The sequence below is a fragment of the Echeneis naucrates genome, chromosome 13 (genome assembly GCF_900963305.1).
Source record: "Echeneis naucrates chromosome 13, fEcheNa1.1, whole genome shotgun sequence".
NCBI classification, from domain to species: domain Eukaryota; kingdom Metazoa; phylum Chordata; class Actinopteri; order Carangiformes; family Echeneidae; genus Echeneis; species Echeneis naucrates.
This window is the reverse complement of record NC_042523.1, coordinates 4,562,194-4,663,864: the sequence shown is the minus strand read 5'-3', so window position 1 is coordinate 4,663,864 and position 101,671 is coordinate 4,562,194. Positions and strand designations below refer to the sequence as shown.

Below are 101,671 nucleotides of genomic sequence, written 5' to 3'. Positions count from 1 at the left end.
ATCCCTCTTTCTCCACAGCAACCCAAGCTGTCGACTGTGGACCATTTAAACTGTAGGAATGGTTTACCTGACATTTGGGAGAGAGAAAGTTTGGATTAGATTGATGTTTTAACCTAACCAAAATATGAATGGATTGTCACTACTGCCCCAGAAGTGAAATGACACTAACAACCCATATCAACGTTAGCTAACGGTAGCACTCACCCATCCAGATTGAAAAAAAAAAAACAACTTATAACTGTCCGTACTTTTGTATGCTGTCATCCTGGCAGCCGCCATCTTGGACCCGTTTTTTTTTGCCCTCCGGGGGTCAGCGCGAGTCACGTGACTGGCAACCATGAATAGCTCATTCAAATGTGCAATAGGATAAAAGTCACATGCTGTTTGGAAACTTATAATCGGTGTAAGATAATGCTCATATAGAGTTCCTCTCTACGTGAAGAAACTTGTTGTGGTGGATTTGTTTTTGTCATATCTGCCCCCATGCCTTCTATTTCTTCATATTGTCCCTCTGACTGGACACTCCAGCTGGAACTTCAGCAATCATCTGAAGCCTCGATAAAAGCTCTGCTTTGCTGTTCATTCCTTGTCAGATCCTGGTAGTAACTTGAAGTTAGCCCACATGCAGTAAACACCAGTTTTAACCTTCCACTTGGCTGCCGTACGGTTCACACTTCCACCTCTCCTTATCCCTATAGTTCATTTGGGTTTTACTAAGTAAAATCTTTCCTTTGTGTTAATGTATTTCATATGATATATTTTACTGCAGTTATGGCAGCATAAGCAGAGGTGATTTGAAATATTGTCTTCGTTATAGCTTTTTCAAACTGCTCAGCTGTGTCCTGAATGCAATATTTTTTACCAAATTAACATAAGAGGTAGTTGTTAATAAACCAACCTTTGTTCTGTTTCATGCTAAAATAATTATGTGAGCAGGGCTTCCTGTTTTGTTAGCAAGCTCAAGGACTGTAAACAAATCAATGTGCTGAATTATTGGATTTGTGTCAAGTGGACATCAGACTTTAAATTTTATAGCAGTTTATCAAAATTCTCCACATTTATTCAAATATTCCACAACATTATTTTTCCACATCCTGGGCTCTTTGCTCATTTGAAAGATAAATTTGTGATGATCAAATCCCAATGAGCCTTAAGTTAGGGGAATGCATTTATAGAAAGTTGAAAGAGGTTAGGGAGACAATTACACAATTGATTTACACAATCAAAACACATTTGTGTCTTAATTTAGCTAAATATCAGTTTGTGTTAGTCCTTCGGTAATTTCAGTCTGAAGTGCTGAACACAGCAGATGTTGAAGAGGACAGACTAGAGTTCTAAAAGCACCCAACCAATAGAGAGCAGGAAACAGCTGACACCCTCAGACGGCCAACCCTAACCAACAGAGCAAGACCTCTCGACTCTCCACTGATAGATGTGGGCTCGCTTGCTGCAAAGGCAGTAAAAGGGAAGTGTCGTCAACTATTCTAAATACCACGGAAACATGAAAATAGTGTGTATCTGTAGGGATGGGTTAGATAACCCTCCATAGCCCTCCATAACCCTAACCCTAACCTCCATATATTCCTCCTGATTGCAACTATACACGGACCTGTGTCCACCTAAAAAGTGAACTTGCCTCAGTGATTTACAGTTGTTGCTCCTCGTATTGGCCTGTGAGTCACCAAGCAGTAAATCTTACAGACTCCCAGGAGGTGGTTTCACATCATCAATATCTATGCTTCTGAAATTGTTCTTGATTTATATTCCAGTGAGGACATTTTAGTTTGACGACATAAAATATGTGCAGGTGCAAAAGACCACTCTACAGTAGGGGGAAATAAATATAATAATAATAATAATAATAATAATAATAATAATAATAATAATAATAATACATTCATCATCATCATCTGAAGTCTGACTCATATCTGGAGGCATTAAGCCTTAGTTACCGTCTGCTCTGCTGCCTCACTGCATTTGTTATGAACCTGAGAGATAAACAGAAAGCAAGACACGTACTAGTGAACATAGTGGCCATAATTAGAGCAGATGTCTTTCAAGAGGGGAAGTCTTTTTCTTTTAATTTCAAGATAAAAAAAAACGGATACAAACACAAAATAATCTCAAAATGAAATTTGTGATAAGTTAGTGATGTATAATATATGTATTGCTTCATTTATGGAAGCTGTTTTCTATGACATCAAATCTACCATCTTTAATCTATTTATTAATGAAGAAATATTATTTAATGTGTATATTGAGAGTTTTTTTGTGTCTTTGAATGATCCAGTTTTTACGAGCACATACTGCCAACAACAACTTCCCACAACATTGGACAGACTGGACTAATATTTTATGCATTATTTGTTTTGTTGTTTGTTTATTCACAAGTAACAGTCTGAATCCTTTAGTTAATTAAACCATTAAGAAAACTATTCAAACCCAGAACTTCATAGCTCTTAATATGCTTTTGAATTTGGTTTGATTGCTCCCTCATATGAGCAAAACTCAAATTTGTTAAACAAAACCCTTCCGGTATGTCTATAAGAAAAGTTGTCAAGTTTCTGAAATAAGATTGTTCTACTTGCTAATGTTAATGATTTGGTTTCTTGTGGCACTGGTATGTGTTGTATGTATCATTAGCTTGTTATCCTGGGATGTGAAAATGCCATTGTGAAATGCCAAATGCCATGGCCTGACTTATTTTAACATTTAACTGTGTGTGTGATTTCTCAAAGTAATCTGTTACAGTGGTGACATATGAATGATATAGAAAAATTTTATTAAAAACAACAGTGAATTTGATGTGTGTTGTAAACCTGCGGGATTTGTAAAGTTCGAAGTTCTGTCGAAAAGGTGTTGTGTAACTGTCCCTCCTCTGTCGGAGGGTCAGAGCATAGCAGTCGCGATACAGTAAGTAGCTCGGTAATCTTTGGTTTGCCTAAAATGTGGCGTACACCCTCACTAACCTCTGCAGATGTTTCCCAACAGTTCACTCTTCCTGCTTGTGAAATCCTGTTCTGATTGGTTGATACATAAAGGAAATAAGAATAGGATCCCTGAAGCGTAAAGCCAGCCTTCTTCCTGTTAGCACATAGTCCCAGTGGTGGTGACAGAGTGAGTCCAGCTGTGTCACTGTGGGGTCTGTGAATTTTTAAAGAGCAGGGCTGAGATTAGAGACTGGGACAGGAACAAACACTGAGGACTGGGTGTCTGGCTTGTAATGGGACTGAAAGTAAATATTACTTTGTCCAAGGAAACACCTGTATTTTTGCTCTGACACACTGCTGAATCACAGTTGTGTTAAAAATCGAAAATGACCAGAGGAATTATCAAACCTGTGAAACAAAATTATTTTCGAACATTTTTTTGATTTGTTGTCATGACTCAAGTTCACATGCTCTACTGTGAGATTAGAAAAGGCCGCGTTCTTTGGGTTCATGAATCTAATGGGAAAAACCAGGCATATGTTCTGAAACATGCACATAAAAAATTAGGGTACAACTCAAATGCGAAACCTGAAGAGGATTGTCAAGTAATCATTTTTTAAGGGATGTATGTGTGTGTTATACTTTCAAAGCTCCTGGAAAACAAACATTTTGCAGCAGAGAAACACATACTATCTTGCATCTTGCTAAAAAGAAAAGGTGTTGTAAGGTGTTTGCCGCAGCTACAGGAAAAGGACTGACCCTGTGAGCAGTTGCACTATAAATGACAGTAACAAACAAAAGTTTTCGGAATGAAGTCTGCCTTCTCAGCTCTTCGATAATGTTGCCATTCATTTAAAAGCAGGCCTCTCTGTTCTTGGGGTTTGAGCTGTGCTATCTCCTGCCAAGTGTGGATGGAGCCCTGGATGGAGGATATTTTTTTCTTTGCTGATGAGCATGAGGTTTGACAAGAATGTCCCCAAACTGGAGTAGTGTAAACCCGATTGCACAGACAATAATGTCCAAAGTAAACGGCATCAGCTCAAGAAAACAAACAGCCTCAATCATCTGCAAGCGAGAGAGGCAAAAATTTCATCCTGTACGCTGTCTACAAACAATATTTCCCTTTCCTCCCCCTGTTGCTGCTCAGCCCCAGTTTTAGTCCTTCGCCAGTCGGTGATTCTGCTTGGCTTGTTCTCTATTCAGAGTTATCTCATCATTAAACCAATAACTTACAGTCTCATGCTGATCTAAACGCGTTTTCAATGGCACGTTTGTCTTCATTTTCAGCTTTGAGGATTGGTAGGGTTAGATTAACTCATTGGCTTTCTTTTCTTTCCTGAAATGAATTTACTGTGATTCATGATGTGAAAACTGTTCCGTGGCAGGTTCCCTCTGACTTCCACATGAAATTAGTTTGTGACTCTGAATGGCGGTGAATGGCTGTGTGTCCGTACATGTCAGTAATATAATAACAGTCAAGGACACGACCTGCCCACTATCTGCAGGTATTGGCTCCAATCCCCCCAAAACCCTGTAAGGAAGAGCATTTTAGATGATTGCAAATCGTTCTATACTCTCATATTTGCAGATACAATTTCGAATAAATGTGACAAATCAGTTATTCAATCATGTTTATTCATACATTATTACGACATATTAACCTATTCAGCTTTAGGAAACATTTTCAAACATTGCAGCAAGGTTGATTTTTGACCATGCACTTGTATGTCCGTCGCAATAAATGTAATCTAAGGAGGTAAAAACACAACACATTTGCCGTCATATGACTTGATTGGTTTGCAGCCTGTGATAGGAGATGGGAGACTCTTGGCTCCATATAGGACAAATATGTGTTTAGTGTTTCTGCAAAGAACCAATGAACTGAGTTTTCTCACGGTACCCAGACTAGACCGATGCTGAACAAACAAACTAGTGTGGTTAAAGAATATCATCTACGTGACCATCATGTTTACCTTCTTCCCCAAGAAGGTTGTTTCATTGCACCACAAGAACAGCATTTATACAAGGCCATTACACGAGTCAGATTACATGAAGCTGACGATAAACAACGAAGTGAGGATAAACAGGATCAACAGATTGGGTGCAAAAATGCAACACGAGCACCATTGCAAGCTGATTGATAAGTTTGTGTCAAATTATGATCCAAAGTAAAAATGAAATAAGACATCATTACATTCACGGAGCAGTGAAAAATCCCATGTGTTATTCTTATGAATACAAATAAACACTGGCTGAAAACTGTAAGCAGTATTAACAAAGAAAAATGTTATATGGCTGCCTCAGAGTTGAATCGGGTTCTATAACAATAATTCTCAGAACTGCATATTATCCCATTAACTTTGAATTCTGTCTCCCTTCTCCTGCTGTATGACCTTTCTGCAGCACTTCAGTTCTCATATATACATATAACCCAGAGCAAGAGAGCTGAATAGGTCAAGTGTCAGCTTGAGGTGAGTATAACTTTGAGAAACATACAGTTATAAGCAAATGAATGACCAGGATCTTTAGTTTTGTTACAATTCAAATGAATGAAAAGTTTATTTTATCATTGGGCTGTTTGGATTTAGTTTGTGTTAAAACTTGAACAAGAGCACCATCCTGTGGTTGAAGAGGAAATAACCACCTCATGGCGAATGAATCAGACATTTTTCGGCTTGAGTCAAAGTTCCAGTAAACTATACTTCTGTTCTTCTTCTTTTCTTAATTATATTAAACAATCGGACCTGTGGAGTAAAAAGCCTTAAGAATATGCTACTTCTACAGTAGAAATTTCCATAAGCAACCATAAGCAACAACATCACAAAAACATTTATTAGGTAATAAAGTTTTTAAAGCACATTTTAAGTAGTATTGATGTTGGACTGAATTAAAAATAAATTAATGTTTACTTCTAAAATTATGAACATCGAGTTCAAGAGATAAGACAAAACAGTTTCACATTGATTAGAGAGTCATTTTTCCAGCCCGGATTTTCTCTGATGATCCTGTGTTGAAAAAGTTTTTTTTAAAAAAGTTTCAATCCATAAAATGGTTTGTTATTTAGAACTTTAGAACATTTTGTCAGCAGTGCTAGAGGATTAACAGGACTGAAAAACAGCAGACTTCACACTCATTTCTGTGATAGTAGTCACTTTCTGGCATTATCCCATCCCCATTTATATAAGAACAACGATTTAATCTTCCTGAGCCGATGCCATTTTCCTGATAGCAGACATATAATATTTAGGCTATGTAAGTGCAGTAGTAGCAGAGAGCACTTACTGTGTTTGCAGTTACTGTGAAATTATCCTGCAGGCTGTGAAAAAAAAAAAAAAAAAAAAAAAAAACTAGCTCTTTACACACTTTTGCTGGTAGTTCTTCAGATTTCAGAGGTAATTTTTTGGAAAAGTGTTTGCTGTATATTTTTTTTTTTTTTTTTTTTTTTTTTTTGGAGGACCAGAGCCAATATTCTCTCATGGATTTCTAAGCTGCTGCACATCTGTGATTGCAAGAGATTTATGATGTAACTCAAAAGTTTTCAATCCAAAACTTGATCCTCTGATCCTGAAAGCAGCTGCAGTATCACCTCCTGCGACAGGGCAAATGTCAGTGTCAAAAAAGTGAACAAAAGGAACAATACCGGAACCACTGGGGTTCTCTTGTCCAGATGTGCATGCATCAAGCTGCTGCAGAAAAACACTGCAGCAGCTGGCCAGACACATGCTCTCCATCTTCATCATCTCACCTTCAGTTGCCTGGGGTGTGTGCGTGGGGGGGGAGTCATGTTTTTAATATGTAAATGTGTTGTGTTTGCCCAAATTGGGAAATAATGGCTGCCTTATCTGTCTTCGCTGCATCCTACCATAATCCTTCATATTATAAACACTCACATGGACGCACAAAGCAAGTTGATGCCTATCCAAAGGGGCACAACAAAAGTAAAAAAAAAAAAAACAAACAAAAAAAAACCAAAAACCCTGCCTCTCTCTTAACATGTATGTGCAGACAAACACACAGCAGCATCGTAAAGACAGCGTGCAGGGAAAACTGAGGATTTATGGGAAAGCTCATAAACTTCCACCAGAGGTGGTGGAATGGGGTGTTACCACCGCCTCCACCATCTCCACCATGTGTCTGACAAGCTTTGGAAAGAAGTTTGGCTGGTATTTTTTCCAATGTAAATTTTGATTGAAGCCCACAGCGCATGTTTCTTATTGCAAAGGGAGATTCTAACTGTCAAGATACCGAAAGTATCCGATGTAAACAGCTGATTCTGCTTTGGCACAAAACACATATGCACATAATTGATCTATATTTACAGTCCACTTCCCTGATGTGCAATCAATTCATGTTGATTTCAGTCATGGATCTTCAGTGTGATGGTACATGTGAGGTCGGCAGCTACAGATGCATCACATCTGTCTCCTTTCAATCTCACAGAGTGCTCTGGCCTCCTCTGAATCGATTTCACTATTGATTTTTGGGACAGAATGAGCTTTAGCGATAGGACAATTATGCAAAGGTGGATTTGGAAGGGGGAATGGAAAGTCCTTCACTTACAATACTAATCATGTCTGCACAGAAACTGAGCAGTCAGCATCAAGTAAAGCATTTCTAAGGCAGCAATGTAGCTAGTTTTAAAAATGTTCCTGGTTGGACATGAAATTTAACAGCTGAAGCTTCATTTTCAAAGGTGACAATATCGACACGAAAAAGGTATTTTATTCCGCACACCAAAATAAAACTGCATCTTTTTTTTTTTTACAAATAACTCCACAAGCAACACTCTGAAAACTGAATATGTTTTTGGTAGCTTTCATTGTTCCTGCCGTCAATATATTCATATATGTGGCAGATATACGAATGGTCAGGACAAAAAAAAACAAAACAAAACAAAACAAACAACAACACAAGAAGAAGAAAATTAACTCGACTTCGGCCACTAAAACATGCCACTGTAGCATGACAGTCCAATCTGAGAATGTAATCTACTAAATAAAGTAAAAAAAAAAAAAAAACTCAGCTAATTTTATTTCAACAATTGAATATGCTAGGCCTCCTAGAAAACAACATCTGGAGTAAATTCCCACACCCCTGCTACTCTTCCACAGGCTACATTTAGGGGGCAGCAGAGGCCCAACTTCTGTGAGTAACAAATGATTTTACATCCTGAATATCCATTTGGATGCAGTCAGGTTTGACAGAGAGAGGTGTACCATTAGTGCTGTAGGCACAGGGATGAACTCTGCAGGGCTGACAGATTGGAACAGGCTACACCTGCAGAGAACTCGTTGCTCTATACTTCACACAGTCTTTACTGGAATTAAAGTATGTTCAGGAAATGGCCCCCAAATATGCCTTTCTGTAAAAAGAGCATTAGAGGATAGCAAAGGTCACATACATGTGGACCTAACTGCATTTTTTTCTTACCCAAATCAAATCCAAAAGTGACTATTATTATCTGTCAGGCTTGCGATTTGATGCTCCAGCTGGCACTTGCCTCAGCTCTTTTTCTTTCTCGCTTTTGAGTCGCAACCAAACATCTTTAGTCACATAACTGGGAATTCCAGATTTTGGCTCCAAAAGGGAAAAATCCATCAATGGAAAGTTTCCTCTTCCTGACTGATGTGGAACTAAATAACACATGCTGCTGACTGAACGGATGCTTCCTGCATTCAGATCATTTAATAGGAATAATCTGAATAGCAATCTTTGCTCATCTGCTTCTGTTCGGTTTGGGATGCCTTGAGGCAAACCATTAAAGCCACCTCATTGGGGGTCAGTGTCCGAAGCCATACGAGAGTTTTACAGAACCGAATCTCTTAAAACCATCCCACTAACATCTGCTCATAAGCCCGGCCTAATAAAAAACTCAAGAATGCTGCTAGCCTGTGTGTTTTACTGCTTATGGGACTACTTCACTTTTTCCATATGCTACTGCAATGTGGACAGTCTGGCTGTGTGGGACCCTCGCAGCTCCCTTCCAACAGAGTCACATTTTGTCTCTGCTCCAAAAGTACAAAAGCATATCCATCTGAAAGTGTGCTACGCTCTCCTGATTGCACAGACAAGCTCACGCAATTAGGAGCTGCCATCCAGGCCTTTTACCCCTGCTCGGGCAACGCCTGCCATTTGTGGTGCAGAATCTCTATCAGGCTTGGGATCCATTTGCTTCGGATTTGCCACGTATTTACAGAGCAGGAGGCTGGCTCACTGGTTCCTTTCTCATGGCGATGTGAAATAGTGTGAGGAAGCTGCTTTGCGCGAGTGTGCGTGTCTGTGCGTGCTTGCCTGCGTGTGTGTGTGTGCAGGACAATGTCACCTTGACCGCAATCTACAAGAAGCACTGAGGACGCACCACATCTGCACCACTGGGCAGAGGAGGAAAGAATGGAGTAGAAGGTATGTGCGTGACTCTCGGAGTGCGAGAATATGTCAAATGTGTGAGTCTAAATGCGTGTATGCGTGTGTGTGTGTGTGTGTGAGAGAGAGAGAGAGAGAGGGAGAGGGAAACCGAGGCGGGTATAGCTCTCAGACAGCTCACACTTCTGGAGGATCTCTCATCAGATCCAACCAGAGCGACGCAGAGATGTCAGGCGCATCGCACACAGGTGGGTCACTCACAGGTGAGACAGACTAGCCTCTCGCGCTTTACGCAGAGACCTGTCGGCCTCATTACGCTCACACCAAACTACCAGACTAACTACGTCAGATTTTGGAATATTTGGTGCGGGTCAGTGCTGAACAGGCTTGCAGTCTGGCCTGAGGGTCATCTCGGTTGGTCAGGTGATTTGACAACAGAAATCTGTCAAATCTTAGGGACCATAACAACAAGCGCACAACCAATAATAGCCTATAATTACAAAAAAAAAATAAAAAATAAAAAAAATAGCAGGCAGTGTGTTAAGTTTTCATCTGAAGAAAGTCCTCCTCATACTTTCACCACCCCTTTGTTGGTTTCTAATCTTAATCTGCAAAGAAGAGAGACAGAACTTGGAGGTGAGCTCCTGTCCTGCACATTTCCAGGTGTGTCGGAGACAACCTACGGCCTCCTGACAGGCTCCGCTGCAGTCCTCCAGACGGACGCAGCGGGACCTCCGGGTTCCCGTCCGGCCGTAATTGCATCCTCCGCGGCAGAAACGGAGTGAACCCCACCGCCGCATCCCTTCCCCACCGTCATGTGACTCCGCCAGGCGAATATGTTTGTCCTCTTGGTTTTGCTGGAGAAACGCGCCCTCGGCCAATAGCGTCTCGGCAGAGGCGTCTCTTTCCCCGTCTCGTTTTGTCGCTTTCTCTCTCGTGATGCCTTCACGTATCGTCGAAACTAACAAAATCCAATACCAGGCTCGCGTTTTAGGCTGGTGATCTCAGTGGCGGATCCGCGGTTTTTCAGCTCAAGATAACTTATGAAACATCTGTCTGCTACTACTCATTTCAACCTGATATTACTCGACCTCATGCTTCTATAATGCATAACAACTTTGCAGTACTGCATCTCATGTAATGACATGGTGAAAGACCACTATCAATAGCATGACAGCCCATGACGTAGCGCTAAAATAGCCATCTCAAAAATAAAAAATAAAAATAAATAAAGAATTGAAAATCAAATGTTTATCAGGTTTTCCGTCTGTTATACTAAAACATACGTGCGAGTCGCGTTTTTTTTGCGTAAAATACGTGGAAAAATCCGAGTTTGCGGGGGGCTTTCGAAGGCGTCGCGAGGCCCTGTGACGTCAGCCGCTCCCCTGCGCTCCCTCCAGCAGCCAGTCAGAGAAGGGATGCTCTGAACGCAAGACTGCAGCATCTTCAGCGAACGAGCAGCGGAAAAAAACGTCTCTTTCTCTGTGTGTTCCTCCAGCCCCGCGTCTCCGGACCCTCCTCACCCAGCCCAGCACCCCTGGGTGTCTCCACGATCGGACCCAGGACGGGATAAGAAGAAAGAAATTATAGCTCGCCAGTAACGCATCGGATTTTTTTATTTTGCATTGTTGTTGTTGTTGTTGTTATTATTATTATTATTATTATTATTATTACTTCACCGACATTTTGCTTCTTTCTTCTGCCCCCGCTTGATTTCGCCTTGTTGTCTTTGGGGTTGTGATTTTTTTTATTTTTTATTTTTGTTTTATTTATTGTTCCGTTTCGCTGCTGTTGCAGAGGAGCGCCGCCATCCCTCACCGCCTGACATGAGTACGCTCTTTTATCCGGTTGCAGCGGAATGACAAATATATCCTAGCCCGGCATATCTGAAGGTGAATGGAAGAGTGAGGCCCCGTTTGCACGCTTTAAAAAAGTAGCCTAGAAGATCCAACATCTGCAGAGGGTGTTTATTTTTTCTTTTGGATTTTTCCCTTCTTACTTTGAACTGATCATCCGCCGCTTTCTGTCCCTGCGCAGCATCTCTGTACGCACGGCGCACCGCGGAGAAACGCGCAGCTAACCTCCCCCCGACCGTAAGAAAGAGGCGTATTTTCCGATTCCTATATTGCCTTTCGCCTTTTCCAAGGACTCATCTGCACGGCTAAGCTGAGTAAAAAAAAAAAAAAAAAAAAAAAAAAAAGGAAAGGGGGATTTAAACGCAAGCGCAACCCAAAGCATCCAAGAGCAAGCTCGAAAATGATGGCCGGCGGAGCTGTACAACAAAACGGGATTTTTTCAAATCCTCACCATCACAATCAACAGCCACACATGGAGTCCGATCCCCCGGACTCTCGTAAAAGACCCCTGGAGACCCCCACGGAGGCCAGCAGCACCAAACGCACAAACACGGGAGGTAAGAGAGCAGCGATGGGGGGGGGGGGGGGGGGGGGGGGTTCGGTGAATGTCGTCCTGAGCCAGGCAGACAGAAAGGAGAGCAGGTTGATGTGATTCTTGACGTACGCAGTGGCATGCTACAGCCCCGCATTCTCAGCTCTGCACCTCAATAACGCAGCGATCACATAAGCAGCGAGATATTTTTATCCGCTATCTGCTGTGTGACGGTCATTTTCCAATCAGTACGAAAATAATCACAGGTCTCTCCTCTTTTTGATGGGGAAGGAAACAATGAGAGGGACCGAGGAGGGATTTGGAGGGAAGCCCCCCCCCCCCCCCCCCAAACACACACACAACATCTCCCGCATATCCTGACTACCGCTCCAGTCTCCTTAGATCAACAGAAATTGGGAGAAATTGGGAGGTTTCTTTTTTATTGCCTCTTAAGATTTACACGCGGCGGCCATGCTGGAGCCAAAATAAGGATGTAAACAAGTGAAAGCAGATCAGGCTGGTGGTGCGTGATCGCAGGCTCTCATCCCGATCCCGTCGACGGATGACCTTGTGATAATCTCATACATCAGCCACCATCGCTGCTTTGTGTACAATTACACAAGCGGATAAACCAGCGGACTCATAATAACAGCAGGCCTGTGGTGAGCCAGAAAGAACGAGGGGGGGAGGGAGGGAGGGGGGGGGGGGGGTCGTCAGCTCAGAATGCGACAGTGTCTCTGTGTTATTGCAGTATGCTAAGAGCCTGTATATATTTATATATAGAGAGATTTTTTTTTCATGCTTTACTTTCCTGACTTTAATAACCTGCATCCAGAAGAGGAAGATTTTTTCCTCTAAATTGTCCAATCATGTTTCTTCATTATTCTCTGGTTGGATGAAATATGGATATGTCTTCATGGCAATCACCATATTTGGTTTTTGTTTACATGCTGTCATGCGCCAAGCATTCCCATCACCCGGCATTGCAACCATCAGCGGCCTATCCTGGCCATGCACCCCCATCATGGACATACAATACACCTTTAAATGTATTATTTACACAGCACCACGCGGACTAAGTGAAGATTCACATGTAGTGAAAGATTTCATGATTTCAAATCTTCTAAAAAGTGTTCCAGATTTTGGGAGAGGCATCCCTTTAATGCAGACTGTTAAATCTGACTGTTACTGTGAGCATGTCACTCTATTTTTAAACCCGTCTTCTTTTGGGAGAAATAAGTCATTAGAGCTTTAGAGCCAAGCTTTAAGGTCATGTCTGCCATTAGATGGAGTTGCATTTTGAGACGGCCGCAAAAATGAAAAAAAGATTTTAAATGATGTGCATTTTAACACTAAGTGTATGCCCTCATCAGCGATTTCTTAATTAAATTGCATGCAGCTTTTATTCAGAATTAGTTTTTAAAGGCTCTCACTGACACACAGAGTGATGAAATGTGTTTCGTGTTAGCTGATCCTTGAGGTCCAATGACTAATGCTTGGTGAATTATAGGTCAAAACACACAAAATCATAAATAAAATATGCAAATGAAATCTCTTTTCACTGCAACATATCCTGCAAAGAGGAACCTCGGTCAAGTCGGAGGTGGCCAACATGGCTGGTTGGTATAAACAGGGCTGATATTATCGGCCTTATTTATGGGTCCGATCAGACCACACCGCCACAAGATCTCCCTCTCAAAGCTGTAAATTTTGGTTGAGCTACGAATGCTGTACAAATATAAAATGTAACAAAAATGTTTGGGTGGTTATAGAGCTTTTCCAAGTCATCAATTACAGCTGCAATTTACAGTTCTGTAGGTTTTTGGGTGACATTGCCCTTGACAGGACAGTCATTTTTAACAGCTCCTTCAGCCCCCCAACAAGATACATGACAGACAGCTGAAGCAGAGAAGAGGGGTGAGCTGCAGGTCGTAGCCGGCGTTGTTTAACTGCAGATCGATGCAGCGCTTGGAGCACTAAAGGCTCCTCCTCACTGTATGTAAAAACCCAAGGCACCCCCTACTTCCCTCTTGGGAGTCATCCTCCTGCCTGTGTAACAGTCAAGCAGCTCGTCCTTTTAGAAAAATGAAAAGGTTGGGATGACGATGATGATGACGGGCAGGGCTGAACAGGCTTTTACTCAGGCAAGAGGATGGCCAAACTGCTACCAGGTCAGCAGATTGGCTGACATTTGGTTGAAAATGACCAAGTCACTCACGTCTGCATATACACACATAAACAAACATGCACACACTTCTCTACAGCACCTTGATTTAAATAACAAACAGGAATCAGAGCTTGGTTGCGGGTTTTTGATGGCAATTTCATTACAATAATAGTTAATTTAATTCTGTTAAGTAAAATGTCTGTTGGTTCCAGTGATTTGATGGAAGAACCAGGTTAATTAAGACTGACATTTAGAGGCCAAATTACTCCATTGATATATATGTGATGAGCCTAAATGACTCTCTGATTTTTCTAAGAATTCTAGATTTTTGGCCCTTAATGCAGATGAAAACATTCACCATTTTGTGACAAAATGCTTTTCAACGGAACCTGTATATTTTCACTGAGGTTATATTTTGGTAATCATACATAGAAAAAAAATATATATATAAAAAATCTGCAGTCAGACTGCAGTTTTAAATTTGTAGAAAGTCAAAGTGCTGCTAAGAGATCATGACAATGGTTGTTTCTCTGTATGATTAGTTTACGCCACACACTCCCCACCCCTGTGCTTCCTCTCTCTGTAGTGGCCTTCCTGCAGCCCCTATTTGAAACTGAAGGAATTGTATTCCCTCACCAAGAAACTGAGACTCATGGTAAGAGAGACTTTGATTTTGATTTCTACTTGTTTTATAATCTTTACTGTAATCTTCTTCAATGCAGGACTGATTCAGCAGTGATAACACATACATGTTGTGCTCTTAAAGGCCAAGCTGTGCAGAGCCAAAGTCTAAATTTCAGGGCATTTCATTGAAGTGGTCTTACTGCTGCAGGACCTGACATTTAAATAGGATTTAAATGTAACACCTTCATATTCTACTCATGATTCAGGATAATGTATGCTGATATTGTTTATATTGTATGTTATCAATTCCATAACATCCATGTTCATGCTTTTTATACAAAGTCAGTGTTTCTTTTGTCATGATGCCCAACATTACAGCACAGAGGAGTCCTACTGACATTTGACCTCATGCTAGCCATATCATCAAAGAATTTGGGTTATGACTGCTGATGTATTGTTGAGATATTCAATCACTGTTCGTTATGTCATATACGGCAGCTTCACTATGCACCCTGCAACTGCTGTTGAGTCACATGATTGCAGTTTTGATGTTTTTCCTTTTTCACAGGTGGATTGAAAAACAATGTGTGGCACTCCAAAAAAAAAAAAAAAAAAAAAAAGAAGGCCTTAATCGTCACAAATATTCCTCCTTTTCCTTCAAAACAGCAAATTATGCTCTCACAGTTTTTTTTTTAACCAACAGCCGCAGCTTAGAATTATATCCGGAGTTAAGAAATAATGCAGAGCCAAGTGTTTTCAATTGATGAAGATCAGGTTCTGAGTGGATGAGAAGTGAGACTTGATTCAAAGACACGGAAAGATGGGCATGGAGTTTTCTACTGAGCTTACAGGTGGCTTGTGTCTAGGGTTTATTCAAACATGCGTGTCAGTGTGTGTATATGGAAAACTGAAGGCATTGTCTGTGCCAAAGAGCTGGTCAGCTGTCAGACAGTAGATCCAGCGTGACATGGAACCTGCTGTAATCCCACAGGTCGTAAATCACAATTGCTTCTCTCGAAAAACCAAAAAAAAAAAAAAAAAATCTGAATGCTTTCAATGGTAAAAAAGATCAGTGAATACCCGCAGTAGCTTCTGCGCACAGCCTCTGCCTCAAACCAATCAGCCCTCTAATCCTCCAACCCAAACCCGTTCTTATCTCTGCATCCCCCCTGGTCCGTCACCCCAGCTCAGCAGGGTTCTCGCTGACATTCAAGGAATTCAATTTTTCCTTCTAATCTTGTACATACATGATCAGAGACATTTATTGAGCTTGGAGTTAATATTTAAAGTCATATCAGATATTTAAACTTTGATCATTTTCAAAACCGAAGACTTGCTCTTTACTGACTGAAAATGTTAAAATCTTGTAATCTTTAGTCGGCCGATAGAGTTCAGTTGTTTGACTCTGTTTACTTTGGTAATGTGAACAAAGACTATTATGGATAGACTTATAGTAAAGAAGAAAATCTGAATATCGTGTAAGAAAGCGTACTGGATATACAGACACATTCTTATAGTAATAAGCATTTAGCTAAGGCTGTCCAAATTTTAAACTTTGGTTAGGTATCTTTTAGTTTAGGGGAATATAATACTTCTTTAAGGTTAGAGGACCTGCACCTTGAAGGATATAATAATAACTGTCTGGTTAAGGTTGTTGGGTGATTATTAAAAATTAAAAACAAACAAGAATCAATAAAGGAAGGGAGCAGCGGCCTTTTCTGTGAAGGCCCTGGGCTCGACTCCAGCCTAATGCAAAATTCCTTCTTTGCTTCCATATGTTAACGATCGCAGCTAGAGTTCACCAAAAGAGAAAACTTTGGGTTCAGGATCAGCTACTTTCACGGACAACTTTTTTTTTTTTTTAAGGATCGTCTTTCTCCTAATGACATTTAAACTTTTTTCTATCACAGAAAATCATTTTCAAACACCTTCCAGATTGTGAAAGGCTGAACACTCGTCTAAGACTCGCAAATCATGGGATGTTATGTGTTATTCTCTATATAATCAATACTTATACTCCAACAGCAGCCTCTTAGTCCAAAAGAAACAACTCCTATTCAGTCCATTTAAAAGAAATGCAGTTTTTAGCGGGAAAAAAAAACTGCTTGTATAAGACATTAAGAGGTCTTATGTAAGCCCAAACAAAAAATTGAATGTTTTGTTTTTTGATTTTCACGTGGGTGAAAGTGCGGAAAGTGAACACGCACGCGGGCGATGCCACCAGGCTGACCTGTCAGGGGAAAGTTTGCTGACCTTGATGTACAGAGACCTTTCAGTCCTTCCATCACTTTATAGTATAGATTATAGACTGTAGTTTAGACTCCTCTCCTCTCGTGTCCATAAGATATAACACCTTCATTTAGTAAATGGACTGACTGGCAAGTCTGTGTAGGGACGAATGTAATGAAGGAAAGGGGGAAGGAAGGGGGGTTTGAAATGCCCTTGCCAAGTGACATTAGCGGACTGGTAGCAGTGTGTGTCTGTGTGTTCCATGTCTTTACTTTTTGTGTCCTCTCTTTGAATTCAGTTGTGAAGCACAGAGATAAAGTTAAATGAAAGGTATGAAGATGAGTGTGTCTGAAACTGAAGTTCCGTGCTGCAGACGGAGACACATGCAATGCACATCTAACTATCGCTCTATGTAAACTCTCACTCACACACACCCGCGCGCATACGTATGCACATGCACGCACAGCGACGTTCGCTTGCTTTGGATCGAACCTTGTATCAGACAGAGGCTTTGATGCTATTTGTCAGTGTTTTTCCTGCTTCTTCTGGACCTGAGAGGAGCAGCTTTTTTTGGAATGGCCATACAAAAGATAGCTCCTTCCTCACATCGGTTGGCTGCGTGGCTGAGGGGGAAGAGGTCCCGAAATTTGCACAAAATTAGACATCGACCAATGGATCCAGTCCAAAATGCAATTAAAACTATAAACCCCGGTCACAGTATGTATATATAAATGCATTCAAAGAAAAGTGAAGTTATCGAGATTTGACAATCATATTATTCAGACACATCAGGCGTCGGCTTTCGGACAAAAAAAAGAAAAAAAAAAAAAGAAAAAGAAAAAAAAAAAAGACTTCCCGGCTCACCCTTGTGAGCCCGTGTCATGTAGAACACGGCGTTCTCCTCTGCGACACGCCTGTTTTCTTCACTCGGTAGCCTGAGCGTTTCTGCGCTGCACCATCTCCCCTCTCCCTCTTTCATCCTTTCCATCCATACTAATCGTGCTCTACTTCAGACCATCACCACTGCACCCTCCTCTTCCTTTTGTCCTCCTTCACCCTCATCCTCCCACCATTTTGTCCTCCTCCCACCACCTTTATCAATTGCAGGCAGCCATTGACGGGACACGCTTTGCAACCGTTTCCGAGGCTGTCGATTGATTCTCAGTCGCTGTTGGGGGGATTCTGTAGTTGCTGCAACTCTCCTCCTCATCCTCCACCCTCTCCTCTTCCTCTTTTTTTTTCAAGCCACTGCGTCAAAGTAAAAAAAAAAAAGAAACCATTGTACTGGGTGGGGTGAACGCGCCGAGTTGGGAATATTTCCACAAAGGGAAGTGTGCGATTGGTGAAGCGAGATGCCAGTCACAGCTAGCTGGTTGCTGATAGGTGAGGCGAGCGGGACTTTGATGAATATGGATGAGGGAGCGATGAAAGGGCCAATGCAGCAAGGATGCCTAGATGGGCCCCCCTCCTATGAAATAGCCTTGGACCATGAACAATACACATTGGTTTTCACAAAAACACACACAGAATGGAGCGAGATGAGGCGACTGCTTCAGTATCTTTGTTAGCGTACCCGCTGTGTCTACTTCGATTTCTACGCAGACGCCCTGATGATAGGGATGATATTTGTATGGAGGCATTTGATTGGTTCTTCCTTAACTTTCGTTCAAACTGTAAGACGTTCCCCTTTCTGCAACAATTTGGATTAAATTTATTCTTCTTTTCTTGAACTTTTTTTTTTTTTTTTATATTATCTCTTAAACTTAAAATTTTTAATCATCTTTTTGGTGGCCTCTTAAATGACAAACTTTATTCAAAGTAATTATTATCTTTCTCTATAAATCATTTTTCGCTGACGTGAAAGTAAAACACTGCATTCGACGCTGGTGTTATGAATCACCTTCACAGAGCTCAAACATGCTCATCAGTGAGTTCATCAAAATTCAGATGAAAAAGACCTTTTTAAATGGTGACGTAAAACACCTATCAATGAAATTAGGCAATCCGTCGTGCAGGTTATGAGGATACATCTGTATGTATGAACTGGAGTTTTTACAAAACTCCTTTTCTTATTTCTTCTCAGAATGGTTATTCAGGGCATGTCACAGGAATTTTAAAGACCTTATAGCAGCAGCTGAATCTTGTGATTAAGAAACTAGAGCTCTCTGCACACCGAAAGGCATCAGTTTAAATGTCAAAGCTAAATTGAATGGATGACACTGGAAAAGGAGAAACACTCAGACACTGCAGACGATAAAGATAGAGATTTTCTCTGCATGTTCTTTGTGTCTGAATGGCGATGGCCACTTTTCAAACCAAAGACAGCTGGTCACAGCTTCACTGCAGGAGAGCTTTACATATTTTGGTGAGTGTGTGAATGTGACCCCCCAACAAAAGAGCAGAGAGGGTGTGTTAGATAAAGTCCTTCCCCCCACCCCATTTCCCTATCCCTGCTTAGGGGAGATGAATATTTTCCCCAAGTCCCCAGAGATCTATACCAGATCCCCTGTTCATCGACTGAGGCCATTTTATAGGGAGCTCACGTCTGTTATCTGTCTTTATCATATAAGTGTTTATATGCATACTGTTTGGCTGGAAACACATCTGATATCCACTGAAATCCAGGCTTTGTATATATTCGTTAATTACAAAGTATTATTATGCAGGCATTATTATATCTAAATGGATAAAAACATGATTTGTACTGTGGAGAGTAAAAAAAAAACGAAATAAACAAAAAAACAAAAACAAAAACAAAAAAACAACAACACTCATATCCAGTTTGTGACCATAGCAGAGCTGTGCTTGATTTTTCCTAGAAAGAGCCAAAGAACTGCTGAATCCTATGGAATATGTCTGAAGCTCTTTAAACTATGTCAAACCTGCAGTCCTTTTGTAGAGTTAAGCATGTGAGGCGAAAGCATGAGAAAGGATTTGTGATCTTCACCCCCCCCCCACCCAACCCTGCAAGCCCGTGGACACCAGATCCCAGGATTTGAGCCTCCAATCCCCCAGCATGGAGAGCCTATTCTGGGCCTGCTGGGTCCACAGGGGCCTTAGCAACAGATTGGACTGTTTACTCATCCAGCTATGTTTGAGTGGACAATTTATTATTTATCATGAACAACCTTCAACACCCCCCGTTTCACTCCGTCTCGACCCACAGATGAACATAGGACAAAGTTACCTATGCAGGTTCTTTAAATACACAAAAACACACAAACATATAGACACATATACACTTTGCAAAGAATAGATATCGAAAAGGGACAGTTTTTAGTAAAATTCTTTTGACATGTCAAAGGAAATGTGTGCACCTCCTTTGTTTCTGCAGGGATTTGAGTATGTTGCTCAGAGGACTGCAGAAAAGGACATTATCACAACAATCAGCACAAAGCCTGAATCATATCCACGCACAAATGCACACTACCTTTACTCAGTGTAAGTTAAGAGTACTGGTTACTAATTGCACAATTTTCTAACCTATAATTTGTGCTCATGGTTTTCTGTTGTGGTGGTGTTGAGGTTTGATAAGTTTGCTGGAGGCTTGGCAGTTTACAGCACCTCAGAAAGTAAAGATGGCGCAAGTGCAACACCACACACAAAAAGTAAATAAAATGAAATGACGCTACATAAAATACCGCTAACATGACAGTAGAGGGCTGTTGGTATCTTATTGGTAGCACATCTGTGAAAAAGGGAACAAATACTTTTAGCTGTCTGGAATCACAATTTCAGCAGAAAGGGTAATGTTTTCATTTTAAATGAAGAATTGTAGGGCTTCTTATAACTGTGCAACCACAGTGGTGCATTTTAAACATATCCAAAAGTTGTTTGTGGTCATATTGCGATTTCCATAATGCTTTGAATAATTGTTGAGCCCTAGAATGGAGCTCAGAAAAGTATAAACAAAATAGTGTAGACGTGTCAAAGGTTTGTTTGATTTAATATAGAAATCGTGTAGTTTTTGACGTGTACTGACGTGGCTGTTTTGTCCAAATGGCGTCCTGACCAGTCGAGCTGAAATATTTGATTGTTTGTGTTATTTGATGTGGGTTTGTGTGAGTTTGTCAAACAATAGCATTTTACCTGCAGTAGATTCAGATCAAGGAGAAAGAAATAGGCTGAGCTCTGTCGATAAGGTTCAGCGTGTGTATGCCCTCGTTGTGGCTGCGTAGGTGCAAGTGTTTACCTAAACAAACCTCCAAAATGCTGTTTCCAGCTGTGCCGTGTCAGTCGCTGGGACTATCTGCATCTTTTTGCACTGGTCTGCAGCTAACCACAGATTCAGGAATGTTACATGAACAACTTGCTCCAAAAGTTGTTTGGCAGGTTATTGTGACCTGAAGAAGCATTTCTATATTTCCCACAAACACCCTCTCCTTCCCTTTTGACAGCAAAAAACAGTAATGACTAATTAGAAACAATCACCAAATGTGTAATTATGGTGCTTTTCTTGTTCATATTCGGACTGAAAGTTTACATGCTCATTATGTTGTCATCGTGAAAGAGGCACTGAGGGAGTTTTTTTGGGGGGGGGGCTGAATTGCTGGATCTTTGATGATGCTTCATATCAACAAGGTCAGAAAAAAGTAGCTGAAAACAACACATCTCCTCTAATTATGTGAACAATGTAAGTCACCACAAACCCGTGCAGACGTGTGGTTCGTCTTTGGGTTGACCTCCATCGTAACGCCAGTGTGGAAGCTTTTATTAGAAAATTAATTGAAGTGGTTCATCAGACAAGATTTTCCTTTGTTTCTGGAGTCCTGTATGCAAAGCTTTATTAAGTTATATATTTCTTTTTTTTTTTTTTTTTGATGGCTTTTTCAGAACTTTTACTGTTCATCTTTTTCCCAGTAGAATAAATTATTTCAAGTTACCTCGAGCCTTTTTTTTTCAAGTGGAGAAGTTTTTCTTTTGTTTTGTCTTTTTCTTTAACCAACACTTATAATTCACTGAGCTGTGAGAGGGAAATGTGTGGGTGAGTGTGAAGCGATCTCTACAAGAGTTTTAGGTCAGTGTTGACAAAGGATGGGTCACACAAGGCTATAGCAGAGCCTCCAGCTGCTTATTACGCCTGGAGAGTTGGGAATGCGGGAATGAATCACCTGTTCCCCTCTTAGGTGGGATGATTTGCCAAAGTGAGTGGATTTTTAATTACATATAATTAAAATTTACACAAGTGACAGGTAAATAAATGATGCTCAGCTTTTCTGAAAACTGGGAGAGAAATGCAAATGAGCAGTAGGGCTCACTCTGTATCAGGATGGCATGAAGTCAGCGTCATTTTACAAAATTAGGATTGTCTTCCGTGCTCTGCGGGTGATCAGACAAAGCTACAGCTGGGGTCAAAACATCAAACAAATTATCTCAAGTACGTTGAGAGTTTTAATTCAGATTACTACACTCGTGTTAGAAAACCTTGAAATGTAAGGCAATGTAAAGAAAGTAAATGTAAAGTAAAAGTAAATGTAAGAAACATTCATTCTTTTGACTCTCTAACCTGTTTTACTTATTTGCAGTTTATAAGCCTTGCCATATACTGTTTTGCCATTGTGTTTTTTCTCAAATAATTCTATTTTTGCTGTCAAAAACCTCACCACGTGAGTCACTTTTGGCAAACCTGTTTACTTTGCCACTTTGTAAAAATCAAAGCAAAGCTGGGTTGTGGGGGAGTTGCTGCTCGTGATATTAGATAAAGAAAAAGATCTAAAATGTCACTTTTACTTTTTAGATAAGTTAAACTTTAAGATGCAATCATTTTCCCTGTAATATGTCAGAGGTTTTTCCAAAACACAGACAGAGTTGATAAAATTAGTAAAAAGGTTTTTTTGTTTTTTTTTTTTTGCTGTGAACAGTGCCATTCACCATCAGGCGGTGTGGGAGGAGGAGGCAGATAGTGCAGCACGCTTTGAAGTACACTTTTTTTTTTATATATATATAAATATATATATATCTGGAACTTAGTGCATATTTATGAAAACTGAGTCATGGCAGTTATCAAACCAGCTAAAAGCTTATTTCCAAAGTGTAATTCAATCTGTGTTACATAACCCTGTTAACAAACTCACCACTGGAGCTCTGTGGTGCTGTTAATGATGTCTTATGTCTTATTTGAATGCTTTAACTTCTTATATATATATGTATATATATGTATGTGTGCGTGTGCGTGTGTAGCACATACATTGCCACGTTGCAGTAGGATGCAGGGTGTCTTCATATCTTCTGTGCATATATAAAAAAAAAAAAATTCTTGGACGTGATCCATGCATATTAATTCACTTGCTTACCATGGTAACCTGTACAAGTGTTACCATGCAACAGATGCAGAAGTGATGAGTCATTAATTTCATCCTCTGTATGTATCCTTCTGTGTGTGAATCATGTAGCCAAAGTGTGTAGGCTTGTTTATGAGACGTCGGAAATGGTCTGTTTGTGGAGGTGTTGGTGAGCGTGTGCACCTGAATCTGTTTTGTGCTGCAGACACGCTTTAATATTTGGGTGTGCATGCATGTGTGAACGGGTTTGTGTGCATGCGTTTCGTATTTACCAATTCCCCTGCCTTATTAATACGGGCTGGTTATAATTAGCCTCTATCTAAAGCAGGTCAGTCCATGGCTCCGCAATTAAAGTGGGTCACTGCAGCACAGAGTGGAGAGGAGGAGAGAGAAGGAAAGAAAGGGAATGGCAAAGAGGAGAAGAGAAAGGCAACAAGGAGTTGCTGGGAGACACTTTCAGGACACGACCATATTTTTTCAATCTCAGAAACAAATAGCTTCTTTGAGATTCGTTAATAACACAGAGAGTAAGAAGTCAATCTGCACAATAAATTTTACATTATTGCTGGGATTTGTGAGGATATCTAACATGCCCCAGAGTTTCAAGTTAAAGCTGATACTGCTTAAATAAAGATTATAAAGATCGATCGGAGAAAGTTGAAAATATACAGTCCTGATTGGAGACAAAGTGTCTCATTGTGGAGCAGTGAGCATGTTTGGCGACGTGGCGCACTGCAGCTAAATTTTGACCCACGGCTGTGCCCCAGAATAAGCCCTATTAAAAAATGGAAAGTTTGCAGGAGAATCATCCAAAAAAACCACAGAAAATAACTCAATGCAGCGCTTTCAGAAAGCAACCAAACACCCCAATTGATACTTATTAATTCATACATTTCTCCAAATTGACTTGAAATTCAGTGGCAAAATGAATCTAATAGTACGGCTGTCAAGATGACTTTAGAGTGCATTTCATTTCCAAACATCATTTAGCCAGAAACACTCTATCCATCACATGGAAGTGGCTGTTAGATCAGGGACATGTTTTACATCTTTCCTATGTTTCATGCGCAACTAGTGTGTCAGTCGTTTTAACATCTCACTAACAATACTATACAAAACCAACTGCAACTACAGCCTCTGCGTTCAGGCTGAATCTGAGAGCTCAACTTTTAAGACAGCATTAGACTCTACATGTGGAGACAGGGATATCATTTGGGAGACATTTTCTGAAAATTTGATTGTGGAGGTATGCTGTAAACTTCATGTAGAGACAGCGCTAATAGGACAAGTAGTTGGCATATACACGTGTATTTTTTCACAGCAGATGAGCCATGGAAGCCGCAGTGTCGCGTATCTGTGTCTGCAGCATTAGCCCACAGCTATTGCAGCTAGTTCGCCAGTCTGCTGACCCTCCAGTATCAACAGTCATGATTACTTCAAGTGTGTCTGCTGGGTTTTGATATTTTTGAGCAGCTTCTTTGCCAGTTGGCCTTTTGAATGTGCACTTTAGAGACACTTGCTTTGGGCTACACTTTCCAGTTTAAAAACTAATCAGACCATTTAGATGACTGCAGCAGCTCCTGCTGAGAAATGTTTCTCCAGCCAAACCTTCAGGCAAGGGGAGAAGAGGCTAAGACAAGAATGAGCAAAGGATCGAGCAGCTGGAATGATGAAAGAATGTAAGGATGATGAAGAAGAGGAGCAAGTCGTCGTCATGCTGGTGTTTTTGTATTGTAAAAATAAACTAGGAGCCCCAGTTGTCCAAATGGAAGGAACCTGTAAAACTCACTGAAAACACTTTCTTTGCATTGGAGGGAATTCAGATTAGCACAAGATAATGAAAGGAGACAAAATCTTCACTGTGAAATTACAAAGCCTGTAAACTAAGGTCGCGTTACTTTTTTGTTTCCTTTCCTTGCTGCTGAAGCACCCTTCAGTAAATTTAACGCCCAGTAAAGCAGAGGAAGGGCAGGGGACTTTCAGGCTTCCTGTCTGTGTGCTCACGCTCTGGCTCGCCTTGACCCCTGTAAGCTCAGTGCCCAACCACAAGCCTTCATAGTAGAAGGTAGAACAAAAAAAATTTGTTAAAATACTTTTAATCAAAGCTCGGATTAACTCTGATTGACATGACACTGCAGACATTAAAGGTGCCAGTGTTTGGCTCTGACATCTCTCGTCCATCCCTCGACCATTACGACATAGATGCAGAATCTTATCTTCACCTGGACGGCACAATAAATGTAAAGAATTGGGAGCAACATGGTTTGTCTAGTTTTTTATGGAAACTTTTGCAGTCTAAAAGGCAAAAAAAAGGAAAAAATAAATATATCATATTGTGTATCATATTTTTGACGGACATTACAATTGTGAATGCTATCTTAGCTGTCATGATAATTTTTTGTTGCGCACAAAGATCTGCCACATTCTTCAACTTCCTTACATTGTGATTTATGGACTTTTGGGACCTGAGCAAACTCCTAGCAACGCACCGACAAAAGATTTTTCAATTGGAGCAGAAAACAACTGAAAGCAACTGCACGGGAGTGCAGGGACTCTCGTTAAGTTCATTTATTTGTGCCACAAACATCTCCATTGCACTGCTAAGTGCTAAGGGGTTAAGATGGGAGTTATACTTATTAAGAGGTTAACTGTGTATGTTCTGCTTGTACTTGGTTTGAGGTTTTGTGGATGTGTGTCTCTAGTTATTCGCTTGAGTAGCAGACAGAGAGCACTGTGTTACAAGAGCACTGCCCCTGTAATGATAATCCTATTTTAATCTGCCTCTTGGGGTTATATGTCCTGGATTATCAAATATGAAGAATGCTGCCAGGGAGGGAAGCTGAGACACTGCAAACCACTGACAGCTTAAAGGACAGTGCTGCAAAACCATGAAGAAACTCTTATACTATAACCTCCAAAGACGATATTCAATAATTCAATAATATTTTTTCAAAAGAGATTATAGATTTTCTTTTTAAATTTGGAGTTCTGGCAGCACAGTGGAATAGTGGTTAGAGCTGTTGCCCCACAACAAGAAGGTTGCGAGTTTGTTTCCTGGCCTGGGTCCTCTCTGTGTGGAGTTTGCACATTCTCCCCGTGCCTGTGTGGCTTTCCTCCAGATACTGTGAGTGTGAGTGTGAGCGGTTGTTGGTCTCTGTCTGTCTCTGTTTGTTGGCCCTGTCATGGACTGACAACCTGTCCAGGGGGGAGGGTGTACCCCACCATCACACAATGTGAGCTGAGATTGGCTCCAGCACCCCCCAAGACCCAGTAATGGACAAGTGGTTGAAGATGAATGAATGAATGAATTTGCAGTTTTAATATGAAAATCCTAATAAACCAGCTGATATGTCAGGGGAAGTTAAGTTTCTTAGGTTGCTTTTGTCCCAAAATAGCAACATAGTGAAATAAAAGCAGTGGTTTTGTTGAAGATTTAAGGCTGTAAACAGGATGAAACAAAAGGCGTTGGATCGCTGCCCTGGATTAACACAAGGGTCACTCAATCAGTCTGTGCACCAGACAAAGTGATTCAATCGTTCTTCATTGCCCTTTGGACGATGTTTTTCACAGACACATTGAAGCCATTTTCACCATTTAAACCCAACATTTCAAAAAGCTTGAAAATGTCTGGAAAGGTACATCTTGAAAGAAGAGTTGCTGAGTTTCTCTCTCTCTCTCTTGGGCTAAATCAAAAGGTTAGGATTAGGCTTTTCCAAAAAAATGTTCCAAAAAAATCTGTTAAGATCACTGACTGTAGCTTGAGCTTGTCAACTAGCTGAACTCCGTGTTGTTGACAACGGCTACCACAACACACGAAACATCCCCCTTTCATATCTAGAGTTTACATCATCCTCCTCAGTGCAGGTGCAGCTCCGTGTCAACAGGATATCTGAATCTCTTGTCCGCTTTACGTTACTTGCACAAATTCATAATTGATTGCACGCGTGTGTGTCACGGCAAGGCGTATGGCACTATGAACTCCGCAATGCTTCAATCTGATTGCCGTTGGCGATGATAATGGCCAGATTCCTCTGGCCCAGCACAGAAATTAGATCAAACCAATCTAGTGAGAGTGTTTTAGAGACTCGCATAAGTGGACGTGCAGAGAAAGGAGAGCGATAAAGCTAGCAGAAAATAAACAGATTAAATAAAATTTAGCTGTGATGAATATCAATCACCATTTGATGTGATTAGGTGGATTTATGCAGCTTGGGGAACCCTCGGATGGTTGGTGGAGGGGGACTGGAGTTGGGGGTTGATGGATGCAGCTTCGCAGTGATGGAACACCCGCTCATATCTGTTCTATCAGTCAGATTACTGACAAACGTTTTACAGTTCACTCTCCTTCAAACCAGATGAAACTTCTGTTGGAAATTATTATTTTATTTTTCCGAAAACAAAATAAATACTACTTTTTAGCAAATTTTGCTAAATACTAGAAAAACACACCAAAAAAAAAATTTAAAAGGATCAAAAATGATCCTTTCTAACTGGATTTCCTCTCTTTCAGCTGAAATTATGGCAAACCTAAGCTGCAATAGCTCTCTTTCTTTTCCTGTTTTCCTGCTGCAGAGGAAGGCGAGTACTTCCTGAAGGTTTTGATTCCAAGCTATGCCGCAGGCTCGATCATCGGAAAGGGAGGCCAGACCATCGTTCAGTTGCAAAAAGAGACTGGAGCCACCATCAAACTGTCCAAATCCAAAGACTTCTACCCCGGTAAGACTCAGCTAACGTTGCTGCTGATGCATAGATGAATGGATGAATGGATGGAATGGGTCGATTGAATATGGGGTTGGGACAGTAAAGGAAACCTTCACTGAAAATTCATTCATTCGTTTTATTGTCATAAAATAATGCCATAGTCTGTTAGATGTACTGTTATTCACAAGAGTCAAACCCAAACAGAGGAATAAAACATAATGCAGCCTATGATCAATACAAAAAAGGACGAAAGAAAAGGACGGTAGTTTAATGTATTCTTTTTGGAGTACACAACTCCTGTAAAGTTTTCGACCAGCTTTTGACCAATAACAAAATCTAGCAATAAATGTCATTACCCTTCGTTAGGAGTGCTGGATACAAGGCATCACCTGCTTTGCTCCGTCAGCAGTACACATTACGCAGTGTGTCAGTGTGCAGAGTTTGGAAAGCATTTCATTATCTCTGTCTTCATCCATTAATTTTTCATGCTACACACACACACACACATACAGTGTGCATTTACACTCAGTTAACCATCATCTGAGTTTTACTGCTGGGAAAGTTTCCTCAAGTATCAGAGACTGTGTTACTGCTGATTTATGGATTCATAGAGGCTCTGCTGACTGTCTGTGTTTCTGTGTGTGTCTGTCTGTGTCTGTGTCTGTGTCTGTGTGTTTCTCCTAAATTTAAGATGTGGCAAATTTACAGTACACTTGAGATTAGGATTTGGAGATTAGAAGTGAAAATCTGTTTGTTTTAAATTGTTTAACTCTGCCTTGATGTGACATATGACTGGACCAGTGAGGAGGAGGGGGCTATGCTTCATGTGTGTGTCTGCTCATTGTCCAGCTGTTAGTCAGAGGCTTTTGTCCGTTAGTTTTAGTTGTGAAACTGTTAGTAGCATGCGTGTTGTTTCCAATGAAACACGAGTGGAAGTGCCACAAATGTGACGCTGTCTGCGGTAAAATACATGAATATACTTTATATGTTTTAGAGGAAACATTAGTGAGGCTCAAACATCCACTTTGCAACCAAGGGCGAAAGGGCGAAATCCCTGAATCACCGAAGCAGTGCAGCCAAACTTGACTCCGCACTTGATTGAGGTCCCCGTCTTGTTGGTTTCGGGTTCTTAACCTCCTGAAAGATGATGATTTGTTTACATACTTAAGGTCGACATTGACCCGGCACATAACCATGACCACAGTCCTTGCTAACCTCAATAAAGCTGCCTAAACGCAACCACAAAGTCATTATTCATGCCTAGATTACCACCAGTTTAAACAAAAGGTATTCATCTTTGCAGCTTTTTACCAGACATGAACCTGTTTGCAAAGACAAACAACATTTGCAGGGAGGACATCATCTGAAATACACCATGCATGTATCTCTCTGTGGGATCTGTTCTGCCTTTGCTTTGTATAACCTCAAACTAAGTGGAAAAACAATGTCGACTCATGATTTCTTATGTATTCAGTTCAACTGTGCACGCTCACTGGCAGGCAGTCGAGTGGCAGATAGTCTGAGTGGTAAGACATATTTCGCTGACCCAGTTCTATTACTTATATACTTCTCTCTTTCAAATTATACTCACTACCTCTGGGGTTCCTGCAAGAGGTAAAATAACCCCTGGAGGTGAAATTACAATCTAGTGTTAACACCGCTACCAAGCCTCAGCCTCTGCAAAATCCTACTTTGAGTTAAACTCCCAGTGAATCCTCAGTGTTGTTGTAGGACCTGCAGTCTCTGATGCCAGTCACAGCATGAGGCTTCTCCAGCTCTGCTAGACACTTGTTGGACACAGTGTGTTACTCTTAAATATGTTTCGGAGCTTTTGGCCAGAATTTATTTTGGAGATTCACGTTGATTTTCGGCCTGTAAAGGGACATGGAGCTGCCGCCACTGCTGCACAGATTAACATAAAACATATTTCTCCAGTAAAAGCGAGCAATCATGAGAAGTTACACTTTTTCCATGTTTTGACTTAAAAGCACAAATTCAGTCAAATAGCCAAAATGTGTTGGCCTGTAATCTGAGTCAGGGTTCTCTCAGATGTCTGCTTCAATAAAGTTGACAACACTGATAAAAAAAAAAAAAAAAAAAAATTAACCATTTGTTTCTCGATGGAAGGTCAAAGCCTGTTTATGTCTGCTTTAAGGACAAGAGAAAGTAATTGAAAATGTAATCCTTACATGTTGCTTCTACTTTAAATTAACTGAGAAATAGCAAGACTTTGTCTGAAACATGAATTTGGCATGATGCATTTTAAAAACAGCAGACGCCAACACAGAAAAATTATCCTGTTAACTTTCAGGCCACTTCATTCCGTCGTCAGTTCTGCTGCTCCTTGCCACAGTAGTGTCCGAGTATTTATTTGATTTTGAAATTCAGCTCTCATTCGTGTTTTCTTGGTGCGTGTGTGTGTTGAAGACTGTGAATGAGTGTATCAGTCGAGTGTTAGGGTTTGCAAACAAGCCACCGTTGTCTGATGCCGGCACACAAGACTCCTGAAATCTGTGCCAGTTAGAACAGATGCAAGGTGCAAAAGCCTCCAAGATGCATGTAGACACACACAAACACATTCATGCTTGTGCACAAAAGCTCCTGAACACGATGAACGCACCGCCGAAAGCACAGACATATACAGTAGCATAAAGCACAGGGCATAAAAATACAAAGATAGTTTGCACAGTTGCACTGAGGAGATATGGTGACTTCACAAATATATTCACACAGGCACTCACGTCCAAGCAGAGACAGGGTTTTTGCTCTCATGGGGTTTGTTCAGTGAAAATATAGCAAAGCCGAGAAGAGGTGAAGACAAGGAGATGAGGAAAAGGAGTGAAAAAAGGAAAAAGAGAAGGGGCACCAGTCTGAAGGGAGCACTGAAGGAGCTGTGTGTGTGCACGCCCTTCCTCTGCACTCTGAAGGGGGCATCTGTATGCAAATAAGACACGGTTCTTCCTGGGTGACAAATCAAAAGGCCCACCTGCTGCAAGGACCAGTGTGTGTGTGTGTGTGTGTGTGTGTGTGTGTGCTGGGGATAACAGGGCCAGCCTAATGAACAGAAGAGAGAGTTACTGCTGTGCCCTCATCAAAGAATTTTATTCCTCTCCTCTCACTCCTCGGAAGACATTAGTCTTCCCCTTTGACTACCTCCCAGCATACATTCACGCGCACACACAAATAAACATCCGAGCAGGTCACTGACATTTTGGGGATCTCACCTCATTTTGAATGTTTAAAAACCCGAGAAACAGTTCACACTTGCAACTGTGGCACCCTTGATTTTTAACTTTCTCTTTCAAAATAAATGTCACGCGTAACTGAGTGTTATACTATACTTACCCAGAGACTTTGAAGGAGTCTATAATGACTCAGCTACAAGAGGATGTAATGCCTAATGACATGCGAATTACTTCACAAAATCACTTCAAACAATAAAATAAAAACGAGAATTCAGAATGTAAATGGCTGGGAGCTGAAACCAAGCCCTTCCAGGCAAGCAGGAAGCAGAGGGAGTTCACACAGTATGTGCAGGGAAAACAGGTGCTGCAGACCAGAGAATCAGGACTCTGGTTTCAGCCACACGACCTTGTCTTACCTTAGTCTAAATTCCTCCACTCATCCATCACACTGTCCTCCCTCCATCCTGCATCCCTCATTTCCTCCGCCTCCCTCCCTCCAAAGCAAACATCTTTTACCTGTTTAGTCTCACATCCACACATCCAGGTCCGTTTCATCCATCAGTCATTTCTACCGCCTACTCTCCACCTTGGATTATTCCTTCACCTCCTCCCCTTCCTTCTTCACCCCCCCCCCACCATTGCCCCCTGTCTCTCCTTCCATCCCATCTATCTGGAGAATAGTGCAGCAGCAGCACTTAAGCTGAAGACCAATTAGCAAGGAGCAGCATCGGGGGCCAAGACAGGCTACTATTCATTCTCTCACGCACACACACACATACGCACACAGGCACAGCACTATGGAACCCACTATTCACTATTATGGGATAACAGATTTATTACATACTCATACACTACAAGGCCAAATATAGCCTCTCTCTTTCTGTTTGTTTCCCGTCCTCTCTTTCTCTCGAGCTCTCTCACATCCTCCTGTTCTCTTTCTCAACAGGCTAGGAGTACAGAAAGGCCATACCAATATTTTATGACAAGAAAACACACGCTGAACCACCTCCGTCAAAATATCTTCTCTCTTCCCGAGGCTTGAGCATGTACACTCATCACCTGTTGATCATAAAAAATATTAGATACGACTTTGTTCTTTTCAGTATAAATCATACTTGAATAAACTAGGATTGTGGAGGAGCGACTCCGAGAGCAGCCAGTAAATATGAAACCTGTGAGATTGCCACACGTGTTGGTTCATCAGCTTGTGCCGAGAACCGCTCTGCATAAAATATTCATTCGCAACACCTGTTTTATAATTAGAATCGACCCACCTCCCTCCTCCTCTTTAGATATTGACCTCAGGTTGGACACGGAGGCAAAGCCATGAAGACATGAAGAAACTAAGAGTGGGAAATGAATTAGTATTGATGCTGTCAAAGTTTACTTCCTCCATCCTTTTCCCATTTTATGGTTGCAGCTACGTTTCAGAGACTCAGGGCTGAGAGTCTCACTGCGACAGGCGCAGAAGAATAACTGTGAGTGCTTTTTTTTTCTTGTGGCACGAATCTGAGACGGCACATCATCCTGAATTTCGCTTAAACACTTCAGAGGACCATATGAATTTCTGTGTGTGTGTGTGTGTGTGTGTTCATAGGTGGGCGTGGACCACAATACTGTATGAATATCTATTTGTGCCCTTGCACCCCTCCCAGAGTGGGACACATTCCTGGAGAGGTGACTTCACTAGCACATATAACCCACTTGAATGAGCCCAATCTAAACTGAATGTTATTGTTAATGGGGTGGGCTTCAGAACAAGCGCCACATGTTTTGGTCTGACTCACTTTCACACAGAGCAAATGGAGCAGATTAGTTTCTTGTTGGAAGCTGACAAATGGCTGCAGCTCCTTTCAGCCGCATGCGATAAGAATAGAACTCTATAGTCGAGCTGATTATTGGGAGGTCACACGGTGTTAAAGGTGCATACTTTAGGTCATCGAGGATATGGAAAATCAAAAAATAATAATTGTGTCTGGAGCTCTCCATTCAAGCATTTTCTTTATAATTTTCTCTTTCTGCACACTCTCCCTCTCTCTCATTTTCCTTCTCCTCAGTCTGTCCTCTGTCACAGCATGCCACCATTTTAGAGCTTTGTCTTTAATCCCACGCCATGATTGCGGTTTTCAGTATTTAATATCCCGTCCGCATACACACATACACACAAACACTCAACGCTAGCACTCATCTGTCCCAAAAGGCCTCATGAACATGCAAACACACACTATACTCATACACTCACACACACACACACACTGCCCCCAGCCTTTATCAACATTACTGATTTCAGCACTCTAAGCCTCTTATGCATCTCTAAGCTCTCAGACTGAGAGACTGAGCGAAAACTGCAATATCACATAGCACACACTACAGTGAAGAGACTACATACACACACACACACACACACACAGAGAGACACAGACATGCATATCCAACTATAATGAATTTCCTGTTTGTTAGCCATTTCCCATCTCCATTAAGCAACTTATTCATTACAAATGTCTGCTGTTTACCAGTTATAACAAAATGATTTCTATTAAATTAGATTCCTACTTTGGTTCTGTCTGAATTTGTCAAATTACTATGCTAAATTGACGCCATTTAAAGTGTCTGTTGCCTGCCAGAGTCCAAGTGCCACAGCTGATCAGAGCCCAGCTGAAATTTAAACCGCTCACTGTGTCTCTCTTTTTTTTTTTCTTCCGACTTCATCAATGGTATGTGAGTAAGTGCAGAGATTCTCAACACATCTGATTCATGCTGGGGTGTTTGCTGCCAGTCAGGTACTTTTTGTTCTCAATCATAAAATCAGTATTTGCTTTGGCATTGACAGCACTGAAATTAAAATGTGCTATCTGTGTCTTTGTTTTGCTGTCTGTGTTTTTGTTACATCAGTTTTACCCATTTAATCCCCTGTTGGTTTTTTTTTTTTTTTTCATTATACTAATGAGAACGTGTTACATGAAGTGAATTTATGGCAAGAAACTTTGCAGGGGTGGGATTTCCCGAAGAGAGGGCTTTTCACCTCATCACTCAGTATGAAATAGAAAGTATGTTTGTGTGTGAGCGTATGTGTGTCTGTGTGTGATGTCAGCCAGCAAGCAGACAGGCTGAATACTGCCTCAGTACCAGTCAGTGCCATGCAGGCTGACAGACCAATGACCATATTCTAGTGCTTTAGCGATAACACTTCCATAAGAGGTTATTTAGATTTGTAGCATCAGCTTTTTATGACAATGAGATGCTTACAGCAACCTTTTAATAAATAAAAAAAGACAAAATAACCATCACGCTGTATTAGAATGTGTGCAGTAGTTGTTTCTATATGCTATAATGAGTTTTTCATTGTGCGCTGTTACGAGAAAATACACTGATACTGCTTGTTCATTTTATACACACATACATGAAAGAACATTTTTTGATGAGGTTAGTATAAAGAGAAAGACTTGTTTCTCTGCTCCGATACAGAGCTTGGAGAAGATAAGGTCTATAGTTAAAAAGGTCAAAAGTGGCAGAAAGTTGTTGCTTCTCTCTGAAGTGGCTCTCTGAGTGTGTTTCTGTGTTCAGAGGCTCCACCGGGAGCTGAACCTTGAACGATGGCAAGGTCGCTGATGCATGAAGTCATGCAGAATGAGACATAATGCCACTCCGGCATGTAGTTCTGTGATGCATGTAGTTCAGGGGGCAGATTTTTTAAACATTCGCTTCCTTCTAGCACCAGTACAGTACCAGCAGTTACAAATATAATGCAACCCTGTGCAACAGCACAACAGACTGCAGTGATATTAGGAGCTGAATTAATATTTGGTGTCACTGGATTACATCACATTGTTCAAGTGTACTGTTTATTGTCCATCAAGTCTGTGGGAAAACATGCTTTTAAAGCAGTGTGAGCAAAATGTTTTCATAATTTTTGAAATAAAAACAAACTTTAGATGTAACCCTTTAAAATATCTCTAGATATATATTAAGTGCCTCCAACCATTAGGCCCCCATACAAAAAATGTTCAAGCATACAGTAGGAACATGGATAATTGTGGTCTCTCCATCTAATCGTCTCTCTCATGACAACTACATATCTGTTTGCATTTACTGTGGTTTAAAGGTATATACAATTAAGTTTGGGTTAGGGTTAGGATTAGGGTCTGCTCTTTGTGGGCTTCCACTCTTCACATCACAGCATCCATCCATCCACCTTTATTTACAGTCTATGATAGAAACACAATGTTAAACAACAGTATTGGTGAAGAATACATGCCCGTAAGAATAACTCTGGATATAAAGCTTTAACACGGATTGGTGTATTTACTCTGTGTTTAATTAACCCTGTGACAAGTCCCTGAGTTGTAAGTCTCTGAGTTTGATCATGACTTTCTTGGACTTTACTTTCTGTTTCTTGGGGTTAGTCCAACTCTAACTCTAATTTCATGGACAGAACGACCAAAACCTTTACCACAAACAGGTGTGAGACAAAACAGGTGTAATGTCATTGTCAGATAGAAATCTTTGTTCACATGGCTCACCCAGTGACCACCCCCTCTCCTTCCACACACACACACACACACACACACATAACTGCAGCTCAAGGGCCACATCAGTCAGTCCCCTGCTGCCCGTGGACAGGCATGACGAATTAATCTCTCAACCACATCTGCCACATGGAGGGCTGAAACGGGGCAGCAAGCTGCACCCGCCTGCTTTAATGAAGTCTACGTTTCCCTTTTTTTGCTTGTGTAACTCTGATCTCCTCACTTTTCATTCTCTCCCTGCCCTGTTTGTAGCTGTGTCTACAGTGCTATGCTGCATACAAATTGCTGGTAATCAGTATTGGTTTTTCTTTGCTCCGGTCCTCTCTCTCTCTCTCTCTCTCTCTCTCACCCTGCATTAACTGCCATTGCGTTTAGACTTTTAATGAGAAGTGTTGAGGGTCCCAGCGAGGCGAATTGTAAATAGAACAGCAGGAATATGGACAGCCTGCCCACAGATCAATGCTGTGCTTTACATGAGCCATGTACGTGCATGTGTGTGCACCCGTATTTGCAAATAGTGCAGGTATGTGTGCATAGATTCTTAACCCTTGTTGGGCTTGCTTGTTTTTAAGTGTGCTGGTGACGGGTCACATTTAGGGTGTGTTTGTGTCCTTGGGAAGTGGTGGGATAATGCAGTCGACCAGAGAAATATGCCTGTTATAAACCACACTGTAGCACATTCACTGCCTCTCACCTCAAAGTGCTCACACACTGAGAAAGACTCAAGACTAACACACATCCTCGGAACAATCAGCATTGATCACAGTGTGTGTCTGCGTGTCTGTGCTTGCTGAGATTATCCTGTTATTCTCTCGCAGTTCACACATACAAAGGGAAGTGACTGCTGTCCAAGCTGAAATCCTTTAAGTTCCTCACGAGTCCACCAGCTTCCAAATGAAAACTAATGCTAGCGACAAAAAATAATGACTGATAATTCTTCAACTAACGGTTATATTGAGCAAATCATTTCATGAAAACGTGGGCAGTTATTTTTGTTTTTATTTTTTCAGGCAGTGAATTCTGTTTTTGTTATGGTGCTGGAGAGTTAACCCGATTGGCATTAATTAGAATGATTATACAATCTGAGCTCTCATTGAGAAAAGAAAAAAAGCAAATCAAATCATTTGAATGCAGACATACTACACAAACAATGTTGGAGGTCCTTTTGTAATATCTGTGAATACAAAAAAATTGATGCAAATGTGACCTGAAAATGTAATAGATCAATGTATTCTTGTTCCTTTCACTCCATAAATCACAGCACAGGCTTTCCAGGCCGAGAGTGACGAATGGGATTCACTTGGATTCATATCTATAAGCCTCATCTTTTAATATTAGATACACACAGACAGACCAGCTGCAATCTGACTGAGGACAGTCCACTCCAGAAAGAAAAACATGGATGGCTGTTTTATAGAAACATGTAGCCTCCTTGTGCATGCTGAATGGAGTGTGTGCAGGAGAGAAATAGAGAGAGAGAGGACTAGAGTTAAAGAGATTCCACCTGCCACTCAGAGCATCATGGCGCCCTGCAGCCACTCAAACTGCAGTGTCACTGTAAAGCTCCTACTGTGTCGACTGCGGCCCGCCGAGGAGCTTCTCTGAGGCCCTTCAGCGTGAGGAGGCAGCTGGACTCCTGCATTAAGCTGCGAAATACATTTGATCCAGCTCAGGCTCAGTTTAAGATGTGGAAAACTCATTTCAAACAAGAAGCATGCTGACATCTCAGCTGCAGTTTATGGTCACTTTTCTCCATAAATGTATCAGTGGCTCAACACAATCTACCTTTTATTAAATACAAATTCAACCTCCCTGTGTAACAAGCTGCTTTTTTCCAACATGGCTCAGTAATGATTCATGTGATCTAATCATCTGACTGAACAACTACAACATCATCAGAGCTTACGGTTTCAATTCAGGAGACAGGCGAAAGCCTTTGAGTTGTTTGAGAAACAAAGTAAATACTGATGATGTGACATTATTTCTGTCTGTGCACGTCTGCATGGGCCCAATTGTGTCAGAGTGTGTGACGAACTGAAGAGCTCAGTCAGCACACGGAGGGGAGGGGAAGGGGGGGTAGAAAGGGGGAAGGAGCGAAAGAGAGAGTGAGATAAAGAGGAGAAAGGAGAGGGCAGGGAGAGGAGGAGAAGTAGGAGTCGGAGCAGTTGAATGTGCAGAGGTTTGTATGAGCTGGAAGGGTTTCCAACTGTCACAGACAATAGGTGGAGGCGAGGCGCTCTGTATGACAATAGGCTCTTTGACCCCAGTCAGATTGTTGGGGGGTGGAGGGGTACCCCATCTGCCTCAAAAGAGGGAGAGGGAATGTGTGTGTGTGTGTGTGTGTGTGTGTGTGTGTGTGTGTCTGCAGTCTGTGTGCAACTATATATTATTTGATGCACACACACACACACACACACACAGAATACGGGAGCTGCTGTTGCCTCCCTGAGAAGAGCTCAGCATTGGTGTGTTATGCACAGTCAAATCAGCTGCATCTCACCATCACCCCTGAAAGTGTGGTGAGGATGGCTTTCGTTTTTCTGACACCTGTAAAGGCGCTCTAAGCGCTTTTTTTTTTTTTTTTTTACATGTATGTACATTGTTATTCATCATTCGTGCCAACTAGAACCTCTTAAACTCAGGTTGTGCTCAGACCTTTGCTGACCTGTCTGCCATTTATTCATTTCATCGCCGCTCGATGCAGGTTCTGCGTTCAAGAGGGAGAGCTACAGGATATAATAGCTAGAGAAGCTCCTTTACAAATGATAAATGAATTTGTCTTTCTTTACTGTAAAGGTTCCTGAGGCTTTTAGGTGTTGTGCTCAGTTGAAATCTGCACTCACATTTGAAGACTGTCATAGGGAATGATGAAAAGTTGGGTGATAACACTTGGCTATTATGGTTGTTATTGGGACCTTCTGAGAGCCCATCAAAAATCTCCAATGACACAGTTAAAAAAAAAAATATCACTTCATGCTTAGTCTAAGTCAGCAGACTTTCACTGATGGATGCCCCCCCCTTGCTCTCTCTCTCTCTCTCTCTCCTGTCACCCATACTTGTATCTGTCAGTTCTCATGACAAAGCTCCTCTCTGTGAGAAGCTTGGCTAAGCAACATGGCCCAGGCCTCTTCATACAACATCTTTATCATGTGAAGAAACTGCACGCACACGCACACACAAAGACTACAGTTTCAGCTGCTTTGGCTGTAGAATATTCCCTCTCTCTTTGCCATAAATAGCAGACAGCCAGATATCTCTCTGTGTCACCATGGCAATTTGGTGCTTTCAAGACCTGCTATGACGGCACCACTGCAGCAGGCCAAGGTGGATGAATGCGTGTAAATGTGGAATGTGTGTGTGTGTGTGTGTGTGTGTGTGTGTGTGTGTGTGTGTGTCTGAGATGCAGGTCGGTCTATGTACAGCACAGCAGCGACTGCACACACTTGTACATTCACCCCCACCCCCTTCGGACAAAGCAGAGAATTGTGGGACTGCACACCCGTTGCCTTGGTGATGAGAATCAAAGTGACAGCTCTCCTAAAGGAGGAGTTCCCCCACCCCTTCCACCCCCACCTCCGCCTCCTCTCCTCCCTAGCAGGTGTAAGAGAGCGACGGAGACAGAGCGATGTCTTTCTTCCCGTCTTGGTCAGCTTCCAGATCCTCTTGCTTTTTTGTCCTTGAGACTTGCTGAAATAAGCAGCACTGGCAGGAAGTTCAGGCTGTAATTTGTGTGTCAGCTTTTAATAACATCATAAATTGTGTATGCAGGGAAATAGATGCTCACAGAACACCGTAGGAGATTATTTCAGCAAACAACAGGGCGCTATCAGAGGCTCACACAGGAATAAAAGAGTGTGAAAGCTGGGAATGCAGGAGCTGTGTTAGAATAAAACTTTCGTATTTCTATTTTTAAAATGGATCTATTTAAGGAACTTGTTACAGTTATAATCAAATGTTGTGCTGATTGAATACAATTACGGATGATAGCACATATGTTCTCTGTCGTGATTGGTCCTCCACAACAGTGACATTTAGCATTGGTGGTAGTCATGACAACATCCTGCTTGTTACACAAAGGGGTCAGAACTAAAAGAGCTAAATCTGGCAATGTCTCTAAGTACCTCTCTCTTATACACACACACATGCACACTCATTGGCGCATGTGTGTGCGTTCTTAAAGGAACAGGTTCCTCTCACTTTCGAATCCTGTTCTTTGTAGGAGTGGCATTCCCTTTAAGGAAGAGGTAGGTGAGCATGGCGCACAAAGAGCCACATTGATGAGAGGGAGTCTGAGAAAGAGAAAGAGACACTGAAGGGAGAGAGAAAGAGAGAGAGAGAACCAGTTGTAAAATAGCATTTTTTTTTTTTTTTCATCTTTACAGGCCCCAAATCTCTGGCAAGGGGACAAAGGTAGCCCTCTGGGACCCATTAACCCCTCTGTTTCTCTCTCTCTCTCTCTCTCTCACACACACACACACACACACACACACACACACACTCATATCCTTACCTCACAAAAGAGCTGGTTCCACAGCTGTCCTAAGTCCCCCATCCCTCCCCATTTCCATTATTTTTAATCCCTTCAGTGAAAGCTCCTGAATGCCCACCCCCATTCCCAACACCCTCAGCCCTATATAGACCACCCCACCATCACCCCCTTCTTCCATGACACCCTCCCCCCACCCACACCTAGTCTGAGGACTCACAAAGCCGTCAGCTGTTGTATCGACTCTCTGACACACTGGCTGGACTCTCATTTTAATTATGAAGCTCTGAGCTTGTTTACTCTGTGTCTCTCTTTCCTGCTCTGTGTGTGTGCGTGGGACCGGGTTTGTGTGTATCAATTTCAGCATGTCTGCATATTGGTTGGTAGTTATATGTGTTATGTGATGGTGGTTATGGTCAGGTGGAGCCAGCGAACAGATGAAGGTGCTGATTTGCTAACAAGGCTAATGACAGGTTCAAATTTACCCTGACGGCCCCTTCTTTCTTCTCCTTGATCACTTCCGTTGATTCTTTCGGCACTTTTGAAATTGAAAAGCATCCTTTCCCTTCTCACCTGAACGGTCTTCACCTCAAAGTACATCACATTGTTCTATTGTCTGCAGCAGTCATCAAATTCTTTCATGTGTCATCAATAAACTTCTGTAAAACTTGGCTTTCATCTTCCTCAAGCCTGCAGCCGTCTGTTGTTTTCTGCCTCACACTCTAAATCATACAATCACGTTCCATATGGTTGTCATTAATAAAGATGAGGTCACACTTCCAGTCAGACCCGACCCTCCACACTCGCATGCACACTCACAGATTACGCATTCACTCGCAAGGAAGTACATCCACAGCGTGCGCATGCAAATGTGCAAAAAGATGTTCGCAAACACTCCCAACCACAGTGATACTTTGTAGCGAGCCAGGCATTATAGATAAAGGAGGAGAGAGGGAGCTAATTAGTGTTTTAGCAGATTGCTAATTGCTACTTTCTTCCACCTACTTACACACAACACAGACAGAAATAGAGGGAGAGGGGGAGAAAGAAAGAGAGTAGTCGAGACATCTTCTATTCCTGTTAGAAACTCCTGTCATTTACTTCTAATTACACACACGTCTATCATGTCTTTATTAACGTTGCACACGCTCATTGATTCTGACCAACTGCCTCGGGATTATTGTGCAATTTGATGACAAACCTTTTTTGCTCTGATTTCCGAGTGGCGACAGGATTCAAGACACAGCAGTTGCGGTCACACTGTAACTGTAGTGCAACGAAAAAATAGTCTGTAAAACGTTCTTTTAAGCAGCCAGAGGCTGGACACAGTGACCCAGAAGTGTTTATCCTGGAGTTTTGTGTTGCCATTCATCTGCTCAGCCCCACTTCACATTGTCTGAGAAGGAGCAATGAAGAGGTGCAACAGCTGCAACTGCTGTTCAAGTTGAGGAACAATAAATGACAAGCTATAAATCTTTGAGCTGGCTGGCGTCGCAACATTGAAATTAAAATTTAGGTTTTGCTGTTGAATAAGAGCTGATTGCCAATTAAAATTTGTGCTTACTTAAATTCAGTCAACTGATGATTCATCATATTATATTACATTATATTAGTAGTAGTTTATTTTCATTCATTGATTGATCAAACATAAATGCATTACAGTAAAGCAGAAGCCATAGCGTACATGGTGCCTGCAATATCACACCAAAACAAAAAACAAAAGTGTATTATATTACTTATATTGGAATGCATTGAATATAATAATATACAATTCTTATATATGACTTATTATTGCTGACGATGACCTGATGATGTGATTTATGACATATTTTAGGCATACAGTCTCAATGTTAAAATTAAAAAGAAAAATCACTGAAAAGAGAAAATGAAAAAAGAAATCACTGCTAAAGTCTTTTTGTAATAACCATTCAAGCTTTTAATTACAGCTTGCTCTTAGAAATTGTAAAATAACAAAATGATAAGATGATATTGTCGTTCTGCCCGATGGAGGGAAAAATAATGTGATTACTGTAAGGTTCTGATAGGGATTTCATAACATTAGATGTATTTAATAAACTGTCTGTCTACTGCAGGATAATTGCTTGTTGTTAACTGATTTGGATCAGAACAGGTGCAACCGCACATCATTCTCTACTTTTACCATTTGAACAAAAGAAAAATGACACTGCAACTTAAATTGACATGAAGTTTCAATGGCACTTCCATAGCTACTTCCTTGAAAGTTAAACCTGTAGTTGGTGACGTGAGAGAAGATTGGAAAGAAGCCGAGAAGCGGCCTTAGTGAGGGTCCACGGTTTGGCTCCCTGCACTCCGTTCGGACTAAAAGGAAACATCTGCTCACTCATTGGTTGCCTTCTGACGGTGTAAAAGTTGGCAACTTTACCCTGCAAATGTTCTCCATCACCTCCAGTTTTATTTGTTTTTCCAGTCTGAATTTATGTCAGGTTGAATGAGACGTGTGCATTGACGGTGAGTCCTGAGTCAGTTTTTACTAGCAGTGCGTGAATGTAGGAGTCGGTAGGGCTCATGTGTAGTTGAGGATGTTTTTGTGTGTGAGACTCATCTGCACAGTTTTCACTTTCTGAGGCTACGTGTCCTCAGTGTGGAGCCAAGTCCCAGCTCGTATGCACTGAGGCACACACACACACACACAAACCCACATGTGTATACATGATCTCAGATGCACAAAGACATACTGAGGAACATGCACACACTCACACAATCACAGCCGTCCCAGCTGTAACAAATGGGGACCAGATTGTGTATGATGATGATGATGTAAAAGACCAGGCATGCTGGTCTCCATGGATGACGAGCTTTGTTGAGTAAATGTTGTGCGTATGTGTGTATGTGCTTTTTGTGTGTCCAGAAGGGTCAGTCCCTGATCATGCCATAAGCTATTACAGCTCAACTCTATCATTCCCTGGAGAATTGTTTGTTGTTGCAGCCAAGCACAAATAACTGTGTGTGGGTGAGAGAATTAGTTTTCTTCATTGTACTTCTCCTTTTTCTGTCTGTCTTTGGTTATATTTGAAGAAAATCAACACGTGCAGCTGAAAAAAATGACCACATCTTTTTCAATTTGTTTGCTCCTCACAAGCTAGACTGATTGGCTGGTTGATAATTTGAATATTGTGAGGGGGTTTGTTGTTCTGTTTTGTGTGTCGTTGAGATCTAGAAATTTGGCTGGTTAAAGATTATTTTGTTTACTTACCTTTTTCTCAAGTTGTATAACTTTTATATAAGTTAAGGCTGCTGTTAAAGGAAATATTTTCAAAATAGGAGTAAAAGAGGAACTGTACAGAATGGGTCTTTGACTTTTCATAACAGTTTGTAAAGGTTGAATTTGGAAATTATCTGTTGCTTCCTTTAGAGGAAGTCAACTTGTCATTTTCTCATTATGATGCGGCTCAGTGAAATGAGCAGAACAGGGCACTAATATTAGCAGGGTCAGCATTAGGGTCACCATGAGCATGGAACATGGTGTTGTCAGGATATGAGCATAGGGTGTTAAGGGGACAGAGGATTGTTTTAGGAGTTTTGAACCAAACAGCCGGTGCTCTGTAAAGTTGTGAGAATGCTGATAAAGTGAGACGAGAATTCTCACAAAGCAGCTCAGCTCAACTGCCACAGACATACAGACGGCTGCATACTGTATCTGTGTGTGTGTGTGTGTGTGTATGTTTCCGAATAGCATGAGTCAGAAGACAAAGGGTGTGTTCAGCTGACAGAGGGAAACAAGGAACGTGGAAAGACAGAAAGAGACGGAGATGTTTGTGTTCTCAGTTGCTCAATGCAAATCCAACAATTGCATTGTAAGATTGTTTAAAGTCAGTGATGACACGACATGGAATATTTTTTTGATTGCATAGAGCTGCATGCTTGGAATGCAAAAAAAAAAAAAAAAATCAATAAAAAAGTTGTGTCAATTTGCCTTTGACTTTTGTCTTTGACAAAGTCCACTTGGACGAGCCTTTGCATCGAGCTTTCCACCTCAGGAAAAAACACACAGTTTTCCAGGGAAGCTTACAGAGGAAGCCACTGGCTACTACTGTTTCAAGCGACAAAGAAGAATTGATTAGCTGTTAATTGTGCAACATTAGCCGCTGGCAAAATGTCAAAAATTTGGCAACATTTCCATGGGAAGTCTCAGTGGTAAAATAGCAACATGTCATCTCGGCAATGCTTCATTTCAAGGGGTGGGGCCAGTGTTAGGACAACTAGTTTAGGAATTTATTCCTAGATGACAGTCAAATAAAATTTAAAAATATATGCAGTAGGTACGGAAAGTATTCAGATCCCCTTTAATGTTTAATTCTGTTACATTGTAACCATTTCTTTAAGTCATTTAAGTTTTTTCCTCATTAATGCACTCGCAGTTTGTCTCTGTGTGTTGGCCCTGTGATGGACCGGCGACCCTCATCCAAAGTGAGGTGGGACTGGCACCCACCACGACCTGTAAGCGGAAAAGCGGTAGAAGATGGAGATGGAAGACGTACACACAGCAACCCATTTTGACAGAAAACCACAGAAATATAGACATTTTTGCTAATTTATTAAGAACAACTGCAATATCACATGGCCATAAGTATTCAGACACTTTGATCAGTATTATGTAGAAGCATGCTTTTTAGCTAATACAGCTGTGAGTCTTCTTGGGAATGATGCAACAAGTTTTTCACACCTGGATTTGGGGATGCAGATCCTCTCCAGTTCTGTGAGGTTAAAACATGACGGGGGCAATCCCCAAACTGTTCCCACAAAGTTGGGCGCATGCAATTATCCAAAATCTCTTACGTACATCTTACATTATATGGTATATGACAATAATATGCCATAAGGTATGGTGGCATACGAAGAGATTGTGGACAATGCCATGCTCCCAACTTTGTGGCAACAGTTTGGGGATGACCCCTTCCTGTTCTTACATGACTGTGCACCAGTGCACAAATCAAGGTCCATAAAGACATAGATGAGAGAGTTTGGTGTGGCCTGCACAGTGTCCTGACCTCAACCCAATAGAACAACTTTGGGATAAATTAGAGACTGAGAGCCAGGCCGTCTCGTCCAACATCAGTGTGTGACCTCATAAATACGCTTCTGGAAGAATAGTCAAAAATTCCCATAAACACACTCCTAAACCCTGTGGAAAGCCTTCCCAGAAGAGTTGAAGCTGTTATAGCTGCAAAGGGTGGACCGGCGTCATATTAAACCGTACGGATTAAGAATGGGATGTCACTTAAATTCATATGGCAGGTGAGCAAATATGGTGTAGCTGGACTCTAAAGAAGGTGTAGAACCATCTGAAGGATGATGAGAAGAAATGGACAGCAGCTCAGAATTATATATATATATATATCACAGCAAAGTGTCTGAATGCGCTTTAATACATTTACAAAAATGTCAAAAGTTTTGTGTTTTTCTGTCAAAATGGGGTGCTGTGGGCACATTAATGAAGAAGAAAATCAGCTTAAATGATTTTAGGAATTCAAGGGGGTCTGAATACTTTCTCTATCCTTGTATATATACTTTCTTGCCTTCACATACTTGTTCATGCAAAACGGTTTAACATGATCAATTGATTACTTTTTTGATGCAGGCTTTTGATATGGCTTTTCAGTATGGGCTTATTCTCAAGTTCAGGTATTGGAAAAGGACAAATGGTATTCGAAAAGTATATCCAGAAATAGTCTGCATGTGAGACTGTAAGTGATCTTCTTACTGAGAAAGAGAGAAGGACAGAGATTTGTCTCAGAGGAACAGAGACATGATGAATGAAAAAAAAAAGTGTGTGTGTGTGTGTGTGTGTGTGTGTGTGTGTGTGTGTGTGCGCATACACGACAGGGAAAGAGAGAGGCTGACAGCAGTGTTGGGGCAGCTGACGGGGGAAAGGGGCAGTTGTAGTCACATGGAGAACAGAGATGGATTTGGGGGGATTTGAAGCTATAACAGGGTGGGGATGAGGAGGCTTAGGCCAGCTGACACTGTCCACATCACCCACACAGGCCAAAGATAGACCGACATGTTCAAACTAATAACAGAAAATAATACAAAAATTAACCTGAAGCCCAGAAATAACAGATACACATGTTCAAAGCATGTTTTGATAACTGTGAGACTTCAGGACGCTGTCATGAGAAATAGCAGAGGGAGGCACGTGTGAGTGCTTTTGTGTATGTAAGTATGTTGGGCAGAAAGACAGGTGTGGCTCCATCAAGGCAGTTGCGGGACACCAGATACGACTGGGGGAGATGACACAACTAGTTGAAGACAGAGAGTATTAGAGATGGACTGTGTTATCTGGTGAGCAGTGGCCTTGTCCCGCCAATCCAAACACAGCTGTCCTCCTCTCACACTCAGGCAAATCCTCTGACTTGCCAGTATGCCTTTGAGCAGGACCTTTTAAATAACTCTTGACTTTGAGGGAACAATATACAGCAGGAAAACAGGCATGAATTCACTGATCACAACTCCTGGTTGCTGATTTGACCCTGGCAAAAGGGCAGAAGTTCCAAAAGACATGGAGGGAATAAAAGAGAGGTCGGACTGGAGTCAGAGGAAAACCAGAAACCTTTTCACTCCTCATTATTCAACAACTGTCATTTAGTGTGTGTATGTGGTTGTGTGTGCATAGTGTGAGTAAAATCAGTAGAGTGAAGTTGTTTAGGTCGACCAAGAATTCACACGAGGTCCAGTTACCACGCAGGCCCTCTGAGGACACAAATGAGAAGTGTGTGTTTGCAGAAGACAGATGAGTATGAGGGTGATGAGGTGTGTATATATAGTTGTCTGTGGTTAAATAGTGAGATGTGTGACTTTCTAGAGAGTTGAATGTGTGTGGGTCTGTGTTTGTGTCTGCATTCTTTCCAGAAGAGTGCGATTGTGTGTTGCTGTGTGCAGAGGAGCTCCTGCGATGCTGGCACTTAAAGATATGACACAAGAGTATGTCTGTTTTTTGTGTGTATGTGTGTGGTGGAAGCCATTACTACAGCTGTGTGTTCTCGTCTCTGTCATCACTTCCTGTGTAAATAATGTTGGCCCGTGCCTGTGACTCCAATGTGCGTTTTGTGTGTCCTGCTTGTGTTGTGGGGACGGTGGCTCACCTTTCATTTGGGGTAATTAAATTTAAAGTTTGAGACTTGGTCTGAGGAATTTAGATCTAATTAGACACAAAGTCTTGTAAGGTACCCCTTTACACAGAGGTTGATTTCCTGAACCAGGAGGTGTCTTTGGGGTGAGGGCTCATACTTTACAAAAGAAACCTTTTCCAGTAGGAATATTGTCAGAAAAATCCATTGACTGTAAATTTAAAACATTCATCCAGTGTGGGGGAGAGTTTCTGGCAATGTTGTCCAACTTTTTTTTTTTTTTTTTTAAACTTTTTTTTCTCCTGCAACAGCTTTTTCTCTTTAATTGTCTGAAATGTTCAAATTGTTTGCGAGCACTTTTAGTGTTATGTTTGTTTGTTTTTTTCCCCCCTCTTTGTTTTCCACTTTTTCTTGTTGCTAAGGTTAGCCTGGCAGCTATTAGATGAATGTGGCAGCAGGTACAGAGGGATGTGGAGAGAAAGGAGGAGGGGAGGTGGAAAGAAGAGGGAGAAGGAGAGGCGAAGAGAGGAGAGGTAGTCATGGCAATCATTTCAGCTGTTTACTCGGCATGGGTCAGGGTCACTTGGGCAACACCAATCCTGCTGCCAAACTAAGAAAGACCAGAAAACACAGAAGGGTTGGGGTGAGGTGAGGTGAGGTGGGGGAGGATGATGGGAACCAGGGAGGAGGAGAGATGAACAGAGGGTGGATCAAGCAGAGATACGGTGAGAAAAAGTCTCTTTTATTAACTGTTCACATTGGTGTAAAGAGAGAGCAAAGAGAATGGGGATAATGGAGGAAGGAAGGATAGTATACAGTCTTAATAGATTTCACACTTTTTAGCTAATGCACCAAAGTTTGCAGTCTCAAAAAAGCTTGAAAAACGGTGTAACGTGAAGTATGTTGCAGTCCAAGTTTTGCTAAAAAGTAGACAGTCATCAGTCAAACAAAAAGATTTATCAAGCTGAAAACTGTCAGCACTTCCTCTCCAGTTTCCTGTAAAGAAAAAGATCCTCTCAGAAGCCTGAGTGGAGCTGCTCCTGTTCCATGGCCTGACTTTAAAACCAAAAACATTAGGGCTATTTAGCATGTAATGAAAGCTTCACGTGTTTACTCTTTCGCAATCTTCCTTTTTTTTTTCTGATGCAGAAAAAACTGCATCAACGTGTAAACGTGTTTTGTTTTTTTTTTATACGAAGTGCACAGATATGCAGACGAGGGACTTTGTGGGTCGGTGGAGTGAAGGACATGGAGGTGGAGACTGGACGGAGAGCAGCAGGCCTCTCCAAGTGAAAAGCGTTACATCAGAGCTGAGGAATTCCTGCCTTTTCTTCCACCTTCTTTTGTTTTTCTTTAGAGAGAACTGCCTTTATTCTTCTGACTGAGTGCTCCGTCACTGCCGGACCTTGGGACAGATAAAGGAGGACAGTGAGGGTCGGAGGGAGAGGAGGGGGAGGAGAGGAAGGAGACGGGGGGAGAGTGTGTAAGCAGAAACACTGAGGGAGGGGGGAGGGAGGGTAGCTGACAGGAAACCATGTTTTTACTGTTCCTCGTGCAGAAAAAAAAAAAAAAAATTTAAAAACAACAAGAGGAGAGGGGAGCAAAAGGGACGTATCAGTAGAAGAAGAGTGGGAAGGGAATGAGAGATAGTGTACCAACATTAAGAATAAAGATAGGTCTCACCATCTGTTTTACTACAATTTAAATAATAATAATAATAAAGTCACATAAAGTACTTTGTACAAATTTTATATTTTATGTTGTCTTGGTTTTTTGCAACAAAAAAAATGCAGATTAATTGTGGTACTAGGAAAAAAATACTTTGTAGCACTTTTTCTTTGGGGTGGTTCTTAATCCTGTGGTGGCCAAACAGCAACGTTTTTCACCTTCCACTTTTTATCTACATGTTCCACATGGCTCCAGCAGAAACAATAATCAGGAAGTGTGCAGAGCCTTTTATGTTCAGTGTTCACACCTCACTCTGAGACACCAGGCTACCTGGGCGACACTTTTGTGTTTCCTGACTTCTTTAAAGTCAGCCAAAGTCAGTAAGACCCATTAAAAGCAACACACGAGCCTACCGACCAGTAACTCCAGGATTTAATGCTTCTTTTCCTAAGTGGCCGTGGTTTTGTCGGGTGCAAATGATGAGGAGGTCGGTGGGGGTGTGTCACTCACAGCCCTGTGGGTACTCATGGGAGACAACGTGGAATCGGTGCCAAGCCATTACAAAGCAACCATCACATTTCATCCCCATATGCTGCAGTGTTGGATTAAGCTCTGATTTCTCTTTTTCTTTCTTTTCCTCTTTTTGTTTACTTCTTTTCTGTCCTCCCTGTTTTCATTCCATTTCTGGCTTTGGTTCTCAGTTCACTTACTCTTTTAATTTTACTTCACTGTCTCTAATTAATCGATTATCCCTTCTTTCTCCTTCCTTCCTTCCTTCCTTCCTGTCTTCCCTCCATTATTCCTGCATCCCTCCATTTTTCTATCCTGTTCTCACTGTAATAAAGTCTTGGTTGGCTGAAGCAGAGAACAGCTCCAAGTTTCCTTACTGATGCTGATTACATCAGCACATGCAATCATGCAGCCTCTCGCTCTCTTAAATCTCACAGACTGTCTTTCCCGTTGGAAAAACAACTCATGACATCACCAACAGCTGCCCAGCTGCATGAAAGAGTGTGCGCTTGGTGCATATTCACAATTGTGTGAGCGCGTGTGTGTGTGTGTCTCTGGAGGGGTAGAGACTGTCATTTGCTTTGGTAACCAAGCAGGATCAGTCCAGGGGTGAGGACTGACCGCCTCATTTGGTGGTTTAGTGTTGCAGACCAAAACTTTGCAGCAGTGACAGCAGTTGTGCAACAGCTATTAATCTATCTGTCTATCTACCTGTCTGTCTGTCTGTCTTCCTGTCTCTCTGTGCCCAGTGCGCTCTGCGTCTCTCCCCTCTTTCAGAAAAAGGCTCTCTTACATGTGATACTCTGTCATCATTTGTGGACTGCCAAGTACCACATTTAGCACTTCAGCATCAATAAATGATGAGAACTTTTATTTGACATTGGAGTAATTACACAAAACGCCACAGAGGAGGCGACATCCTCTGCAGACCTCTGTGCCACACAATAACACAATGGGGAAGTTCTGTTTTGCAGCAAAAGAAAAGTATCCATGTAATAAATTAAATACAAGATACCTAACATTTTGCCATTGCTGTGTAAAATACGCAATAATGACAAACGGTCATTTTGGTGGGAGGGTGAGAAGAACTCATTGTGGTTCAGATATGACTTCCTGCGTCTTGTAGTCCTGTAAGACTGGACATTTTCTAAAGTTCTTAACTCTTCAGAACATCGAGGTGTTGAGCTGTAGCTCTTAACAGCCAGCTAATCCAACAGATCGGATCAAAGGTAGCCAGTTAACCTGCGCTTATCTGCAGCCTGGTGTGATCGGTTTAATGAGCTTACATTGCGCCAGACGCCCAGTTGCCTTCTGCTTCCAGTCAGCTACAAATAAAGCCTTGGAAGTTGTTTTAACCTGAGAGCTTCACTGTATTTACTCATTTAAATGATGCCACAGTTTATCTTCCGCTCTCTGGATTCTTTTCTTCAACACCGGTTTCTGTATTCCCACATATTTCTGTTAGTCTTTTTATGCTCACGTTCAGTCTTTCAGTTGCGCGTCTGTCTATTTTCACAGTAGTCTCGCTCTCATTTTCAGCTCATGACGTGACTGTGGACAGACGTACGCATAAACAGGATAAATTGGTACAGAGAAAGTCAGGAAAAACACCAGACAGTTAAATAAAGGAGCACATGATTATGATAGATATAAAATATGATAATCATTATTTAATTTGCTTGTGAAACATTTTTGTGTGTATACAGCAGCAACATGCCAATATGATTTATGATCTAAGCATTTAACTCCTTTTTTTTTTCTTAGACTAACATGTTGTTGAGTTAGATTTTCCTGAAACCCCAAACCTTTTTATTTTGAAACATACATATGGTAAAAGCCTTCAACTGCAAATGCTGCAGGCTGAGACGTCTTGATTTGTGTCTTTCATGCCCTTCATTACTTGAATGTGTCTTCCTTTGTCTTTGTGCCTACATGTTGCTGTGTCTCTGTTGTTTCGTCTGTTGTCCTGACGTTACTTTGTTGTGACAGGTTGCGCCAAGGTTTCTCTCTCTGCATCCCAGTGTGTCTGTCTCCCTGCCCATCTCTGTCTCTCTCTTTCTCTGGTGTCACTCGGCTTTGTCATGACTATCGTGACTCTGTGCCGATCTGCCTTTCCCTCGCTGAGTTTCTGTCCACTGTTCCGTCTTTCCCTCCCACTTCGTCTTTCTTGATGCTGTTTGGATGCGACAGGAGTCGTGTGAACCTCTGTGTCTCTGTATCAGTTGTCTACCTCTCGCTTGCTGATGTGTTTTTTCTCTCAGAGTGGTGTTGGAAGTGAAAAAGCTGTACATCTCAGCATAGCGGGGAGATGAACATCATGTACCTGTGAACACAAGACCTCTGGCAAATCTGTCACATCTTGTCTCCTCTTCTTCCATGTTGTTCTCTGCTGATATTTCTCAAATATTAAAAAGTTGGTGAAACTCAGTCAGGGAACTCAAGGGGGTTTTACAGGCTCTGGGGAAAATCTGTGCATTTCTTTTTAACAATTGGGTCATTTTGCAGGAATTTCCCAGACATATCTGACAGCTTTTTGCATATATTTGGCTGGCACTCTTCTGTCAAACTGTGGAGGAAACGATTTAGTGGTTGTATGAGCTGAAAAATAAAGTTAGTAAACCAAAAATAGTTGGTTGACTAGTGGGAGAAAATCTTGTATACTGTGGTCTGTACATTTATCAACATCAAATACTCTAAATACCTCAGTTCCAATTTGTAACAGCAGTCTATTCACCTTAAATTTACAATTTTTCATTGGAATCATGGGAGCAGGACATTCTCCCACTCATACAGTGCTAATATACACATGCTTTACTTGTTGCAAAAGTTGAAGCGTTCTTCAATCTTGCACTGACATTTGGATCAGATGTAAAATAACTTGCAGAACACTTGCATAAATACAGTATGACTCTTTAAAAAGCATACAGAGTGGCAGAATGTTGACTATGTTTACCTTGTCAACATTATTTTCAATGATTCCATTTATACGAAAGACTTTGACATTAGCTCAAGAAACCAACACATATAATTAATTCAAAGCCTGAAACATCATTAAATTAATATTTCATTATAAAGTGTAATGAAGAGGAAGCCTTGTGGAACTGCCATTCCAATCAAAGATTTCTCCATGAAGTATTAAATATGTTTCAGTATTTTCAACAGTTTTTACCTATTTTCATTCCACGTTATTAATAACCCAGAGACGACCATCTAAATGTGATAACTTCTTGATTAAATACCAAAGTCAGGTGAAAATTTCATTTCATTCATGGCTTCATCGCTAGTGAACTGGAAAAAAAAATTCTCATTTCCCTATTTGTATATAAAACATGCATAACCTGTCAAATATGATAGCATTGTAAATGTAGCTCAAGGTCCAAAAATACTGTCTGTATGTATCCCATAATGCAATATAATAGCCTCAAACTTTTCCTGAATGATAAAGCTGTTTGCATTCATGGATGGATCATTTAGGGTTTATTTTCATTGACTTCAAAAATGTTCTGCTGAGCGAACTGCTAAGGAAACTGAACTTTGCGTGCAGCATAAAATCTAAACCCTGGCTATCGCTTGACCTGAAAAATATGAGAAACTAGTGGAACATAATCGAGTTTTGTAATGTGCATTTATTGTCAGCTACAGTAGCCCAGAGGAGCCAACTCTCTCCACCCTTGGCTGGTGTAGGCTGGAGGGAATGAATCATGCCTGCTGGCTGTAGATTGATCGCTCTGCCGCAATTGACGGGCTGTGAGACACCGTGTTATCTTTCATGCAAAACTACTGTGGTCACTGCGAGGTTGCACCGATACACCACTCCCCGTACTAAATGTGGTTATATCATGTCTTCTCTCTCTCGCCATTCCAAACGTGCTCGCATCTGGGTTTCGGAGGAACATGTCTGTCGTTCATCCGGCAGTTTCTGCAGCAGCACCAGTGTACCTCACACTCAGCATGCATATGTTTCTGTATAAGTTACTGTGAGTCAGAAGTCAGGGCAGAAGCTGCTCACTGTGCTTTCTGTCTGCTGTCTCCGGTGCCTCTCTGCTCATCAGGGAGAGGAGGAGGAGGAGGAGGAGGAGGAAGGAGTGAGTCATGCAAGCTAGACTATAATAAAAACAACTGCCAGGGTCCAAAGCTCGGATCGTGGTGGTGATCGTGGTGATTATGAGTGTTCTGGTGTTGAACAAAGTGGTGTTTAATCACTCGGTCACTGTGGTAATTGGAAATCACGTCGAGTTCGAATTTCAGACTCTTCAAGGCCTTTTATTTTCAAACATCATCATCCTTTGATAGAAATAAGAGCTACGGTAAATGTACAATAATTATTGGTTCTTGCTGGCACTGCTGCAGGTGTTTCATCAAAAACTTAACAACCTTCTGACCTGAAACTGTCAGACCTTTGAGCTCAGTTTTCTGTATTATATAAAATATAACTCTGCTTGATGTGTTGTGATTGTTTCATAATCTTGTTTCACTTTTTCTTGCCTCTGTTATTTAGTCTTTCAGCGGATCTCCAGTTCTCCCAAATGCTGTAATGAACCCCTATGTTGAAGTCCCTTTGACATGTCGATGGGAAATGCACATGTTGGTAGTTGTGGTTCAGCTGGGACAAGTTTGGTTGGTGGTTTGCTGAGATACCCGTTGACAGAACACATTTACTTGACCAAACAGGACTACCAGCTCTGGCAGCTTCACCTGAAAGCACTTCAGATATAAAACACAAAATAAATAAATACAATGCTGAAGTGCAACACGCAAGCATTTAATGTTTTAAGTACTGTGCAGACTGTGTCCATGCACATTATGAATAGGGTCCTTAAATATGTATTATCTGTTATTCTTCTTGTTATGATCTACTGTACATGGCCTGTGTCTCATAAACTTGGTATTTAAACACAAGAGCATGAACAACACTGAGAATGTATCGCATCTGCAGCTGGACAGTATCAACTTCAAACTGTTTAAATGTCATATGATGAGTTTTATTTGAAAAGATTACAAGTTACGCAAAAAAACAAACACATACAGACAAAAACCAGTAGAAAGGAAAAGCAGAGCTCTTGCTCACTGGGGGAAGGTGTTAATTTGCTGGTTTTGTGTTCGTGTGTCTCTTATTGTGAGTCAGTAGGGCACTGAGACATGAACATGAAAACACTGGTTAATTGAGAATAATCCAGAACATGTCCCATTTCAAGATGGCCATAATCATTTAACGTGATAAATGATTGATTGATCAATAAATCGATAGGCCAATGTTTTTGTTATGCAGCTCTGTGGCACAGCTGTACTGCAGTCAGGAGGATCACCACTCCATGCAAGCACAAGAATCACAAGCTACACATGCAGATAAACACACACACACACACACACACATTCATACTCATGCCAAGATAATGGCCTGTTAATCCTTGCTTCTGATTGGATGAGTCCAGATTACCCAGAGGGCACCAGCTGTCAAGGGGAGGCAAGGCCCAGTTTCCTCAGTATCAACACACACACACACCACCAGACACGTCACTCTACTCATTAAAAGTGAATTAATGAAGAATGATGCTTGAATGTTTACCACAGGCTGTTGATGTGAGGCTATACCTGAAGCTTGGTTCACACATCTAGTTTGAGCGATTCGTGAGCTGGTCACCACATTTGGTTTGTCCAGACTTAAGTATTCAGTTGCTGTCAACAGCCCTGCCGTCACACACCATAAAAATGGGAATACCGCTGTCTTACTACAAAAAGGCAACACAAAGGACGAGCATGGCCAGGCAGCCAAAAGCTGCAAACACCTGAATGTGCGGTCTGGTTTATTTTTAGCTTCTCTTGTTTCACCACTCCACCACGCTGCACCATTCTGCGCCTGAAATCCTCAAATCCACATTTTAGATATTCAAAGCAGATAATGTACTGCTAAATTCGCTATCTACTAAAACAAAACTGAATAATTTGTATATGTATTCAATCACTTTGATTGCATCTTTTCTCTTGCTATGTTTTTCATAGTCTCATAAACACCTCTTCAGTTTCCGCCCATTGCTGCTTCTGAATTGTGTTAACTAAATTGGAATTAAATTAAATTCGAGGCGGAATTAAAACAATGTTTTTAATTTTGCTCTCAGCCTTTACTCCATTATGTATCATGGTGTATTATGGTGTAGGCCCCCACCCACAGACACAGAAGGCCAAGCTGGGCCATACTGAGCCAGTCCAACAATGCAGGGAGAGGGAGGGGACGGGAAGCGTTAACTGGCATGCTGCTTTGCCGAGATAAGAGCCGATCCCGCCAAATACTGGAGGCAAGGGAGGGAAAGAGGGAGAGGGGAGAGAGGAAAGGATCAGGAGGGATGGGAAATTAAATGGAAGGAAGGAAGCAGGGAAGAGAGAAAGAGACAATAAAGGCTAAAAGGTTGAGAGAGAGTGAGAGGCAGAGAGTTGAGCCGGTGGGAGATTTACTTTCAGTGTGTTGTTGAGATACATGAGAGGCTTTGCATTGGCCTAGATTCGCCATTATTACACCCTCAGTCTGTCAGTCTGTCTGTCTGCATGTCTATCTCATGTCTGCCTCTCTGCCTGCTTTACTGCCTGTTTCTCTGTCTCATAGTACCCAGGGATCATGGATGTACTGCAGTATAAGTAAAAGTCATAAAGTAGAGTTTTTCATTAAAAAACACAGGCTGACGTTAAGGTGCTGATTTCAGTCCATTACACACATAACTTGTTGTGTTTTCCAGCTTTTGGCCTTTTTACTAAAAGTCATATATTTTCAGACAGGCTGACTGTGATGTTTCTACAGCTTTGATTTATTCCAATCATATAAAGGAGGAAAACCTGTGTAAGCATCACTGACATGTTTTTCTGCTTACTTCTTCTCATTAGGTAACACAGATCGTATTTTTAAATTCAATCTGCATTTAAACTATCTAAGTGGGCAGTGACTATAATGATGCAATTTTAACCAACCAAAGGGTTTTGATGCAGATGGATTACAAGTGAACAGCTTTCATTTAATTTCCTCTCATTGGAAAGTTAATAGAAACCACTTGTGAACTGGAAGCATTGGACAAGGCACATAAAAAATATCGAGGCTTTGTGAAACTAACAGTATGTATAGCTTTTTGTAATGCTCTGTAGCAAAGGAGCGCAAACCTGACACATGGGTTTTCATGATCACATGTACAATGATTTCACTTTTTTTTGTCTTTTCAGTAAATTGTGAAACTTGCAGTTAGTGTTTGGATCATAAAGTTATTTTCCTACACTGCTCCTACACTGTAGATTGAAGCCAAGAAATTGCTTTCAGTGTTTCATGGCAGATATGCCTCAGCACAGAGACAAAACACAGAGCACCACAGCTGGATTGCTGTGCTGCAGCAGACTACGCCGATTTTCTCTTCAGTCAGTTCAGTCACTCATTTTCCGACCTTGTAAATTCTGTGTTTGGTGGCACATTCCTGGACGAATGCACGGGAAGTGCGTGAGGTGTAATGTACAGTGTACAGGCATATCCGCTGACTCACATACAAACTAGCAAATTCAAGCATTAAGTTTTGTATTTTTTTTTTTTTTATTATTATCCTGCGGCATTTGATCTTTCTCCCTGTTTTTCTGCTGCATTAGTGGAAAAGATGTGTTCTGCACATCCACAGTTTCCTGATTTGTATAAATGGCTTCAGCCAGGTTGTTTGGAGCTAATAGAAATCTTTAACATACTGCATACTGTTCCTTCAGCCCCGACTAAAGCAATTCATTTGACGGGAAGATTGATGGCTATAGATATTAACTGAGGAGATGTAGTGAAAATGTGAATATTCAAAGTCATTATATTTTTTTTCTCAACTGCATTTACATATCAGACAATTTGGCCCAAATTTCTCCTGCTTTATCTGTCAGAAGGCAATTTGGGTTAAATGAAATCCAAACACAATCTAATCTAATGCTTAATTACAAGCTTCCAATCAGTTTTTTGCAATAAATATATGGTATCACACATAATGTGATACTTTTCTGTGATCTGTGCTTTCTGGTTCGCTTTTTGCTATCTCTATGTTTTGTTTTGTTTTTTGCTCTTACTGTGTGTTCATTGCATGGTGGTTAGTACTGTCTCCTCCAGGCTTCAAACCCTCATCTGTCTGGAATTTGCATGTTCTCCATCTGCCTCTAGGGTTCCCACTGCTTCCTCCCCAAATCCAGAGAAATCCACATTAGGTTAACTGGTGTTTTAAAGACGTCCTTAGGTGCGGATCTGAGCATCAGTGGTTAGATAGCCTTTCATACCCAATGCCAGCTGATTGTCCACAGATACTATAAGTGGCGTGGATAATGGCTGAATATTACTGATGCTGAGGTAGCAGAAATAGGCTGCTTTCCCAGTGGATCAAGTCTATCTTTCCTTATCTCACAGTTGTTCGGAGCAGCATAGAAGTTTGATTAATTTTCATTCATCCAAAAAAATAAAATAAAATAATGAAAACAGAAAGTTTCAGAAGTGGGAGAGACTATTTTGCACAGCAACAGCTCCACTGGCCTTTTGAACATGCTCAGAAGAAAACCTGAATTAAACCATCCAGTCCCTCTTAGTCTTGATTGCCGTCAGTTTAACCTCCGCCTAACCTGTCTTTTTTATGTATGTACATGTCCAGGCACGACAGAGCGGGTGTGTCTGATCCAGGGGACAGTGGAGGCCCTGAATGGCGTCCATGACTTCATTGCCGAGAAGGTGAGGGAGATGCCTCAGAGCACCCAGAAGACAGAGCCAGTCAGCATCTTGCAGCCACAGACCACTGTCAACCCAGACAGAGTCAAACAGGTTGGTCTGACTGCCCTTCTATAGTGTTCTGTTCTATTCCACTCAGCAATTTAAGTTATCCCTGCAATGATGTGTGTGTGTATGTGAGTGTGTGTGTTGATTAGTTTTCCTCTCCCTTTGTGCCAGCTCTGTCTTGGCTGAAGGGCAGTGTGAGGAAAACCGGGACAGAAATGCTGCCTTTGGAATGACAAATCGTGTGTGGTCGAGTTGTGATTTTCTGTTTGAGTGAAGTTGAATTAGGCGAAAAATAGAAAAAAGGAAAAGCAACCATTCAGACATGAAACAAACGAGGGTGGGAGAGAGGGAGAGTTAAAAATTAAATATATGGGGAAAAACGATAATGAGATGGAAATGAAAGAAACGGAAATAAAAACGGATGACAGAGGAGATGAAATTGGGAGGAAAAAGAAAAAAGTGGAGCGATGAAAGAAAGAAAATGGAGTGTGGGGAAAAAGGTGAGGTGAGATGTAAACACATAAACTCCACATGTGACAGGAACTGTTGGCTGCTACGCAACACAAACACACACACACACACACACACACACACGCACACACATACACACAGGAGGAAGAATTGTTTATGTAGCCTCCCGACATAAAAGATGCTTATGTAACAAGGTGTTAATATAACAGAAGCTTGTGCCATGAAATCTCCTTTGTCATGTGCAACTATTCACCATCTTACTGCAGCAGTGAAAGCATTTTAATACACCTTAAATATTCTAGTTCTTCTCACCTTGCTGTTTGAAAATAACATATATATCCACGAGGAGGGAATGGAGGTAACAACTTCTTTTCATGTAATGCGATTTGCTTCTTAGGAACCTGTTCAACCTACATCACAGATCTCATAAAGCTGCACACATCTACGCATACTGATCATTCATGTTTCAGGAAGAGACAAAAGTTGGTCAGCATTATTTATTTATTTTCATAAAAGTTCAGATGTTTTTTTATAAAACAGGAGATATTTCAGTCATTTGTGGCTGCAGTAGGTTGGTTTATTTTTAGGTGCCCTAGAAGGTGACAAATTGTGGGATTTTCTCCTTTTAAACATTTAATTATGCAAAGTGGCATAGTGTTTAGCAAGAAGGTCGTGGGTTCAGTTCCTGGCCTGGGGCCTTTCTGAGCAGAGTTTACATGTTCTCCCCATGTCTGCGTGAGTTTCCTCCGGATGCTCCAGTTTCCCCCTACCGTCCAAAGTTTGGGTTAACTGGTTGTCTGTAGGTCTGAATGTGATTGTAAGTGGTTGTTGGTCTCTGTCTTTCTCCGTGTGTTGGCCCTGTGATGGAATGGCGACCTGTCTAGGGTGACCCTGCCTTCGCCTAATGTAGCTGGGATTGGCTCCAGCACCCCCCATGACCCATTAAAAGGATAAGCGGTAGAAGATGAATGAATAAATCTGCATAAAAATAATAAAACAATCTATTGAGTGATGCAATTCGATGCAACAGAATTTGTTTTCCAGATTTGCAGCCTATCAGAGAAACAAATTCAGAAAATTGAGTTATTGGTCTATTGACTTTATAGACAGTCCATGCCCCAGTCAGTAAAATTAATTGTGTTTACTAAGAAACTTTAGATGGAGCTCTTTCCACTGTTGATCGTGCGACTCCATCAGAGAGCCAATGGCAGTTCTGTAATGAAGGACATTTAGTGCAGCCATTGATTATAAACCCAATCAGTTTAAATGATTGTTATCATTCTCTTCATGAGCGCTCTCATATTGATTAGTCAGGTCTGGCATCGTGTCTATGTATTGACTGTTTAGGCCTGCCAGACAGTGCATTTTACCAAGTATACAAACACACACACACACACACAAGAGAACAAGAATGAAAGTTAAATATTAAATATGCCAGATGGACAGTATGTTTTGACTTGAAAACGTAAGTTAAAGTTATATTTATATTTACAGATATGTAATAATATGTTACTTTAATACTTCAAAAATCAGCAACTATAGATAAAGAAAGAAAAAAAAAAACACAATCAAAATGAAAAACAGAACTAATGAAGTCCCCTGCAGAGTAAAACGCAAAAATCTGCCTAGAAGTTTCTTCTGGTCTTTGCGGTCAGCTGTTACATCAGAGTTGCGTATGTTGTACCCTGCTGGGAAAGAGCGCCAAGCCTTTTTAATTTTGAGTCATTGTTTTCATGAGACTTTTGTAAACACACGAACACACATTCTGTTCTCAGAGATAGAAAGATTTTGGGTTTTTTTTTGCCAAGCACGCAATTGTTAGATTAAGTTATGAGGAGAAATTTATGCAATTAATCAATACTGGGTGCACTCACTTACCCACCCACACTAGGCCTTTGAAGCCCCCCCCATCTTACGTTATTGTTTGCCATATGTTTTGTTTGCTTGTGTTTCATTCTAATTTTAATGCAAAATTTTTTCATTCAGCGAGAATGTTAGTGGAGTTGCTCCCTGATGTTGGTGCAGAGACTTGGAGTCAGCATTGCAGTTCATCACTGAGGTGTTAGGTGGGTTTGAGGTCAATCAGGTTTTTCCACACCAAACTCAGGTTGCAGTTGTTAGGCAACCGTAGGGGACTGCAGGAAGGGGAAGGAAAAACAGGAGTGAGTCATTTCGGCAGTCATAAATGTGTGTAACCAAGAACATTTTTAAGTATTCCTTTCGCAGCAGGCTCAGTGTTTTTCTATCATATGCCCCAAAGGGAGTTTGTTTTTTTAAAATATACATCAGTTTGTATCTTCGGCGTCTGACAGACAGCTGAGTAATGCTGTTTTGGAAGAAGCGAGCAGCCGTAGGGAGACAAACAGGCTAATAGCTGCTGATATTTAGATGCCTGTAATAGAGGGTGAATCCCTTGTTGCTCTTGGGCTATTTATACCACATCAGAGAGGACACGAAATGGGTTTGTGCTGCATTGGACGACGCAGATACGCACATAGTCAGAAACAGGGAAAGCAACCCCCTCATAAAAGAAACCTGAACAAACAAGACTTCCACCATCCGGTGTAATGTTTTGCATGTGTAAAAAATATATATATATATTGAGACATTTGAAAATTTTTTTGTGACAGTGAAATACTTAAATACTTAGTGAAATCCTTTGAGCTTAGACATGTCTGGTTAGTTTTTCAAAGTACTTAACGTGGACAAATTATTAGTTTTATTTCAAAAGCAAAAAAACTTCTGAAATGACATGAGAATAATAATTTCATCTATCATACAATACGTTTAAAGGAAAAGTCATTTTTGGGTCAGAATTCCTCTTTTTCTGCTTAAAACATGTTTTTAGCATAAAATTAAGGATATGTGGTATAAAAGGGAGTGCATTAGTAACATATTTACCCTGTATCCACAGCAAACACACTCACACACATCCTGAGGGTTAGCAGACTGCAGTAACATAAGACGCCTTGGTCGACCCTCGTGGGGTTGCCCAAGCAAGTGGAATCAGTTTTGTAACCAAAACAAAGCAAACCAACTTTGATCTGAGACTGGGGTTCATGAAATTACATACACATACATACGTTGGCACACACATGTTGACGTACACATGATCTCACTTGTGTGCTCATGAAAGATGATGTCCGGCACTCCTTGTCTAATGTTTTGGGTAGAATGTCTTCATCTCGTCAAGAGTTGGGCTGTTGCAGCAGGCGGAATCGGTATCCCTGGTTAACCCCTGGGATTGGCTGACAGGGAAAGAGGAAGCGCAGACAGCAAAGAGATATTTAAAGGTGTTTATGATGTTGCGAAAGAGGTAGAGTTGGTTCCAGAGTATGAAGGAAGAGGGAGGAACAGAACATACAGAGCCAAGAATGAGAGTCAGGCCTGCTGAGTGGGTGACTGAAAGCTGGACTCAGATCTGAACTCTTGTTAGCTGACAGCTGCAGAGTGACAGAAAGCTGCTTTGGAAGTGCAGCTGCTCGTAGAGAGAAAAACAAAGCAGCAACGACACTGAAAGGCCATGTGACGGGACAGCACACGCATTACAGTAAAGGCGATTTATGAGCTGAATGAATTATTTCACTGGCGCTGATGAGCTCTGACATGACAAGAGGAGATGACAGGACCAAATTGAGAGACTATGATTATTTAGTGGGTTTTTTTTTTTCTCCCCCTTTCAACCCACCCTTCTGCAACATCATCACACGTGTTCACAATTGATTGTCTGGCTGGAATAGTGATAGTTTGACAAAATGGTGAGCGCTTTCTAAAACCTAATGCAAACTGACGGATGTACAGAATATGATGTATGAATTTTTATTGACTGATACACAAGTATATGAAATGAAAAGGGTAGAGCCATGTAAAAATTGTTACTTGAAGTTCTAAAGTGCAATGAAAAATATGAAACTGAAATTCCTTCATTTATCTCAATAAAACTCCTAAAAGCAAACATTTTCAAACTAATATTTCATTAAAATGACATGCAGGTGTATGGAGAGATGCTCTCACTTTAATTGTATGGAACATTGTTTTTTGCTGATGGTCCTCCTACATAAGCTCCTCGGCCTGACAGCTCTGCCTACCTGAGCCTCAATATGTCACGTCATTTCACTTCAATCAGCTCACAATCATGCAAATTATTCTCCCAAATTCTGACTCTAGCCATGTTTTTCTGCATTTTTTTTGTACTTTATAAATATAAATATAATTAATAATATAATTATATAAATATAAACTCTCTATTTAAAGCAAAATTCCCAGGCGGCATACAATTAATGTCAGCAGTCGTTACATAAAAGTGAGAACCCTCTGGAGACTGGCATATATTGTTTATTCACTGAAGCATCACCTACTTAAAGAAATCAATATTGCATTCATATTGACAGTGAAACATGCTCTCTCCCACTGTTACTGTTGTATTACAGTGTTGAAGTGAGCTAAAGAGCAGAGGCTGCGTCCCCTCTGAGACCAGCTGGAAACTGGCTGTGGTTTTGTTGTAGTATTAATTTGGGACTATTTTTGACCTGAGCTGGACAGACTGAAAACTGCAGTGTGTAGTTAAACATGCACACACACACACACACACACACACACACACACACACACACACACGTTATACACAAATTACTTGCATTACATACATTACATCCCCTCCAGTCTTTCTTTGTTTTCCTGGCTCTTCCTGCCTCTTCCTGCAGGGAGTGAGAGGTAATTTCCTGTGACCTTTCACCTCCAGCATGAACACCTGTTTCCTTCTTCCTGTTATTGCCTCCCTACACAGGAAGTTGGCCATAAATGTCAGGAAAATGAGTCTGGCTCACTTTGTGTCAGATGATGAAGAGGTGGGAGTGTAAGACTGAGCTGAGCTGGCGGGATAGAAATAATTCCCCTTCAGCCACAACCTGAAAACCAACAGTCAGGAGAAGTTGCTGTCACTGATCAATAAATACGCAGCTGATGTTATTTTAGGTGGTCAAAGTTGCAGTGGAGAGAGTTCATGAAATTGGCTTAAAATTACATAATACTAGAGCCTCAGAAAAATGATGATATTTTCCCAAACTGCATCAGAGCTTGATGGATGGATGAATATTCACTGCCTTTTACATTTGTTTTTGGTCTCCACCAACCGTCTACAACTAGTGCCCTACAGCAGCAGGAGCATTGGACGTCACAGTTCAAATTTTAAAGATAGCACCCTTACGTGTTGCTATGGCTACAATAATAGAGGTCATGGGTTGGTTAGGATTTTGGGATTTGACCTAAAACTTTCACAATGATCTTCTTTGCCATGGTAACAGGAATACCAACATTGCATATTTTGTCAGATTTGGATACTAGAAACAACATAAGCTTCCCTTTTGAAGGAGAATCAAACAGCCAGCAAATTGAGCCAGCCAATCATCTCTCCAATAGCTGCTACATTTTGTCCTTGGCAACCAGGCGTAACTGCTATGGCCCCTAGATGTCGCCCAGGAACAAAACCGAACTATGGGTCATAATAACCTGCTGCACAGACAAGTAATGAGCTTGTTTTTTCATTCATTCATCATCAACCCGTTTCCAGGTTGCAGAGGGCGCTGGGGCCAATCCCAGCCCACTTTGGGTGGTGCTTGTTTTTTTAGCACATTAAAAATGTCTGCTCTTCAGACTTCAGCTAAACACTCCTCTGTGTTAGTGTCTGTCTGCTGGTTCGTGCTGAAGAGCTGATATATGGCCGACCTAAACAGCAGTGAGAGTCCAATCTGAAACGCTGTGAGCTCAGTCTCACTCTGGAGTGCAGGAAAGGTGAGCAGAGCTTCAGGTTCTGATAATTACATCTGCATTTTCATTTCTCTGAAGGACTCCTTCTGCATTATCGTCATTGTTTATGGTAAACATATCAGTTAGAACTGCCTCGAAGGTTTAAATTCAAGTAAATGCACACAACAGTAGTGATGGAAATAAAACTCCAGGTCAGGTCTGTTGGCAAAACATAGTATTTTTCAAATCAGGGCTTTACACTTCAGAGCAGCATTTTACTATATGATTTTATTTTTTATTTTTGTTACCTTTTTGTGTTACATTTATTTGTATATTTGTACGTATATTTTTTCGCTCATCGATCTCTGTCTCACTGTTATGCTGAGTCAGCAGAGCACACACGTGCACAAAATGTGAAGTGGTAAAAAAGGGCTGCAGGTTTGATGCGTACAGTAAATTGTTGTTACAAACAAATTATGTTCTTTTATTTTTCATAGAGGCATTTTATTGATTTATATATATATATATATATATATATATATTCAGCACTGCATTATCTTCTTTATATTGGTACACCATCTCAGAAGCTAATGACTGCGTGCATGTGTGTTGCTTGGGAGACAGCGGGCGATGTTATTATCATCTGTTTATTAAAGGAGTTTTATTTCTCTGCCAGGAAACTGTTGCACGTCTCAGTTAACATGTTGCAGCAGACTGAGAGTGTTCTGCTGTGTGGAGCGAGATAAGCAAGGATCAGGAATGATCTCACAATGTGTCCGAGCGGGAATGGATTCTGACTGACACTGACCACGGCTCCCCCTTGTGTGCCACATTTGTTAAGACGCAAAACAGTCTCCTCCAGATTTCGTCAGTGGATGGTTGTGATTAACAGTCAGTTATCAGGAGGTTGTGAAATTTCGGTTGTGTCATGTGGTGTCAGCGGATAATTGTACTGTGACCAAAATACTTTGGTTTTAAATGCATTTTGATATTTATGTAAAATTATTTAGGTATTGTGAAGTTTTGATGTGTAACTTTGTTACTTTTACTGAAGTAAAAGATCTGAATCCCCCTTCTTCCACTGAAAGAGATTGCAATAGACTTCAGTGCTCATTGACAACATCAAAAATTAAAAACAAAAATAACGACAAATAATCACATAATCCTATTTGGATCTGTTGGGAATGATCTAGTATAAACTCCTAAATCTGGAATGGAATGAAGAGAAAAAGAGAAAATTATGAAGGTTTATTGTTTCAGAAAAGTTGACAAGTAAGAATAATTACAATGGTGTTCAAAGCTGTCCTGTCACAACAAATCATAACAGGCCCCAATTAATTCACTGCAATTTCACTGTGCGACTTTTATCTTACTTTCAGCAGAAAGTCGAAAAACTCAAGATGTATTGTGTATCAGTTTACAGTCTGCGATCATCTCTGTCATTCATCTGGACATGTTTTGTATCTTTGAAAACTGGAAAAGTTTGGGATTTTGAACAAGTCCTTGGCTGCACAGCAGAGATGTGATGATGGAACCAGGTTAGCCAGTAGATGGGAACACACCCAATGGTTAGTAAAAAGCAAAATAAGTAAAATTAAATAAAATATATATATGCATTGTCTTAAGTCCTCATACAACTTCATGCTGTGTGTATGTTCATACATCTACATTAATAATGAGGTTTAGATTAAGTTTTGAGGTCTGCATTTTTTTTTTGTCCATAAATCACTATACTGTGCCAGCATCACAGCAACAATAGTCACAGAAGTCTCAGAGCCTCTATTCTGATTGGCTTACTGACCTGTCGTCACCAGAGGTCCGGAGAGAAGCCTGTGAAGGAGATACTCAGATGGGTTTTTTAATCTTAAAACCACAAAATACCCTCTGATTGATACAAAACTACATTTAAACTTTAATGTTTTTTAGGGAAAATCATGTACGTAACTTTAACTGCAACATTAAAGGATGAAAACCCAACCTGGGTTTGAAAGGCAGTCCTAACCCTTCCCATGTGTGTCAGAGGAAGTGGTTTCGTCTTTGACTTTATAAATTAAAGCATGTGGTACAATCCCTACGCATATGAGCGTGTGTGGATATACTTGGGAGTGGGTGTTGGTGTATAGACTTGCGTGTCCAAGTTAACACCGCGTTCCCTGACTGTCAGTCATTGCAGCCCGGATCCTCAGTCCTACACTTATTTTTAACCTGCAAGGGGATTTCTCTGCTCTTGGATGAGCCAGAGAATGAAAGCTGAAAGAAGGAATGAGAGATAGAATAAGAGGCACAGACAGATCAGGACAAACGGGGTGATCAGGGAGAGGCAGAGAAAGCGAGGCAGAGGCAAAATAGGAGAGGGAGGGAGAGAGAGGTGACTAAGCCTGTGGATCAGAAGGCTGAAGTCCTTTGCTTAAGACCTCAAAGTTCAAATGCCAGCAGCTTCAACAGTTGTTCCCTTTCCCCCCACTCACACTTTGTGTGTACACGTGTGTGTACATCTCAGAGAAAATGTGTGTACTGTTTGGTGTTGATCAGCTTCAAGTCCTTCCCTGTGAGGAATTTTATAATCATCCATGTGTAAAAGTGAAAATTTGGTCCCATGCGGGTCCCATGCGGGTCTTCCTGTGTGTGTGTGTGTGTGTGTGTGTGTCTGTGTCTGCACCTTTGCCCGTGTTTGTGTGTGTGTGTGTGTGTGTGTTTGTGCGTTTGGCCTTCAGTGGCTGACAGAGGGCTTTGTGACCTGGATGGAACGCGTCACACACTTTGTAAAAGGGGATGAGTCATCATCACCAATGTGACATCTCCGACATTATGAGAGTAACACGAAGAAAGCAAGGAACAAGTGGAAAGATGGAGAGATGGAGTGATTAGAGACACGGGAAAAGTAACAGAAAGAGGATAGAAAACAACAAGAGAGGTTTGAGCAGGTCACAAATACAGGAAGAAATCAGAGTTGTGCTACTTGACATATTGGGTTAAAATAGGTTTGGATAATTTCAGAAACATACCGCTGTACTCATATTACAACGCAACAAGACTTCAAATACATTTATACAAATGTGCATCTTGAAAGTCTGGGTGTATTCTTAAATGGTATTCCTATTTCAGTACAACAAATCACTAATTAGCTTGTCTTTTTTGTCATTAAAAATGGTTCTAAGTGTAAGATGAATTTGACAGTTGTGGCCTTTTTAAACCATTAATTTATTGCTCTTCTACCACGTTTCCATTTCCTGGTCGTGGGGGGGTTGCTGGGCGGGGTACACCCTGGACAGGTAGCCAGTCCATTGCAGGGCCAACATACAGAGACAGACAAAGATGAACCACTCACACTCAGACCTACAGACAATTTAGAGACACCAGTTAACCCAAAAATTATGTCTTTGGACGGTGGGAGGAAACCCACGCAAGAACAGGGAAAAGATGGAAACTCCGGACAGAAAGGCCCCAGGCCCAGGAATCAAATCAACGACCTTCTTGTTGTGGGGCAGCAGCACTAACCGCTATTGATACTGTGCTGCCCCCCTTTGTAAACTACCAACAGTCAGACTTTGAACTGTTTCCAAGTTGTTCCTGAATGAAATCACCCCGCTCTGCTGTTGAAATATATTTTGGTCTTAACTGCTAAGCCTGCAACCCTGCTGAAGTCAACACATCCCATCCATGCTCCTTTACACACTGTGCCTGAGTGTCTTCATGAAGAGGAGATTGGCTTTGACCTACGGCCTTAACTTAGTAGCTGTAACATTATGTTCTAGTCAGCGTCCGGATGGATGCCAAAGTATATATATATATATATATATATATATATATATATATATATAGAGAGAGAGAGAGAGAGAGAGAGAGAGAGAGATGAATAATGACACACTAAGGTAGACGCTAGAGATGAGACAATGTAGAAAAATACAGAGCATTGAAGGGAGAAAAAAAAAAAACATGAAAGAAGCATCGCTGTAGGAGCAATTGCCTACATTCTGCCAACTGTCACATAATCTCCTCCTAAGCTCCTCAAAAAGGTCCTGGAAGCAGAGGATTGTGGGAAGGTAGGAGGCTGCATGGCTGAGTAGGCCATTAGAGCAAGCCAGACTCACAGTGCCAGCTCAATAAAATTAGAAAGAAGACAATTCCCATTAAAAACACCCTTTAGATCGGGAACAGATTGTCTGTGTACCTTTAACCTTATAAGATGAGATTTGCTTTTACTGAACACAATTTTTGAACACAAAATTATTTCGATTGAAAATAAATAGGAATTAAAGATTGCATTGTATGGGCTGATCGACGTAGAATACACACTGTGATGCTCAGGCGAGGAAAGTCAGATGGAACAAAAATCCTAAAACCTCTATAATCCCAAAATAATGAGGTGAAAGGAGAGAAAAATATCAATATATGGAGAAAGAAAAGCAGACCAGACGTAGGAGGAGTGGAGAGGGGAGAACCTCATTAGCAGAGAATCAGTTGGATATGAAAATGGTAGATGTGATCATTAGCATCAGACATCACTGTACACCAGTGTTTATTTTCCCACCTACTTCACCTACACTAACTGTGTGTGTGTGTGTGTGTGTACGCAAAAGAGAGAACGTTTCAGTGCAGAGTGCAGATGATGAAAGGGCTCACGGGTAAAACTTTTCTGGGTCCCTCCCTAACTCTCTTGCTGCTTGTCACTTCTTTTATCTCCTGTTTCCATTATACCCTCCACAAGTCGCTCATCTCCGTGCCACAAAAACAACCTCTCTGAAAAGTTTTCAAACCATTTATTGCTCAAACGGAGAATCGGCTGCAATCACAGCCTGGAAATCAATGTGAAAAGAGAAATCTCTAAATGTTTCCATCTGTTTTTTTTTTTTTTGTTGATGTTTCCATCTGTGTTTTATTCAAACAACACCTAAAAAACTGTATTGCAAGAGTATTGCTTCATTCATCTTCTACTGCCTGTCCATTTACATTTGCGGATCTGAAAAAAGTGTAGATTTTTAAAAATATTTTTATTTTTCCTTTGACTGCAAAAAAAAAAAATACAGACAAGTAGACAGTGATTTATCTGTTAAGATTAATTTGATACTAAGAAATTATAATTACATTTTTTTTATCAACAGTCTGTTACATACCAACATATCCTTTACTAACTAACTAACCCTTCAGTGCTCTCTGATATTGAAGTTGAGGTAATTAGAGGAAAGATTTGAGCTGAAAATAAAGTGGCTCAGCTTCATCAGCGTTTACACTATGTACAGGTCTGCGACAAGACGTAAACCATTTGCGTGACACACGTATGCAACAAACAATCGAGATGGACCACATAAACGAAGAAACGGAATTAGAATTAAAAAAAAAAATCCTCACATCTGTTAATCCCAGAAAGACACACAGTGACAGCTCGCAAATAAAACCTGCCAGGGGAAAGATAATTTTCTAACATTCAATTTCAAGCAATGAGAAGTGAACATGCGATGCTGCCTGCCTAATTTTCCATTTCTATGGAAATTCATCTTCTGCTGAAGGCTGAGGTGGGCTGAAAGAGCAGGCTGCGCAGTGTTGCAACAAACCACTGCATCATTCTCTCAGACAGAAAACAAAAAATGGTGCGCCAGTTCTTCTTTTCTCCCTGTTTGTTAAATCGAACACCCCATCCCCCTATCCCTTTCTTCTTGATGAAGGCAAAGCCTTTTAACGTGTTCAGTCCTCCTTCCTCCTCTCTTCAGCCCACACTCTATCTTTCCTCTCTCGGTATGAACATTTGTCGTTCAGGCGGACAGTGGACAGGTGTGGAGGCTTTGTTGAGAGTCGAGAGAGGAATTCATGTTAATTGGAGAGTGTGGCACATTCACACATACGAAGGCTTAGAAAGAAACAATTTTGTTAGTTTTGCGCCGAACAGAAAAGTAATATCACATGTGCGTTTCAACAAGTTGGAGTGTTTCCTCTCGGAGCGTTATTTCTCAAACACCCAGTTTGTTTTCGTTCGGCCAAGTGAAGCTTCCATTGTCCATATAGGTCAGTGCTGCAGCAGTGAGTTGCATCACTCACTGCCTGCGTTAACAGAGCAGGAATTAACCTGCATGCACGCAGTTATTTCAGTCCAGACCTGCATACATCTGATCTGCAACAATAATTCAGCGTTTGTGGATGAAAATATGTGAAGAGAAATATAATGTGCTGTGTGCATACGTGTGCATGTGTGCACGCGTTTGTGTGTGTGTGTGTGTGTGTGTCATCGCCTCAATCTCTTTCACTACCCTTTGAATGCAGGAGCTGTTTCCATGGCAACGCTGACCCCTTGGAGTCAATGTTATTTTTTTCACAAGTAGCCTCTTTAGAATTCCTCTCTCTCCCTCTCTCTCGCTCATCCATCCTTCCCTCTCACTGTTTACCTCGCTCTACCTCTTTGTCTCCTGTTTTCTCACCTACTCACGCTTTTATCTCTCTCGCTCCTCTTTCCTTATTATATGTCAAAGAACTAAAAAAAAAAAAAAAGTCTCATTTGTTATGTTCAGGTGGTGACCGTGGATGTTGTGTGTCTGTCTCGACTCTTTCTCCTAAAGGATGTTGTTGCACTGCTGTCACGTACAGGCACACACACTCTCCATCTTGCTCTGCGTATTCTTATTTGATCTTGACTTTCTCTCTGCATCCTTTATTTGGCTGTTTTTGTCCCCTGAAAAGCTTTTCTTTTCTAACAGTCCCTTCGTGGCTGACCTTGTCTTTTAAGTCTGCTTTTGAGCTCAAAGACATCTGCAACATTTTAACATACATATGTTAATATAGAACATTTCAATATCATACATACATATAAAGCAAAACAAAACATATAGTGTGACATTACTGTATGAACTTGGTGTGTCTGTGTGAGTAATTTTTATTATAAATATTACACAGCATTATCTATTGTTGTATGCATTTCCACTATATAATTATCACCATTAAGTTTGTCAATATTTTGCTTGTTTTTGTAATGTTTTTTGGTTTTGTTTTGGTTTTTTTTGTATGTGTTCACTGCTGTAAATGATTTTTCATCAACATGCAAAACCAGACAATTCAAAATGTTTGACTGTACACTTTCAGTAAAAGAAAAGTTGGTGATGGTAACATCACATTTTTTCCATTGTGTCTCTTCATCCTGCTCCTGATTCTCCTCCACGTCCATACAGCCATTCGTAGCTTTCATAGATTTCATAGTCCAGTGAATCAAGGAACATTTGTATTCAGGGACCTTAAAAAGAGTTTGCTAAAATAACGATTATGATCAAACTTCTGTTGCAATAATTTTCTTTATTTTCTTTTTGTTTCACCAGGCCAAACTGATTGTCCCCAACAGCACAGCAGGGTTGATCATCGGCAAAGGTGGAGCAACGGTCAAGGCGGTGATGGAGCAGTCCGGGGCGTGGGTCCAGCTATCCCAAAAGCCAGAGGGCATCAACCTGCAGGAGCGTGTGGTAACGATCAGTGGCGAGCCAGAGCAGAACCGCAAAGCTGTGGAGATCATCGTCCAGAAGATCCAGGAGGACCCGCAGAGCTCCTCCTGCCTCAACATCTCTTATTCCAACATCACAGGGCCAGTCGCTAACTCCAACCCCACTGGTTCCCCTTATGCCAACTCGACTGAGGTCATGCCAGCTGCGGCAGCAGCTGCAGCAGCCACGGCCTCATCGCTGCTCGGCCAGGCTGGCCTAGCAGGAGTCGGAGCCTTCCCGACAACCATGTCGAGCCTCTCGGGGAATGATCTGCTGGCCATCACCTCTGCCCTCAATACTCTGGCCAGCTACGGCTACAACACCAACTCCCTGGGCCTGGGGCTCAACCCCGCCGCAGCTTCAGGGGTGTTAGCAGCTGTCGCAGCTAACGCTAACCCAGCAGCTGCCGCCGCAGCTAATTTGTTAGCATCCTACGCCAGTGATGCATCTACCAGCGCAGCTCATCCAGCAGCAAGTCTCGGAGGGTTCTCCCTTGGATCGCTGGCAGCCGCTACAGGGGCCACCAATGGCTACTTAAGCGCTGCATCACCACTGGTAGCATCATCTCTACTGGCCACTGAGAAGCTAGCAGAAGGAGCAAAGGAAGTGGTTGAGATCGCCGTGCCAGAAAACCTGGTGGGAGCCATATTGGGAAAAGGAGGGAAGACGCTAGTGGAGTACCAGGAGTTGACCGGTGCCAGGATCCAGATCTCCAAGAAAGGCGAGTTCATCCCCGGAACTCGGAACAGGAAGGTGACCATCACAGGTTCCCAGGCAGCTACACAGGCTGCACAGTACCTGATCAGCCAGCGGATCACCTACGAGCAGGGGGTACGCGCCACCAACCCACAGAAGGTGGGCTAAACCTGACAGCCAATAAGAAACAAGGAGGAAAAGAGGAAAAAAGAGTGGGGGCTTGGGGGAGGAGTATAAAAAAAGTGAGAGTGAGAAAGGAGAGGAGAGCAAGAATTTTGGAAGGAATTGTCTGCGCCGTTTTCTTCTGCGTGTTTTCAGTATTCTCTATTCAAAAAAAAAAATTTGACGCGAAGCAAAAATGTGCAGAGAAGCTGAGGAGAGAGAAGGAGTGAATTATAACGCTGAAAAACCAAGAAAAAAAATGTGTAAAATGTAAATAAGGTTTTATTACTTCACGTCTTGACCTTTCGGGATTTTTTATTTTTTGTTTTGTTTCTTTTGTTTTGTTTTGTTTTGTTTAGTAAATTAAGCTGTCTGTTTGTGTATTATGTGGACAAAGCTGAATGCCATGTAGACAGGCCGACTCCCTGAGAGGCTACAGGAAGTGGGGGGATGGAGGGAGGGGCAGGGTCATGGAGAGGGGGAGGGTTGGCATTTACAGGGTACAACCCTCCACCCCCCCAAACCCAAATCCTTTATAGAGATAACCCTTACTCTTTCCTCCCCCCTGCACCCTCCTGTAGGGTTTTTGGTTTTCTTCTAATTTTAATTTCCCCCCTAAGAACATCTCCCACCTCCCCCAAAACCCTCTCACCACTTGTCCCTTTGCCCTGCGCCCCCACACACCCTTTTAAGGGGGTTTTATAATGAGCAAGACTGCAAACTTCGGCCTGGTGTGTGAGGGAAGAAAAATCCTCGGCTCCCCCCAACACTTTTTATTCTCTCCCCCTCTCTCACCTCCCTCCTCCTCCCTTTCTCTGGGATACGAAGGATGGGTGAGGTAAAAGGGGGCGGGGGGTTCCTGTATTTGCACACCCTCCCTATATACTTTTGGATGTGTCCCTCAAGCAGTGCGGCGCCGCAGTGATGTTACAGTACTTAACAGGGCCCTCCCTCCTAAACAAATCTGCGGCCCTCGTGTTTGAGATAGAACGCCAAGGTGCACGCTGATGACGTCACATAGTGCGAAGCCTAGAAAAAAGAAAAAAAAATCATCTAGTGTGATACTGTGTAAGATGCGGCAAACACACAGGAACTATGGCAATTTGTGCAGTCTGCTGTGATCATTCTATTAATTATAGTCAAGATTATTACAATAGGAATCATCACCATCGTCATTATTTATTAATGAGTTCACCCATTTTAGGCTCAGTTGTTTCTTTTTTTAAATCTGTGAATTCAGGTTGACATGAATGTAAATGAGACTATTATTAATTTGAATCTTTTGTTTTAATTTAATGGATTGAAAATGAATAGTAATGTCACATAGCATAATATATGTCTTATTTAAGTCCAAGTGAGAAAGCCGCCCCAGGCATTACGATCATTACAGCGAAGAATCACTTTATATATCCAGTCAAAAAAGCAGAACAGGGAACACGCACACACACACACATACACACACACACACACTGAAACGAAATACTATGTTGCCACATTTGGTGCTAGAAAAGAGTATTTCACCATATCTATAATGCAGACTACGATTACACCTTTAGATTAGCAAGATCCTATCTGTAAACCGCTCATGCCACAGGCTGCCATGCAGCAATTTAACAGCTATATCAACCCCGAACCTCTCGTTGTCATGCTCCAGCTCATGCTCCAGAACATTCCGGTTTGTGATATCTGTCAGAAAATGTCAGTTAGAGTTTGCCCACAATGTAAAATTGTAGCTGTAATAGATAATTGATGATGACCTGAGACTAAGATGAACTGCTGCTGCTCAGCCTGTGGTCTTCCAAAAGCTTTAGGTGAAACTGAACCACAGATACAGATCAAGCAAGAGCGCTTAAGACACACAACGTACTACTGAGAGATGCAAACATGTAGTCAGAGGAAACACTGAAACGCAACGAGAGAAACGTTGTTTGTCTGAGGTCCACTGCTGAATCTGCGAGTCTGACTTTTAGATTTGCTCTTGTAAGGCAGCTTGGATATCAGTGGAAGAGATAAACAGCCTCACCAATCTTTGCCCTTATCGAGTAATCTCTCGACTACAGATGAGGTAAAGGGGAGGGAGAGATTTTCAACATGTGTCCAGCGAGTTGAGCTTGTTTCTGGTTCTGGCAAACTGCAGGTCTCCCATGGCAACAGGTTTTCTGTACACTTTAGACCCAGAAGGCTGCTGAAGATGCTGTTGTTTCTTTTGTTGATAATTTTTTTTGTGTGATATGTTTTGCGTTTTTTTTTTTTTTCCTTTTCTTTTCTTTTTTTTTCCTTTTTCTTTTTTTCTTTTTTTTTTACAATCGGAGTACACTGAATTTTTGTCTTAATGCACTGTGAAGCGAGGGAGCGGTTATCTCAGCCTGTGAGATCAGGAATGTGGGCTGTTGATGGCATCTTGAAAGGATGGTTTTTGTGTGGCAGGGAAAAAATAGACACATATGAAATATATGTACAATGCATATGAAGAACTTAAAAAAGGAACGCACGTCATATTTGAATACTGAAGGAGGAGAAAGAGACTAGGTCGATGGAGAGGATCAATCAATTGAGGTCAAGAGTTGAGATCTATCAGATTCTACTTAGCTGTTGTCTTGGAAAAGTGTTGTGTAATCAGAGGGTGGGATGTTGGGGAATGTTAGGTGTCCAGCAGAAGATTAAAGAGTCTGTAACAAATTCCAAATTGACTTTTCTACTGCAGTTGTGTCAACAGTTGAAATTGATACTCCATATCCAAATCCCTGAGCAGATATTCAAGTCCAACAGGAGCTGAAGTGAGACGGTATGTCAAATGTCAAAAAATAAGGAGGGGTGCATTTGATTTATTGACCTAAATAGCCTGGTGAGGGGACAGAACACCACTATGATACTTTTGAAACCAATCCGGCTCAAAACCCTCTGCTGTGCTATCGAATGTGTCTCTCTGTTGGAGCGCCAGTGAGGGTTTATCTCCACAGCTTGGTAAGGAGGCTTCTTTACTCCCATCTAACACCATCCACACTCTCCTCACCCTCCCTCACACCCGTCCTCAGTCCTTCAGTGCACTCCCATACTGACACCCCTTCTCCTCCTACCACATCACTCCATGGGTGACTATGTCTGGTGTCACGATCAATGCATGTCTGCTGCTTGCCCTGACAAACACAGATTGAGTCTCTCTTCTCTTTGCCTCCTCTGAGGCATGGAGACACACGCCCTGATGCACCAACGTCACAAAACAACCACACCTGCATAGACATAGTCATAGACAAGGCTGGCAGGGCACAATGCACAAACAATTCTTACCTGTAGTTTGGAAAAGTAGGTGTTACTTTGTGACACTAACGAAAAAACATTCTAAAATTGAAACACCTTGATGCGCATTTGAAACATACACATAGCCAAAGGGAATATTTTGTCACAGATGGGATTTGAATTGATTTCTGTGTGCTCTTTTGCGGCAAAAACCTGGTGAAGATCATGTGAAGGTAGTGTGTTTTGTTCTGCTGCAGAACTGTACTGTGCTCTATTCATTCAGTGAGTGACTTCCTATTTGGCTGATGTCAGGTTTGGGCTGGTGGACAACCGGTTCATTTATAATATATTAAGCAAGATGGCAAAAAAACTGCTCATTCTAGCTTTATTAGGATTTGCCATTTTTATCTGTCTCACATTACTTTGAATGGAACACTTTGGGCTTCAGGCTGTCAGTCGGACAAAACAAGCCATTTGCAGACCTGTGATGTGCATCATTGTCTAGTATTTAAAATCTATTACCCGGCTTATCGACATTGGTATTGAATTGAAAGATGTTAGATTAAGGCAGTCAGTGTCACCAGAGTTGGTTTAGGTGGTAGGTTTTTCTTGTTTTTCTTGTTTTTTTTTGGTCCATTTTTCACTGATGACTTACTTTGGATGCAGCACAGTACAATTACAGTGGAATATCTTCAGTGTAGTTCCTGATATAGGTGCCAGCTAATTGAAGTAATACGGGATAGGTTTATTTTCCATCTCATTATTTCAAATTTCGAAAGATCTTTCTTTTTTAATTTTTTTATTTTATCAATTTTTTTTATTTTTGTGTGTGTGTGTGTGTGTGTGTGTGTGTGTGTGTGTGTGTGTGTGTGTGGGTGGGGTGTGTGTGCTGGGGGGCGGGTTGGGGCAGGGGGTGTGTCTTTTACACAGCGGCCGATCATTTTAGTTATCTTAAAGTTAGGTGATGGAGATAAAAATGTGATGATTACTGGAAGCAATACATGTAGAGGCATGTCGTCTTGTCCTTTATCCTACATATGTCGTAGGAGCTTTTGGGTTTACCTCTAGATATTGTATAGGTTTACACGTGGAAATTTTTTAATTTGTGGAATATGCTGCTATTTAATAATTACTGATGTACTAAAAATACAAGGTTAAAACATATCGAAATCTGTCCTTTAGCTGGAGAGGCTAGTCTCAAGTGGCAGTGTAATACACGCTCTGTTATAAGCTGATAAGTTAATAGTGTAATTCTAACCTGAAGTTAAACCTGTGCCAAAATAGGTCTTTACAGAGTGAAGCTGTAAATGTGTTGATTTAAATCACATTAGATCAAAGGAGACTTTTATATCAAGAAATGTGAAAAGTGCCAAATGAACCATATTTATAATTTACATAGGAACGGATTCATCTCAGTGACGGTTTTTAAGAACTAGGTGGACTCACAACGTATCGCAGTTTGTTTCAGCCCTCTCTGTTCCTGCCACAGGAGGAGGAAATCACAGTGCTAGCCAAATGTTAGCAAGTGTCTCTGGGAGCTACCTCTCCCAGAATGCAACCGCACTATGTCTCTGGGGCTAGACGAATCAACATAGTGGTAGGTTGGCATTATTTATAATGCTAAAAAAGATGTGACTAGATAGCATTCTTAAATACAGCCTTTTATAGTTACAACGAAAATGTATTTTGTGGAAATAGATGTTATCTTTTTTGCACGTCTATATTGCATGATATCAAAGTGAAGCGCGGACAAAAAAGAAAAAAAAAAAGAAAAAATCTAAGAAACAAGAAAGAAGCGACAAAAAAAATTAGGCAGTGTGTGTTCATTTTTCGGAGACAAGTCTTTGCATGCCGATAAGGGTAGAGAATTTTGATATTGTTTTACAAGTGTTCAAATGATAGGAGTTTTGTTTTTTTTTCTTCTTCTTCTTCTTCTTATTTTCTTTTTCCGAAGCAATCACGTTGACTCCTGGGTCCTTGGGCCACAGGTGAACAACATGTTTGATTTCAGTGTTACAGAACAATAAAAATTTTGTTGTTAGTTTGTCTAAAACCTTCCTCAGAGGAACACGTACAAAACTCTTGAACAAACCGAAAACTATTTTGTTACTCGCTGAGTGAGCTTGTTCTTAAAACCTCAGTTGCTACCTAATCTTAGAAAGGAGAAAATAAATGCAAAAAAAACCCACAAAAAAACAAGATTTAATTTCTAATAAAGACTGAGATTGTCCACGAATGTACTCACCTCTGCATACGTTTGCATATCACTCCTCTGACCATTTATGTGCAGTACAGGCTTATATGTGTTTTAGTGTGCTTTTGTATTCTAACACTACTAACCCCTAAATGCGCTGTGTTGAGCTCTCAGTAATACTTTGTTGTCTGTCCTTTTACCCACCAACCCTCCTCTGAGCTCAGGCTTGTCTTGTCATTGATATGCACCTTACCGACCTCAAATATGACACGGAGAGATCCATAAAGGGAAACAGTGAGTGAGAAAGAAAGGTGAAAACGCCCGTCCCTCATCGTCCACAAAAGACACAGGCAAAAAACACCCACATAGTCTGTCTGCTGCACTCTCAGTCCCCCTGGGGTGCCTCGAATTCAGGAGGTCTTGAGTTTTTACTCAGTTAATATGCAATCCAAGGCTGTGATCTCGCGGGCGCCAGTGTCTTTTCAAAGAATCCTGATCCCGTCCTCTCTCTCTTTCTCTTTATCTCTCTCTATCTGTTTTGCCAGTTTATTTCAATTAGATACTTTATTGGCTTCAGTGACAAAAAAAAAAAAAAAAAATTCAAATTGCCAAAGCTCAGCCATTGCTCTCCCTCTCTCATTCCTTCTTATGCAAGCGAAAACCGGATGATCTTCAGTGCGGCCATGTTTTTGTGACACATGCTGTCATGGCCCGCTCCCTGCGAAATTTCTCTTTCAGATTTTCTTTCTCTTAACGACATGTTTGCACTAAAGCCTCTGCTGTTACTGTGCATGACAGGCCGAGCTGAGGTGGGGGTCAGCGTGTGAGACTACTGTAGACGTACAGCCTTATTGTAGGTGTTTATTCAGCAGCGTATTTCAATGTGCATGCTCCTCTCTCCTCCTCTCTTAGTTTGTCTGCTTCAGGCAAGCTCTGTGCTTGTGGTGTCTGTGTTGCAACGTAGGCAGCTAGTCATGTTTTTTTTTTTTTTTTTTTTTCTTCCTCTTCTCTTTTTTTCATTATGATGTGTCAAGGAATGCAAACTTAACTCTCACCTGCTCACCAGGTGACCTCATTGCTTCTCAGTCGGTGTGTGGCTCTTCGACATAGTCCTCAGATCTTGTTTTCTGCCTCACTCAGACCCACTCTCACCCACACCTGCCACTGACCCTCCCACCTCTTCAAACACCCTCTAAAACATATTACGGGACCCCCTTTCCACCTCCCTTCTTCCCGCAACTTTGCCCCCATCAAAGCACCAGCAAATGTAGACTGCATTTGTCATATCACTGTTTTTCAGTTTCTTCTTCTCGTTATCTGTTTGTTTTATTTTCCTGGTTTTGATTTGTACAGTATGCTGTGTCTAACCCAGACCAGTTTTAACAAATGTGTGTAGCCTGTTTACCCCTCCCACACACCCACACACACACACACACACACACACACACACACACACTCTCCTCCATGCCTCTTTTTTGCACTTTCACTGCCCACTTCTCCTCCTCGCCCAAACACACACACATTTTTGTCCTCTGCCTCCCACCAGTCTCTTCTCTTGAGTGCCAAAATAGAAAGAGTGGGGGAAAAAAACATGAAACAAACAAAAAAAAAAGAGACAACAACAGCAACAACAATTACCATTCCAAGCGTTTCTTTGAGTTGTTCTTGTGTGTCGGACATCCATCCTGGAAGCACCCATGAAGCCAGCATGCTCCGCCCTCATAACATGATGTCGCTCATGACGCCTCAACTGAACAGCACCTTGCCCCCCACCACCACCACCTCCTCCTCCTCACCACCCCCCACAGAGCTAAACCCGACAAGGATTAACCCCTCTGCAGGTTGGCTACCTACCTACTGTCCTGCCTCTCAACCTACCTAAAAAAAGCCCTACCGCTCATGCCAGCTGCTTTCCTAATTCTGTCATCTCTTCAGCCTGGGGGACTTCATTGATTGTGTGCCATAGTGTTGGGGGCACCTTTCACTCTCCTCACCTCCCCCTCTTTCTAGCCCTCTCCCCGCCCTCACTTTTTCCCCTCTCTCTATCCCCCCTTCCCCCTCCCTCCCTCTCTTGCTCTCGCTCCATTTGATTTTTCTTGATGGGAAAGATTCAAAAACTCCATTTTCTAATGATGATTTCTTTTGTTGTCGTTTAACATCCAAACCACGCACGCCAACACATGCACCGCCCCCGTGCGGTGGTGTGGGGAGTGTTTACGCACCGTCAGCTGCGCAGCCATCCTCTGTCTTCTTGAACTTTTTGAACTTTCACCCCCTCATGAACTTTATTGACCTTCTTCCTCCTCCTCCCCCCCTTCTGTGTTCATCCAACTGTTTGGACGATAACTCTCCATTCCATCCCCAAAACCTCTCTGAGACTGTGCAATGCTAGCTGATATGATTGGATTTTTTTGTTTGTTTGTTTGTTGCTCATCATTGGGGACAATTCTCTGAGATATAAAAAAAAAAAAAAAAAAAAAAAAAAAAAACATATGAAAGGAAGAAAAGAAAAAAAACTTCCCAAAAAAGAAATGCAGACAAACAAAAAAAAAATAAAAACACAACAACTGTTTTTCCACAATTTCATTTTTTTTCTCTCTCATTGTAAATATTTTTGTCAGATTTTTGCTGAGCTGTAAAGAGAGAAGTGTTGAGCAGAAAGGGGCCGGCAGCATAAAGAGGAACTAGTGGACGCTGTAGATCATTTTACGCTCTTCATCCTCTGTATTCAATAGTTAGGTCTGCCTGTATAATCGGCTATGCTAGTTTTACTGTGTTAACCTGTGATGTTGTTAAGAGTGTTGATTTACCTACTGTATTTGCTGTTTAGCTTCCATGTTGGCTAGGGAACTCTTTAGATAACTGTGCTCATCGAGTAATAATACGAATCTCGGGAAGTAGTCCGAGCCATTCTCAGCGTAGGCTTGTTTTTATACATTTGTTGATGTTTTCCTAACAGTGAGTTGTAATGCGCTAGTATTTTTTATCATCAAGCCATGGTTATTGAAAATGCTTGGTCGTGTTAGAGACATATCGTGGAAAACAGCTCGACTCAGCTCCTCCAGGAGAAAAAACCCAGGGAGGTGGGCAGAAAAAAAAAAAAAATTAAATGAATGAAATAAATAAGCTCCTCCCGGGCTGCAAAACGAGGAAGCTGAGCTGCTAACCTTTGTGCAATACAGTCCTAGTTTACATAACATAGAATGATAGTTTAGAGATGATTAACCTCTGCAGGTGCCACTTGACCATCCCGCTGCCTGCAGAACCAAATGTGTGCATATCTCATATACATCTCCTCTATATCAGAGACATTTTGAAAGTATTAAAGTGACTGCGAGAGATTAGACTTGACCATTTCACCGCATTGCTCTGAGCTCCACTCTTGATTTATGCTGCCTGCCCCATTGCCCTGAGAACACCACATGAGCTATTTATTTCTCAGACTATTATTATTATTATACTATTAATAAATAACAACGCAACAAGAAAAAGGGAACGACTGGAAAAAGGTGAATTAATATTATTGTTTTGTTTTTATTTTTAGTATTTTAGTGGTTGCTTTTAACATTCATTAACTGACTTAAAGAGTATTGAATATTTAATGTAATTGTAGCATTGTGTTTGTAAAGAGAAAAAAAAAACTAGTGAGTTGTGTTTCTTGACTTGTGGATTACCAGTGAAGTGGGCAATCTAGTGCTAATATATATGAGGTCTTTTTTTAAGGATTCTTATTTTGCGACAGCAACAGCAGTCATTATAAATGTTCATTTTAGCATCACCTGTCTTCCGTTGTCTTATTCTTCACCTTCCACCACACTCTGCATCATCACAGTAACACATCGCAAGTCTGGGGGTGGGCAAGAATGTGTGTTTGTGTGAGTCAAGATGTGCTGTACTTATTGTGGACTATGTGAAATATCGGAGCAAATGTGTTTGTCACGCGTGTGTGTGCGATTTGAAAAATCTGAGACGTGTGTATGTGTGTCACTTAAGTATGAGGTTTGTGTGTTTGTTTACCTGTGTGTGCCTGTGGCTCTGTGAGGGTGGGGTTCGGGGTGGGTGTTCTGTCCAGTGTCCACCAAAAGCTAAAACCTGTCAGGTTTCCATACCTCCTGATGGAACCTCCTGACGTTATAGCTGCAAACCCCCATCATGTGATCTGACTCAACTCGACTGTCCATAACCCCTTCAGTCACCTGACCAACCAAATCAACCAATCACTGTCCACCACTACCGCCTTCCCCTGCGCCATCCTTTGCTGCACACCACGTCAGCCTCATGTGATGTTCTCCATTGATAACATACTATTGTCACAGTTTACTGTTACATGCTGGCAGGTCTGGGGATAAATACTCAGCTCAATTGTACACCTGAGGTGTGCTTTGTTTTGTTTCAGTAGTTTGTACTGTTTTTTCACCTTCAACGTATTAAGTTCTCACAAAAGAAACAAAACACTCCTTAAGTTACTCCAAGAGCAAATAAAAAAAAAACAAGTGTACCTCAAGTTGTTTTATTACACATTTTACTGGGCCATTTCATCCAGATGAAGTTGTAAAAGTAATCAAAGTAGGTAATTAAGTCATTGAAGCATCCAACGTCAGCAGTACGCTCCATCTCCAGAAGCAGCTTCCCAAAACACATACTTCACTCCCAGAGTTTTATTGGGACTGTGTTGCCTGTCGTAGGTAGCTCCAATGAAAGCTTGAAAATAATTTCCCAGCAAAAAATAAAATGGTGCTAGAAATGAAATTTGCATAACTACATACCACAAATGGAGTAACAGCATATTTAGTCATTTTGGATGAATTAGCCCTTTTATCTGCACGAGGGACACTTGTTCTGTTTATTTTCCTAAGTGTAAGGTGAAGCCATTTGAAATTCAGATATTTTTCCCCAGAGCTGCGTTTTACATTCTATTGTTCATACTACTGTACATGCTGCATACTACCTTACCAGGTCAGAATCCACCTTAACCTGTCTCCATGCCAACCACTGAGGAGCCAGTTGCATGGCAACCGGTTTCTACCACAACAAACCAACTTATCAATCAACCATCTTCCTCAATGCGAGACCACGCCCACCTGACTATGATCGTTCCATAAAAGGAGAGATAGAGGAAGAGTGAGGATAGGAAGAAGGGAAGACAGACGAAAGAGATGTAGATGTGATTCTCAGGGTGTCTTATAATCTACTGTTCAGTCTTTTCTCCGGTCTCTCACTGGTGTCCTGTTGCCCCTAACTGAGCCCAAAGACGATCATGTCCTTCCATGATAAATTCCTTACACAATCGATTGACTACTGACCAATTCCTCTCGATCAGTTGATTGATAGTATTGATTGACCAATTCTTGAGAGATGCTACACAGCCAGCCAGGTGAATGAAGCTAGGCACTGTAACTAATGTTTACAACCCAAATGAGACCAACAACGCTGTTGAAAGAATGTGTAGGACTTAAAAAAAAAAAAAAAAAAAAAAAGACAGAGACAAATCTCTGGAGAGTACTGATTTCTAAATGATGGAACTTTTCGCTTACTTTCTATGTGACATGAGGTAATGTAATTTTTTTCAATCATTGCATGTGACTATTTTGATTTGCAATGAAACTGTTAGAATGGATGGTACATTTGTGACGTCAGTGCAACGTTGAGATGCCGATACTAGAATGTCGGTGTTTTATAACAGTGTTTTCATGTCGCCGTGAGGAGTGCTTATGGACCAATGAATGCTAAATGTGTGACCATACAAAGCTGTAAAGGTTTTGTTTATTTGTACATGGTTATGGGTAAAATAAACCATTGAAGCAAATTAACATCTTTAATCTTCAGGGGTAAGCCCTCACACATTTGTTTGTAAAACCTGTACCAAGTGAGGTACTATGAAAGCTTTGGATAATACAGTAGATACACTGTTATGAGGTAAGTTACACTGTGAAAGCTGATCCAAAATGGCACCTGGTAATGTGCTTCCATTCAGAATTTCTGAATTTATCTCAGAAGGTTAGTTAGTCGGCTTCAATCAGGGTTTGATCCATGTTCACATATCACTTTCCCTACAACAGGCATCACAATCAAGAAGGGGTGGGGCTCAGTTCTCTGACATATCCATCTACCCACAATCCTCCTGTGCACCAGAGTCATCCGATCAACAAACCCCTGCATTCACCATGATTCCACAAACCAGCCAGTCAGCTCCTGTGACCTCTGGCCAAACGTCTCAGCCCTCTCCATGCCATTGGCTAAGCGACTAGTGGCTTTTTGAGTTGTTGTTACAAAACCTTCCTGGGAAATGAAGTCACAATTCACAGCATGGTCTGATCAACCTCCCGTCACTCTCCTCCCACACACCTTTCTCCATACACCACTAAAGAAGTTCCTCAAGCTTCCAGCAAGAAGGTCTCTGTGCATTGTGGGGCTTTTATAGTGGGCATAATAGCGTGCACAATGCTCTTGATGAGTTCAGCAAGTGCAAACATACAAATGCTCAAGTCTTCCCAGATGCAAAAAGGAAACTTAAATAAACTGTGAAAATGGGTGAATCATTTATTTAAAATTGCATTTTTACATTGTACTCGTAAGTTTAAGCATGCTATATATTTACAAAGATCAATGTGATCTGTACACTCAGTGCTTCAATTGAAAACGAGATGGTTTCTTAAAAGCAAATTGGCATTTAAAAAAAAATTGTTTCTTGGAGGACAAAGAAGCAAAAATAATCAATTGGTTGAGTCAAACGTGGTGTGCAGAGCCAAAAAGCTGCAGTTTCCTGGCTCAATGACAATTGACTGAATAACAGTGGACAAGCCAGCAGCAGGTAAGAGTCGAAGGAGAAAAGCAACTGGCAAACAACAGCCCCAGACTGATGGGGCTCTCCACTTCAGCTATCTTGCCCTGTGAATATAATGTGAAATTTTCTAATCTTTCGGTTATATACAATATTCATAGGCCTCTGTCAAAATATTAAATAGAAGTCAAAACACTTTTAAAGTTGTAATGAAAATTATATTGATTTATTAATAATTTCATCCACATAGAAAATAAAATAGAAACAAAAACCAAAGAAATAATCACAATGGCCTACTATTGTCACACATACGTTAATTATTCTGTCTCACCGGAGCACACATATATAACCCCATTAGCTTATTTTGTTGTGTGTGTGCGTGTGTTCACTGATTAAGGTTGAACAGTGTAGCAGACATTATTTCTGTGACAAGACACCAAATAGTTTAGACAAAACATAAAACATGAACATTGGTTCAAAGCAACTGGCCAAATGGATTATTGATTTTAATGAAGCGATGAAAACAATTTATTTATTTGATTATTTATTTATTTATTTATTCCTTTATTTTTATTTGCTGAGTATTGTGTGGTAATTGACTGCACCTGGAATAAACCCACGCAAACATACAGTCAATATAGAGTTGTCAGTTGACCTAACTTGCGTGTATATGATAACTGTGGGAGGAAATCTCATCCACCTCCGGTATTGTATGGAGAATGTTGAAGACGTTGGGCAAACTGGTCAGATTCATTGATCCGTTAAAGGATCGAGCCTGAGATCTCTATTTTGTTCTTTGACAGTTCAATAGCCACAACCTGAGCATCTTTTCTCCATCACCTAATACTGCTGCAATTTTGGATTTTAATGTTGCCTTTTCAATTCTTTCATAGTGTTCAAAGGCCAGGTATCAGTGAGGCTGTTATTGATTACTTGCTTTGTGGAGTTTGAATGTTTCTTTTCTCCATAGTCTGACTGCAAAGCCTGCAACCATGCTTTTACAAACATGGTCACGAACGTAAGATAAGCTTGGCAGGATCATAACAGTAGAAGTGACACAAACTACCCATTAATATCCATCAATGCCCAAGTCCCTGAATGCCCCAGGGACAGATCATTCTGGTGCTGTCCCCCGTCGGTGGTGTCTGTTGCTGTCCTCGGTTGTCAGGGCAATGATGAGAGCACCTTCATCACTCACAGGACTTCCCCACCAGACCCGACCAGACCAGATCCAGGCCTGAAGTTTATTTTTCTGCCACAATTGTTCTACGGTGTTCACTGGCGTTTGGCCAGGAGAGAACTCACAACATAAAACTGAAATATTCATAGAGCTTCACAGAGGGCACTGAGCAGATCTCAGTGGATCTAAATACTGGGTCTGGGGCCTTCCTATTTGGGTTAGGGAAATGGTGAATCTAAATTGCCAGCGGCAGTGTGAGTGTGAATATGTGTTTGTCTTGGTATATCTTTGCGGTGAACTGGCGACCTGTCTTGGGTGCCCCCCCCCCCCCCAACCCACCGTACTGGCTCATTGTTGAGACTGACTCTAGCCCTCTACAATCCTCATGTACAATCTATAATGATGATTGCTTTCCTTTAAATTGACAATAGCACACTTAAATTGTGTGAAACAAATCTGTGGAGTCGTTCTTAATTCATGCTTTTAGTGAGATTTGATGTTTTGTTTTCATTGCTTAAAAAACAGAACTCTCAGCTTTTCTGCTCCCATAGCTGCAGTCCAAACACAGACTCTTTTTATTATATGCACCTTTGATTATTTCTGCCTCGGGAGCTTCTTCCTCCATGAAATGTAGTCAAAATCTTGTGTTGGTGTTTTGCTGTTTGAAACATAATTTTAAAGTTTAAATACACAACTCTGTTAGTGTAGTTGCACCCTTCATCCTCATCTGAACACTGGTTCCAAAGTTGGGCACTGAGATGCATTTGAGAGTTGTTATGAAGGATAATGTGCCTTAGATCAGCTCCCAACAATGTTGTAGTCTGAGTGTGAACCACAGAGACCTCTGAGTGTGTCCTCAGGTAAGTCGCTCATAGTGTTTTCAGAACTTATCAGAGGTTAAATAAGTGTATAAGGACATTAAGGGTCAGGCCTCGGTCCATCCAACCAACAGTCAGGAGCACATGATGCATGTAAGAACAGGCAGACAATGCTGGCGTTTGCATTTTGTCCTCTCCAATGTCCTGTGCATTCAAGCTTCACTGTGAACTTTAAAAGCTCTCAGAAAGAATCCCAACAATTAAAACTGAAGCAGAAGAAAGTCAAAGCAAACAAGGAACCCTTCATTCAAGTGTTATGACACACTTTGGAAAACAAGGTTTTTTAATTTTAATTATGCAATCATGTCTTGCTATCAAATACCACCTCTAGTTCGGTATTGAATGTCTAAAATGCAGGAGAAGGGTTTCTTTTTATTTATTTCTTTTTTAAGCACAGGCCACTTATTGTATTATGTGCTCTTTTAAACAGAGTCTACAAAGGCAAAATGTGTCTATAATTTGTAATAAACCTTTTAGAATTTTTTTATCAACAATATATAAAACAATACAATAAAAGAAATCACTCTTTTTACTGTGCCCTACTTTTGTGTGTATAATCCTCTACAGATGCAGCAGCTGTGCGAACCACAGAGGAGCCCGTGTGACAGCGACATGATAAACTAGCGGTGCTCCTGAAACCATCACACCAACACAAAGTGTTCCCTAAACTAGGACACTGGGGGGGTTTGCTCATACTCCAACTGCCGCCCGAACTGCAACCAGTAGAACCGCAACCTTTAACTGCTATCAAATATGGTGAAAGTGAATTAATCAATTAAGTCAAGTGTCTCTTTTGAACTAACTCACATTAGTTGTGGTCTTTTGAGCACCTGCAGCCATGTTTCTTTGTCTTCACTTGCTTCTGCTTATTTCGCAGCTCTTTTCTCAGAGGCTGTATACTGATTTCCTCACTCCTCATCGATTCTGCTCACGTTTTCTTTTTTTTTATTTCATTTGTTTTCCTCATTAATCTGAGCTCTTAGAATAGATTCCAGCTAACCCCAAAGGAGATGCTCACAGGTATTCCCAGGTTGCTCCTGTGAAGTTTGGCGGAAGCAGGAATGAAGATAAATGAGATAGGCTTGTTAAACAGTGCTTCTGGGTTACATGCAGCCTACATTTCTATGACCATGTTCTGCCATTATGGGCACTTTGCTGTATGGCCTTGTGTCTGACAATTAACATGGACGTTCATGATGTTACCTTTAGTAATTAGGCCTGCGCTGAATATGTATGTGAACTGTCCTTCTGCGAGCTTGGAGTGTCAACATCGTGCTGGAATAGTGAGCAGACCATGATTGGAACTGCTAGCTGTACACCACATTGGTAAAAGACACTGGTGCATTGTAATTCCATGCAGGCAGATGTGAGGGTTCAAGCGAGTCCTAGAGAGCATTAGAGCGAATTATTTATGTTGTGGGACCAACCGTACTGCTCATCTCGCTGCCCTCCTCCCACCAACACCCCGGCTGTCCCTTGGGAAGACCCTGTTTACAACCAGCATGTAAGGTTTTAGAGAGCACTGTTAACAAGTGGAACAGCAGCACCCCTCTAACCTGTTCACAATTATTAATAATAGTTATAAATTAATAATGCATTGCATCCCATTGCGTATTCATTGTTCCTGACAGGGTCTCTCAGTGATCATGTGTGAGGGAGGGAGGGACGACAACATCCTTAACTTCCAGCAGGACCAGTTGTATTCAGGTCATGCTGGGCATAATTTTCAACCAGCAAATAAGGAAATAGGATGGAAAACAGACAATAAAATGTTAATGGCTGAGAAACCTTTATTTGGACAGAGGAAGCCATAACATAAATGAGTCCAGTTTCATTCCCCGCTAAGCTACTGATTACACCTCTTGTGACATTCTCAGGTTAAATGCCAAACTGAATGCATTACAGCATATTATGACATTACTGTCAGTTGGAGGGAACATTATGTTGATAACATTAATACAAAGATTATTCTTATTCAGTTTCACCTGATCACATTTGTAACCATTCTGTCTCACATATAATCATAACCCTTCAATGTTACACTTGCAGAGAGTAATTATGGATCATTAGCTATAAATAATATTAAAATAGAGGGGGGAGTAAACAGGAGACTCAAACTGGCCATGGAAAGATCACACAAACATGAGATAAAAAGCAAGAGAGGACGACGGAAGTAATAAAAGAGTGTCACAGAAGGACAGCAAACTTCAAACTTTTTTAATGAAACTGTGTTTTATTTTTTTCATTGTTGTTGTATTTTCTCATCAACAACCATAGTGAAGTTGAGTGGAGGAACTCCAAGGAGCGTTCAAGGAAAAGTTGAGAAAAGGTGAACAGTCAAAGACCAGCAGTGAAACCGAAGTCCTAAATCGCAGTAACACCCGTGCTATAGTACTTTTTTTTTCAGGGGGGGGTTGTTTTTTGCAGCTAAACAGTGCTTCTAGGTTACATGCAGCTCTGCCATTATGGGCACTTTGCTGTACGGCCTTGTGTCTGAGTATTAACTTGGACGTTCATGATGTTACCTTTAGTAATTAGGCCTGTGCTGAATATGTGAACTGTCCTTCTGCTAGCTCGGAGTGTAAACCATATTCTGCCACAAGATAAGAAAAAGGTATTCGTGCCGGAATAGGGAGTGTTTGTGTGTGGCTTTTACTTATTGTATCAGTAGATTTCATTTGAGGAGAAATTTTCCAGAAGTAACATACAGCAGAGCTCTAAATTAGTTAGGCCGCAAAAAACCTGGTTAAATTACACATGCAGGAAAAAAAGCCTCTACTCACTGTCTGGTTAATGGTAATTTGTGTGTGAAATAAACAAGTGCACTAGAATGTGTACCACTTGTGTATAAACCTGGGGACGAAAACACCTGACACGAGTGACTGAACACAATACCTATCGAAACGGCAAGCCTCAGTGTCGTTTCTACAGATCGGTTCTTTCACGGACGGCTGCTGAAAAATATTTTCAATGCAGCAGCGATGTTACTGATGACCGTCCATCCTGAATATGTTCAAAGACATCAACTAAATCATTCCCTCACTGCTTATACTTCTCACCCATTTCCTCTCTCTGACAGCTTGCCTTATATCAGGGTGGCTGACCCTCATCCAGCAAACACAGAAGAAGTCCATCCACAGCCACAGGCTGAGCAATGCAGGTTAATTGAATCCAGAGTTAGGAGGGAGACCGGGACAGAAGGGTTTCACTCTGAAGGGCTTTACTCAAAAAATAAATCTGATAAAACATCTGAAGGGTATGAGTGCAGATTTCATCATTTCATTTTCAATCCAATGCATTGCTTTCAGTAAAAGCAAAACACGTGCTGGTGGGTAGCAAAACAGATTGTGTTGGTCACTGCTTCAAAAATGCTCTGAATTATTTTCAGCCTGCACGAAGCATTTATCATAAACCAATAGGATTCTTCAGTGTGCACTTCAAATGCACAGATTTTTTTTTTTTTCTCCCCGCTGGTTCTTTCCACTCTGATAACATGTTGGGTTTCAGCAAAGATGACAGGTTAAATAGTGTTGACATAAGCATTTTGAAATAAAAACCTTCGGGCCATATACAGAGGATTCAATGAGCCTTTAGACATGAACAGCCAAGTCATGAACCAAATTAATATGAAGACAGATCTAACGAGATATTGGGTTATCATGCATATATATATATATATATAAATACATATATATGTAACTGTAAAATTTTGACTTAAAATTTATATTTTTGGTAACCAAAAACAATTGCAAGTAATGTAAAATTAAAAAAAAAAATGCAAGTAAAGATCAAGATCTAATATTATGAAACAAGTTTATTATAAAAAGAGAGGCAAGTCATTCTGACTGCATGTGTTTGTGGATTTTAAAAATTTCAATTTGGCACTCAAAGTCACTGATTTCAAATTGATCTGAAGAGTTTTAAAAAGCTGAATTACCCCCCACCCCCTCTCTCAAATTTCTGCTCTGATGTGATGTGTTCTTCAAGCACTTTGTCAGCTTCATTTGAATCAGTCGGTGCATTGCACTGCAGTAAAGCCTCAAAGTGAGTGACCTGGGGCATGAAACGCGCATGCTGACGTCTGCGTAACGGAACATCGCCAGCTGGTTGCACTTATGGCATCAGAGTAACCGTGTATATGCAGAATCGCACTCCAGATATTTGAATTCCGACACTTATTCACTTTCGTGACCCGCAAGCCTCCTCTAATTTACGGATTCGTCGCCAGCTGAGCTCAACACTCAACAGTGATTGTACTTGTTGTGTGTTTGTTAATGTGCTTTCTCTGGTGTTATTTTGCTGTTGTCGGGCACACGCTTTAATAAGTACATGTTCCACAGTATGAGCAGGGACCTCTGCAGTGCCTGATGTGACTGGCTGGTGTTACTGCGGGAGGCAACAACAAAGGAAGAACGCAAAGAAGTCCCTCCCCCTCCTTCCTCTGCTGTTCTTTTATTTACAAACATAACGTTTACGATTTATCTACATATTCTCTCTGACTCTTATTTCCATGTAAATCGTATTTAGTTTTTTTTTTTTTTTTTTTTTACCTTCTGTCACCTTTTGTTTGCAGGAAAGAAAATGGAGCTTAGTGCATCGAAGGTAAGACACAACTGAATAGCTTTAAGGCCTCGTGAATCAACATTGCGTGTCATCTGTCATTTAAAATGACAGATGCGTGAATGTGAACATGATTGAGTGTATTGGTTAACCCCACAGAGAACGATCATTCAGCTCTCCAGCTCCACGGGCCAGTTTCATATTTTTCAGTGAAGTGTTCAGTGGATGCGTTCTTGTTTTCCCTGTGGTGATTTCCATCAGAGTGCTGTTTCTAAACGCAAAAACATGAAACAGTAAAACCAAAACATAGCGGAGTTAAAATGAGGGACGACATTAGTGGAATGTTGTTGGGCTTATTTTCTAAACTATGAGTACCCAGTACACTCCTAATACATTATAGTGCTGAGAACATTTTTCATTTATGACACACTAGGGCTGAAGAATTTATAAAAAAAAAAATATATATATATATATATATATATCAAAATTGCAACATGGTCAAGTGTGCTACTCGAATTAAACACACTCAGATTTTCTAAGTTGCGGTAAAATATGTCAAGACATGATTGTGCATTGTTGGCACAATAAATAATATGGTTCTACAGAGAACATGTTGGTTCTGTCAAAAATTGTTTTATCATTTCAAATTTTTGCATGCAAAAATGATCGTTCCTATTTCAATCAACATCTGATTTGCCAAAAATAAGCATGTGATTTTTTTTTTCTTTTCTTTTCTTTTTTTTTTTTTTTTTTTTTTCCATAAATCTTGCAGCATGAACAATGCAAGGCAGGGAAATTACTTTAGGTAGACGGCTGGCTTGGGATTAAAATAAATTGATTTCCTTTATGTTTGAGGACCCTCATTGTCATGATTATATTAGTGAACATGCAGTGAAGGTTGTGTAGCAGTGATGGAGAAAAGACACGATGATGGTGATGAAATGAGCATCGGTCTTTCGTGTGAAGAATGCACATTTTTGTTGGCTCGCCCATCATTTACAACCTAATACACAACATGTAACACTTTAAACACCATCACCTGACTTCCTTCTTTGGTCCTCATCATCAGCACAGCCAGCAAACTGTCCTGAAAAGCAAACCTGTGATTTGTGATAAGCTGCTTGCACAGACGCCCTACTGTATGGGCTTTCTGTTAACAGGACGACAGTCTCAGGACTGAATACTGAACTTAAGTTTATCTAAGTGGATGATAGCGCTATGCTCAATGGACAATGGACATATAAAAAATGAACAGAATATTTGTAACAGGTGAGTTTTTAGTTTCTTTACAGCCTGTTTCTGCTGCCTCCAAGTGGCCACCAATACCCCTTCCTGCTGAAATATCTGATTGATGCAGATTTAATGAGAACTCTTGAGGAAGCTTTGCGAGAACCTGATTTAAAAGAAAAAAAAAAATCAATTTTTTAAATCAGTTTATATTTATAAGAAATAAGGTTGTTTAAAAAAAAATCTCACTTTCACTCACTTTTTTTTTGATAAATCAAAATTGCCCCGACTATGCTTTGTACCCCTAGTCCACCATGTGAAGCTGACAGCAAATTGAAATTAGACAGAATAAACGGAAATAAAATGCACTAGTAAAATTGATGTCCATGACATCATCCTCTGCTGCTCCATGATAATGTGCAATCTTTGGTTTTCAACATAGTGAGGTTTTTTTTTTTTTTTTTTTCACTGGTTCCTGTGTGAGAAGGGTTCAGTCCATATTTTCAGCAACCCTGTTACAAATAGTCATGTGTTTGTCTTATTTGGTTGTGTTGTTGAGCAAATCCTCCCAAGCTGCAGCACAGGATGAACTCTGAATTAAAGAAATCATGTTGCACTGCAGTCGAAGCAAAGCGCAACATCCAGGGCTGCTGTGTGGGCAGGCGAGGACAGATTAGCATAATGAGGATATACTTTTGGCAGCTTCAGCGAGTAATCTCGTAAACATAAAAATATGACCTAGGACGACAGAGGCTGTGCGAGTGTGTGACAAGGAGATTGTGGCAAAAAAAGACAAGAAGGAAAAAGAAGTAATGCATTATAAATCGAATCTGTATGTTTATGTAACAGACCAGTGGAGTGTGTGTAGAGTGTGGGCCTAGGGTGACAGACTGCGATCCGCTGTGCATCACAATCTGTCTATGATAAAAAGGCCTTTCAGTCATTCAATGTGACACACCTCTGCCCTATTATCCAACATGAAAACATTTCAAATCCACTAATTGCAAATAATTGAAGCGCTAACATCAGTCCAAGGTTATTCGGGATCATTTGTTTGCTGGGAAATCATCTCCTTGTAATAACTGAAGGGCTCATGAATTGTTGTCTCCCTAAAACACTACAGTGGTTTATTTGTGGTAATTGAGCAGCCAAATGCATTTTCTGCATAGCAAATATTCACGTAAATGTTATTGATGAGTTGGCATCAGTGTACGCTCAAGCTAATGCCTAACTTTGAAACATTACGTACAGGGATTGATGTCGACCACACGATGAGGTGATTCCTCCACAGAAATGGATCCTCTGCATGTGTTCCATTTGCACTCTGCTCATTTAGGAGACAGCGTCCTCTAAAGCAGTTAGTTAAGATTTGGAGGGTTCAGGTTTATAGCCCCTGAAATGTATCAACTGTATTTACAAGAAATTCAAGCAGGATACAATTTTATGGAAGCTGGAATCAAACAAAAGCTGATATTCGATTTTAACAACATTGCCTCATATTATTACAATATAATGTCACTGGTCACTTAATACTAACATACAATTTAACATTTGATTCAAAAACGCTTTTCATTTCCAGGGCTGAAAGGTGGCAATGGCGGTCTGTGGCAGCTGTCTGCCTAGGTTATGTGTGGCATTGTTACTGTGTTTCCAAAGTATTTTTGAGACACACAATGTGTTGATAATGTACAAACGAAACACAGGATTCAATATTTTATACTGTACAGCTAATTTCTTCCATTTATTATCTTACTTCTCCACCTACGGTACAGGCCAAAAGTTTGGTTACACTTTCCTATTCATTTGAATGAGAGGGTGTGTCCAGGCTTTTGGCCTGTGCTGTATATGTGCAATCAAAGTGGATAAAGAAGCACTGAGATTGTAAAGGACAGGAATGTAAGACTCTCGTTGATAATGGAAACATCCAATTGATGAAGACTCTGATGGAAATTTATTTAAAACTGGGTGCTATCTAAAATAGTTTTATGCTTTAGGTAGGTGTCAATTTCTAATTAGTTTTTAAATTTGTTATTAATTTAGTTTTTTGTATTTTTTTTACTTATTCGTTTATTTTTATTTTCTTCTCTTTTTGACTTTGTACTCTCTTTTCTTAGTCGGTGATTGGTGCTTTAATGTAAAACTGTTAAAAGCGTCAGAGAGCAAAACTCCTGTGGCTGTATTGCAAAACTTCTGCTAACCAATAAAAACCTTAATTAAAAAAACAAACAAACAGAACATAGGATTCCAGTTAAAAGCAAGCAGATAATGCTAATGCTACTATAGAAAGCCAGAGGCTTGTGGGTAATAACGGACCTCATCAGGATATTAGATATACACAAAGATACACAAAGATTCAAAAGATTAGACAACAAAGCCATGAAATGGCCAGAAGCAGAGATCTCTCAAACTTTCCCTCTCTCAGACCCAAGATCATCCGATTCAATGAACAGGTAAATTAAAAAAGAAAAAGCTTTGAATACATAGTTGCATTTGTAAAATTATAAGCAAAGGATGTGCATGTTTATAGCAGTAGTGTTCACCCTACATAACAGTGCAGCTCACAGTATTTTTCTGAAAAAAAAAAAAAAAAAATCTTTCCTCGTTTGTATTATTTTTGTGATGATTTTTGCATTAATGTGGTTTACAATATACAACCCTCAAAACCTAATGACAACATGAAAAAAAAAAAAAAACTATTTTGAAAAGATTTTGTTTGTTTGTTTGTTAGACAAAATTTGTCGCTTGCGTTGGTTTTCACATACACACCAGTCAGTTAAAAATCTGTGATAGCACTGAGAAACATCTCTAAATCGCTGACACTGACAAACCAGTGTTAGTTTACCCCCTGGTCCTGCAGATCTGAAAACAGCACTCTTCTTTACTGCTCCAGAATGATGCTTAGTTGTCATTTGTGTTGCACTGCTGTGACAGTCTGATGGCTCTAATGTGTGTCTGCACATTTACTGCCTCCATATTGAAATATGTAACAAATGAAATGTCTCCATACATATGGTATACATGGACAATATGCAGGAAAATATAGAAGCAGCTTTGAAGATGATCAGATTATATCCAAGACTTTTTTGTGTTTTTTTGGAAAACGGACAACAATTCATTTTGACATTGCAGTTGAGCTTAATGGTAACAACAAATCAGCATTGATGCTACTTAACAACATAACACCCTTTTAGACCCTAGCGTGTTGACGAAAGTCGGAAAATTTCAAGATTATTCCATGATCAAAATAAAGTCAGTGTGTGATATTCAATCATGTCCAGCTTCAGTGCCCTCCAGTGGTTGTCTCAGACAGTGTAGTGAGCGTATTTTCACTGCTACTAACATTTTTTTTTTTATTGTCTTAAAAATAATTTCAAAGAGAAACACAATAAACCCTTATATACACATGAATATATTATGTGTATTTTTTTTTTGCCCATTGTATGTATCATCCTATTAATGGAGAATAGAGCTTACAGAGAGTTGTATTTTTTGTTTAGTCCTTTTAAGTACATGGATGATTTGTTTATTAAAACCCTTTTTAGAAGAATTTATGACACTGAACTAAATAACCAAACCAGTGGCACATTAGACTTTCTGTGACATATGGAAGTCAGCCAGAAAACAGGGAAACCACAGAGGGCCCTGCTGGCTGCCTCAGGCTGCCTCGCATCACGCTCACAATGGCACAAAAAGGCACAAATCTTCCCATCACAGTTACTTTTTCATTTTAATAACCAGCAAGTAAAAGTGATGTGGGGATTCCTTGGTCCTTTTGTCGCAAGTGATATCTCTTAATGCTGCACCGAACCTCCTGTTAGCGGCTTCATTTGTTTGCCAATGTTTCACTTGCAAATCTCAGGTCTCCAAAGGAATTTTGGCAGAACTCATTGGTAAAATAAGAGTTCCAAATGAGGTGACGAATTTTGTCAGCTCGGAAGGAGACATCATCAGTCATGGAGGGTGACTAGTTTGAACCTCGGGAAAATGATAGCGTCGCTGCTGCCACATCATCCAAGTCCTGAACTTGCCATCCGTGGATCATGTGCTAATGACCAGTAAAGGAGACACTGTAAGTGAAAGGAAGCTATTCTTGTGTACATTCAGCCAACACCAACTGTATTCTGCACATACAGTTTCTAAACATATGGCACAGTTTTCCCTTTTTCCCCTCCCATGGAGAGTGATGAGATAAAACCGAAAGATTTGGGTTTTAGAGTTTGATCTAGTGAGAAAACTTAGCTCTGACCTGCTGGGAGAACCAATCCCATACACATTAACAACACATGCGTAATTCTATATCTTGACCTATTTTTATCTACAAGGATTGCATAAGTATATCATAACAGACAGTTTTTGGTTATATGTGCACTGACAGCGTCTCAAGATTATTTCATTACTAATGTCCTGTATATGATATAATATTCATATTATATTATTTGCTAAGTGGGTAAAAAATCCTTTATATATGATCTCTAAAATTACTGTAAATAAATAAAGATTACATTGTCACAGCTTCACAGAGCCCTGGAAGACATCTTCACATTTGTTTTGTCTGACCAAGAGTCCAGAATTTAAAGATATTCAATTTACGGTCATTGAGCACTAAGTGTGAATAATTTCACTCCAAAAAATAAAAAAAAGGTGATATTTTTGTATTTTTCATAAAAAAATATGAGCTTAAAACTTTTATGCATAATTGAAACAACTACAGCTTCATTTGCTGTGGAGGAACTGCTTGTTTAATCAATCAGCACCTTATAGTCATGAAGGAGTCATTAATGTATGAATGAGACAAGTGCAACTTTGCAAATCCTGCTCAGCTTCATTAATATCTTTCACTTGATGATAACATCTGTGTTATTTAAACAGTGTAATGTACAGACAGGAGGGAAGGACCCAACGCATGATGGTCAGACACAGGGATCAGTTCAATAGGCTTTACTCTGGGTTTGGTACATGAGTAGTCAGCGCACATGGCAGAAGCACAAAGGGAAGAGGCAAAAGACAAGTCCAAATAATCGAACACAAGAGACGACAAAGCGTGCCGGAACGTGAGACATGCTACGATGACCTGGCAAAGAACAGAAGGGTGAAGTGAGGTGTATACAACAAGGGGGAGGTGAATAGACAGACACAGGTGAGGAATATCAGGACAATCTCAGGAGCAGGAAACACAAGGGACAAGGAAGGAAGGTAATTAAGGAAACAGGGCAAGTCATGACAAACAGCTTGACACCACAAACTGTAAGGCATGAAGTGATTTGAAGTCAGTAACTGAACCTGTATTCCTTTTTCCTGCTTTCCCACTGCATCGCTTTTCCTCCCCTTTTCTCTCCATTCCTCTCTTTCCCCTGCTGCTGGTATCCCTTGTCTTTACTGCAACGTGACAACGGCAGATGAGAGTAGGAAGAGAATAAACGTCAGGACTGCGTGGGATTCAGGACAGATATATCGGTCTGTTGAACCAATGTTAAATCCTTTCATTCCTCAGCTCCACTCTTATTGCAGTCCTGGGTCATTTAATAACTGAATGGTAATCTGATCAGGCTAAGTGCTGGGAAATCAAGAGGATGAAATGAAGCTCTCTGTATTTCTCGAGGCCAGAAAGACAGAATTTAAGAATTTCAACCCAAAATGCAATGCAGTATTTCTCACTGAGGACTAGAGAACCACATGTAGTAAACTATTAGTTTAACTTTATTTTGCAATGATTTGCTGAGAGTCCATTTACATCCCATGTGCAGGTTGATTAAGTTTTGTTGTCCTTTTCCTCCTGAGCTGTACAGCGGTTTATATCAGTAAGTAGTGAAGGTGAAAAAGCAGAAAACATCCTTTTCATTTTTTATTCGCTATTCTGACAGTTTCTTTATTTGGGATGCAAAGTCGGCCCGCTACACTTTGACAGTCTTGTGTTGCAGGAGATGGATGCTGTTTTATCCACCTTGCTGTCCTCTTGTACTCCCGCAGCATTTGGGGGCTGTTCACCCCACACAGTGGTACAAGAAGTCTGAATAGGTTCTCAGTCATTCAGGTCCTTATTCCCTGATAAAGTTGAATCTGCCAGGCAATTGGACATAGTTGGAGATTCTTGAAGAAGTTTCACCACAAAAAAGAATCAAAGTAACGACAGAACAAAAGCAAGTGGTGCATTAGCTTATATGACTTAAAATAACGCACACGTCAACGATCTACTTAAAAACAAGGCCTGTCCTGTACTTTTAGAGGAAATGGCTGATGGCAGGGATGTGCAACGCATCCTTTGCTTTTAAGTTCATCAACAATTCCTTCTCCACTGACACAAAGGCTAGATCTGATAGTCAGCCATGTCAAGTTGTGTTTTTCAAGTACATTTTTATGCCTTTCAGCACAGTGAATGAGAAGTGGTAGACGCAGGAATGATGCTTTCATTTGGCTCTTTTTTAATGAGAAACTGATGAATGATGGGATGGGCTTTTACCCGCAAAATCCAACATCCCGTACACCACGCTATAGGCTCGTGTAGAGTGTGGAGTGCTGATCAAAATGCACACCATAACTCTCTGTTACACTTGAATAGGCAGCGTTGGAAAAATGGTCACTGTAATGGCTGAATTGTTGTGGATCCAGAATGGACAGGAAAGCCCTTTTTGTGGCCACGAAAGCAGTTGGCAATCTGATCTAGTTGCCTAGAGCCCCCCAGCTGCCTCATCGGTCCTCTCTCACGCCATTCAATTTGAAAAAATGCTCCTATGCTCCAGTGGCGCCTGGTGCTAAAAATGTTTTTTTTTTGGGGGGGGGGGCAATTTTCCTTTGCATACATAGGGGTGTAATGGCACACAGAAGTCACGGTTCGATACAAGCTTGGTACAATGGGGAAAAAAATGAAGGTAGAAAATAATGTTTTGGTCCATTTATTTTTGAAAAATGAGAGCATCCAACAATGGTTCATTGGTTATAACTTTTAGTGAAGCAGTGAAAAAAGAAAACCACTGTTCTGTTGGATTGTTTTTTTCTTCCTGGTTTGGGTTCAGTTTGTTTTACACATTAGAAGGAAGAAAAACATAAACATTTCCATTGTTCCGTCCGGAATTTATATTATTTGCAAAGAAAATTTTCCTTCCTTTCAGATATTTGATAATATACAAAATCTGGGAATGAATTGTCACATTAGGTAAAAGAAACACACAACACAATACCGAGCGCTGATGCTGTTTCTTGGACGCACACGGGAAGAATCTAATTCAAACCAATTAAAAGACAGCCTCAGGTCACATGTCTATCAAATGTTTGAGGGCTTACACTGGATTCTGTTTTACCATAAAAAATAAAATAAAAACCATGTTAGACCCAAATAAATATTTAAACAAAATTTAATTACTATGGACAGTCACCCACAGACTGAAATAACACCATCTTTTAATAATTATTTGGATCTTACAGCATGTTTGATTTTTCTTTTGATTTTCATCTCTTGATTTGATGGGGGTGGCGCCCTAGCACCCTACGCTGACCAGCCGCCGCTGCTTTGTTCTGGCTTCAGGGGCTTATCGATGAACGTATGACATTTGGGCCATGTTGCTAATGTCTGTTGTTTCATCCAATTTTTTTTGGCAACGACGCTGATCAGGTCATTCTGAATCACTGATCATGTGCCCACGAAAACTGGCAGTGTGGTGAGGTGAGTCCTTCGGTCACCACCATATTGTGACACTAAATCCAACCTCCTTGTTGGAGGACCATGCTCCTTCATCATGGTTGCTCCTGCTTGCCCTAAACACCATAGAGTTAATGAGGTGCCTAAAAATGTCCTGAGGGGTATTCCAGAAAGCAGGTTATGTGAAAACTGAGTGAGTATGTTAACCGTGAGATGAGGGTAACTCTGAGTTATCAGTTCCAGAAAGAGGGGTATCTGAAACTCAATCACCATGGTAACATGGTGAACATAGCCTGCTCCCAGGCAGGTTTTCTCTAAGAAACCCTGAGTTTCTACCTGTCTCCTCCCACACAAAGACATTTTGTTAGACATGGATTGCCCATTCATTCCCTGATTGATATACAAGGCCAAGTAATTCAAAACGCTTTACGTGGCAAGATATTAGATGTCCTGGCGTTTCCAGAGGAGTATCTGTCATTTACCTCAATAACATTCTCCGGCCATACATCATCAACCTCACATACCGTGGACGTGTGCTCACATCACAGCACATTTTATTCATGGCGCTAAGTTTTGTTTTTGTTCATTTGTTTGATTTTGCAAACTGTAATTTTGATCAGTCATTTTGTCAGTGACACAGAGCACTTTTGAAAGACAACAGTGTGTAGAGCTTTGAGAAAAGTAACTCTTGCACTGAAACGGCTGTTCCCAATGACGGGAGTGTTCCCGGGACACAAACCTGTAAGAAAACATTAAAGAGGAATTCAACAGGATTGCAGGGGACTGATTTAGAAATAATGTATTCTATTATTTTAAATGATATACATTCTGCTGCTCTCCCTGTGGCAGCAGACAGCGTTTCTTCTTCATCACCATCATTATCATCCTCGTCCTGTGATGTTTCAGAATACTGAATACCACCTGAGGCAAGATCTGAGTCTGCAATGCTTACAGCTGCCGGGTGTTCAGTAGTTTTAGTTGGATGCTGAACGAGGCAGGTAACACCATCCACAACTGTTGGGGGGTGGGGGTGGAGATTTTATATACAAGAAGTTTTTTATATGCATATATATATGTTTTATTTTTTAAAAGACACAAATTTATACTTACATCTAATGTAGGCACTTGTGTCCTGGGGGGTGACCCCGGGATGCCCTCAGCTCCTCAGCCTCTGTCAGAGGTGGTGGTGGCGGCTCCACTCGTTTTTCGGGTCTCTCCCTTCTTTCTGTTGGCTAAGCAGAATTCAAATGTTAATCTCTTTTTTTAAATTAATAGATTTTATTTCGTCCATGTATTTTGTCACTTTTTGAATTACTTCAATAAAAAATGGGTAAACATTGTATGATGTGTTCACCTACTCAGTGGGCTATTCAAAGAGATGACGTTAAACATTTTGTTAGGGGTATAAATTAATATTTACTTTGTGTAATATCTCAAGTCAATAAAAAAAAAAAATAAATAAATAAAATCAAAGTGCACGATCATAGCCCTTGCCTTTTTGAATGATGTTTTGATATTTCATTTG

The 101,671-nt window shown here is 40.9% G+C and overlaps 1 protein-coding gene across 3 annotated transcripts; it reads left to right on the top strand.

Moving 5' to 3' along the window:
* The first annotated feature begins 10,771 nt into the window (after positions 1–10,771).
* On the top strand, positions 10,772–74,674 carry nova2 (NOVA alternative splicing regulator 2). Of its 3 annotated transcripts, none has more exons than XM_029518235.1 (6): positions 10,772–11,185; positions 11,331–11,706; positions 14,435–14,503; positions 27,555–27,698; positions 57,804–57,970; positions 71,440–74,674. In XM_029518235.1, the coding sequence occupies exons 2-6, from the start codon at positions 11,550–11,552 to the stop codon at positions 72,460–72,462; spliced, it is 1,560 nt and encodes a 519-aa protein (XP_029374095.1). In that variant the 5' UTR covers positions 10,772–11,185; positions 11,331–11,549; the 3' UTR covers positions 72,463–74,674. The 3 variants fall into 3 exon arrangements, with proteins under 3 accessions (XP_029374095.1, XP_029374096.1, XP_029374094.1); XM_029518234.1 differs by having other exon boundaries at positions 10,786–10,890; positions 11,091–11,706; XM_029518236.1 differs by lacking the exon at positions 14,435–14,503 and having other exon boundaries at positions 10,772–11,706.
* Positions 74,675–101,671: the final 26,997 nt, after the last annotated feature.

What these genes read in the sequence shown, in the direction of transcription:
- nova2 (XM_029518235.1), top strand. Translation starts at nt 11,550, where the DNA reads ATGATGGCCGGCGGAGCTGTACAACAAAACGGGATTTTTTCAAATCCT. An exon ending in ATCCAAAGACTTCTACCCCG is followed by an intron (nt 27,699 to 57,803) that starts GTAAGACTCAGC and finishes GTACATGTCCAG; the next exon opens with GCACGACAGAGCGGGTGTGT. An exon ending in ACCCAGACAGAGTCAAACAG is followed by an intron (nt 57,971 to 71,439) that starts GTTGGTCTGACT and finishes TTGTTTCACCAG; the next exon opens with GCCAAACTGATTGTCCCCAA.